This window comes from Nycticebus coucang, chromosome 8 (genome assembly GCF_027406575.1).
Source record: "Nycticebus coucang isolate mNycCou1 chromosome 8, mNycCou1.pri, whole genome shotgun sequence".
Classification (NCBI taxonomy): domain Eukaryota; kingdom Metazoa; phylum Chordata; class Mammalia; order Primates; family Lorisidae; genus Nycticebus; species Nycticebus coucang.
This window is the reverse complement of record NC_069787.1, coordinates 48,869,738-49,013,916: the sequence shown is the minus strand read 5'-3', so window position 1 is coordinate 49,013,916 and position 144,179 is coordinate 48,869,738. Positions and strand designations below refer to the sequence as shown.

The 144,179-nt window shown below is 43.1% G+C and overlaps 3 protein-coding genes across 3 annotated transcripts; 1 reads left to right on the top strand and 2 right to left on the bottom strand.

Moving 5' to 3' along the window:
• Positions 1-37,151: 37,151 nt before the first annotated feature.
• Positions 37,152-38,318, bottom strand: LOC128591329 (protein APCDD1-like). Its single transcript, XM_053598822.1, has 2 exons — positions 38,240-38,318; positions 37,152-38,023 (listed from the first exon to the last, which is right to left on the bottom strand). The coding sequence occupies exons 1-2, from the start codon at positions 38,316-38,318 to the stop codon at positions 37,152-37,154; spliced, it is 951 nt and encodes a 316-aa protein (XP_053454797.1).
• Positions 38,319-50,835: 12,517 nt separating this feature from the next.
• On the top strand, positions 50,836-126,522 carry LOC128591328 (uncharacterized). The gene is made up of 8 exons (XM_053598821.1): positions 50,836-50,987; positions 53,353-53,509; positions 53,865-54,292; positions 58,418-58,476; positions 80,316-80,385; positions 86,236-86,328; positions 122,122-122,186; positions 122,641-126,522. Coding segments are annotated over exons 1-7 (960 nt in total). The 3' UTR covers positions 122,123-122,186; positions 122,641-126,522.
• On the bottom strand, positions 107,313-114,104 carry LOC128591229 (60S acidic ribosomal protein P1-like). The gene is made up of 2 exons (XM_053598676.1): positions 113,287-114,104; positions 107,313-107,325 (listed from the first exon to the last, which is right to left on the bottom strand). The coding sequence occupies exon 1, from the start codon at positions 113,638-113,640 to the stop codon at positions 113,296-113,298; it is 345 nt and encodes a 114-aa protein (XP_053454651.1). The 5' UTR covers positions 113,641-114,104; the 3' UTR covers positions 107,313-107,325; positions 113,287-113,295.
• Positions 126,523-144,179: the final 17,657 nt, after the last annotated feature.

Genomic DNA, 144,179 nt, shown 5'->3' with positions numbered 1-144,179 from the left:
TAACACATCCAGCAATAATGTAAGAGGACCATCTATTTGGATAGGAAAAGAGATGGGGGCCAAGGTAGCTGCTTCATCTCCCTTGTGTGAGGAACATCCACTAAAGAAACAGCCCTATAAGTGAACATAGGATTTGATTCAGAAAGCTTCACTAATTCTAAGGAGCCCATTGAATTCTTAGCAAGTATGAATTTACAGGCAGCCAGAACCTTTTTCTTCTTTCTTTTCTTTTCTTTTTTTTTTTTTGACAGAGTCTCACTTTATCACCTGTGGTAGAGTGCTGTGGTGTCACAGCTCACAGCAACCTCCAGCTTTTGGGCTTAGGAGATTCTCTTGAATCAGCTTCCCAAGTAGCTGGGACTACAGGTGCCCACCAGAATGCCTGGCATTTATTTTTAATTTATTTTTATTGTTAAATCATAGCTGTGTACATTAGTGCAATCAAGGGGTACGATGTGCTAGTTTCATATACCATCTGAAATATTCTCTTCAAACTGTTCAACGTAGCCTGGATACTTTTTGTTGTTGTTGTTGTTGCACTTTGGTCGGGGCCGGGTTCAAATCTGCCACCGTCGGTATATAGGGCCAGCGCCCTACTCACTGAGCCACAGGAAACAGCCTTCCTTCCTTCCTTCCTTCCTTCCTTCCTTCCTTCCTTCCTTCCTTCCTTCCTTCCTTCCTTCCTTCCTTCTTTCCTTCCTTTCTTTATCTCTCTCTCTATATATCCCCCTACCCACTCTCCCTATCTTCCTCTCTTTCTCTCTCTCTTTCCCTCCCTCCTCCATCCCTCCCTTCGTTACTTTCTTCCTTTTTTTTTTTTTTTTTCAGAGTCTCGCCCTAATCACCCTGGGTAGTGTGCCATGGCATCATAGCTCTTAGTAAACTCAAACTCTTGGGCTGAAGCTTCAGCCTCCCAAGTAGCTGGGACTATAGGCACCTGCCACAATGCCCGGCTAGTTTTCCATTTTTAGTAGAGATGGGTCAGGCTGGTCTTCCTCAGGCTGGTCTTGAACTCCCAAGCTAAGGCAATCTATCTGCCTCAGCCTCCCAAAGTACTAGGATTATAGGCATGAGCCACTGTGCCCAGCCAAGAACCCTCTTTCTAATGTAATCTTATGGCAGACAATCATTCATAGCCAAACACAGAGGCATTCTAGCTAGATTATATTGTATTTTTGTTATATTTATATATCCAGTAATCATATTCCACCCAAAGTTCCTGGTTGGTACACTCTGCTCCCTGCCAACTAAGCCACCTGGTGTTTTTCATACCCAGGTAGGAAGCAGCATCTCATTCTTCAAACAGCAAGTAGCCCTTGGTCTCCTACTGAGGCTCACCTCTAGATTCCCCATGGCTCCTCTCTTGTGGAAGGGTCAGTACTAACATTCTATCCTCAGCGAGCCCTAAGTGATGGGCACCCTCCTTGGACAAGTGGAAGGAACTTAAATAACCATAGTAAAGCCTTGTTTGGATGTGCTGGGCAAAGCCTAAATGAAGGCTGTGCTTTACAAGGTCATCTCTGAGTCTGTCCCTTTGGTTCTCCCACATCACCATGATATGTTCATATACCTTTACCTCTAGCCAGCTCCTCTGAATCCCCCAGACACAGACCCCAGGAACAGACTCTCATCCTATTAGGGACAAAGAAGTGTAGAAGTGTCCCATGGCAGAGACAGCCCTAGGAGGGACCCAACAAGACCAAACCCATGGTGTCAGGGTGTTCATGATTTATCAAGTACCCTTGACTGCCCTGGTGACCCTCATAGAGCCCACCAAAAATATGATTGACTCCTCTCTTCAGAAATGTTCAGCTCTGGTTTTGATTCTTCTAGGGGAGGTGGTGAGGAGGACAGGATGTGTAACCGCAGACAGATGGGCCTTGCAGACTATAAACTGGACCAGGGTTGCCCATTTCAAAGGCATTGAGGAGCGGGCTGAGAAAACTAAGAGGCAGTTTCCTCTAGCCACATCACAGAAATGTTGGGCAGGTTGCTTCTAAACAATCGAAAAGAGCTTAGAAACCTCCAGGCCACAGGCAAACCACAACCATGGATAATTACACCCCTCAGTCTCAGCAGATTGAGAGTTTCCCACGGTGTCAGAACAGCTCCCAGCTCGGCGTGTGGTCTATGACCAACGCCAGAAAGTTGCAGGGGGACAGGGAGACTGGAAACTAGATGCAGCCTTGGAACAAGGGGCACAGCCTCGTTAGGGACAGTACAGCTTCACAAGTGTCCGGACACACTGGGGGTCAAGAGAATTGCAGAAATGCTCATAAGACCCAGTCAGGGCCCCTTGCACATGGTGTGCTGGAAAGGTCATCATCTGGGGGCCGGCCAGCCAGCCATGGTTCAGATTCCAGTTCTGCCTCTGTCTTGTTTTGAGGCTCCAGACACCACACCCAGGGAATTCTTTTTATTTTGTATAGAGACAGGGTCTTGAATTCCTGGCCTTAAGTAATCCTCCTACCTCAGCCTCCCAAAGTGCTAGCATTAAGTGCCAGTGATTTTTTTTTTAAAGAAAATAAACAAATTGGTGTGGTGCCTGTGGCTCAAAAGAGTAGGGCACCGGCCCCATATGCCGGAGGTGGCGGGTTCAAGCCCAGCCCCGGCCAAAAACTGCAAAAAAAAAAAAAAAAGAAAGAAAGAAAGAAACATTGGGTTCAAGGAAAAATATTAGAACTGTAAGGGACTATATACATCAGGATTAAATTAGTCTATTAGTAACAAGAGACTCAAAACATCATGGTTTAGACAAGATAAAAGGAAAAGCCTGGAGCTTTCTATCCAGGACTAATGGGGCAAGCATTCCCAAAAGGTCTGCACGACCTTGGCTCCTTCCAGCTCCCTGCAGTGGCGCTTGGTGTTGTCCTCCCCTTGTGGTCCAAGCTGGTGACTCTCCCATCCTATTACAGCTATAAGGTGGGAGAAGGGACCAAGAGAAAAGGAGGAGGGGCAAAGGGCACCCGCCAGCTATTTTAAAGGCAGGGTCCCAGAAATCACAGGTCACAACTCCAGTTAATCCCACTGGCCTGTTCTAAATGCATGGCCATGCCCATCTTCAGGAGAGTTTGGAAAATGTCATCTGTTTCCTGTGTGACCACATGCTCAGCTGGAAATTTTTTTCCTGAGCAAGAAGGAGAAAACAATATTGGGTTCAACCACACAACTCGGCAGTGACCTTGCTAATCACTTCACAGGTGAGGACACGGAGCCGAGAATGGCTAAATTTATATAGAGAACATTGATTATATCCCCACAGGCTATTTTCCAAGCAATAACATACTATTTGCCCAGTCCCATGTCCCCAACGCACACAGTGGCTCACCCTCGCTGCAGACATTATTGGTGCCCCACATGATGTCCCCTCAGCCCGCCTGCACTCACCTGTAGCTACAGTCAGTGACTGCATGACAGCTGCCACCTCCAGTGCCCACAAGCTTCCTTCTCTAGCTGAAACTTCCGCCAGCACCATGGGAGCTTGCTGTGCCACAAGAAGGCACAATTAAAGTCTGGAGGCATCCATGTGCCTACTGCAACCCTCAAAAGATGAGGCCGAGAGCCGGCTCCCGCATCCCCAGCCTGCGGTGTGGTGATCCTGAGGGTGTTCAGTGTGGTTTCTCAGGCTGCAGCAAGACTGAGCCCCAGGTCCCCATAGTTACCACAACCATTCTTGTATTCTCTCCATCCCTGTCTCTCTCTCCTTCCCCCCTCACCCAGATAAACTCTGTGCACCCAGGTCCTTATTTCAGTCTGCTTTTGAGGGAACTCAAACTAAGACACTTTTGGGTAGCTTCCGTATGGCACCCAGATAGTGGCTAAATTAGAATTTGAACTTGGCTTCTTAGGCTTTTAGACCAAATATTCTTTGCACAGTCCTATAACAAGACTACGGGAGCATTTTTAAAAACAAATACCTTGTTAACAAATTGCAATCCTGAAGTCATTGACCTGGTTTCTGAATCAAATCCTAGGCCCACTAAAAGTGAATGGAGTAAATTAACATGCAATAAAGATTCAGTCTATGTATTAAAGATAATAACCGGGACTGGTTTTGTTAATGAATGGAGCCTGTGCCTCCTCCTGCCCCAGTGATTCTGGGAATAGGTGATTTGGATTCTTAGTTTTTCCTTATTAGGCTCCTGTTCACAGTTGCAGGAGGCTGGGTGCAGTTGTGCTCACAGGCAAAAGTTTCATTCTGTAAGCACGGAGACTATGTGCTCCGACAAAAGTCCAGGGTGGAGAGAGACCCTTCGGGGAACTGCCAAGGTCATCGTTGACCCTGAACCACAGGAGGTGGGCATGGCCAGCCTCCCATAGCCAAATGCTGCCTGCCATTTCCTGTCAAATACATGTGCAAGTAAACTGAGGCAAACGACTGAGAACATGCCAGGAGCCTGGGGTGGGATTCCCGTGTGAGAGAGGAGCCTGGTGAGGTACAGTCTGAGTCCGGCCTCACCCGTCCCCAGGCCCTGCATCCCTGGCTCTGGAGTGTTGCTCGGGCATGCAGGCTTCCATGCTGGCCCCATTCTGATTTGGTGTTCCTAGCATTAATAATCATAATTTTATTGTAAGCATAATAGCAACAGAAACAACTGTTTCGGCTTTCTTTGGCTAATTTTTTATGTGACAATTACTTTCTTTTAATATTCTCTTTAAGCCTGATTACAATCTTCATTTTACAGATGAGAAAACTAAGCCTCAGCAAGGTCACATAACTTGGATAAGGAACCCTAGCTAATAATCCCAGCCTGTCTGCTCCAAGGCCATTCTTCCGACGCCATGCCACAGGGCCTCCTGGTTGGCTTTATGGGGCCATCAGCTATTACAGTGCTAATTCCCCAGTGGAATCTTGGTTTTGACTCGCACCAAGGAAGACTTGGTTGCTGTTTCCCTACCTACCCCCTCATCACCCTCCTGACACCTTAGAAACTCTCAGGGATGGTTCAAACCAGAATCACCTGCCATGAGGCCAAGCTGTCCAGGTTAAACCAGGCAAGGTCCTTCTCCCTTGAGCTTAGAGATTCTGATGCCGTGGCAGACCCGGCTGAGGTGGGTGAGATGGGAACCGGCTCCTCTCACCCTTTGGCCCTTCCAAGGACGCCTGCTTGCCACTCCCCAAGTACACCGGGTGATACCATGGGAAGCCCAGTCCAGGATTTCAGAGTGCATTTGAGGGGTCCAAGACCCCTCTGGTTGGCAGTCATCCATGCTTCTCAGGCAGGCAAGGTGGGCTTCCACTTCAGGGCAGTTACAAGTGCCCCCTCTCTTAAGCACATTGAGCGATACCTGTGCCCTGCTTACTTCAGAGCGTGTTCCCCCAAATAAGCCCCCCACATCCCTGGTGAAGCAAGGGTTGATGAAAGAGAAAAAAGAAAGAACAAAAGTTGAGGAGGAAGTATTTAAAAATGATCTGGGGCTCATTTCTGCAAGGCAGCAGACTCCTTAAATCTGTATGCATGCGATGTGGTGATTAAGTGCTGCTGCTGCCAGCAGCTTACGGGAATGAGCAGAGAAAGGGAGCCAGGGGCAGAGGGTGGGCATCTGGCCGGGCATGAGTGACGGAGGCTGTACCTGCTGAGAGGCCTTGCACCAGGCCGGGACCGACCTCCACTGGTCTGAACCCCAAGGACGTCTCAGTGCTCCTTCAGGCTCTCCCCTGCATTCCAAATCATCAGTCATAAATCTTCTGGCTCCTGCCTACTTTCTATTTAAAGTGTGTATAGCAGGGGAAGGGTGCAGAGGGTACTGCAGCTTGGCTGTTTCTTAATAAAATGGGTAAGTTGGTGAGTGTTTGTGACTAAGAGGGACCGGAGGAGATTGGAGCCAGGGTTTTCTTAATGCTATTAAAGGGACAGTGAACAGAGGGCTGTCTGCTAGCCATGTCCACAAATTGAGCCTATGATGGATGGGACTGACTCCCTGGCAGCTGAGTTGCAGTCCCAGAAGGGCCAGTAGCTGGAAGAAGGGACTTTTCTGCAAAAGTAACAGGTTTGAGCTTCCCAGTCACAATGTAGCACATGCAGAACTAAGCTCAGCCCTACATCAGGGGGGACCTCTGGATTTTATGTGCCAGCCCCAAAGTACAAGCACTTTCAAGTCTCTGCTTGCAGAACATGTCTTAATGTCCCATTAGGCAAAGCCCTATGTGGCTGAGCCCAGGGAGAGAAATAAACACCACCTCTTTCTTGATGAGGATCACCAAAGTCACATTGCAGAGGGGCACAGTACATAGATGAGCGGAATTATTTTTAGATGTCTTTGCAAATGATCTTCCACCTACAAGCTCTTTCCTCCAAGACGTCGAAGTACTCACAGATTATTTTTGTCTCACTCCAGTTCATCGTCCACTTCGGTTCAGATTTATGTTTTGAAAGGTCACTCGGAGTGTAATGAATGGCAGCAGTGTGACAAAGGATGGGGTGAGGGTTTGAGAATACTCTGCTGTAAGATGCCTTCACTATCTGGGAATCAGGTCAGTGTTATTTGAAAGTTGGCTTGGATTTGTTGTAAATGTATAAACTTCAGAGCAAAGACTAAAAACTTAAAAAAAAAAAAAAGGTACAATTGATGGGCTAAGACACAGGTAAAATGGAATCCCATAAAATGCTCAGTTAACATCAGAGAAGGCAGAAAAACAGGGGAAGATTTTTTTTTTTTTAATTTTAAAGCACCAAAGAACAATAATGAATAGGAACAGTTATAAATACAATAGTAATTAGTCCGTCTGTGTCAATTGTCAGTTTACATATGAGGCATAAATGTAATAATGAAAAGACAGACTAACAGAATGGATAAAAAAGCAAGATGCAACTATATTGTCTACAAGAAATCCACTAGAAGTGTTTTGAAAGATCACTCTACAACCTCCACTCCTGTGCTCAACACCATCAGCCCGCAGGATGAGGCCTGAGCTCCTCAGCATGACAGTTAGTGGGCCTCACACTTGGAGGCCTCCACCTGCCCACTCAACATCCTCACCTGCACCCCAGAACCCGAACCTGCTGCCACACACATCTGTGCCTCTGCACCTCCCACCTGCTCCCTCCACCTGGAAACACTCACCCTTTGTTTGTTAGTTATCAGTGAACACATAACGTGCAATAATTTAAATGGCAAAAATTATCTTGCTAAAAGAGAGAGAAAAAGAAAATTTTAGACACTGCCAGGGATGCTAAGCTGAGTGGGAGTCTAGTATCAAAATCGTGCCTCCCAGTATAGGTAAGCTTTCACCTTTAATGCCAGCTTTGGACCTCCCCTCTCCCAGTGATGCGTCATTCCATGTCCCATGTATCCTTCACGACCAGCAGAAACATTGCCTCCCATGTAGCTCCCTGCACGCCCAGCCTGAGTTAGTTGTCATCTCCTGTGTCCTTAGAGGAGTTTGTGTCTTTAGCTGTCCTCGCATTTGCACAGTCATATGGTAATTACCTGTTTCATGTATAACATCTGACAATTAACTTGTGAACTCATTCTAGAAAAAGTGCTACATACCTCATTGCTGACTGTCACCACAGTCACCTTCCAAATAGTCCCCTTGGGAATCTATGCACCGACACCAGCACCTAATCCACCCTACAAGGTAATTTTGGGACTCTTTTTCTGGAATGACTATCAGAGCTGTCATCATATGAAAATCTGATGATTAAGCTTACAAATTTGCCTTACATCACCAGCACTGTACAAACAACTCGGTAAGGTTTCATAACCTTTGTATGTCCGTGTCTCACAGCTGTGATCATGTCGACATGTGGTGTTTTGCTGAGTGATGTTCATTATTGTTGTTGCATGTGTTTGTGTGCTATACAATGATAGCTCTGATGGTCATTCCATAAAGCGTTCCAAAATTGCTTTGAAAGGTGGACTCAGCACTGGTGTCAGTGTGGAGCCTCCCGAGGAGAGGACTTCGAAGGTGACCATAGTGATACTCAGCAATGAGGTATGCAGCATTTTTTCTAGGACCAGTTCATGAACTTAATTGTCAGACCTCATAGACTGAGAAGTCCCTAGGAGAGAAAGAATATCCTTTCCAGCTTTGTTCTGTCTTGATCTCCCCCATTCCTCCCCATGCCAAATACAATAGCAGGGACCTAGTAGGCGGTCACTGTGAGACTGGGGCAAGGATGGATATGATCTTATTTGATTGTCCCCTAAGCAGACCGAATGTAAGGACTTAGGTCAGGTAGTTTTTCTAGGACGTGATCTCAGGAAGCAGAAATAAATAAGGAACACAAGAGAGGAAAGAGAAAAAAGCCAATAAAGGTACATAAATGAATGGGTTCCCTGGGGAGAGACCAGAGACTCAACCCCACTGTTTCCCTGAGGCGGGGCCACAGAGCAGGCTAAGGAGCCAGGACATGTGCGCACTTCTTCCCATTCCCCTTTGTCTGGAGTAACTGCCCTCGTCTCCTGCACTTCCAGGTTTCTCCTGCTTGCAGCCGAGCAGAAGCTGGCATGGGAGAAGCCCTCAAGCAGGGCATCACAGCGTCTGCTACAAATATAAATGTACCAGAAGACAGAGCCAGCAGCAGTGCTGAACTTTAGAGTGAAAAGATTTTCCTAAGCCCTTTCCAACCCAGACAATTTACTTTCATTGCATATGGTCAACAATTATTTACTTATTTGCTATCTGAAGTTCTGTACACTGATCCTGACATGGTTAGAGAGGACATCAAGTCAACAAAACGGAGTGTCCAACAGGGAATCACATCCCCACGCAGCAGCATACACATGGCAACGGGGCTTAAACACGGATGCCCAGGCAGGAAGTGTCATTTTGTTACAGCACCTCTGTGTGGTTTGGCTGATTTTCCTCCTGGATTCAATGATCTTTCCAGCTGCGTGGAAGGTAAGGAAGAAGAAGAGAAAGAGCAATGTGGGGGATGGGGGCAGAGCTGTCTAAGAGCTGATAATAGAATTGCTGGGTTGAGGCAATTTTCTATGGTTTTGTTTTTCCTTTGCATTTTAGGATATAAGAGGAGGGGTTGGGAGTGTCATTTGAAAGGAATTCTTTTTAGCTTAGAGATGCACTGTGGCTTTGACTTTGTGCTGTACTTCTTAGGAACTGACAACCTCTACTCAACTGGAGGCCCCTACATGGGGAAGATCAGCCTATTATGGGTTCACAAGTACCCGACCCACTGAACAGGGTCAATTTGTCAAGTAAAAAACAGTGCTCAGATCACTGGAACATAGTATCAGGATGTTAGACAGAAGTTCAACAGAGCACATTTGAACCAGATGGGACTTCTTTGAGAAGACGGTTAACATTTTCACCTCAAAAAGGACTCTTGTGATGGAGACGCTCACTTGGTAGTGCTCTCAGGGGAGAATGGAGGAGCAGGGAGAGGGCTAAGCCAGAGTGTGGTCTCAGCTGGCCTGTCCCCAGGGGAGCTCTGAAGCATGGATTGCACAGAGTTGTAGGCAACAGGAAAAGCCTGAATGTCAAAATACTCTCAAAACTGAAAGTGATTTTTCTTTTTTAGTGCAATTTCATTTGGTTTGAGTCGCTTGTAGACATTTGTCCCCGATAAGCAGCTGACTCGGTTCTGTCACCATGTTCTCATCTCTGTTCTAGTCATTCAATATTCACTCAAAATCTCATCCTGTACCCTTTTGATTTGCCCCTTAAAAGTGAAGGAAGAAGGGAAGGGAGGGGCTGGTTCTAGAATTGGTGGAATATGTCTAAGCTGATGAGAAGAAATGGCTCTGGTCGAGCTGCAAACCTGTGTGGTTGTTTTTCCTGCATGTCAAACAAACAAAATTAACTCCTCAGTTTCATAACTTCCCTTCCTGCCTCTCTTAGCATCATCCTTTTTCCTGTAAGTAAATCACGCTAAAGCACATTTTGGAATTGCGCTAAACACGTTCAATACCAGGCACAACCCTGGAAGGCTGCAGTGACATAGAGCACGGTCATCTTCTGCAGCCCGGGCTGACCGCAGCTGGCCTTACTGATCATTTCCAGGCAGGTGAGCAGGGAACTCAAACTGGCTTCATTTTCCTGAGGATGTCCAGGCTGTGCTGAGGCTGAAACTGGCAATAATTAATGTCCCCCTGGGCTACAAAGAGACATGAGGCTTGTTGTTCATTTTGGGGTCTGGCAGGATTGCATCGATTATTTTATAATGCTGTTTAAAGATGAGCTTCCCCCTCTTTTCTTTGAAATATTTGCTTACATACATTTTCTCACTTTTCTTTCCATCTTCCACCCTTCCCACATACACACACAGAAATAGCTCGCTTCTCTGGAGTGGGAGGCTGGGGCTCTACGATCTCTCATCCCATGTGCGGCTGTGGAAGCCTGTGGTCTCTGGCATGCAGCCGGGTAAGGAGAGGGGGTTCTGGCCTCGAACTAAGGACGTAATTATAAACACGCTTAGCATCCAGCCACTCCTCTCCTGCAAGGGCTCTGCTAATGAGATAATCCGCCACACGGGTCTTTGGCTGAATTCATTTTGCAAAGAGAGAGAGGAACATAGGGCTGGAGAGAGAGATGGGGCCCAAAGAGAGCCCTTGAGGTTGCTGAAAAAAGTAAATCCCCTTGACTCAGCATGAAGTTTGTAAGGAACAAGTTGATTTCTGAATGTAGGCTTAAGTACCTGCACTCACAGTACACATTTATGTGGCAAAATTCTCACCTAGCCCCCCCCAAAAAAAGATGATGTGGCGCCTGTGGCTCAGTGAGTAGGGCGCCGGCCCCATATGTCGAGGGTAGTGGGTTCAAATCCAGCCCCAGCCAAACTGCAACAACAAAAAAATACCCAGGCGTTGTGGTGGGCGCCTGTAGTCCCAGCTGCTCGGGAGGCTGAGGCAAGAGAATCACATAAGCCCAAGATCTGGAGGTTGCTGTGAGCCATGTGATGCCACGGCACTCTACTGAGGGCAGTAAAGTGAGACTCTGTCTCTACAAAAAAAAAAAAAAAAAATGAAATATTTGACTCTAAAATAAAGCAAACTCACTTACTTCTAAAGCCCTGGCCAGAGACCCATGCTCGGCCATGAGGTATGTGCTAAATGACATTCGAGGTCTGGTAACACCATGGGAAATGTCTGGGGACACCAGGTGTGTTTATGGCATTCCCATGAACATCACCTGTGCAATGGTAGGTGTGCACAAAGCCCAGGTGTCTATGACAAGGTGCATAATGTGTCTGGGGGGCCTTGGAAATGGAGAACTTTGCTGGTTGAAGGGGGCACCTTCTGTGCCACTGCAGTAGGTTTAAGCCACATATTGAAATGTGGCTAGAGGCTGTCAAAAGCTGGCACTTTTTTCTAGGAAAATCCCAAATCCGAAGTTTTACATGAACTTTCTGATTTTTCAACATTGTGTCTAAATACCTTCTGAAGCTGTGCAGGTCAAATTACCTATCACTTATGAGCTGGATCTGACCCAAAGCCTTCGAGGCGGTTTCTGTGTGTGAAAAAGAGTGGCACAGAGAAATTTCTGGTGTTCGTGAGCTTTGTAGATCTTCACACTCTCTGTCCATATCACTCCAAAGGGAGGCTAGAGACACATTCACCTTATCTGCCGCTGGAATTCTCCAACACTACTGCTGAACTCCCAAACTAAAGGAAGGCAGACCTGCAACTGAAGGCTGTTTCTCCATTAGCCCAAGATGCTGTAGACACCTGCTTTATCCTGGGGAGCCAAAGCCACTGCAGGCTGGCTCCCTCGGGCAGCTGCTTCACCTTGTGGAAGGGACTCAGGGATCAGGCCCCCACTTCCACCTGCCCACCCCTAAGAGGTGCACTGGGAGAGCCCCCACTGTGAAACCCTCTAGCCAGTGGATTCCAAGTGGAGCCCCCATATGAAGCAGATAGCTGGCTTATTTTGAATCAGAAACTGGCTTATTTTGTTCAAGCAGGAGCAGAGGAGCCAGGGCACCCCTTGCAAGTCTTCCCACTGCCCTGCAGACACCTGCCCTGAGCACCAGAACCTCACCCACCAGGCAGAGAACTCTGCAAACTTGCCTCAGTTGTCCAGTCCTGTCAACAGCCCTAAGCCTTCTCCAGAAGCCTCTGTGAATTTCTGAGGCCCACTTTCTTAGTGCCACGCAGGGGGGCTCTGTCTTCTTCTACCTCCACCAGCTACTGAGTGTTTTAATGGACTCCAGTGCAGACGAGAGTGTAGTCACACAGCGCAGCACACGTTCCTCACACCGCCAGATCCCTCCTGCCATCAGGAGCAGAGCCTGCCATCTCAGAGTGGCGTGCCTAGGGCAGCTGGAGGCGCCTGCTGTTGTTTGTGCCTGCCCTTGAGGCATCACCTGCTCACCACAGCTACTTATCCAGGGTCTATACTCAGGGCCAACTCCATGGGCCTGCACCTGTGTCATTGCTCAGAACCCCTTTCATTGAAGAGCCCTGAATTTGGTTTAATGCTCTGCTATCCGTGTCTGGAGATTCTTACTAACTTGAATAAGGGGCTCCTCATTTTCTTTGCACTGAGCCCCACCAATTATGTGACCGGTCTCAGCTATCCTTCCTTAAGCCACATGGCTCCCCGTGAGGAAGTTTAGTGAATGACAAATGTCTACATCTCTCCAGGCCTCATTTTCTTTACCTATAAAATGATATTGATCTCCAGGGAGTGTGGGAAGGCTTGCTATGGTGAGGAGTAGAAAGGGGTTGCCATGTCACACAGCAGGCTCACCAGCTCTCCGAAGGCAGGCAGAAAGGTGCTATGACAGAGAAGAAAATGCGGGCACACGGCCACTCTCCAGCATGAGGGGCTCTGAGCTGCAGGTCCTTGAGGAGGGTCCCTGTTAATGATAAAAAGCCACCAGCTGCTGTGTGCTGCGCCCTGCTGGCTCCCGGCAGCTCATCTTTACAGCATCCTGAAAGACATGCCATACACTCTGTCCCCATTTTACAGGTGGGAAACTGAGTCACAAAAGTTCCTGTGACTTGGCTGAGTGGCAAGAGAGGAACCCAGACCCCACTCTGACTGCAAAGCCCCTGCTCTCTCTGCCCGGCCGGACATCGGGAAGGGAGTGCAGGACAGAGGCCTCCTCTCCGCGCTGAGCACGTGGACTGCCAGCCCTCTCGTGAAGGAGCTCAGAACCTTGAAGCCAGGACAAATGTTTGACCAAGAAATGACAAGAAGCATCAAAGGGAGAGAAGCAGGGCACCCACATAAGTCAGTCTAAACCAGGACACTTCTGGGGTTGGATAAACCAGGACACTTCTGGGGTTGGATATGATCAGGCAACAGGGACTGTCCCAGGTATACCAGGGTATCTGGTGTCCCTGGGGAGAACTGAGCTAACTGGCATTCGCATTTTTCCCAGTCGATTTATTTCTACACTGCTAGAGGATCCCAAAAAGTCATTCAACACATGTACACCGTTTTCGTTCACATGTTTTGCGGCCTTCTAAGGGCCAGCCTCTTCTGCATTTGATTCCCGCCCTCCGCACCTGCCATCACAGCGGAGGCTTTCCTGTGCCCTAGACAGGCTCCGTGCCCACACTGCCCTTCACCCAGTGCAGGCGCGGATCTCCCCACCACAGACAAGCCGGGCGCGCTGGGCGGGGAGCTGACCGGCGGGATGTTTCAGTGACCAGCAGTGCCCTTTGTTCCCCTAGGCTCGCACAAACTGGCTTGTTGCTCCCGTGTACGGCGCCTACCCAGCCCTCCTCAGAAGCCAAACCACCTGCTTGTCTCATAATCGTTGCTTCCCAGGAGATGCGGCTGAGCGGGGCGCCTGGTCAGGCCTAGGGCCGGCGGGGGGCCACCCAGCTTATCAGCTGCGCCAGGCCAGAGATTGCGATTCTCAGAGAACCCCACTTCCTGTTCTGTTTCTCTTTCCACAAATTTTATTTTAAAAATTTCAAATGTAGAGAAAATGTACAAGGCTAGGACAATGAACATCCATATGTTCTGTATTCAGATGTACCAATTTTTAACATTTGGAACATTTTTCCCTTTTCTTCTCTCTCTTTCTCCCCCTGTACCCCCTGCATGTACATGGTTAGTGGGGTGTGTGAGTGAGCAGGTGGAGACAGACTCAGGCACAGGTGTTGACGGGGAGGTAACACCTGTGATCGGTACCGGGGAAGCAGCAGGGAGAACCCCAGCTTTCTATGCAGGTGCGCCAAACCGGTACTGGCTGATCCAAACCGAGTTCCAGAGTGAGGACTGCGTGTTGGGCAAAAATGGTCAGACTGTAGGGCCCTCACCTTGCTAGTCATCGGCCAGAATATATGTGGCTTTAATTTGGAGCTGAGGCAGGGGCTTAAGGCATTCCTAGCTGGGACCACTAACTCACTGCTCTCCTCCCAGCTGAATGGCAAGTTCTCTTTTGAAGACAGACCCAATCTCCACACCTCTTGGCTGCCACAGAAGGTGACTTTTCCTTTTCTTCCATTGCAATGAAAAACTTCTAGCTTGGCTCAGCACCTGTAGCTCAAGCAGCTAATGTACTAGCTGCATACACCAGAGATGGTGGTTTCGAATCCAGCCCGGGCCTGCCAAACAACAATGACAGCTACAACCAACAAATAGCCGGTCTTTGTGGCAGGCGCCTGTAGTCCCAGCTACTTGGGAGGCTGAGGCAAGAGAATCACTTAAGCCCAGGAGTTAAAGGTTGCTGTGAGCTGTGATGCCACAGCACTCTACCCAAGGCGACAACTTGAGAGTCTGCTCAAAAAAAAAAAAGAAAAAACCTTCTGAGGGGGAGGGCTGTGCTCTTCCCATGGCCACAACTGACATGAGTGGGACAAAGACGCTTTTCTCCTCTTCTGCATTCTGAGCATGGCAGGAAAGGGATGGGGCTCCTTGGACCATCTCGTCCCCCAGTGCAGGCTCCGTGGACACATGGATTGCTTTGTATTCATTCTCATGCAACCAAACACAACTGTAGCACAATCATGGCAAGACCTGCAGCTTCCCCTCTGTGCGTGTAGTCCAAATGTCCCTGATGCGTGTAGCAGACGTGATTGGTGTCCACTCGTGCAAGGTGGGGCTCAGGTGGACATGCCAGGTGAACACTCACAGCTCTGCCTGAGGACATCTTTCCAGTCACGGCAGCATGCTCTGTGCATGCACAGGAAGCTGGAAATGCTGGCAAGTCAGTGGCCCTGAAAGCAATGTGCACTCCACACAGAAGGGGAGTTGGTGGGCATATACCCAGATGCCTTCCTTAAAAGGTCTGGGGTGTGCCTGCACAGTCTCCCAGAGGTCCCCATAGGACTGGGCCCCAGTTGCCCTCAGTGGTGACCTGCTCACAAAAGGCTCCTGCATTGACTTTTCTTCCCTGAGTCACTTTTCTACCCCCTAGAATGGCCTCCTGGGATGTCTCCCAAATTCACCACTTGTACTTGAATTCTTGTCTCGAGGAGCAGAATTGTACAGTTGTCTTGTCTTGGGGTCAGCCTCTGGGAGAACCCAACTTAAAATAACATGTATACATTTGTCCCTAAGGAGCAAATCACTTAGGTAGTGTGTGGGGGCTCGCGGACCACATGGCTCTTCATCTCACCGAGGCCTTCTAATGCCTGTTCAAGGGTCTGAAGGGAGGCGCTTACATTTGTCACTTTTACTGTATTACATCCTGTGGGAGCAATCCTTTGCACAGTGGATATGCAAGCTTGGGGATTCTAGAAGGGTCAGGATCATAGCTCTCTAAAGTATCAACTGGTCCATGCTTGCCACCATTATTTTCCTCTATGTCATTCATTCAGGAATAGCTAGTGAGCACCTACTGATGCAGGCACTGCTCTGGGAACTGTAGACATACGATGAGTAAGATCAGCTCCTGCCCTCCAGGGGTTCCCCCATCTATGTCTATTTGTGCCTTGCTTGCATACATTAACATTTATTTACTTTTGTTTCTTTTGAAGATGGGGGCTTAGTGATTATGATATTAGATGGATGTTGAAAGGTAAGAAGACACTGCTTGACTTAATTGGCACGCTGCTTTATGCGGACAGATAGACAAAACTTGCTTCAATTGCCTGAATCCAGAAAATGTCTACTTGTGCTACAGGGAGACCTGAGATCTTGAGCTTTAGGATAGGATTGGTCAAAAGATAACACAGCTATTCAGTCAGTGCCAAGGCCTGGGGATGACCATAGGGCTGTTATCGGGCATACCTATTCCTGTTTAATGTAGCTCTGAAGAAGTTAGCAGGCAGAGCCGTGCTTGGAGGATAGTGTCTTTGTCTGAGTTGGGAACTTACTCTATGAGGGCTCAGAGTTCTGTCAGAGAGTAAGGGGTCCCAAGGCCCCTGACCACCCACATCCCCAACAACTACATGTTATGAGTCTGCCTAACACAAATGTGGCACAGTTTGCACACCGTCTCTCCAAATCTGCCCCTAAATGACTGCTCTGAGGAGAACACACATGGGAAATGGATCTGTGAGCAGCAGAATTGTACAGTTGTTGGACACATGGGCTCTGGGATTGGGTGGCCCCTGACTCCAATCCTTGTGACTTACCCACCAGTGGGGTGACCTCAGACACGTTTACGAAACATCCCTGGGTCTCACTGTTCTCAACTCTAAAGAGTAGTAATGGTCATCACTGTCATCATCATACTGTTGTTACAGAGGAGGATTAAGTGGGTTAGACACCATGAAGGTAGAACCAACAGAATTGGCTGGCAGATTGGATGCAGAAGGGGACAGGAAAAGCAGACAAGAGGACTATGACAAGGATGAGCCAGCTAAGTCCACTGATGGGCCTGGCATTGTTGCAAACACTTTTGCTTGTATTACCTCTTTCCATCCTCACACCATCACCAGGAGGTAAACACAAACTACCCCTGTGATGGGCTCCATCGGTGCCCTGCCCATGTCCCTGCAGCCCACCTGAAGGCAGTCCCCTAACCTGAAGACCCAAGCCTGAGGACTTGTGGCCCTAGGCCAGGCCCATGCACAAGACAGGCCAGAGTGATGCTGAACCAAGGAAGGAGGGGAGTTTGTAGAATGCAACTCAGATCCGTCCTACTGATGGGCTAGGCACAGCAATAAGTACTGGGTAGTTATTCCCACACTCTCCAAGAGTTTTCTGTGGAATTTGCTCCTGTTACCAACCAGGCTCTATTCTGACCTCTTCCCTGGTTTCCTCCCCTACTCCCTCTTCCTGGGATCATGTCCCAAATGCAATACTTTTGCCCAAATCTGTGTCTCCAGGTCTGTTATGGGGGCACTCAAACTAACACCTCCCATTTTATAGATGAGGGCACGGAGGGGCCTTGGTGAGATCAGTGGGGCACTGAGGAGCCTAAAGTTTGCACAGCTGTGATTGTACCTCAGGTAGTCTGGCTCCAGAGCCTGAGCTGTTAATCCCTTATCCAGGGCTTCTCAAAACTAATCGTGCACTAGAATCACTGAGATTGCTGGGCCCCACCCAGGAGCTTCTGATTCAGCTGGGCTGGATGGAGCCCTGGAGTGTAGATTTCTACCAGTTTCAGGTGATGCTGTTGCTGGTCCAAGTGTCACACTTTGAGAACTACTGTTCCAGTACCTACTCAGTGATCAGCAATTGGAGCCCGATCATGATAGTGTTGAAGATGTGCATAAGGATGGATCCATCCTACCACAAGGTAGGGCTGTTCCTGCCCGGGTCTCAGGCCCCAAAGGAGCTGGGCCCTCTAGTGGCTGCGATACTATGCAGCATATTCACATATGCCATGTGTACGCTCCACTGTACACTGGAGTATACTCGCATGTATTTCCTGGAGTGTCCAACCACTGCACTCCTGAGCTGACTTGCATATACTCTCTAGTGCAGGCGTCCTCAAACTTTTTAAACAGGGGGCCAATTCACTGTGCCTCAGACCATTGGAGGGCCAAACTGTAGTTAAAAAAAAAAAAAAACTATGAACAAATTCCTGTGTACACTGCACATATCTTATTTTGAAGTAAAAAACAAAACAGGAACAAATGCAGTTCACACCGCCTCATGTGGCCCATGGGCTGCAGTTTGAAGACGCCTGCTCTAGAGTGTCCAACCACCGCACTCCTGAGCATACTCGCATGTACTCTCTGTACATTGCTCTGCACTCTGGAGCGTACTCACATACACTCTCTAGAGTGTCCAGTGACTGCACTGCTGAGCAGACTCACATACACTCTCTGCACACCACTCTGCACTCTGGAGCATACTCATATACACTCTCTAGAGTGTCCAGTGACTGCACTGCTGAGCAGACTCACATACACTCTCTGCACACCACTCTGCACTCTGGAGCATACTCACATATACTCTATGTGCACTCCACTGCATTATGAAATGTACTAACATGCTCTCTGGAGTATACAACCACTGCACTCCTGAGCATACTTGCATATACTCTCTGTGCACTCCCCTGCACTCCTGCCTATACCCACATATACTCTCTGTGCTATCCATGGCACTCCTGAGCATACTCCCCTATATTCTCTGTGTATTTGTTGCACTCCTGAGTGTACTTGCATATATACTCTTTGCACTTCTCTCACAGCTCCTGAGAAAACTCATATGTATTCTCTGTGTATTCCCCTGCACTCTGGAGCATAGTTGCAAACACACTCTGTGCACTCCAAGGCACTCTGGAGCATACTCACATATACTCCCTGTGTACTCCACAGCATTCTTGAACATACTCACATACACTCTCTGTGTACTCCAGGGCACTCCTGAGCGTACTCACATACACTCTCTGTGTAATCCCCAGCTCTCTAGAGCATACTCACATACACTCTCTGTGCACTCCAGGGCACTCCTGAGCATACTCATATACACTCTCTGTGCACTCCAGGGCACTCCTGAGCATACTCATATACACTCTCTGTGCACTCCAGGGCACTCCTGAGCATACTCACATACACTCTCTGTGTACTTCATGGCACTCTGGGGCATACTCACATACACACCCTGTGCACTGCAGGGCACTCCTGAGTTTACTCACATACACTCTCCGTGCACTCTAGGGCATTCCTGAGCGTACTCACATAACACTCTCTGTGCACTCCATAGCACTCTGTGACATACTCACATACACTCTCTGTGCACTCCAGGGCACTCCTGAGCATACTCACATAAACTCTCTGTGCACTCCAGGGCATGCCTGAGCGTACTCACATACAGTCTCTGTGCACTCCATGGCACTCTGGGGCATACTCACATACACACCCTGTGCAAACCAAGGCACTCCTGAGCATACTCACATACACTCTCTGTGCAGTCCAGGGCATTCCTGAGTGTACTCAATACACTCTCTGTGCACTCCAGGGCTCTCCTGATCATACTCAAATACACTCTCTGTGTACTTCCTGGCACTCTGGGGCATACTCACATACACACCCTGTGTACTCCAGGGCACTCCTGAGCGTACTCACATACACTCTCTGTGCACTCCAGGGCACTCCTGAGAGTACTCACATACATACCCTATGCACTCCAGGGCACTACTGAGCGTACTCACATACACTCTCTGTGAACTCCAGGGCACTCCTGATCATACTCAAATACACTCTCTGTGTACTTTCTGACACTCTGGGGCATACTCACATACACGCCCTGTGCACTCCAGGATACTCCTGAGCGTACTCAAATACACTCTCTGTGCACTCCAGGGCACTCCTGAGCATACTCAAATACACTCTCTGTGTACTTCATGGCACTCTGGGACACACTCATATACACTCTCTGTGCACTCCAGGGCACTCCTGAGCATACTCACATACACACCGTCTGCACTCCAGGGCACTCCTAAGCATACTCACATATACTCTCTGTGCACTCCATAGCATCTGGGGCATACTCACATACACTCTCTGTATACTCTAGGGCATTCCTGAGCGTACTCACATACACTCTCTGTGTACTCCATGGCACTCTGGGGCATACTCACATACACTCTCTGTGCACTCCAGGGCACTCTGGGGCATACTCACATACACTCTCTGTGTACTCCAGGGCACTCCTGAGCGTACTCACATACACTCTCTGTGCACTGCACAGCACTCTGGGGCATAATCACATATATTCTCTGTGCATTCTAGGGCACTCCTGAGCGTACTCACATACACTCTCTGTGTACTCCATGGCACTCTGGGGCATACTCACAGACACTCTCTGTGCACTCTAGGGCACCTCTGAGCGTACTCACATACACTCTCTGTGTACTCCATGGCACTCTGGGGCATAATCACATACACTCTCTGTGCACTCTAGGGCATTCCTGAGTGTACTCACATACACTGTCTGTGTACTCCAGGGCACTCTGGGGCATACTCACATACACTCTCTGTGCACTCCACGGAACTCTGGGGCATACTCACATACACTCTCTGTGCACTCCACGGAACTCTGGGGCATACTCACATACACTCTCTGTGCACTCCACGGCACTCTGGGGCATACTCACATACACTCTTTGTGCACTCCACGGCACTCTGGAGCATACTTGCATATACTCTGTGCACGCCACTGCACTCCTGAGTATACTCACATATACATTCTTTGCACTCCTCTCCACTATGGACCATACTCACATATACTCTCTGGAGTGTCCAAGCACTGTATTCCTCAGCACACTCTCATATACTCTCTGTGCACTCCTCTGCACTGCTGAATATACTTGCACACACTCCATGTATTCCACTACACTGTGGAGTATACTTACACGTGCTATCTCTGCACTCCACCCTGTATTTTCTGAGTTTGCACCATGTCAGGAATTATGCAGTATTCTGTAAGGATGCCATACCCATGAGACCAAATGTGTAATCTGAAGAATGTGGTTCTAGTCTAGGGTGGAGTCCAGGCTCAAATCATGACACCAGGAAGCCCATTTTGAAAACAGCAGAGAGTGGAGTGCTTGGATAGTTTCTCAGAATGGAGAGACCAAGACCCCGAAACTGGCCCAATCATGGGAAGAAGTGGGAAATTTTGGCATGATGACCACAGGGCAGAAGTGAACTGAGGACATTGCTTTTGATGGTGTGATTCCTATTTTATCTGTAGCTAATTAATACAGCTCGTGGAGCTGCATCGGAATGAGCCTGCCATCAGAGAGCCTGAGCCTACAGAGGCTTTGATTCCTGACACTGGAACTTGCTGCTCTACAGGCTTTACTGTGCTGGCAAAAGGAGATTAATTCATGGGCTGAAAAGAAACCGTATTAGAGGAAGAGACAGTATACATTTGTATTCAGCAAGGCAAATCAGCAGTGCTCTGCAATACAGGAGCAGGAGGCAAAGAATGGCACATTAAATGGCTCCTGTCTCGGGCTGTCAATTCAAAGCACCTTGTGTGCATTCTTTTCTTTGACCAAATACATGTGCATTTCATGCACAGTGTGAAGGCAACACATGCTAACCTGCCACACTAGCCCCTCCTCCAAGAAGAGAGGGTTCAGGAACAAAGGCTTGTACATTTAATTAGAGAAACTGCATTGGTTAGAAGCATTTTCTGTGTATAAACACAGGGTAGTTATTAATGTGTGTGTGTGCATCCGTGTGTGTGTACATGACTTAGTTGCAATAAAAAAGAAAATAAAGACTGCAGTGCTTTGAATCATAATGATTTGCAACTAGAAATCCATTAGCCCTATCTATGGTTGTTGCTAAATATATCAAATCTCAGGATGTGGCGAGATGGAAGGACTGCCTTAAAACAGTCCCTTTGAAAATAGCCCCTCCGGGGGGCTTTTCTCTGCAGATCTATCTCCTTGACACACATTCCCAGGAAAGTCAAGCCAATGAGCAGGGTGCAGGGCAGATTCTGTGGAGGGAGGAACAGACCGGGTTGTTCCCCAGTGTAAACCCATAGGGGTGCCAGGCCAGAGGTCCTCACACTTGTCCCACCTCTGGGCTCAGGACACTTGGATCACAAATACCCTCCCTGGTGAGACAGCTGGTCCCCCTGCCAGGTGCACACTCATCAAACTCCTCAAAGCTTCAGCTGCTGGGCAGACTCCCTCCCTCCCCCTGTGTGAGCTGTTGGCAAAGACTGGAGGCTAGGGCAGGACTTCCGGTTGCCTGTGCCCCATTGTTCTACCTTGGGGCTCTCTCTTGCAGCAAGAGGCCCTGGGTACCAGGGAAAGCACCCACCTAGGAGCAACCCATATTCAAGCGGTTATGTGAATTCCCCCGTCCCCTTGCCCTCCAGGGGACACATCTGAGGTGTGTACTTTACATGAATTCCTAGCGTTGTTTGAAGGAATTAAATTCCAGGGACAGCTGTAACCTGCTTTACTCCGTATTCCTTACTGGCTGTCTTCCTTTCCCTACCCCTCCTCTTGGGATTTCCTAGGTTCAACTCCCAAATAAACTATTTGTACTTGGTACCTTATCTCAGGGTTGGTTTTTGAGGGACCTTGAACGAAGACAAGTATATGACTCCTCTTATAGTTAGTCAGAGTCCTCACTAACTTTGCCGGATGCAGATGAAAACCGTGAGAGACAGTGCCAGATGTCAGCCTTCTGGATGCGCTGTGATGACGGACCATGACCTCAGGACAGAGCTGGGAGCTAGGTCCAAAGAGAGGAAAGAGCCTTAGTGGATGCAGGAGGACAGTCCCTTCCGCTAACCCAGTGCTTCTCAAGCTTCCTAATGCAGCGGCCCTTTAAGACAGTTGCTGTGGGTCACGACCCGCAGGTTGGGAACCGCTGCAAGCAGCATGTCTGTGTTTTCCTTCCATTCCAATCTTCACCTTGGAACCTACTCTGTGTCTCAGGAACTGTAATAAGTCAAACTAGGAAGTTTTTTGTAATAAAGATTTTCCAGCATGCATTCAGATGAAGATGACTTTGAGACTATTGATTAAGATGAAGAAGCAGGCTTGGGAGGAAAAGAGGCTGCCCCAGTCAGCCTCCTTATCCTGCTGGCCCAGCCCTTACAGCAGGACTTGTCTAAATTCTACCTCAGAACCCATGCCCATGAGACTAGAGACCCCTTGACAGCCCCAATATGTCTCTATTCAAAATGTGATCCCCGATCTAGCAGCATCAGCATCACCTGGCACTTGTTAGACGTGCAGCCCCATAGCAAACCTACTCCTCAGGGTTTGCATTTCAGTAGCAGCCCAGGGGCCCAGGTTGCACAGCTGGCGGTTAGAGGTGGCTGCCTCTGAAAGGGAGTTAAGGTGAGAACTACATAGCTGAAGGACTGGGTGATTGCTCTTGGATGTCCACAAGACTGATAAAAATGTAAAACCATGTGCTCTCACCTACCAGGCACAATGTAACAGTACACGGCACACCTCCTGGGTAAGGGGCATAACTACAACTTGGACTCTACCTAACAATGTAATCTAATTGTACCCTCATATTAATCTGAAATTTTTTAAATGTAAAACCAGTGTAAAGAAAGGAAATAGATATTTTAGAATGTTATTTAAAACTGGAACAGCATAAAAACAGAACTAAAAAATTTAAAATGTATGATTTATTGAAGGCAGGGTAGGGGAAAGAGGTAGAATATTTAGCTAAATGTTATATTGTTCATATAGAAGAGCCAAAATACATAAGTCAAGGAATAGAATTATAAGTTACGTTATTTAGAGAAATGTAGATGACCACCAGAAAATAACAGACTGATTTTAAAGCTCCAGGGAGCAGCACTAGTGAAGAGGTGGGTGGGCAGGAAAAAAAAAGTTTTATTTTTTACTCTAGGTCTTCTACGCTGTTTAAATTTTTATTGGCATGCACATGCATTAATGCCTTTGTTATTTATAAAATTAATATTTTTTAAAAAGGACTAGATTAAAAGCTAAACAAGGTTACAAGAGCAAGAGAAGGTTTTTTTTTTTCTGAGAATGCAAAAGACTTGGACATATTTATAGGCAGAGGATAAAGGAAAAATAGAAAGATGGTAAAAGTAGAAGAAAAGAAATAGCAAATAGATTTTTGTCCTCTACTTCTGCTGTGATTCTTCCTGACCTTCCAAAGAACATACCTACTCAATTTTTCCTTGTTAAATGTATTCTTTTCTTTTTAATTACAAAAGCTATCTCAGTTCTTCTCCCTGTCTCAAGAGTAATCAATATTATTGTTGGGGTGTGTTTTGTTTCTGTATCAGCTAGCTGATGCTGCATAACAAAAACTCAGTGCCATGCATTGCTTACATGTCTGGTGTGGTCAGTTTGGTGGCTTTACTCATTCTGACTGGGTTTGCCTGCATGTCTGACAGTCATCTGTGAGCCAATCTAGGGTAGCCTCAGCTGAGACAACTGTGGAGGCTAGACTCTCTTCCCTGTCTCTCTTTCTCCAGCAGCCTATCCCATGCATGTTCTCAGAGTAACAGAAGAAGCACAGAATGGGTAGGTGCCATTGCATCAGTGTCTTTTGAGCCTCTGCTTGCAGCACACTCAGCAAATTGAAGCACACATTCTATTGATTCAAAGAAAATCACATGGCTAACCTCAAATCTACAGGAAAGGGCTAAACAAAGACACATACAAAGTGTCTTTTTCTGCATGGATACATATCAGAAGGGTGAGGAATTGGGTCTACTATTGCAATTAATCATATTGCTGGATCAGAGGTTGACAAGTTATGGACCACAGGCAGAAGCTGGCCCATCATCTGATTCCGTGAATCAAGTTTAATTGTAACTCAGCTGTGAAGTAATACATACTTCATTTATGTATTATCTGTGGCTGCTTTCACACTACAATGTCTAAGTTCAGTAGCTGCAACAGAATTGATAAGGCCTAGAGGGCCTAAAATGTTTGCTATCTGGCCATTCTTATAAAAATGTGCTGATTCTTATTGTAGATCTTTTTCTAAGTATTCATATACATCTATATTTATACATATGTCATACTAATATTAATATTTTTAAATTTTAATAAAGAGGAATATGTACTACTACTTATAATGTTCTTTGCTACTTTAAAATATACCTTGATCTTTCCATGTCAGCACAAATAGACCTAACTCGTTTTTTTTGGTAACTTTTGCAATTTTCTGTTCTATATAACATAGTATATTTAACCATGTGCTTTCACTTGCCACACTCCTTTTTTTTTTATTTCTGCCACTGCAAACAATATCGCAATAACTACCCTTTTATATGCCTCTTGGTACACATTTACAGTGCATTTCTTTAGGATAAATAAGTAGATGTAATAGGATGCATTAAAGAGTATGTCTATTTGGGCGGTGCCTGTGGCTCAAAGGAGTAGGGCTCTGGCCCCATATACTGGAGGTGGTGGGTTCAAACCCGGCCCCAGCCAAAAACTGCAAAAAATAAAATAAAATAAAAGAGTATGTCTATTTTTCCCCCAACACATTAAAACAGCAAAGGTGAAATAAATTGAAGTGAATATCAGTATCTCACTACTTAGATCCTATCATTATCATTTTTGTATACTGGCTTTATCATACATCCATTTCTCTATCAATTCATTAATTCGTCTAATGTATAATGTATTTCCAATTAAATTTTGAGAAATAAGTTCACCTCTCCCTAATTACTTCAACATGCATGTAAATCATTAGAGTCAAATATTTTTTTAGAATTTTAGTATTTTATGTAGGGCTTATGTGCAGTAAAATGCTCAGATCTTAAATGAACATTCATGGAGGTTTGACAAATTGTATGCCTGTGTCACACTAAACTCTACCAAATGCTAAAACATTAACATCACCCCAGAAAGTTTTCCCCATGCCTTTCTCAGTCAAAGCCTGATCCAGAGCAAGGCCCCAATTCTCTTCAATTCTGAAAAGGCTGAGAGAGGTGAGGAAGCTGCAGAAGGAAAGTCTGAAACTAGCAGAGGCTGGTTTCTGAAGTGTAGAGAAGGAAATGGTCTCCATAACAAACAAAAAAAGTGCAAGGTGAAGCAGCAAGTACTAATGTACACACTGACACAAGTTGTCCAAGAAGTCCTAGTAAGATCACTAATGAAGGTAGCTACACCAAACAGCAGATTTTTGATGTAGACAAAACAACCTCATCTTGGAAGAAGATGCCATGGAGGACATTCATAGGTAGAAAAGAGAAGTAAATGGCTCCAAAACTTTGAAGTTTTTTTAACTGTCCTCTTGGAGGCTAATGCTAAAGTTGGTGACTTTAAGTTGAAGCCAGTGCTCCTTTACCATTTAAAAAAATCCTAGGGCCCTTCAGAATTATGCTAAATCTACTCTGTCTGAGCTCTATAAATGGAACAACAATGCCTAGATGACAGCACATCTGTCTGCAGCAGCGGTTCTCAACCTGGGGGTCAAGACCCACAGGAACTATATTAAAGGGTCGCAGCATTAGGAAGGTTGAGAAAGGATGATTTCCTGAATATTTCAAGCCCAATGTTGAGACCTACTGCTCAGAAAAAAAGATTATTTTCAAAGTATTAGTGTTCAGTGACAATGTACCTGGTCACCCAAAAGCTATAAGGGAGATGTACAAAGAGATGGACGTTGTTTTTATGCCTGCTAACAGAACATCCATTCTGCAGCCTGTGAATCAAGGACTTAATTTTGACTTTCAAGTCTTATTATTTCAGAAATTACATTTTGTAAGACTATAGCTGCCGTATATGGTGATTCCTCTGACAGATATGGGCAAAGCAAGGAAGGATTCACCATTCTAGACACCATAAACATTTGTGATTCATGGGAGGAGGTCAAAGTCTCAACATTAACAAGAGTTTAGAAGAAGTTGATTCAAAGTTTCATGGATGATTTTGAGGAGCTCAAGACCTCAGTGGAGAAAGTACCTGCAAATTTGGTGGAAATAGCAAGAGAGAACCAGGATTAGAAGTGGAGCATGAAGATGTGACTGAATTGCTATAATACAATTTCGTGATAAAACTTGAACGGATAAATTGCTTCCTATGGATGAGCAAAGAAAAGTGGTTTCTTGAGATGGTATCTGTTCCTGGCGAAGATGCTGTAAACATTGAAATGACAACAAAAAAATTAGAATATTACATAAACTTAGTTGATAAAGCAGCAGTAAGGTATGAGAGGACTGACTCCAATTTTGAAAGAAGTTCAAGTGTGGGTAAAATGCCATAGCTGCACAAACTATAGAGAAATCTTTCATGAAAAGAAGAGTCATTGGATGCAAGAAATGTCACTGTTGTCTTACTTTTTTAAATTCCTGCAGGTACCCCAACCAATAATACCACCATCCATCTGTGGCCATCAACATTTATGAGGCAAGACTCTGCACCAGCAAACAGATTATGAGTCTCCAAAGGCTCAGATGATTGCTATCATTTTTTAGAATCAAAGTGTTTTTTAATTAAGGTATGCATCTTGTGTTTTAGATCTAATGCTATTAGACACATACTAGACTACAGAACACTGTAAACATATAAATAACAGCACACTGTAAACATATAAACTTTTATAAATATATGTTTATATGTACCGGGGAAAAAATTCTCATGCCTTGCTCTATCTCTAATAGTATCTATCTAGCTTTGAAGTTTTAAAGCCAATCAATCTTAAGAAGATGAATTTAAGCCATTCACAATTATTTTGATTACTAACGTTTGGATTCATTTCATCTTACTTTATTCTCTTTGCCATAATTTTTATTGTTTCTGTTTCTTATTCTTATGTTGACTTGATTGTATTTGTTTTTTCCATCTTTTCTCCTATAATGGTCTGGAAGAAATAGGTTTATATTCCTGGGGAGTATTCTTAAACTGTAGCACATATAATTTAATTTGTATTTGTCTACTTATTTTTGAAAAGATTCACTTATCCTCACTCTAAGAAGACAATAACCTTGGCATTGTTTCATTTTCCAATCCTCATTTTCATCCTTTGGTTTACCTCTTTTATTGATACCAGCCAGAAGTCTAGCTTTGGATAATCGGTTTTTTTTTTTTTTTTACAATCTCTCATTATTTAGACCTAGCAATAAATCTTACTAGGGAATTTTCTCTTGGATTCTCCCCACCCCCATACAAGAGTATACCTGTAAATATTGCTTTTACAGAGCACCTGAAGCTGGTAAGCTGCATCTCTCAAAATGTCATCATTTCAATCACACACTTACTTGAGAGTTTGGCGTTGAAGATTCCACACTACACCACCTCACCACAGCAGCTAAAATTCTGTGAGTTTAATTGATGTTACTTTTCACACTGTGCTTCTTAAAAACTTCTCCCATTCTCACACATTGATCACTGGGAAGGCTCTGGGTCCTATTGTCTTCCTTTGCTTAGAAAAATCCTCCTCATTTCAGTAGGAAGTAGATTTTGAACATATGCTGACAGGCTCCCACCCTTTCTACCTCAACTTCCACCTGCACAGCCTCAGGTCTTGAAAGGAAGAGGAGGAACATTGAGTAGTCTAAACTGGCTCCCATTTGTGCAGTCACAAAACTCTATGTGCTTAAGCCTGAGTGTTCACATAAAGCAAATTAGGGGTACTTTTTTTCTTGATAAAAATTATTCTTTGGTGTACAAAAGCATTCAATGCAGTTTTCCTTTTAATATCCAACTTTTCTAGTACATTTCAAATCTGATTCCATTTCCAACAATTCAGTTGACTTTTTATTTTGCAGAATACAGTGATTGTATTAAACCTATAAAACAAGTATGCCGATAGTTCCTCTTTACAGGTTTTTATGTTTTTTGAAGTTTCAAGGATGAAATTCTGTGAATTCATGCAAGATAGTGGAGGACCTGGTATGGTTTCTGGACATGGACTCTCCCGCTGAGTTGTTCAGATGAAAGAAATTGCAAGGAAAACTAGAAGCTACTGTGAGACCTTGCAATCTATACTCAGTCTCTATTTTTGATAATGTCATTTTTAAACAAATATCCTCATTAAAGTTTTGCAAAACAAGAGCTGTAAGTAGTAATTTAACTTGAACTTCTAGAGCCATCTTCCTTTCTAAAGGTGTTCAGGTGGGCCACACTCTTGTTCCCACTCAATAACCCAATGAAGGTATTAAAGACTGATGAATTGTTTCTGATGAATTGCCCAGGGTGACAGATTTATCTGACCGCAGTAAAATCCTTAGCCTAGGGTCTGGCACTTAACTTGATGCTCACTAAATATTTTCTTTCTTTTTTTTTTTTTTTTTGTAGAGATAGAGTCTCACTTTATGGCCCTCGATAGAGTGCCATGGCATCACACAGCTCACAGCAACCTCCAACTCCTGGGCTTAAGCGATTCTCTTGCCTCAGCCTCCCGAGTAGCTGGGACTACAGGCACCCACCACAACGCCCGGCTATTTTTGGTTGCAATTTGGCTGGGGCCGGGTTTGAACCCGCCACCCTCGGTATATGGGGCTGGTGCTTTACAGACTGAGCCACAGGCGCCGCCCCGATAAATATTTTCTAAATGAAGAATCTGGAGGGTTTTTTTCCCAGCCAGTTTTGTAGACTTTTCACTTCATTGCGCTGCCTCCCTACTAATCAGGAACTGCTCATTAACACAAACTGCTTGCAAGGGACTACTCGTGTAGCAGATCGGAAGGTCGGCCTCCTATTGGTGTTATTTGTGCCTGAAATGCAACCCACACACATAACTTCTCTATGTGGTCTGTGTGTTCAGGAATCTTGAATGTTTTCCAGGAGGGGTGTGGAGGGTGACTTCTCACATGTGGACAGACAGGGCCTGCTTCCTGAGCATGCAACCTGTGCAGTTGTGCTTGAGGAGTTGGGAGTCCATGCTTGTTTTAATGCTCTTCTTTCTCCACTTTGAAACTCTTAATTTTTAAACAAGAGGTTCCAAGTTTTCTTTTTGCACTGGGAAATCTATAATTGATGTAGCCCATCCTGGTGGTTAGAGACCAATCATGAAAAAAAAAAAAAAAGATTAAGGCTTTTGATATGAATGATACTTAAGTGGGTAAGATTTTCAATGTCATATAAAGAATACCTATTTTTACAAAATATGATATCTTCTCTGTGTTAAGGGAGGAGAGTGAATATTTGTCAGGGACAGGGTAACATTCTAGGACCGTTGATCTTCCCATTTTGAATGTAAAAGAACCTTTGGGGTCCGTGAGTCCCACCTGCTCAGGTTACAGACAGGGAACATCCAGAATTAGCTCAACAAGCTCCTGCCCCCATGACCTGGCTGGAGGCAGGTTGCAGGGCTCCTGGGTCCCCCTGCTGCTTAGACTGCATCAGGGTCTCAGAATCAGAAAGTGGCAGGTCAGGGAACATGGTATCTGTCTTCACAGAGTGGTCTAGGGCTGCAGGTGGCCTTCTAAGTCCTGGAGTGTGGTCTTTTGACTGAATCTAAATTTTATAAAACAAATCCTTTTAACAGAGGGATTTGTCCTGTGAAGTTTTGATTCAACTGAGGGACTGCACTTGGGGATCTGGAGGGTTGCATGTGGCCTCGAAACGATTAGTTCTCCGTCTCTGGTGGTATAGAGATTGTAAAACAAACAAAGGCATAGTCCGTAGCTCAGTAGATAGGGTGCCGGCCACATACACCCAGGCAGGCGGGTTCAAATCCAGCCGGGGCCTGCTGAACAACAATGACAACTGCAACCAAAAAATAGCTGGGCGTTGTGGTTGGCGCCTGTAGTCCCAGCTATTTGGGAGGCTGAGGCAAGAAAATCACTTAAGCCCAAGAGTTTGAGGTTGCTGTGAGCTTGTGATATCACAGCACTCTACTGAGGGTGACATAGTGAGACTTTGGTCTCAAAAAAAAAAAAAGATTTCAATAATTGCATGTTTATCTTTGCAGTGGTACAGTCATATTAATGAAGGCTAATCTACAAAGAGCCAAAAAAAAAAGAAAAAACCTTGAAGGAAAAACGGATCAGTTATCCTCAGCTCACATATTTGTCTATGAGGAGGTCGCTCAGTGGGACAGGCAACATGATTATTCACTGAGGTCTCTTTGTCCTCAGCAACCAGATTAAGTGGGGAGATGAGGAGAAGGTCCTCCCGGAGCCGGAGCAGTGATATGCCTTGGCTACTTTCATTCCTATCACTGTACGGTGGAAAAAGTACCTTCAATTGATGCAGCAGGAAACCTGAGTGAAATAGCTTAAAGTTGTTGAAAGTAAAAATAAAATTGGCATGAAGTGGTGATGAGGAGAGAACTGTCGGTGAGCCGTCATGAGCTACGTGGGCACGCTGTGGTAGTGTTGCATAAATATTTCTGACAAATAGAATCATGAGTTTTGTTTTGTTTCTATAACTTTTTATTGTGGTAAAATACACATGGCATAAAATTGATCATTTTAACCATTGTTAAATATACAGTTCACAGTTCACTGGCATTAAGTACATTCACAACCCTATAAACCCATCACCACTATCTGTTTCCAGGACTTTTTCATCTTCCCAAAGTGAACCTCTGTGCCCATTAAAAAATTGCCCCCAACTCCTCCTCTCCCCAGCCCATGGCAAACCCTATTGTACTTTCTGTCTCTATGAATTGCCCATTCTAGTATCTTACATAAGTGGAATCCTACAATATCTGTCCCTTTGTGTCTGATTTAACTCACTTAGCATAATATTTTCAAGGACCATCCATGTAGTCACATGTAATATCGGAATTTAATTGTTTTTTAAGGCTGAAAAATGTTCCACTTATGTATACACCATTTTATTTATTTATTTCTCTCTTAAGGGACATTTGATTGTTATGAATAATGCTTCTATGAATTTATATAAAAATATCTATTTGCTTTTAATTTTTGAGTATATGCACAGTAGGGGAATTGCTGATCATATAGTAATTCTTTTTTTTAAGCTTTTTTATTAAATCATAAACACATAAATCATATATACATTAATACATCTATAGAATACAATGTGCTGATTTCATATAGAATTAGGAATGCTTACATCACACTGGTTAATATATACCTTATCTCGTATATTACTTATTGGGTTAAGACATTTATACTCTATACTAATAGATCCGACATATACCCTTGCCTCATGCACCATTGGTGTGATCCCACCATTTGCCCTCCCTCTATCTGACCTCCCCCCTCATTTCCCATCTCCCTCCTCCCTCCTTCATCTTGGGCCATAATTGTGATCTATTCTTCATATGAAAGTGTGAGTGATTGTAAATTTGTCATATAATAATTCTATGTTTAATTTTTTTGAGGAACCACCATATAGTACTGTTTTCCATAGTAGCTGCACCATTTTACATTCCTACCAACAAAACACAAGAGTTCCAATTTCTCCACATCTTGCCATCACTTGTTGTTTTCTGTTTAGGAGGGGTTGGGTTTTTTTGTTTGTTTGTTTGCTTTTAATAGCCATCCTAACGAGTATGAAGTGGTATCTCACTTTGATTTAGATTTACATTTCTATAATGACTGTTGATGCTGAACATCTTTTCATGTGCTTATTGGCCATTTGTATGTCTTTAATGAAATGTTTATTCAAGTCATTTGGCCATTTTTTAATTATGTAAATGTATAAGGTATGAAGTATTGTTATAATCTATACAATATGGAATAATTAAGCCACGCTAATTAATATTTCCATTACTTTAATTTTTTATGGTATAAACATTTGAAATTTACTCTTAGCAACTTTGAAATATGCATTAAATTATTATTAACTATAGTCACCATGCTGTGCAATGGATCTCAAAAAATTTATGCCGCCTGTCTAATGGAAACTTTGTATCCTTGACTAACATCTCTCAATTCCCCTTATTTCCAGGCTTCTGATAACCACCATCCTATTCTCTGAGTTTGTTTCTTTTTTTTTTTATTAAATCATAACTGTATACATTGATATGATCATGGGGCATCATACACTTGCTTCATAGACCATTTGACACATTTTTATCACAGTGGTTAACATAGCCTTTCCGGCGTTATCTCAGTTAAGTGAGATAACATGATCTCTGCCCTTCTGTGCCTGGCTTATTTCACTCAGCACAATAACTTCTAGGTTTATTCCTGTTGTAGCAAATGACACAATTCCTTTTTAAGGCTGAATAATATTTCATTATACATACATATATTTTATTTATTCATTCAACCATTGATAAATACTTCTGTTTATTCCATAACTTAGCTATCATGAATTGTGCTGAAATGAACATGAGAATGCAGATATATCTTTCACATATGAATTTCAAATACTTTGGATGTGCACCCAGAAGTAGAATTGCTGGATAATACAGTAATTCTATTTTTTTTTCAGGACCCTTCAATATAGTTTTTCATAATAGCTGTACTAATTTACATTCCCAACAACAGCGTACAAGGGATCCCTTTTCTCCACATTCATGCCAATCACGTCTCGGCCTTTTGACTAAGATCAAGTTTAGTGTCTACATTGTTGCCAACACTTCTGTCTCTCAGCTAACAGTCATTCTGACAGGTGGGAGATGATATCTCACTGATGCTTTAATTTGCGTGTCCCTAATAATTGGTGATGTTGAGCATTTTTTCATGTATCGGATGGCCCTTTGTATGCCTTCTATTGAGAAATGTCTATTCAGGTCCTGTGCTCACTTTTTAATTGAGTGTTTGTTTTCTTGTGAATTGAGTTGTTTGAGATCCTTATGTATTCTGGATATTAACCTATTATCAGATTTATGGCCTGAAAATATTTTCTCTCAGTCTGTAGGTTGTCTTTTCATACTGTTGATTGTTTCTTTTGCTGTGCGGAGGCCATTCATTTATCTATTGTTACTTTTGTCACCTATGCTTTGGGGCTCAAATCTAAAAAGTCATTGCCTAGACAAATGTTGAATAGTTTTCCTTCTGTATTTTCTTCTAGTTTACAGTTTTAGGTCTTATGTTTAAGTCTTTAACCAATTTTATGTTGATTTTTGTATATAGTCTGAGATAAGGGTCTAACTTCATTCTTGTGTGTGTGTGGATATCCAGTTTTCTCAACACCATCTGTTAAAGAGAGACTGTCTACTTCCCATTGTGTGTTCTTGGCACCTTCACTGAAAAAAATCACTTGATAATAAACATATGAGTTCATTTCTGGACTCCATTGGTTGATGTGTCTATTTTATTTATTTATTTATTTATTTTACTAGTTACTTTTGTTTTATTGTGGTAAGAAATACAGAACATGGAGTTTGCCATCTCAACCAGTTTTAAGTGGCTTCCCACTGCTGTGGAACCATCACCACCACCACCCGCTGCCCCAGGACCCCTTCATATTCCTCCACTGTAACTCTGTACAGCCCCCAGGCCCAGCCCCTGGCAGGCGCCATCCTACTGTCTTCCTGGATGACCTCTGAGGAGTGGAAGAGCAGGCGTCGTGTACCGTTAGCCCTTATTTCACTCAGCATAAGCTCCTCAAGCGTCACGCATGTCAGCATTTCCATCCTTTCAAAGGCTGAACAATATTGTGTTGTGCGCACACATCACATTCTGTTTACAGGTTTTCTTAATAGACACTTACGTTGCTTCCATCTTTCCACTACTGAGGATAATGCTGCTATCACCAGGGGTATACGCCTATTTGTTCCAGTCCCTGCTTTTAATTCTTTTGGGTATATATACAGAAATGGAACAGCTGTGTCATATAAGAATCTTACATTTAATATTTTGAGGGACCACCAGTGTCTGCAGTGGCTGCAGAATTTTACATTCCTACCAGCAGTGCACAGGGATTCCGATTTTTCCACATCCTCACCAACACCTGGTATTTTCTGGTTTTTATTGTTTTCTTTTCTTTTTTGTAATAGCCATCCTAACAGGTAACTTGGCATCCCACTGTGGTTTTGATTTTCCAATGATTAATGTTGCTGAACAACTTTTCATGTTCCTGCTGATCATTTGAAAATCCAAGCCCTTTGCCTGGGAGCTTTCAAATCATTTTGCTTCTGTTGTTGACTAGTTACTTTTTGAAACAACTCTTCAGCTGTCATTAAAGCTAAAAACAAAAATGTCACATGCGGGGGTAGTATTTTGGCCTTTGTGGATACTGTCAACAAGCTACCAGGTTTAGCCAGGGTTGTATGAGGAGACACCTATTTTGTAGACAGGTTTTTTAAAAAAATCATTTGTGCTCCTAATTCTCAAACTCTTTGGCTTGAATCAAAATTATAAATACAAAGAGGGAAGTAGAAATTAAAGGCTCTATGTTGTATTTTTAAAATGCCTTCTCTTTTCTAAGATGCTCTTCTTAACTAGTATCCTTCCAAGATGAATAAGTGGGAAGAACATAGAATAAGACAGATAGTCTTATTAAAAGACAGAGTGATTTGGACTCCACCGTATCACTTGCTTTATAAAATCGCTCTCTCTTCAGATCTGTGCTCTGATACATGATTCTCTCTTGAGACTCGTCCTCCCCCTGGCTCACCAACTTGGCACCCTTTCCCTGAATCTCAGAAAGGGCTATTTAAAGTTAAAAGTTTCTGTACACAGATAGCTTGAAGGTTAAAGCAGAGGGACCAGAGAATGTTTCCTTGTTGCTATTCTTTATACTCACTATAAAAAGCTTTAATTCAGAAGTAGGGGGCAAATAAAGATCCCTGTACCAATTAGACTCAGAAAAAAAAAACAATCAAACTTATCCTATAAACAAACAAAACCCCTTACATAGTATAAGTGAGCAGTGTTTGGGGCAAGAAGTGGGGTTTTGCCTGCTCTGCCCTCTGATTCCTGCCCATCTCTCTGGTAGCAAGGTCAATAACTGCGGCTGCACTTGCAGGACGCTGGAGTCTGGGGCTGTAGTCCATTGTCTCCTGAAGCTTTACTTTGTCCCCCAAGACACCACGGGGACATTTTACAGATGCAACCAAGATGTGAGGAGAGGAAATCACTCAGCTCAGAGAACTTACAAACAAAGGTAGAATCAGGACCCCGATTTGGCCTCCGGGCTACTGAGTGCTACTTCCTGCCCTGGGCTGCCCCTTGGGGGGTGGAGGGCGGGGGTCCTGTAAAGAACAAACAGTCCCCTATCAAGGACTCCACCCCAGGAAAAGGTCTTCTCCCTCGCGAGACTGATGGGGATTCTCCAGGCTTTCTCCTGTTCCCTGCCAATATTTATTTCTTGAGAGCTGGTTCATCAACAACATTTGCTGACTGTATCCACTTGTTTTCGCCGTCTTCCCAGAATGGAAGAAAGGACTTGACGGGATCCTCGTTCACAGCAGGCTGGATGCAACACACATCTTCAGAAGCAGCATTTCTAGGACTAACAGGTTTTGTTCAAGGAGGAGGAGAACTGGGAATAGATGATGGAAACAAAACACCATGAAGGTTTCTGGAAAGAGACTTACTGTGGCTAATGGCCCTGGTCAAAAGCTTTCTTGGAAAGTACAGTTTTCCACGAGTTTGATCGCGTCTCTGCTGTGGATAATCCTGTAGGCACAGCCTTCTCAGGGCCTACCCACGGCTGGCAGGTTCTCTGACGCCAAGACCACAGAGTCCAGGGAGAGCTGAGCATGCGGCCAATGTGACGAGGTCCTCATGGACATGCAGACTACACAAAGCTGTCACTGCACGCCAGAGGAGCCAGCATCCGTCACACGTGACCAGTGTTCACATACTGGGGAGGGATGGCACAGTGCTTCTCTGCTCTTGGATTCTAGGAGCTTATGGACTCGGCTCATTTTGGTCCCTTCAAGGGAACTTGGGTGACTCCACTTTCAGAAAGCATGAGGGGGAACTGCTGTGGCCACCCACACTATGTCCCTTTAACTGTAGCTTTAGGTACAGGCTGCCCATGCCGGCTGTCTGGCTGGCTGTCTGTCCTGTGGGAATGGAATGAATGTTTGTGAAGTCCTAAACCCTTATGGGAGGGAATTAGGAAGCTGGGCCTTTGGGAGGTGACTAGGCATGAAGGTGGAGCCCTCACAAGTGGGATTAGTGCCCTTAACAAAGAGATCTGAGTGCTCCGTGGCTCCCTCCCCACCACAAGGGGACACAATGGAATCAGAGTCTACGGTCTAGAAGAGGCCCTGAGCAATGCACCACACTGGTGCCCTGAGCTGGGCTTCCAGCCTCTGTGAGCATAAGAAATAAGCACCTGTTGTTTCTGAGTCCCAACGTCTATGGTGCTTCGTGACACCACCCTGCATGGACTGCAACACCAGCTCCCAGCAAGTAGCACGGTGCCGAGCTGCAGAATGTGGGTTCGGTGCAGTCAGCCACCCTGCCAGGAGGTGAGCAGAGCACAGGGCACTCGGGGGGACTCTGAGAGCCTCGGGGAGACACCGCATAGCAACCCACAGCCAGTTACAGACACCCAGGAAGGGGCCTGTGCCTCGAGAAAGGTTCACTGCTGGTTCCCGCATGTGGAGTTGGCTGCCGAAGCTCAGGGAAGCAAATCTCAGCCAGACACTCTTCTGCGTCCTGCCTTGGCATTCTGCAGCGGGGGCTGGTAGCTGGACGGCCGGCAGAACGTCCTCTGGGAGGCATGGGTGTGGATGTCGCCGAGGAAGAGCTCCTCCACCAGGTGGTCTGGGCTTTGCTGTGGGTGCTGCTTCTCCACCCAGATGAGCTGCAGCTCATGCATGGCAAAGCTCACGGCTGTGGTGCACTCACAGCCGTTCTCCTCCAGCCACAGGTCATAGGCCACGTCCTGCACCCAGGGGCCCCTGGTTCCCAGGAAGCCCGGGCAGGTGCGGTTCACCAGATGGCTGAGCTTCTCGGCTGCTGCCTCCTTGTGGCTGATGACCTGGACATTGTGCAGCTGGTAGTCAGCTTCAGTGTCCCCTCGGATGATCCAGGAGGCCTGGCGGAGGCGGATCTTGCCCCGGATGATGAGCGTGTAGGTGGGGTCTGTGCACCGGTTGCTGCCATAGTAAAACTGGTAGGCCTTGAATGTGTTATTGTGGTAGAATCTGTAAGATCTTGTGATGAACTCAGGGCCTGACCTTACTTCACAGACAGTGGAGACCAAGTGGCCCTCGATTGTAGGCGGCATCTGCACAGTGATCCGTGCACCATTGTGGAGATGTTTGAGCATGTGATAGCACTGCGACTCCTTGAAAGCCCTCCAGGCACTTTTCTCTAAGGACCTAGGATGTGATCGGCTGTCTGGATGAAGGAGGGCAGAACCCTCTCCCAGCCCATGAAGCAGGAGGGCCAGGAACAGGTATCTGAGCAGGAAGAGGCGCGGACAGGACATCTCCAGTGCTCCTCGGAGCCCTTCGCTCGCCGGCCTCCGATCGCTCCCGGGAAGCTCGGCGGCGCTGCGACGGCGCCCTCCCCCCCACCCCCCCGGTCCAGGCCCCGGTGAGCGCTCGGCCACAGCCCGCGTGCGGCCGGGCCAGGCCCAGCTTCAGGCGGCCGCAGCGCGCCCCATGCCGGGCGGGCGCGGCGCGGGGCTGCCGGGCGCGCGCTCCCTGGGCGTCGTCGGGCAGCTGTGGGCGCCCGGTCCCCGTCCGCGTCCCCGCCTCGCCGCGTCCCGCCCCGCGTCCCGCTCTGGCCGCCGCGCGCGCCGCTCGGAGCTGCAGTGGCCGCCACCGCCGCCGCAGCTGCAGCGTCTCTTCATATTTCCAGAGCGCCGCCGGCGGGGCGGCCAGGCGGTGACCGCGTAGGAGCCGGGGAGGGGTCGGCCGGGAGGTGACGCCGCGCCACCGCCCCCTGGCTGCCGCCGATGTGTCTATTTTAGTCAATACCATTCTATTTTACTTACTATAGCTCTGTAATATAGTTTGTAAGAAAATACTGTGATGCCTCCAGCTTTGCTCTTTTTGCTCAAGATGGTCTTGGATATTTAGGGTTTGTGGTCCCATATAAGTTTTAGGATTATGTTTTGAATTTCTGTGAAAAATAACATTGGAATTTTGATAGGGGTTGTATTGAATTTATAGATTGCTTTGGCTAATATAGGTATTTAACAATATTAGTTCTTCCAATCCAGGAACATGGAATATACAGGGTGTCCCAAAGGTTTCCATACATAGGAAAAATGAACAAACTCATATTTTATATTATATTTTAATATTGTATATGTACATATTAATCAGAGAAATATTTTATAAATATTTTGTCAAATTTTGTAATGAGCATCTTGTAAAGAAAGGTATGTTTATCTACAATTTCCCATTTTCCCTGTGTATATACACATGGTGACCTTTGGGATACCATGTATTTCCATTTTTGTGTGTCTTCTTCAATTTCATTCATTAAAGTTTAATCATTTTTCAGTGTACAGATCTTTCACCCCTTCGGTTAGATTTATTCCTAAGTGTTTTTTGTAGCTATTTTAAATGGATTGCTTTCTTAATTTCTTTGTCAGATAACTCATTATTAGTGTACAGAAATGCTACTGATTTTCATGTGCTGATTTTGTATCCTGTAAGTTTACTATACTCACTTATTAGATCTTAAAGGTTTTTGGTAGTGCTTTTAGAGTTTTTGATATATAAGATCATGTTATCAGCAAACAGAGACAATTTGAAATCTTCCTTTCCTATTTGTATGCCTTTAATTTCTTTCTCTTGCTTAATTGCTCTGGCAAGGACTTCCAGTATTATGCTGAGTAGAAGTGCCAAGACTAAGTGCTATAGTTTGGATGTGGTTTGCCTCTACCAAAATTCATGTTAATATTTAATCCCCAATGTAGCAGTGTCGGGAGGTCGGGTCTAATGGGAAATGTTTGGATCATAGGGGGTGAATCTCTTGTGAATATATTAATATCCTCTCTTAACGAAGAATAAGTTCTCGCTCTTTCAGGAATAGACTAGTTCCCTGCCAAAGAAAGTTAGTAAAAGGGTTTGGCTTCCTCTGTTTCTCTCTCCTGCTTCCTCCCATGCCTTTGTATGTGCATACTTGCCTTCCACTTTTAGCCTTGACAGGTAGCAGCATGAGGCCCTCATCAGAAGCCAAGAAGATGCTGGCACCATGCTTCCTGTACTTCCCGGCCTGCATAACAATGAGCTAAATAAACCCCTTTTCTTTATGAACTACCCAGCCTCAGGTATTCTGTTATAACAATACAAAATGGACTAACACAATGGGACTCCTGGTCTTGTTCTTGATCTTAGAAGAAAAGCTTTCGACTTTTCATTCATGAGTATAATGTTAGCTATGGGCTTGTCATATATGACTTTTATTATGTTGAGGCACATTCATTCTGTAACTACTTTGTTGTGGGTCTTTATTCCGAAATCATGTTGAATGTTGTCAAGTGTCTTCTCTGCATCTAATAAGATAATCACATGGTTATTGTCCTTCATTCTCTTAATGTGATGTATCACATTTATTGATTTGCATATATCAAGTCATCTTTGCATCCCAGGGATACAGCCAGCATGATCACAGTGAATGATCCTATCAGTGTGCTGTTGAATTTGGCTTGCTAGTATGTGTATTTAGGATGTATCTATGCACATCAGGGATATTAGCCTATATTTTTCTTTTCTTGTAACATCCTTGCTTTGTTAACAGGGTGATAGTGGTCTTGTAAATTGGGTTTGGAAGCATTCCTTCTTCAATTTTTTGTAAGAGTTTGAGAAGGATTGAAATTAATTCTTTAAATGTTTTGTGGACTTCACCTGTGAAGGCCCAGGTCATGGGCATTTTTTTGATGGACAATGTCTTTCAAATGAATCAATCTCCTTATCATTACTGGTCTGTGATATTTTTTAATTTTTTCATAATTAAATCTGTGTAGGTTTTATGTGTCTAGTAATTTATACATTTCTTCTATGTTACTCAATTTATTATAATATAATTGTTCACAGTGATCTTTTACATTCCTTTGTTTTTCTGCAATATCATTTGTTATGTCTCCCCTTTCCTGTCTGATTTTGAGTTTCTTCTCTGTTTTTCTTAGTGGATTTAACTAAGAGTTTGTTGTTGTTGTTGTTATTTTTTAATCTTTTCAGGAAAAAAACTCTTATTTAGTTTTTATGATTTTTTTTCTATTGTTTTCTGGTCTTCATTTTATTTATTTCTTTGTGATCTTTGTTATCTCTTTCTTTCCGTTAGTTTTGGCATAGCTTGTTCTTTTTCTAGTTCCTTGAGGTGTAACATTAGGTTGTTTGAGAACTTTCTTCTTTTCTGATTTATTGCTATCAATTTCCCTCTTAGAACTAATTTGTTGCATCACATAAGTTTTGGTATGTTGTATTTCTATTTTTGTTTGCCTCAAGATATTTTTGGTTCTCTTTTTTATTTCATCTATGACTCATTAGTTGTTCATAAGTTGTTGTTTAACTTCCACATGTTTGTGAATTTTCCAAGATTTCTCTTATTACTGACTTCTAATTTCATGTCATTGTGATCAGAAACTAATTCATATGTTTTCAATCCTCTTAAATTTGCTCAGATTTATTCTGTGTCCTAATAGCTGATCTATTCTGGAGAATATTTGGTATGCAGCTTAGAAGAATGTATATCTGTTGCCATTGGATGAATGTTCTGTATGTGCTTATTAGGTCCATTTGGTTTTAAGTGTATTACAAGTCTAGTGTTTCCTTTTTAATTCTCTGTCTGGATGATATGTCCATGGTTGAACATGTCATATTTAAGTCCCCTACTCTTATCGTATTTCAGTCTATCTCTCCTTTTAGATCCTTTAATATTTGCTTTGTGTATTTAGGTGCTCTGATGTTTGGTACATATATATTTACAACTGTTGTACCCCTTCATGAATTACCTCTTTATCATTATATAATGTCCTCCTTGTCTCTTTTTACAGTTTTGCCTAATATAAATACAGCTACCTCAGCTGCCTTTTGTTTCCATTTGCATGGACTATCTTTTTCATCCCTTCATTTTCAGTCTATGTATATCCTTAAAAGTGTGGCAAGTCTTTCTAGGCTGTATATAGTTGGGTCTTATTTGTTTATCAATTCAGCAACATTATGTCTTTTTATGGAGAATTTAATCTGTTTACATTGAAAGTCATTAGTGGGAAAAATAAAGTAATTATATATAGGTAAGGACTTTACTGCCATTTTGCAAATTTCTTTCTTTTTTCTTTCTTTCTCTTTCTTTCATAGATTTTTTTTTCTTTCTCCCTTTCTGGATATCTTCCTTTGTGGTCTGTTGGTTTTCTGTGGTGCTATGCTTTGAATCCTTTCTATTTTTTGATTTGTTCATCTACTACAGATTTTTCCTTTGTGGTTACCATGAGGCTCTCAAAAAACATCTTAAGGCTTGGCATCTGTAGCTCAGTGGTTAGGGTGCTGGCCACATACACTGTGGCTGGCCAGTTCAAACATGCTCAGGGTCTGCTAAACAACAATGACAATTACAACAAAAATAACAACAACATATAGCTGGGCATTGTGGCGGGCATCTGTAGTCCCAGCTATTTGGGAGGCTAAGGAAAGAGAATCACTTAAGCCCAAGAGTTGTAGGTTGCTGCGAGCTGTGATGCTATGGCACTCTACCAAGGGTGACACAGTGAGACTCTGTCTCAAAAAAACACCCAAAAAACAAACAAACAAAAAAATCTTTCAATAGGCTACTTTTCAACAGTTAACTTTGATAACAATTTAACTTTGATTCCATACAACAATTCTACATTTTTACTCCCCCATCTTATTTTTTTAGTTGATGTTTTATGAGCATTTTATGCTTTTGATGTCAATATTTACATCATTTTGCAGTTTGTGTCCCTTAATGATTTATTTTTGCTATAGTTGTTTCAAATAGTTTTGTCTTTTAATGCTCATACTAAAGATAAAATTGTTTTATACCATTGCAGTAATATAGTATTCTAAACATGACTATATATTACTTATAACTTTGAGTTTTGTGATTTGATAAGTTTTATGTTACTAATTAGCAACTTTTCCTATTAGCTTAAAAAAAAAAAAAAAAAAAAACTTTCCCTTTAGTAAATTCTGTAATGCAGGTCTAGTGATGATAAATTCCTTTAGCTTTTGTTTGTCTAGGAAAGCTTTTCCTTTTTCCTCATTTCTAAAGGATAGATTTCCTGAGTATAGTATTCTTTGATGGCAGTTTTTCCCTTCAGCATTTTGAATATATCACCCTATTCTTTTCTGTCTTACAGGATTTCTGCTAAATAGAAAGATAAATAATTTCGGGCGGCGCCTGTGGCTCAGTGAGTAGGGCGCCGGCCCCATATGCCGAGGGTGGCGGGTTCAAACCCAGCCCCGGCCAAACTGCAACCAAAAAATAGCCGGGCGTTGTGGCGGGCGCCTGTAGTCCCAGCTGCTCAGGAGGCTGAGGCAAGAGAATCGCGGAAGCCCAAGAGTTAGCGGTTGCTGTGAGCCGTGTGACGCCACGGCACTCTGCCCGAGGGCGGTACAGTGAGACTCGGTCTCTACAAAAAAAAAAAAAAAAAAGAAAGATAAATAATTTCATGATAAATAATTTGTTAAATTATTTATATAATAATTTCTGCTAAATAATATAAATTTATATATTTATATTTATATAATATAAATTTATATAATAATTTCTGCTAAATAATATAAATTTATAATTAATAATAAAATAAAATAATTAAATTAATAATATAAAATTATATATTATATATTTATATAATATAAATTTAGATAATTTCTGCTAAATAATATAAATAATTTCTGCTAAATAGAAAGATAAATAGTTCATGATAAATAATTTGTTAAATTTTGCTGCTCTCAGAATTTTTTCTTTGTCTTTGATTTTTGGTAATTTATTATGTTTCATAAGCTCCTCTTTGAGTTTAGTTTTATTGGAGACCTTTGTGCTTCCTGTACCTGGATGTTGGCATTTTTCCCCAGATTTGTGAAGTTTGTAGTCATTGTTTCTTTAAATTTGTTTTCTGACCATTTTTCTCTTTCTTCTCATTTTTAACTTCTATTATTCAAATATTAGTTCTCTTGATGATGTTCCATAATTTTTATAAGCTTTCTTCATCCCTTTCCATGTTCTTTTTTTCATTTAGCTCCTCTTACTATATAATTTCATATGATCTATCAAGCTCACTGATTCTTCTATTTGACTGAGTTTGCTGTTGAAGCTTTCTATTAAAATTTCCAAATCAGTCATTATATTCTTCATCACTAGGATTTCCATTTGTTTATTTGGGGTTTTATTGTTGTTGTTGCTATTGTTGTTGTTCTTTGGTCCAACTTTTCATTTTATTTGTGCATTGCTTTCCAGATTTTATTTAATTTTTGAACTATGTAATTTTGTAGTTTGCTGAACTTCCTTAAGATAATTATTGTGAACTCTTTGTCTATCATTTTACGGATTGTTATTTCATCAGGGTCTATTATTGGAAATTAAAATTATTGGAAATGTTTCTTTTGATGGCGATGTAACTCCTTGATTCTTTGTAATCTCTGTGTCCATACATTGGTGTATGTATATTTGACAAGACAGCCTATTTGGCCTTTACATGTATTCTTTGAGTAAACCTTCACTATTTTGTCTATCCTGTGATTTTGGATGGGCTGGCTGCTAACAATCCCAGGCAGGCAGACCTTGTTCCCAAGTTCTCTAGTGGTTGGGCCATTATCTTTGATCCGAGGTTGAGTGGGGCTGCTGGCTAGGCTTCACTGTCCAGCAAACCCACTAACTGCACTCTGTCTGAAATCAGACAGAATTGCTGGCTGGGCACTGAAATTCTATCTGATGAGAAGGGTCACAGGGTGCATTTCTAAGCTATATAATACTATTGGAGTTCTGCAATTGGGTTAGGATGCAGACTGGGCTTTAAGGGTAGGCAGAGATATAGCTCCAAACAGATAGGTCCACATGCTATGCTCCATAAAAGTGCACAGTGGTGGTCGTGGTGGGTATATCCCTGCCTGGACAGTAACTTGATATGAACTCTGAGACTGCTGTTTATACTTCTAGTGCAAGCAGGTCTAGCTCCTTTGCTCGGCAGAAATTCACTGCAGTGACAACTTCCTGCCTGGGCCAAGCCTGTGTGGCCATTTTTTGAATTTGCCACTATTCTTATTAATTTGTAGGAGTTGTTTATATATAGTCTAGCTATTCATTCCTTATCACATATATGATTTACAATGTGTTCTCCCATTCTTTTCACTCCTTGGATAGTATCCTATAAGGCACAAAATTTTTTTAATTTTGATGAAGTTTAATTTATTTTTTCTTTTATTACCTATGCTTTTGGTATTATAAGCAAAGAATCATTGCCAAATCCAGTGTCGCAGAACCAAAAGCTTTTTATTGAACAAAGTGAGTTTTAGAATGTCATCAATTTCCAACAAATAAAACTTTAACATATTCATTAATACTCAAATTCTACAATATAGTTAGATTGAAATTAAAGGGATAAAAAAAGATATACCATTCAAGTATTAATTTTTAAAAAGCAGAAGTGGCCATACTGAGATAAGTAGACTTTAGAGCAAAGGAAATTACTAGAGACAAGGATGAATGTTACATAGTGATACAAGGATCGACCTTCCCAGAAGACACAGCAATCTAAATTGTGTATGCTCTAAACCACAAAGTTTCCAAATACATGAGGAAAAAAAAAGTGCTAAAAGGGTAAATAGACAAATTCAAAATTATATTAATATTTGGGAATTACCACACTCCCCTTTTATCAACTAATAGAACTACTAGACAGAAAATTGGTAAAGCCATTGAAGAACTCAGCACAATCATCAACCAATAGGATCTAATCAACATATGTGGAACACTCCACCCAACAACAGCAGAATATATGTTTTGTTTTGTTTCAAAAGCTAGTAAGACATTCACAAGACAGACCACATCTTGGCTCATAAAACAAACTTCTACAAACTCAAACTATTTGAATCATACAGAGTATATTCTCTGATTATAACAGAATCAAGAAAGTTAAATAACAAAATCTCCAAATAGTTGGAACTTAAATAACACACTTCTAAATAAATCATGGTTCAAAGAAGAAGTCTCAGGAGAAATTTTAAATATAATAGAACTGAATAAATATAAAAAATACATGTCAAAATTTGTGAGACATAGTTTAAACCACGGGTTCTCAAACTGTGGCCCGCGGACCACATGATGCAGTGTAATTGTATTTGTTCCCATTTTGTTTTTTTACTTCAAAATAAGATATGTGCAGTGTGCATAGGAATTTGTTCATAGTTGCTTTTTTTTTTTTTATACTATAGTCCGGCCTTCCAATAGTCTGAGGGACAGTAAACTGGCCCCCTGTTTAAAAATTTTGAGGACTCCTGGTTTAAACAGTGCCAAGAGGGAAATGCATAGCACTAAGTTCTTCCATTTAGAAAAGAAGAAAAGTCTCAAACTAGCAATGTATGTTCTTAGCTCAAGCAGCTAGAAAAGTACAGCAAACTATACCCAAAGCAAGAAGAGGAAGGAAAAAATAAAGATAAAAATGAGAAAATTGAAAGTAGGAACACAATAGAGGAAAATCAATTAAACCAAAAGCTTTCTTGTAAACAAAATCAATGAAATCGATAACCCTTAACAAGACTGATGAAAATAAAACAGAGAATACATGAATTACCAATATCAGGAATGAAACTGGGGATGTTATTATAGATCTTGCAGTCATTCAAAGGAAAACAATAAAGAACTACTACAAATAATTTCATGTTTTACTTCTTAGAAGGGATTCAAAAATTTAGAAAAATGAATAATTTTTTTAAAACTATAAACCATGAGAACTCAATCAGAATGGGAGATGATCTGACTAGTCCTATTACCAACCATTGAAGAAATTAAATTTATAATTTAAAAGCCCATTAAAAATATGTTCAGGGTCAAATGATTTCACTAAATAATTCTATCAAACATTTAAAGAAGAATTAACAACTATTTTATATAATCTGTTTTCCCATAAACAGAAGATGAAGAAACATCCTTAATTCATTTTATGAGGGCCTGATACCAAATGAAACACAGTAAAAAGGAAAAGGTAAAGCTCATGCCAATATCTCTTATAAACTTCAATGCAAAAACCACAACAAAATTGAATGTAAGTAGGTATAAGAAAAATTATACATCACGACCAAGTGTGATTTATTCTAAGGAGGCAAGGCTGGTTCAACATTTGAAAATCAATCAATGATATCACTTCACTGTATTATAGATAGGATCATGTCATTGGCATTTTATAAAATATAACACCCATTCATTACAAAAACTCAAAGCAAGTTAAGAATAAAAGAGAATTACTGCAATGGGATAAAAGGCATCTATGTCCATTATGGTGGCTCTCACCTGTAATTTAAGGAGCTCAGGAGGCTGAGACAGGATGATTGGTTGAGGCCAGGAAGTCTAGGTTTCAGTGAGCTATGATCTCACCTCTGTACTCCAACCTGGGTAATATAGTGATATTTTATCTCAATTTTTTTTTAATTAACTAGGCATGGTGGAAAGGCCTATACTCCTAGCAACTTGGGAGGCTGAGGCAGGAGGATCAGTTGAGCCCATGAGTTCAAGCCTGCAGTGAGGTTGATGACACTACTGCACGTCAGCCTGTGCAACAGAGCCAGAGAAACTTTGTCTCTAAAAATAGCATCTACAAAAACTCTGTAGCCAATACACTTAAGATAAAAGACTGAATATTTTCCCCTAAGATCAGAAATATGGCAAGGAAATCTGTTCTCACTACTCTTACCAACATGGTACTGAAAGTTCTAGCCATTGAAATATGATATGAAAAAAAAATAGATGGTATGTAGATGAGGATGGAAGAAATAAAATTTGTGCTATTTGCAGAAAATGTGATTATTTACATAGAAAACTCCTAGACATGATAGGTAAATTCAGCCTGGCCACAGGATACAAGATCAACTAGAACATAAACTCACACAAACATGCCAGATGATTTTTTTATAGGTGCACAAAAGCAATTCAGTGGAGGAATTATAACCTTTTCAACAAATGATGCTATAAAAACTGGGTGTCCACAGTAAAAAAAAAATTGACATCAAGTTAAACTTACATTTTATAGAAAAATTAAATCGCAGACTTAAATGTAAAACGTAGAACCATAAGAAATACTTTTAAAATTGGAGAAAATCTTCAACATTTAGGGCTAAATAAACATTGTGAGACTTGACACCAAAAGCAAGATCCATAAGATGAAAGAATGATAAAGTGAGCCTCGTCAAAATTAGGAAGGTTTGTTCTGCAACAGTTCATGCAAAGAAGATGAAAAGACAATCCAGAGATTGGGACAAAATATTTGCAAATCATATATCTTACAAAGGATATTTTCTATGCTCAGGAGGCTGAGGCAAGAGAATCGCTTAAGCCCAGGAGTTGGAGGTTGCTGTGAGTTGTGTGAGGCCACGGTACTCTACCAAGGGCCATAAAGTGAGACTCTGTCTCTACAAAAAAAAAAAAAAAAAAAAAAAGGATATTTTCTAGAATATATGAAGAACTCTTAAAACACAATAGTTAAAACAAAACACACCTCGAAAGAGTACATGGGCAAAGGAACAAACATTTCACCAAAAAGAAAAAAGAAAAAGGGTATAGAGATGGCAAATCAGCATATAAAAAAGATGTTCAATATCATTAGCCATCAGGGAAATACAAATTAAAGCCACAATTAAATATGACTACACCAGTAGAATAGCTAATATAAAAAATTGTGACAACACCAAATGCTGCCAAATATGAGGAAAAAATTACATTGCTGTTGGAAATGCAAAATGGTATAGGCATTCTGGAAAACAGTATGGCTGTTGTCACGATACTAACTGTATTTACCATATGCCCTAGCAATTGCCCTCTTGAGCATTTATTCCAGAGAAAAATTATGTTCCCACAAGAACCTGTACAGGAATGTGGATAGCAGCTTTATTTATAATAACAAAAATCTGGAAACAATCCTTCAACAAGCAGTTCAACAAGTGAACGGTAAACAGTTTACTGTTGTGTTACCTCCATACCATGAATACTACCCAGTAATAAAAAAGAACAAACTATTCATTACACACAGTAACTTGAATGAATCTCAAGGAAATTTTGCTGAATCAATAAGAACAATCCCCAAAGACTGCATTATTGTATAATTTCAATAGAATATTCTTAAAATGACAAAATTGGAAAAAACAGCTTAGTGAGTATCAGGGATGGCGGCTCTTCCCCAGGTAGGTGTGGTTATAAAAGGCCATAAGAAGGACGCTCTGCTAAGTTCAGTTCTGTATTTTGACCGTCCTGGTGATACATGAAGTTACACATGTGAAAAACGGTATAGAACTAATTACACAGAGACAGGAAGGGGAAGAGAGGGAGGGCCAGAGTGGATTGAGTACTGGGGAAATCTAGGTCAGGTATGTGGATGCAGCCTGGTTGCCATATTCTACTGTAGCTTTGGGAATTGTTACCAGTGGGTGAAACTGGGTAAAGGGCTCACAGAATCTCTGCATGTGAATCTACGATTGTCTCAAAACACTTTAATTTTTAAAAAATGTATGAATGCTTCTGGGCTATATATGTTTTAAAATAAAGTACAATACTCTTAAGAATGCAAATGCCAAGGGGCAGAAGGCTATTTCTTAAAAATTTAAGAAGGCACCTAGCCTGTAAGTGCCAGCCCTTCATCTAAGGCCAAGAAGCAGAAGGCTATTTCTTAAATTTAAATAAACCTCCCACCCCATAAATGCCACCCCCTCACCTGGCTGTGGGCGACGTGATGTGTGCTACATAGCGTTGGAATTAGGTGTTCGGGAGGGAGTGGCCCTGGCTTCTCCGTGTTCAGGTATGAGTCTAGGTGGTGTAGAGATGGGCGTTGGTGTGACAGCCAGCCAGGGCAAGGGGCAGGAAGAGCGAGAGCTATGCCTCCCCCACTGTCAGGGAGGGGGCCGAGGAAGGTGCGGGCAGAAAGCCAGGCGACGGCTTGAGGAAGGTGCTGGCGCCTTGGCGCCTCGGGAACCCTCCCGCTTCCCCTCCAGGAGAACACGGGCGATGGCTTAACAGCCCCGGTGCAGCGACTGAACCCCACGGTCCAGAAGGAAAGGTGAGTGCGGGACTGTGGCTGCAGGCGCGGCCTCTGGGCAGCGGCCCAGGGGCGTGCGGAGCTGAGCGGCTTGCAGAAGCGGCGCCCGGTCTTAAATGCAGCGGAGACGCCAAGAAGACTTCCAATGCCAGCATCTCTGCGGCCCGGGGGCGTGGGGCCGCCCGGAAATCCTGGCGGCGCCAGCCGAGTAGCGTCTGCAGGCCGGGGGCGCGCACACGGGGCACGTGGGTTTGTACGCGCACACGAGGGGCACGTGGGTTTGTAGGAACCCGCGCCGCGGGGACTCCTCCCTACTGCGCTGTGGCTGCCGGGTGCCAGCTCTGGAAGAACAGTGGGTTGGGTCCCTACCTTGGTGCAGGCGGTCTCTGCAGCTCCAGCCCTGCACCCAGTAGGCAAAGCCAGGGAGAGAGACATGGACGCTTACAGTGTCCCGGCGGCGAGAGGCCCTTTCCACGCTCCTGTCTTCCGCGACCCCGCGGACTCCTTCCCACTCCGGAAAGGACCGGGAAGCCAGGCGGCTTTGTCCAGTGATGGCTAGGGGTGCAGGCGGGGGACAAATGGGCTTCCCAGCTGCCCAAACCCCCGCCTGCGAGAAAGACTGAGATTGACCAGGGGCGCCTCGGGGCTTGGAGGAACTGCACCCCGCAGCTGAGCTCGGGAGACTGGTGCTGGGACCCCGCCGGCCGGCAGGTTCCACGTGGGTGGATCCCGAGAGGAGGGCAGCAGTAGGGTCGCAGATCGCAGCTCACACCTACACGCGGACCTGAGCTTTCAATGCTCCGGGCAGGATTGGCTCCCTGAGCTCGCGCGGGAGGGAAGGCGGCCGAGTTTGGGGCTGCGGGGAGGAGGTGAATGACTGAGGTGGGGCCGCAGGGAGGGGGCAGAAGGCACTAGAAGGCTGTGGCCCAGCTGTCGCAGCAGCCCCGCAGTTGGCACCGGGCGCGAGGGGGCGGTGAGGTGCCTGCTAGTCGCACTGCGGACCCTGTCGGCATAAATCTGCCCTAATGATGAAAGGAAAAGGGTCCACGTTAAAGGGCCATGGCAGGCAGAGACTCTTGCTGGTTCCAGTCCAGGCATAGGGATTTGGCTGCCAGGATCTACAGTTTGGAGGGCAACGCCAGTGTCATAATGTGGGGAGATGACCGTGAGCGCGGCCGTGTTTGCGCTTGGGAGCTTCCACCTAGAGCTCCAGAAAGCCCTGGAGAGGGAGCTTCCTGAAATTGGGCATATCCCACGTTGTCCTAAGCCTACCACCCACGCCTTCCTACCCCATTCCAGCCCCACTCCCAGGTCTTAGCAGAAAGTCATTTAAGCACAAGTGGCATCACCAGTTTCATTTTAGGTAAAAACCCAGACAAATCCCGCACTTTGTTAACCTGTCCGCCCCCAAAGCACCCGGAGGCATTTTTTTCACAGCTCTAAGGCATGGTCATTCCAAAGCCACAGGGAGTGAGTTGTTCAAGTCCTGGGCTTCTGCTAGGCAAACCCCGGAGGATGCCACCGGAGGACGCTGAAGGCAAAGGCTAGCAGGGCCCGGCGCGGGCGAAACTACCGTGCTACTTGCATCCTCTGCGGGAACCGAATGTGGACAAGCCACGTGATCCCTCTCCCCTGGCGAGCGGGGTCAGTCCTGCGTGGACACTTGGTTAATGTCACTCTCTTCACCTCTCGAGTGTCAACAGAGAATGACTCAGTAGACAGATGTCTTCGGAATCCGAAAATCCACCTGCCCTTGTCCAGTCTCACTGCCCTTGACACCTCTGCCCTTTACTGAGACTGGCGCTGTGCGTGCACCTGGACCTCCCCCAGCTCCCTTGTCCACAGCTATCCACAACCAAGGCAACTGGAGCAGGACCTTTCCAAGTCACCTGTCTCACGTCAGCAGCCACACCGAGGCGTCTCCCTCGCCCTCCTTCCCAAGGGCAGGGACCATGACAGTCCAAAGCTCCGGTGCCCCACACCCTCCCCCTGCAGGACTACCCCGGTGTCACACACCCTCCTCCTTGGGACTACCCCCTGCCTGTGTGTGTGCGCTTGGGCCACGCGTTGAACCGCACAGAGTAAATCCCCAGACCTACAAGACAAAGCATTTCAAGCTAAGATGATCCAGAGTTCAAATATAAGGCACTTCTCCAGGCACTGAGCGCTCGCCACCGGACTTGGCCTCTGGGACATTGCATCCAAGAGAAAAGGATTTTGTCTCTGAATCCCCACCAGATCAGTTCGGAAATCACCTCTTCTGGACGTGTAGCAACAAGTGGCATCACCGCCTCCCAGGCAAACCCAGAGGGACTGCTCTTCCCCTCTCCCTGTTCTTAGTCCTTGCGGGAGTAGCTAATGGGGGATGGGAGACAGGGAGAAGGACATTCTTTTTTATTTTTTTTTAATTTTTAATTGCGAAAATTCCGACCTGTACTATGGGATTCTCTGGTCAAAATCAACCTTCAATTTTAACGTGGCAGTAACATCAAGATTCACACCTAGAAATGGAACATTTAACCCACTTTTCTTATTGAAGAGGTTGTTTTTAAACCTAGTATCCTCCCTCCCTCACCTTGACAGACTTACACTTTATGTGATTTCCCCAACTTTTGTGGTTTGGAGAAAGGAGTGGGTGATGGGAGGACACCAGGGGTAGCCAGGCGTCCATATAGAAAATGTGCTTGGTATTAGTTTAATAGGGCAATTTCTTTTTGCATCAGATGCCCCCCACCCTTTTAGGTAGATTATGGGTATATTCAAGCTACCTCACATGTTTCCTATCTGTCCTTTGTGCCCAATGCTTAATGAATAAACTTTCTTTCAGGTAAATCTTCTGATTACTTGTCCTATACCCAGCTAAGCCCAGGTAGGAATGAGTTAGTTAAAGTCCCCAAGTTTAGACGCTGAGAGTCACAGTTGGGTTTAAAAAGGCGCTGGAAAGCGTGTTGCCCGACTGCTGGGAGTGGGGGATAAAGGTGGCGCGCCTGAGGACCAAGGGCCACTATTCCTCCCCATCCCATTACCACACCACCCAGGCCCTGGCCTCAGTTGACCGCTGCTGCGGTGGCCTTGGCTGCAAACTGCGGAGTCCCTGCTCAAATCCAGTACGAAACTCCCTAAAGAATCCAGTGTAGAAACAGGAAACAGACTTCTCGGTCCAACTTGACTATAACAAATAATCTCCTAAGTATACCCACATAACTACCCAAGCGGAGAACAGACGCCCAGATTCATGGTCACCACGTGTTGCTGGAGTTGGCGCAGACGCATCTGGGCGTGTAGCCCCGGACATGACACCGCAGTTTCTCCAAATTCCTGCCATCTAGGTTGGTGCAGTCCGGAGAGAGGGCCACGGGGAGGTGGGATGAGAGGCTGCGGGATCCACTAGCTCTGGGGGAACACTAGGGTTTAGAACAGCATGCAGTGGGGCAGGGGGTAGGGTGGGGGGCTCTCGTACAGCTCTATTCTCCCGCATAAGAAAAGCAATGCTTGTTATGGACGATTAATATTAATAGCTGGGCATCTCATGACCATGCAGCGTATCCCTGCCGGCACCACTAGCTTTAGTTGTTTTAATTTGACCTTTATTAGCAATGTGCTCCCACAGGCTGTGAACTGGATGAGCACCCCATGACCGCCCTGTCCCCTTGCACCCCGCCTGCTTCCTGGGGAGGGTAGGAGCTTGTAGCTCCTCCGACGCCGCCTCTGCAGCAGAGAGCAGGCCCAAGTCCCTCCGCTTCAGACCTGGGAGCGGTCAGGCATCCTGGGGCGTGGTCCGGGGCTGGTGGTCTCCCAGCCTTGGAGCTGGGCGGTGTCTGCCATGCATCGCCGTGAGTTCCTCTCAGTACAATGTGCTGGCGTGCAGAGAGGAGTAAAGGAAACACCATTCTAAAGTGGTACTGGCATCTATGGAGCGGCAGTGGTCCACACTGAGTGTGCCTGTGCCTAGCGGTGTGTGTGTGTGTCCGAGGGGGGGGAGCGGTTATTGCAGCCCAGGGGAGGGTACTGCGGCCAAGGGCAAGGCGGGAGGACAGTGAAGGCCGGCTGGCCGCTTGCAAGCCCTTCCCCGAGTTCAGCTGCCGGGATCACCAGCACTGCAGCTAAAGGGGCTGGTAGGCTCTCCTGCACCCCCCCAACCCCCCACCCCGTGCTCTCCCGCCTTCCGTGTGTCCCCGGCTTTTCCAGGAGGAAGATGGGGTGCCCATTGCAAAGGGGCGCGCTGGGGCGCGGGGCCGGGTGGTCACGTGTTCCCCCTCCCCGCCACTGCTGCGGGAGTTCCAATCAGCGCGCCCCAGGGAGCTCCTCCCGGGCAGGAACCACCCGGCTCGGCTGCGGAGGGTTGGCCGGCGTCCCCGCCGAGTAAGGGGCGGTGGTAGCGGCTGCTTGGTTACAAATGGCCCCTCCGGTCCGGCTGGCCTGCTCGCTCGAGCTCGGGGCGGACCCGCCCAGGCCTGCTCTTCCAGGCGGCTCCCTGAGCCTCATCGCCTTGCCCGGGGCAGCCCGCTGTCCCGGCCACTCCTGAAGGCTCGCCAGGCACCTAGCACTGAGTTTTGCCTGCGGAGGTTGCGACCGAAGTCTGGACCGCCTCGGCGTGGGGTTCGCCTTCCCGGCAGGTAAGTGCGCCCGGCGGGCGTGGGATGCTGCAGGGAAAGTGCGTGGTCCTCGGATGCGGACGCGCATCTGTGCGGTGCCCAGGTCAAGTTTGCAGAGCACTGGGAGGTCTCTCGCCTCTTTGACCTCCTCTTACTGCTCTGGCAGGTTGGAAGCTTGGACGACAGCTTTGATTTGGGGAAAGGGCTTCAGAAAATTCTTGTCTTGAGATGCTTGGCAAAGGTTGAAAAGACACATCAGGTGGGATCGTGGAGCTGCAGTTGATGGGGTTAGACAAATGCCTTAGCGTGTGCGTGCGTGTCTGTGGCTCCTGGGTGAGAGTTATCCCGAGATGGAGCTAAGCTGCTGCAGAGGGTCATTTTGCTCCCCAAAGCCACTTTGACGCTGGAGAGTGATTGAGCCTCTCTATGATGGTCATTAAATGTTATGGCAGCAAACCAGTGACCCCCAGGATTTCTGATATACCCCTGTAATAGCAGGAGTGCAGGTGCTTCAGTAAAGAGTGTGTGAGATATTAAGGCACCCAGAAATTTCATACTCCTTTTATCTTTTAGCTTCTTGGCAGAAATTAAACATTAAAAGTGCTGAATCATGCAAAAAGACACGGAAAATAATTTACTTCATATTTTTGAAAGTTTTCAAAGCTAATAATATCTGCATTTTTGGATGAGTGCTTTAAGGTGTAGGCACGAGGTATTTAAAATCATATTTTGAGACTGTGCCCTTGGTTTGATGGCTCTCGGTTGCTTTCTTTCTGTATGGTGAGTTGTATCCATTAATTACTTCTTACCATCCTCACTACCCTCTCCTCACCCCCACCAACAGATCAACAACCCCTCCCAAAACAAGAGTATGTATGTGTGAGAGTGTGTGTTGGTGTGTACATGATTGTAAAGGGACTGGAGGAAGCAGTCCTGAGAAATAGAAAACATCAAATGATGAATGCAATGAAGGCCAGTTTGATTTGTCATATGCCACTGAAGGGAATGTCAAACTGATAACATGCATACTGGAGAGAAAATGAAACAAGAGTTGCCCATTGAGGAAGAAATCAGCCCTAATTCGATTGTACTCAGTAAAGGAGCTGAGGGTAATGCTTCCACAGTCCTCTTTGGTGGAGGTGGAGGGGTGTAGTTTTGATGCAAGTTCTGAGGTCAGACACCAAGTAACATAAAGATGATTTTTAAAAATCAGAGTCAGGATTAATTAAATGGGTGTGTCCAAAGGTAGCCCTTGCTCCTTTACTCTGGGCTGCATGGTCTGAACTGCTCAGTGGCCTGCTGACTCATTAGGGAACCAGCATGGCTTAGCAGGGTTGGATGTTACTTGTAGATGCTCAAGCACTGTACTTGTGGAAAAAAAAAAAAAATTAAAGCATCAACAGAGACATTCATCAACAGACAAGCCAGTCTCCTTTTCACATGTCTTCTTTAGGGAGGGTTTTCCCCCTGATTCCTTGACTTGTCACCTTCATTTCAATACCTGTCATCCATGCTTGTGCACAGCACATTTGATGTGACACAAAGGTTTTAATCTAAATCTTAAGATTAGAAACAGCGACATTCTAAACATTATGATTATTTCAAAGGTATTTGTGAAGTCTACTGCAAAACTGGAATCTGAATGATTGAGTTTTCTTTACAGCATTAAAGCTCCCTTCACATTGCATGTAAGACCAGGGAGCCCCACCCTGTTTCTGAGCATCTGCATGAAAGACCAAGAAAGGAACTCAACAGTTGCAGTGGTGCAGGGAGAGGCTTTTTCTAGGCTTTGATGTTACCTTGATTTGAGTAGTTATTAACATTTTGGAAGGTAGGCTTTAATCCATAGGTAGGTCTTAAAGAGCATAGTGTTATTTTGTTTCACCTGTCAGCTTGTTAAAATGCCCATTTAACTTTCAGAGGTTTATTTTGATAAAAAAGGGATATGAATGAAGAGCTGCTTCCAAATTTTAAGATCCTGAGGCGAAGAGACATGATTGGAAGGACAAACATTAAAGCAAATAGTGAAGCTAAAAGTGTTATTTTTGCTTTGGTATTCTTAATAAAATTGCTTTGCAAAACTAAGTTATTTTAGAATGAGAAGGCTCATTTTCAGGCAATGTATGGAATCAACCAGCTTGTGGGAATGACTAGCACCTGGCATCTCCGTTAGAACAGAGAGGCATAATTAGAGCAAGAAACAGATGAATGAGTTTACCTTTTACTGCTTGGTTCTTCAAACAGAAACCAGTCATGTCGCATCAGATTAGAGGAAGGCTATTTCTGCAATAAAGCAAGATTTCAAATCTTTTTTTTTTTTAATTTTTATTTATGTATTTATTTTTTTTTTTAGTTTTTGGCCGGGGCTGGGTTTAAACCCACCACCTCTGGCATATGGGACCGGCGCCCTACCCCTTTGAGCCACAGATGCCGCCCAAGATTTCAAATCTTATTTCAAACCTGTGGGAAAGTAAACATTTTGAGCTGCTATGAAGAAAGAAGCCTTATACATTCACAATTCATTATTATCATATCTACGCTTACCCACATAATCTACTGCAGATAGTGAGTCTGACCAAGGGAACGAAAAACACCTTTTAAATTTAAAAAAAAAAAAATTCAGAAGGATGCCTACTAGTTAATACCATCTATTTTAAAGTTAAATAAGTCATTTAAAGAAAACAAAATGATAATTTCCCTCGATGGCTAGATTGAATTAACGCATTTCCAAATCTGAATGTAGTGACCGGTTAGCAGTAACTCGGCAGTTCTTCCAGCCTTAAGTGATACTCTAAGTGAAAATCACTTGTTCTATTCTGAACTTAACATGTAAGCTCAAAGCTGCTGAAAATATCTTCTGCTTTTTTCCCCTCCCCCCCACTTATATCATCTTTCTTCTCTTTTAAATCTTCCAACCACACCTGCAAATCCTAGCACCTAGAAGGCCTTGAGAGTCACCAGGAATACACAATCAGGTAAATTGCCTGTGATTGCGGGTCATTTTGAAATCAAAATAGATTTCAGCGGCAGCTTCAAGAGTCAAATTGGCAAGACATTTCTGGTGCTTTGCTCAGACACTGGCCCCCTGGCAGCCTGGTTTCAAAGACGGTCTTTCCTTAAAATATGCAGTGATGATTTTGTGGAAGTTAGCTCAGCCCACTTCCACAATTAATTGCAGTGTCAGAAGGTTCCAGAATAGTACCTCCTTGAGTTAGACAGTAAATATGCACACAGCATTGTATGAGGAACATTTCAAAACATCCACCTCCCAGTAAAGTAAATGTGACGGCTGAATAAATACCTGGGCTGTGTTAGCCTACAAATGGCAACAAATCTCATTTTTACCATAAGAGATGGTGTTAATGTACACTAAGCTTTTTAGGATACTGGAGAACCTTGCAGGATGGAGGCAGACATCTGATGTCTGACTTCTTTTGGTGATGGCTTCCAAGACTCTACCTTTTTCCATTTGAGGGTGTCAGGTTATGTATGTTTTACAAGGAATTTGAAGAAAATAAATTGTCCATCTACTTATTACACAGAGTTGTAGGATTAGTAGTATCATTGGTTTTAAGTAATTGAAAATTAACATATTCATATGTTTTGGGGTATGTGAGTGTTGGGTTGATGCAGTAGAGAATAGCCTCATTTGGAAATTGCTGCCTCTTTAAAATTATGTGATGTTAAATATTTGTACATACATCTTTGCAAAATTGAAGAATGTGCTTTGGTGTGCACATTTTGCCACATACACATGTGTCCTATACAAACTAGAATTGCTATTTAGGATTATTTAGTACTTAATTTTGTACTAGTACTTGGCCAGTAGAGAGGATTTTTGTTTCATTTATAGCAATGATTGGGCTCTGAATCTGCTGTTTAGGTATCTTAGTATGGAGAATCATCAGATGAGGCAGCAAACTAATACATTTGTTCTTATCAGTACATTTGTTGTAATGTGTCATCTGTTAGGTTGCTAATTTAAAAGTAATCCACTTCTAGGTGTTAGAACTGAAAATATGAGAGATAGTTATTGTTCAGATGTAGCTCAAGATGCATCTCCTTTGGTCAAATTACTGTACATCTTTGTTACAGACTTTGGAAACTGTTAAGACTGCTAATGATCTAAACTTTTTGGTCTTACAGGTGTTCTTTTGATACAGTGGATAGTGACTCTGCTCTTCTGCCTGAGAGTGGTTCAAAATGTAAATTCAGCAAACCAAATTAATAATGATCATTCTGAAGATCTCTCCCGAGCAGTTCTCACCATTTTTGGTTCCTTCTACCCATGATTCTAGCTTACAAATAAGAGTCTAGCAGGAGGTGATGTCATCCCCTTGGGTGGTGGGGGGTAGCGAGGGGAATGCCTAGCCTGGATGACCATGACCGTCATCATAGCCACTGACTGGTGTTCTTCTCCTCCCTGCCATGTTATTTTTCACGGTAATAGAATATGAACCTTTGGTGTCTGAGTAATGCTGAATTGATGTCGTATCTTTCCGGGTGGCTCTGCCTGTTCTAATCTTCTCCTGGCTCAAGAGGATGATTTCCAATCTATAGATACATCCAGGCTCAGGGGCTGAGCTCTTTGGGGCCATATGAAATCCTACATCTGCTGCCAAGTTACCTTTCCTATCACATACATTAACTAAAATGCTTTAGCCCAACTGATGGAGGTCACGCTGTTAGGATCTGGTACACATAAGTTATAAAGTGAAAAGTGTTAAAGTATATAAAAGGCCACTGCTGTTTCACATGCAGAGATTGCATGGTGAGGGATTTTTACAGATTTCCTGGGGCTCCATTTATGAATATCAAGTACTTACAAGTATGTTTGGTTAAGGAGGGAACTGCCTGTGCTCCGAAAGGGACCCAGTGCTGGTTTAGACCCCTTCCTGCCTCTTTAGCAATCTCAACATGTAATTTAAGATATTTTTGCAATTTCATATTTTACATATTGCATCAGTGGTCAGGTTCTAGAAGGCTGATTTTTACTAGGGAAAACATCTTCTCTACCTTCTCTTGTCCCTTGCTTTTTTGCTTTCCTGTCTCTGCTTCCTTGCCCCAAACATGGTTTTTCACGTAATCCTCTTCACTAAATATCACTTCCATTTTTGCTTCTCTGCAGTTTATTGCTTGAGCTGCTAATAGTCTTTCAGTACAAACAGTATATTGATCACTTAAAATCTCATTTGAGCTTGACTGAATATACATAATGGGGTGTCAATAGGGAAAAATCGCATAATAAATGGCAGGCAACTTATATTCATGAGAAAAAATGTCTTGGGCAGCACACAAAATATCATGTTTACTGTAGCATGACAGAGTGATTTCTCTGGTCTCCATCAGATTCATCGGGTGGATGTTTAATAGCGAAGGCAAGGTTAGAATATCAAGATCTGGGCGGCGCCTGTGGCTCAGTCTGTAAGGCGCCGGCCCCATATACCGAGGGTGACGGGTTCATACCCGGCCCCGGCCAAACTGCAACCAAAAAATAGCCGGGTGTTGTGGCGGGCGCCTGTAGTCCCAGCTACTCGGGAGGCTGAGGCAAGAGAATCGCTTAAGCCCAGGAGTTGGAGGTTGCTGTGAGCTGTGTGAGGCCACGGCACTCTACCGAGGGCGATAAAGTGAGACTCTGTCTCTACAAAATAAAAAAAGAGTATCAAGATCTTGGAACCTTTCTTTGTTTGTATGGGAAGCCTTTTTGTACACTCCATGGAGTACAAACATCTTCTAGAACCATGGCCAGCAAGAAGGATCTTTTCTACCTGAGAAATTCAGAAATTGCAAACAAATCTGTTTAAGTTGGTGTGTATTTAAAATCAGCTACTGATTTATGCAGTCCATATTTTTTAAATTTTTACCATGTGGGTATCAGTGCATACGCTCACTGTATGCGAATATCATTTTCAGTGTGTATATGGGAGAGCACAGTATATTTAGAGGAAAGTCTGCTTTACATAAATTATTTTTAAGAACAACTGAGCAGAGGAGTAGCCATGTGTTAAGAAAACTGAATCTTCTTTTTTTTTCTTTTTAAGTTTCCCATTGAATGATAAGTGAAGGAATCTCACATTTAGAGATTTATATTTAATTCTTTAAAATCAATTTTCCTGATAGAGCAGTGCTTATGATGGTAGCTATTTCTGGTAATGTGATAGTTCGGTTACTTTATGTAGCTGACTTGGTAGCTGACTTTGTTGCTGGCCAAGTCTGGGAACTGGGGTATCTAGCCTATGAGGCAAAAGTCTACCTCCCTCCCAACCCACACCCCCGCCCCAGGACAGTGTAGGGAACATTATGTTTTTCCCAGTCTGCTGGGTGGGAAGCAGCCTAGCTACCATCAGGAATTCTTTGTCTCCTGTAAGTGAATAAAGTCAATGGGCTCTTTGCTAATCAGGTTCTAACTTGCTTTTTTTCCTTCGTAGACACACACAAAAATCTTACTCTGGACAAATGTCTCTACCATTTCCTGTGCAATATTTAAGATTTTTTAAAGTACATTATGCCAGAGTTTTCACTTTCATAGCCTTAGGTTATGTCTGTTACCTAGAAGAATCTACTTACCACAAAGAGTGTGCAAAATAGGATAAGTGAGGCTGTGAAGATATGAAAGACACGTTGTCAAACCCTGATCACGCCTACTGTTTTTCCATAGCAAGAACTTTTGCCTGTTTTCATTTACTTTACTGACATGCTTCTGATTTGTTTTCTTCAGATTTCTGATTACCAGTAAGAAGGACTATAAAGTTTGCTGAGACGATGGGATTATTTGAAAACTAGCCAGTTGCCAAAGTTTAATAATATATGGGGTAGACATAAAGTCGATGTGCAATTTAAAATAGTTTAACATAGTAAATTGCTCACGAACTTTATGGACACCTTATATAATTATAGGACAGCTACGTATTTTAGAAATATCATTTATAAGTAATATCTTATATTCCCTTATATATGTACCAACAGTTTTCTACCAGTTAGAAACTGTATGTAGCATATAGCTTTTTGCACAAAGAGAAGCAATCAAATTTGATGGCTTAAGCTTGGGAAATTATGCTGTTGAGATTATTTCAAGAACTTTAAACTCAGGAATTAGCTATTTGAATAAGCATCATTCATTTTAACCTACGAAGAAATGTATATTTGAAAATGTTAAAGCTGAGACTTACTGGTTGTCATCAGTAAGTGGGAAAAATTAAATCCCAGTGAAAAGAAAATTGGAAATATAATACTCAGAGAAATTTGAGTATTGAAACCTGCATTTATAGGCCTTGCCATTGCCTTAAATCTTGGATAGTTTTACTAATTTATTTTAATAAACTGAAGGAAGAAAGAATAGTATGAACTAAGAAATTACATGAACTATTTTCAGAGTAAACAGTAGTAAAGATTATTTTTTAATATTACAATACTCAGTGTAGTAATACAAATACACATTTTTAATAAATTACTTCCTCACCAGTCCTTAACATCTTAGTGAAAGTATTTAAAGAAAAATAGAACAAGTTTAAGTACATATTTTTTGTAAATCTTATCAGTAGAATTAAAAACAACATAAATATACTCACTCGGTTCTTCATGAATCTTTTACATCATTTAAAAAAATATTTAGCATAAACTTTGAAATAGAGTTGAACTTACCTTACAGTTGTTTCACAGAAGTGTACATTGTAATTCCTAGGGTGTAATTTTTATGTATGTCAAACCCAAATTAGGAAATAACTAGAACTCAATGTGTGTGTGTGTATATTTATACACACACATTTTCAGAAACCAAAGAGTCAGGCCTCTTTTCCCTTAGATGTAGCATATTTAAAATAAGCAAAGCAGTGGGACTGTTTTATCTTCCAACAATGATTTAAATAAGAACTAGGTTGATGTCATAGATTAAGCATAAAAAAAAATTGTGGGTTTTTTCACTTTAATAAAAAGCATATCCAGGTAAAGAAAAACAGATACACTAATTCAATTACCAGTGAAATAGTTTGGTATATATTACTTTTAATCATTTTAACTTTACATTTAATAAGTTGATTTTCAGGTTTAATGGCTTGTTAAGAAAAAATCAACAAGTCAATTTGCTTATACCCTGTAACTGTTGAGCTTAATGTAAGTTAATTTCATTGAAGGAAATATTGTAACAGAAAAAAACCTTTAGTGCACCTCCCAGTGCCTGTTAAAAGAGTGTGTATCCTCTGAAGGGAATAACTTGGGGTAACAATCAGCCAGGGGACCTATTATTATATTATTTTTTATTTTGCATATTTATAAATAAATATATGAATATTATATAAGTATATAACGTGCTTGTTACTAGTGTATTATAATGTTGTTCTTATTATACTTAAATGTATGTGCCATTTCAAGTGAGCCTAAATCATTCCTGTTTAGTTGGAAACCTAATACTTAGACATGTCCAAATGCCTTGCGAAATTAAAGAAAGTAGGCTTGACTATTTACCCTCCTTAGTTTTTGTTTGAGATGTAAGTTGTGGCAAAGTTATTTTCTTATTGATGGGCAGATGCTCCATGATAATGTAGGAATTTGTTGGAAAGGTTTTTGGTTTGTTTTGGTTTTGGGGTACATGTGGGGGTGGTTCAGGAGTGAGAGTCCCATTTTAAAAATCAAACAATTTGGGGCCGGGCACGGTGGCTCACTCCTATAATCCTAGCACTCTGGGAGGACAAGGTGGGTGGATTGCCTGAGCTCATAGGTTTGAGACCAGCCTGAGCCAGAGTGAGACCTCGTCTCTAAAAATAGCTAGGTGTTGTTGCAGGTGCCTGTAGTCCCAGCTGCTTGCGAGACTGGGGAAAGAGAATCACTTGAGCCCAAGAGTTTGAGGTTGCTGTGAGCTGTGACGCCACAGCACTCTATCAAGGGTGACAACGTGAGACTCTGTCTCAAAAAATAAATAAAAATAAATCTGATGAAAACATTTGATCCCATCTTCAGGTTCAGTTTCTTCCTCCTTGCTGTGGCCTTGGGCCCATTCAGTCTGTGCCTTGATCACACTGGCTTTTAGCAATTGGACATGCAAACCCAGTATCCAATGGGCTTGATTTTGTTTCCCCCAAGCAGAGGAGGTATGCAGTCTATGAATTCTGTCCCCAGGGATTTGAATGTCCAGTGTCATAGCCAGTGTTATTCTTCATCATGGTGGCTACACCCTCTTCATTTTGTGGATATGCTCTTTTTATATTCCTGTAAACACCTACATTTTTCCAGCGCCCTGCCCTCCCACTGCACAGGGCCTCAAGCAGGCCCTTTGTGCCCTGCAGGCCGGGCCTCACTGTGTGGTCCAGCTGCTCATCTGTCTGTCTTCTCTGATTTGCTGATCTGTACCTCCCTCATGTCTGGTTTGTATGATACCTTGTGGGCTTCCTCTGATGGCTTTGGCCAAAGCTGGATTCCCAAGGCCCCTGCTTCCTCCTGTACCTCAGGGCCTTGGCTCTCTTTCCTCAGGGGCCACTCCCCGCACAGTGCCCCTGCAGGCAGGACTCACAGTTGATCCTCCCCCTCCCTGGGGAAGAGCCTTTGCACAGGCTCTGCTGGCACCATATGCCGCCACAGGAGGCTGCCTGCAGTGTTGTTGTGTCTGGGGCATTCTTAACCAGATGCTCTGGCTGGTGATGGAGGCCTTTGGATTTCCCTGAGTGTGTGTGCTGGGCTTTCGTCTAGGGCCCCCACCCTGCTGCCTCAGCTCTTCTTACTGCCCCCACCCAGCATGGCGCACCCATAAACACCCCTCCCTGGTGAGCACTGTCCTTCCTGCTGCCCCAGCCTCCCGCTAGTATCCACATGTGCGTTCTCAACAGCCTCCTAGCACTTTGATGGTACTTTTGGAAAACACTTTCCTCCACCCACTTCTACTGTGAAAGAACAAGAACTTTGAGATACAGCTGGTGAATACCAGTAGTGGGAGAGAAAGGATACCAGTGACCTTCCCCGTGCTGTCCTCTCCCCATCGCCCTAGTCTCCAGCATAGCTTATGAAGCACAGGCCAGCCAGTCCAGCATCTCCATTTTGAGCCATCCTGGCTGTAACCTGGAAGCCACCTTCTGGGGCTGCTGCTTTGAGGATAGCCTTGAACAGCTGGGCCACACCCTCTGAGCCACACTTCCTCCCCAGAAGGTGTTTTGGGGAACCTGGAGGACCAAGACCTTGCTCTGGACAAGTGCATGGTGATGAAAGCCACTAGCTCTGCCCTGCTGTCCCCTGGGGAGAAAGAGTAGCAGCTGGTCAAGAGAGGGGATTGTCTAGCAAGAGTGGATCCAGAATGCTGAGGGCTTTATCTGGTGGGCCTTGACAGAGCTACTTCCAGAGATCAGTCTGGATGGAGGGAAGGAGGAGGCAGGGAGAAGGCTGCATCAGAGGAGATTCCTGTGTGGTGGCTGCAAAAGCCTGAGGGAGGGCGAGAGGAGCTGCAAGTGTGTCAAGTATCTCTTGTGGGATGGAAGTGCAGGTGGGGCAGGCAGACACCAGAGCGCCAGTTCTCGGGCCTGCCTTGCCCTGCACAGACTCTCGGTCTCTCCTCAGCACGCTGCGATCCCCCGTGGGCTGCCTTTAGCCTCTGTCCTCATTCTTCCTCCGTCTGGGAACTTCCTCTTCTGGGTGCCACCATCCTGACGCATGGGCTGGCTAGGCCAAGGCATGGCACCTCTGTGGCTGTCAGAGTTGGATGAGGGGACTGCTGAGACTCATCCTCGGGACTGGGGCCAGCAGTTGACACACTGCTAGGCCTCCATCCCCCTGCAGCCTCAGCAGGAAAGGGAACTAACCCCAGAGGGGAAGCGGCAGGTCAGCCCCTACGTGCTGTGGCCGTGAAGAGGGGCAGCAGTTTGTCTAGCCTTGTCTGTCTGGCAGCCAAGAGACCTTTTGGCAACTTTGGGTAGGAAGAACATGGCCAGTGCCCCACCCCATCAGCCCCCAGGCTTCCTCCTTGCTGCAGCCCCTCCCTGCACCAGCAGCACCCCCTTGCCCCTGGACTGGGGCATACCGCCTTCCCCAGCCCATCCCTCAGCAGCCCAAGGGCCCAGAAGTCTGAAGGAGGCGGGTGCCTCGGGCTGGCCCCTCTGTGACCCGTCACCGTGAATGTGGCCAGCACCGGCCGGTAGAGGAGCTGCTCTTCTCTGCTGTGCTGTCAGTCTCTGAGCTGACAACTGAACCACTGAGAAAGGCCAGTTCACACAGGCCCACACAGAGCGGTCCTTCTGTGCACAAGAATGGCCCAGTCGTCCGCATCAGCACCGTTTGTATCTTTATTTCTACGAGGTGTATACTTGAGAGCGGTGGAGCAGCATTGCCTTGAGAAGAGCTTTTGGTCACTGGATGTAAAGTGCACTGAGAGGGTGCATTGTCCCCAGGCAGCATGGGGGCCCAGGCCAACAGCCAGTCTTCGATCTGTGTTTGAGGAGGGGGTGGCAGCACGCTGATATGGGCTGCAGGGTCACTGTGGCTGGCAGAGCCTTTGTGTTGAGTATGGGTTGGGGGAGGCGGGGAAGCTGCCGCATGGCCTCAGGCCTGTGACAGGCCCAGGTAGGCCTGAGAACACTTTGCAGAAGGGCACGGTGGCCTGTTTGGGCAATGGGGAGCTGTTCTCACCAATTCATGCAATCTGAGAGAGGCTTGAGTTCATTAATGATTTAAGATTACAATATTGAATACCAGAGCCCCACGTGAAATGGACCATAGTGATCTGTAACTGTGATGTTGACGTGAACACCGCATCAACTCAGGAGGTTGATGAACCCCCTGGGGAAAGAGCTGTCTGCACAGAGGCCTGGTGTGATTTAAAGACAGTCCCACCTACAGGAGGCACCTTCATTCACCCGCTCTCATCTACCCCTCAAGCCCCTTCCCACAGGTCGGATCACTTCTTAGCCTCCCCTGTCCGCAATCCTTGTTCTGCCAGAAGGGCCAGGTGGGCCGGCAGGGGCTGGGCAGGGCCTAGGATCCTCGCAGTTCAGTTCACGTCCTGCCGCTGGCTCAGGCTCTAGGGATATCATTTGAATTGGGCTGTACAGGTGTGGGTACTCTCCATCCCTCATACTGGACCCGAACAAGACACAAAGAGAATCGTTGGCCTCTTCCAAGCCTACTACTTATTATTTCTGCTGGTGCTAAATATCACTTTGTAGCATTTCCTGCCTCTCCATGTGGATGTTTTCATTTTATTTTTATAAACACCTATGCAGTGCATACTAGTATTACCATTTTGTAAATGAAGAAACTGGATTCAGAGAGAGCAGGCCAGTGGCACAAGGTCACACAGCTAGAAAGAGGCCACGCCAGGCCATGTTGTTTCAGAGGTCTGGACTCCCAGCTGCCTTAATCCAGGCTTCTGGGCCCTTCTCCCTGGTTCCTGGTGTTTCTGAGTCACAAGCCATGGAAGAAGAAAAGGAAGGAAGAAGTCAGAGGCTCGGGTGCTCCAGGGGCCCCATTTCCTAGCTGCCCCCTCCCAGCTGGGCCTCCACGCATCCATATCCGTAATGTGCCTCCCCAGAGCCCACTTTCACTTGCCTCTGCACATGTCACTAAGTCATTTCCTTAACTCTTTTTTTTCTTGGGGTTTTATTCCTGTTAGGAGAAAAAATTTCTTTCACAATGATTTGTGTTTGCCTCTGCAGATCATTTTTTAAAGACTTACAGAATTATTTTTGTTTGACTATTAGACTTCTGTCTCTGAAAAATATATAACCATATGCTGTCAACCCTGGATACTGGCTTTGGTGGAATAGCTACCCTGCATTTTTTTACCCTACATAATGATCAGTGTTCTGTCTCAGGAAAACCCAAACTGTAGCTGGAGAAATGCCGAGAGAATAGGGAACAGGTTCATGCTCACAGGTACACAATACCTGTCATCTCAGGTACCTCTGTGTACCCACGTCAGAAAGAAGAGGAACCATGGCAGACAGGCACAGGCTTCACGTGGAGGGAGCCAAGGGAGCAGGATGAGTGGCTGACACCCTCAACACTAAGTTGAGCTCCTGAGCCTGTTTATGGGAGCAGTGGAGCAAATGCTTGGATTGGGATGTCCTGGCTTCAGACGCTGGTATGTCACTTCCTTGCTGCTGTGTACCTTCGGGCAAGTTACTTGGCCTCTCTGTGCATCAGTTTGGGAGTCTGTAAAGTAGGATACTACCTCATAGGGTAGTGTTGAGGGCTGAATGATACATGCATACAGCAGCCTGAGACACGTGCCTGGCGCATAGTAGGTGCTCAGTGTTGTTATGGACAAGAGAAAACCACTTTCTGGAAAGGACCATTCAGAACAAATGGCTGGGGATATTTTTCACCCAGCCAATAATAGCTGCAATCCCTCTTTTCTGCAGGCAGAGATGGCTGACAGCTCTAGTGAGGTGCACGTCTAAAATCCGAAAAGGGCCCTGCCAGCCACGTCATAGGATTCAGGGAGACTATGTGATTTATTGTTTATTTACTTTATTTATGCCACGCTGCACTCCACCCAGGGTCTGAGCTGTCTTCCTTCTGCTTTCTCTTGTGTGCTGTTGCTTCTTGGTGAATGAGATTAGGACAGGAGTTGGCCCCTGTTCTGTGAGCTGACAGGCCCTATCGCCTGTCGGAGCACTTTCCTCCTTCGTGTTTGCCTTTGATTCCCTCCGAGTGGCAGGGGTGCGGTGGGGCTTTGTTTGTCTACTTGCCCTGGTGTACATCCCTGTCTTTTTGAAAGGTACTTGCTAACACAACTCTTGTCCCTTTTAAGAAAGTTCCTATTGTACTCGCAAACTAAGGCCTTCTGCAGGGGCTGGAGGCTGGCTGGGTAGTTGGGGCTGAGTCAGGTTTATCACAGGCGCCTCTGCCACATCTGAATTCCATGCGGCAGGCTTCAGGTGGTAGCCCAAGGGTTCAGGCCATTAGATACAATGAGGGGTATGGTTTAAGGACGCTGCCTCAGCAGCTCTCTTGTGGGACATTCTTAGCCTCATGGTAACCAGGATGTGACAGTCCCCTTTGTAGTTGCCAGCCACTGGGAACCCCAGCCATTTGCATAAGCTTCAACCCCGCTGTCATCCCTGGCTCCTTCCTCATGTCCACATCCATCCACCCCACCTGCAGAGTCACCACCTAAGCATAGGGCAGCCCCATCCCAGTATTAGCTGGACGGATGTTCAGAGCTTCAGACTTCTGAGGGAGAACACACTGAAATCAGTAGACACGATCCCGGACTGAGAAATTAGCATGCTGGGTAGTTCCTGTCACCTTGCCTCTTCAGCAAAATAAGACTGCCATCTACCGTAGCTCGCAATAGTGGTACAAATGTCAAGTTTGTATAAATGCAAATCACATTCAAGTCTATTGTGTTTTCCTTTCAAATACTGGTACTTTAATCACTTAAACCACTCTGACCCTGTAACTCTACAGCATAGTGTTGATTTTTATAATGTCTGTCTTGTGACTCCTCGTAGGAGACAAAGCATTCATGGTCCACCTGGACTGCCTCCCTAACGTGAGGATCACACAGCCAGTAATGATCAGCACCGAGGCCGCACAGTGAGCATGCAGGGAAATCTAGAGCAGGGGGAAAAAGCACAGGACCTTGGGCTAGGAGCTGGGTGGTCCCATGTGGCCCACTCTACCCCAGGAGACCCCCCAGGCAGTGGATTGCCCTGGCTCTCCATCCTGAAGTCTCTGGCCAAGTTAGCATAGAGCTAATCAACCAACTCTTCTCCAGGGTAGAGTGTTTCAGTCCTAGGCTATTTACTTTAGGATTATGGACCAGTGCTCCAATAACTTTATATAGTACACTGTTGGGTAAAAAAATAAAGAGGGGAACTTCAGCTTGAGGACCCTTAACAAGCCCCTAGAACAGTGGTTCTCAACCTTCCTAATGCTGCAGTGTATTTTCATTGTTACAAAGGGGTCGCAACCCACAGGTTCAGAACTGCTGCCCTAGAAGAACAGTGGATCTTGTCGGGCAATCAAGTGAAGAAAACAAGTGATTTTGGGCTGAGTAGAACTAGATGCATTTGAGACAAAGAAGCTCAAAATGTTTAAATAACTGCAAGTGCTGTGTGCAGTAGAAATGTCCCTCACATCCTAAGAGGGTTTTATTTTAAACTCTAATCACTACAATAAACATTTTCTTAAAGAGGATAAAAAAGTTTCTAAATCTGAACAGTGTTGTCTATAATCTGTATAATGGCTATAAGAATGGTGAGATTTTTGTTTTCCCTTGGAAATGGGAAATTCCTCTACGTTCTATTTATTTTTTTAAAAACATTCATATTTTATAATTAATATATTGTCTACCGATGAATACTAATTTAATATTTTCTATTTTTTTAAAAACAACCTATTAACATGAGATGTAGTGTGTGTTTTCTTTTTTTCTTTTTTTCTCCCACCAAGTTGAAATTTTTCTGTATTTGAAATGGCATCACAAAATGGATGGGCAGTGGGTTTTTTTGTTTAATTGTTGGGGATTCATTGAGGGTCCAAGAAACCAGGTTACACTGATTGCATTTGTTAGGTAAAGTCCCTCTTACAATTGTGTCTTGCCCCTAAGAGGTGTGGCACACACCCAGACCCCACCAGGCAGTGGTTTTTATACTGGGTATAAGAATGACCTCATAGTCCCACCTGGTTAAATTTATACCCACCTCCAAATTCTATTAATTCTTCTATTACTACTTTGTTCTATAGAATACTTGATGTGCTTCTGTGGCATTTACTATGTAATAAGAAGCTAGCTATAGAGTAAACTCATATTAATTACTCTCTAAATAATTTGAGCCCCTTCCCTTAAATGTAGACACTGTAATATGGATGAACATTTTATTAGAGAAATTTGATAAATATGTTACAAATCCCAGTTGCACTTGAGGAAATGGTTTGGTCAGATGTGAACACTGAAATAAAATCCCACAGCTTCTCAAACTCTAAATTAAAATGTCAGTTGCCACAAGAGAGGGATTTTTAAAAAGGGAAATTTGTTTTTTAAAACTGAGCAAGCTAATCCACCTTGGCAGATTTTGAATTCCCGTCCTTATCAGGAAATAGGAAAAAGAATCCTCAAATGTACTGTTAAGAGGTGGCTGTATATGTGGAGAATACAAATGGATTTTAACATTAGACTAAACACAGCATAATTTGAAATTCTAACTAAAAGTACACACACTGTCTCCCCAAACCTATCCTGTATTCTTTGTTGGATGAACCTTGTCATTATGGTGTGCCTTGCCCACACATTCACGACATGTCCTCGCTCACTGCCATGTTCTTTTGTGAGTAGAGAAAAATAAAGGAATCTGAAGGTGATTTGTCTTATCACAGGCCTGATCAATTTAAAATCTGCAGGTTTGTGATAGTAGTTTTGCAGTCCTAGGAAAGCAGTAAGGAAGGGGAAAGCATTCAAATGACGCATTGCCGCAAACAAAGCTTTTAAAAATAGGCAAATATAAACAGGATTGATCGATTTAAATTGATTTTTTAAAATGTTTTATTCTGTGGAGTTTGGGGAGTGACTTAGAGCTTTAGGGGAGCTAAGGAGCTGCCTGAGTGCTGGTGGCTTTCTGTTTTTATTTGAACTGGAGCAAATGAGAACGTAAATGCTTCCTGAATATTTTCTGTTTTCAGGAGACTCGCATGAGAAAACAGCACCCATAAGTAGGAACAATGAAGCAACCTGCTTTGACTGCTTATAGGGACTTTAAACGGATGCTCCAGCTATAAAATACCAACAATCTCAGCAGGCCTCCTTTCCTCATTTCACAAAATTAATTGTAAGATCAATGTCTTCCAGGGGTTCAATCTTTGTATGTTCTGTGCACGGCAGATATGTTCTACTTGCCTAATTTTTAAAAACTGACCAATACCTTCCTGGGGAGAATTGAGGAAAATGGTATGGTCCTGGGTATTTATTTCATGACACTGCCCACAAGGCCTCACTGGTCTGTAGGCTCTATGCCAGCCACCAGTCCATCATTTCTCAGTGAAAAGAACCTTTCAGCTTGGTTACCACCTGGAGAGAGCTGAATTTCCAGCAGTCAGGCTTGATCTGGATAAATAATTAGAGCTGGAGAGGGAAGACATCACCCTGGTGCTGTCTGTGATTCTGCTAATGTAGCCAGACCCTGTGATTCCATCCCTGCTACAATCTTTTTTTTTTATTTTTTATTTTTTATTTTTTTTTATTAAATCATAACTGTATACATTGATATGATCATGGGGTATCATACACTCGCTTCATAAACCATTTGACACATTTTTATCACAGTGGTTAACATAGCCTTTCTGGTGTTATCCCTGCTACAATCTTAAGGCAGCGTTTCTCTAAAGCCGTGGAGGAAGGGAGGAAGGAGGGAGGGAGATATAGCAACAAAGCCAGTTGCTTGCATTTGTCTTGAAAAAAACTAATGACATTTTTCATTCTTTTGGTAAAACCAAGAAAACAGCTGCAGCTCTTCATCTACACCGAAGCTGAATCTCAATATGTCTCCTTCCCCAACCACCCTCACCTATCAGGACATACATGTCCCAATGCGATTACTTTGGCATACTGATTCATTTTTAAAACCATATTGCCCCTACTTTACTGGAATTTGCAGAGCTCTGAGTTATGAGGGCAGATCACATTTCTCATAAAGCAGACCCTGAAGTGGTTAATAGGTTGTTGTTGAACTTTAACAGCTGCTCATTAAAAGCCAATTTAAAAAAAGAGAAAAAGCATATTGGCTGTTGTACAGTGTCTGTGTCTCTCTACAGGTATCCATTATTCTGCCACTTTATCACATTTTATCCTGCCCTTCTGTATGCTGCTCATGGATGAGAACGAGAAAGCCTTGGCCACCCTATTCTGAGCTTCTGGTGAAATCTCCAATTTTTCTCTCATTTGTGTTTTCAGTTCTAATCTGTATTTATTGTACCATTAATTCTTACTGATTGAGACTCATAGCAAGAAAGGCCAATTTAATGTATTGAAAAATGGTAACTGTACTCATGGTGTAAGAAAAAGGTAATTAGTTAAAATAATTTAAATTCACAACAGGCATGTTTCATATGCTTATATGTTAACCACAAAAGTCCCTTAATGATCAGTTGTTGGACCAAGAACTGGAAGACTTACTGAAGAAACAAAGCCCTTTAAGCTTAGGTGGCCTGCCCTGATTCAAAATATGGCAGACTTGGAGTGTCCAGCAAGTTGGAAATTAACTATCCCCCAACCCAGGGCCAGCCTCCACAGATTTATTTATCACAGATTCCAAAATTAGCAACTTATTAATTAATAGAGTTGAATATATACTTTTCCAGCAAATCGTAGCTGGATCTCATTTGCTTTAGTCACTGACACGCAGGCCTTACTGGGTGTTTGGTGTGTGACAAACCTAGATGGTCTGGGCAGGCCTATCTCTGGAGTAAAATGACCCATCAGCCCAGGAGCACTGCACAGTCACACGTGTTTTTCCAAACCTCCTGGCTTAAGACTTCTCTTTTTTAAAAAATTCCACCCATTTAGTGAGACAGTTAACCAGGGCACCTCTGAATGGACTAAACCCAGTTCCTTCCCTCCTCCTTCCTCCCCTCTTAAAACCTAAGGGGCATTTAAAGTCTCTCTGCCCTAGGGCGGAGGAAGGTCTTTGGGGACTACTGGTTGTGTTGAGTGGGGCCGGGGTGCAGAACGCTGCCAGGCACACTCTGTTAGACATAGGAAGATTGGGGATTTTTTTTTTTTTTTTGAGAATCATGGGACATGACTGTCCCATTGTCATGGGATAGTACCTGGGACAGTGTCAGGACTTAGGTACTGTAAGTGTCATATATGAAACCTCTGGAGAGAAACACTGTGTAGGAACTCTTTCTCCTGATGCCACTCGCAGGTTACTGCTTTCAAAGCAAAGGCAGACTCTGTCCCTGCCCCGGTGGGAAGTCTTTGCCTGCGCACTCCCAGCTTGGGATTGATTTTTGGCCCCTGCTGCAGCAAGTTGAGGGCTGGCTGGGGGCGGAGTGCAGACTCTGTGGGTTGTACCGGGAGCCCAATGCTGCCTCCGATTTTTTTTTTAATTGGGATTTCCATATGACAAAAAAGAAAGAGGTTTCTCCTCGATCTAACCATTGGAGCCCTTAACATCTTTTAATAACACCGACGGGGTAAGTGGCAGAGTCGTGTTCCCAGGGTGGCTGGCGGCAGCGGGCTGCGCAGTCCTCCCGCCTGGCCTCAGGCCCGGCTGTCCCTGCGCGCGCCCCTGTGTGGCCCGGGGACCTGCAGGCCGCCTGCTCCTCCCCGCCCTTCCCCAAGGTACTGGGGGCCATCGCACCCCACCCGAGCTCCGCAGGCTGAGCTCGCCCCCGCCCCCGACTTCTCCGCGGGGATTTTCTCTGGAGGTTAAATTGCGTGTCGATTCTCACGGGGCTTTGCCGGCTGCCCTGAGCCTGTCCTGTAGGATTCTGTGATCCGGTCCGGCAACAGAGGAGTGGCCACAAGGGTTCATTTTCTCTAGGAACCGGCTGGCCGTCTTGCCATGGCAGGCTGATTTATTGATGTATGTAAAAAGTGTGTTTTATTTTAGTAATTCGGCAACCTTGAATTCCTGGAAGTCGCCTGCCCTTCCCAGGCATCCTGTTCACTGGGAGGAATGAAAGACAAAGGTGGTCGTGCCCGCCCCCCTCCCCTGCATTTTCTAGCTGGTGACCGTTGACTTTGCTGTTGTATAGAAGGCCAATTAGGGATGGAAGGTATTTTTCCAGAGGAATCACTAAAATAAATATTAGTGTTTATAAAGTGCACTGGTCTTTTAAGAGCAGTTTGACAGGCAACCTCTTCTGGGGTGTGTTGTGCTGTCCAGCTTTGGGATGGCTCTAGGGTTGGTGTTGTGTCTGTGTTACAGTCACTGGCGTGTTCTCATCAAGGTACACGAGAATCGCTGTTGCCTTTTCATTACAAAGGCTACTACAATGAGCAAGGAAACATCATTTCAACTGTATTTTCTGTATCTTTATCTTATTCAACTTTGGTTTTCGGCTTCCCATACTTCCCCCCCTTCTCCCCATCCATCCACGCCACCATCATAAAAACAAAAAAAATCATCTCCACAGACTCTTACATTCTGGGGAGAACTCTATTATGCCTGTAAACTGAACCTGGATTGTGTTACTAATTTTGTAAGAGATTCTGTCATACAGGAAATCACAGCCTCTGGGTCAATATGTGCATATGAACCTCTCAGCCAAATAATCTGAATTGTTTTGAAAGGATATTTTTAAGCCAATGAACACTTAGCAAAAATATCTTTACAGATCCTGATAAACCTATTTTTAGTTTCAGTACTTTAAACACTTGCCCAGCCCAAGTGGCTCGAATCAATGTAAAATGTGCTTCTAACAAAAGATGTTGATATTGTGAGTGATTAAATCAATATACATTGCCATTATGGAAATAGCTGATCTAATAACAATAGAAATTTCCCTATAGAAAGTGCCACTCTGATTTTAAACTCTAGAAGATATATGTATTTATTATATTTTACAGAGAAGGAGTTGTGTAAGAATAACTAAAGTACAGTGACATTTGTTCTGGGTTTCTGTTTTCCATAAACTTACTGTATATTCTATTTGATATGTTGCCATTCACTTCTTAAAAGTGATCCACTAAATTTATAATAGACTGTCATTTATTTATGTGTAAAACAGGAGAATATAATGTGCGTATAGCTACATGCATGACTTAATCTATGGATAGAAATGACAGCCAGTAGGGTGAGAATAATGAACCGTCTGCCTCTGTGAGAAAGAGCAAGAGGGAAAGCACCCCAGATGGCTAACTTGTGAGTAACCAGCAGGAAACGGGGCCAGAAAGCTTTTCTTTTGCTTCTGTTCCTAAACAAGCTTCTCCTGGCGGCATCGCATTCATGTTGGAGTGATTAAGTAAAAACAAGAAGACAGAACATTTATTAGGCAATATGTTGTTTTTATTTTGTATATTTACTACAAAAATTTTTGAAATGCCTTTATCGTCTGCTGAAAAGTAATCATAGAATTTTTATTTTGCAGATGGTGGAAGGAGAGACATTTAAGAGTAATGGTATGAGTTGGAATGTGATTTTTAAGCTTATGGGGAAAACAATGAGGCATGCACGTCTGGAGTGTATTTGGGTGTCTCTGTGCCTGTTTTATAGAAGGCACATTACCTTTGTCTTCAAACCACAGCACTGATGTACTGCACACGGAAGGAATGTGTAACGACTTAACACAGCGATATAGTAATAATGCATTCAGTGTAGGAAACAGTACGTAGATCTCTCTGAGGTCTTGAGGATAGAAGAAACTTGCCACAGAGAATGTAAGGAAGGAAGGAATAAAGCGATGCTGGGCTGACTACCTCCTCAGCTGAGAGATGGTTGGTATGCCCTGAAATGTGGATTTTTGAGTGAGCAGACACTATCTCCCTGTCTCTCCATGGCCTTTGGTTTATTGTGGGTGGAGTTGGCACTGAGGCCCTGGGGAGGATGGTGGTGTCTATAATCTTTTACTGATGGTCTGAATTCTATGGTGCTCCTACAAAATGCATGCACACAAACACACATTCATTAAATGGTAACCGTGAGAGCATGCGGTTCATGCAGCTCTCTTTAAATTCATTTAAAAGACATAATGGAATTTTAAAAAATACTGCTGCAAACCATTACCCTTCAGATCACTCGTTGTGATTTATTTTAACCTAGAAGTGACCTTTTCTCTACAGAAACTCTTGATCATTACAGAAGGGTTTTTGTTTGTTTGATTGTGCAGGCTTGGATTCTAAGGAAGAAGAGCAAGGCAGAATATCTCCGAGTGTCAGAAATGTTTGAGACAAACGTCCTGTTTGATGTTGAACTGTTGGTTCATGTAGTCATGAAAAAAATACTTTCTTCATTTTGATGAATAATTAAAAGGGAAATGTGTTTAATATAAAAGCTTATACCTGGGCAAAAATGATATTGTTTTATAGTCTGTTGTGGTTGAATCAGGAAGCAGGAGGAAAGTCATGTCTACCCTATAGATACTATTGATCATCTCTTACTTATCAAGGGTGATATGGGGAGTGAAATTACTGGGGAATAGTAGAAATTATTTGTATAGATATTTATTGATACACAAATCCATTCATTGTATTTTTAAATGTGTCAAAATAAATCTTGAGTGGCTTGCTGGGTTGGCCTTCTGCGCACTAGAAAATGCCGTATTCTTGTTTACCCTCCTACCCCCAGCAGGTCATGAATTCCCCAGAGAAATGAGATGGAATGAAAAGCCCAGCCCACACAGGTAGAGCTGGACTCCGTTAGTAACTGGTATTTGATCTCTTAGTCAATGCTGTCTCTAGGCTCCCCTTTAACGTTGTTATTTGGGGGCCAGGATGATCCCCTACCTCCCACCGCACAAAAAAGATATCTTCTATGCATTGAAAAGGACCTGATTTTGGTGGTGGTTTGTAGAACTCAGTTCCAGGGAGACAGTAAAATACCTTAGTGATGTCTTCTTTATGTAATTTACATATTTTAGGCACTTTATTTCAGGTCAATGGCCTATTTTGCTACTCTAGACAATTTGACCAATGTTAACAAACCTGTCATATCTTAGAAAGAATAAATTAAGAATGGCTCTGGGAAGCCCCAGAGGCCCTCATTAACTAGTTTCTAATAGGTTTAAAGAAAAAAAAACCCTTACCCTTTCTTCAAATTCTGTCCCAAATGCAGTGCTCTACTGGTTGATAATCAATAATGACTCATGTGGGATGTGACTTGCAGTGAAGTTTCATTGTCTCTCCCTAGATAGGATTTCTCTCTAACCAGGTAGCTGAAGAGTGAAAACAGATGCTTTTCATCTGTGCTTCAAGGATAGCAACATGAAAATCGAAATGTACAAAAAAAAGAAAGAAAATCGAAGTGTACAATAGAATCAAGGTATTGTTTAATTATTAGAAGCTTATACTGTTTTTTTGTTTGTTTGTTTGTTTTGCAGTTTTCAGCCAGGGCTGGGTTTGAACCCACCACCTCTGGTATATGGGGCCGGCGCCCTACTCCTTGAGCCACAGGTGCCACCCAGCTTACACTGTTTTTGAAATTAAAGAGTGGTAATTGTAACCTCATGAAATATCTAAAAATGCATAGCAAATACTGAATACTAGATGTGGATATATAGTCTAAAGCTAAACTTTTGTGACATATTTTTACATATGTACGATCGTGTAACCTTCACACCATTGCAGAACTGTCAAATACAACTAAGTAAAATGTGTATGGGTGGGAAAAAAAGAATGTATGCTAATCTGGTATGAGTGCTAACGTGGGCTTGGAAATGGAGCAGTCTACATTTTACTGAATCCCCCAAATTCTTAAGACAGGGACCAGACATGTTATAGATGGAAGCTTATTGGTATGTGGAATGCATGTGCTGTCACACAACACAGTCTCCTCTTCTGTAGACCCCTCTCTCCAGCAGGCAGTGGGAGAATCAAAAACACAAACGCATGGGAGGCTGGCTGTGTCGCTACAGTTTCCTCCACTGTGTCATATCTGTGATCAGGCAGATGATCTCTGCATGGATGGAGAGTTGGCTGTGTGTAGTCAGAACATGAATAACCCAACATCCAGGAAGATGGTGGAAAGGAAACATTAATTCGTTTATCTTTTAAACCACTATCTATTGAACACCTGCATCATACCCTGTACAACAATCCTGATTAACATATAATCAGTATTATATGATTATGAGCCCATTCATCAGAAAAATCTTCTCTATAGTGAGGATGTACAGGTGGGAAAGAGAAAACAAAATTTAGAACATGGGGATAAGTGTGTATAGCTTAATAAAACATTTTGGTTGTAACCGAACACAATTTGAACTATCTCAAGAAGTCATCATTTCAAAGAGCTTTTGGTTTTGTTGATTTTCTCTAGTTTTATTTTCAGTTTTATTGGTTTCTCCTTTAATTTTCATTGCAACTTTTCTTCTGCCAACTTTAGGCTTAAATTGTTCTCCCTTCTCTAGTTCCTTAAGCTAGAAGCTCAGGTTATTGATTGTAGATTTTTTTCGATCATTTCTAATATATGCATATAATGCTGTGAATTTTCCTTCAAGCACTGCTAGCCTGCATTCCATATATCTGGCAAGTTTCATTTAGTTCAAAGTACTTTGACATCTCTCTTGACATTTCTTTGTTCCACATGTGATTTAGAAATTTACTGCTTAACTTTAAGATATTCTGCAATTTCTAGTTATGTTTCTGTTATTAGTTACTAGTTTAATTCCATTGTGGTCTGAGAATATACTCTGTAGGATTTGTATGCTTTTTTAGGTACATTTTATAGTCCAGGATATGGTCTATCTTAAAGTTCCATGTGAGCTTGGGAAGAATGTGTATTCTGCTGTTGCTGGAGTAGTCTGTAAATGTCAATTTGATCAAGCTGATTGACAGTACTGTTCAGGTCATATATATCCACACTGATTTTCGCCTGCTTGATCTATGAATTATTGACAGAGGGGTGTTGAACTCTCTATAAAAATGGATTTGTCTGTTTCTCCTTTCAGTTCTGTCAGTTTTGCCTCATGTGTTTTTACAGTCCACTTTTAGGTGCATACACTGTTTTGTCTTGGACAATTGACCCCCTTATCATTATGTAATGCCCTTCTTTATCCTGATGACCTTCTTCGTTTTGAAGTCTGCTATGTTTAAAATTAATGCAGCTATTTCAACTTTCCTTTAATTACTGTTAGCATGATATGTCTTTCTCTATAACCTTTTACTTCCAAACTATTGAAGTCTTTATAGTTAAAGGTAGATATCTTGTAGATAACATATAGTTGGATCTTGTTTGTATTTTTGCTTTCTTAATCCATTCTCACAATCTATTTTATCTGGCATATTTAGACTGTCACATTCAAAGTGATTACTGACATAATTTCTACCATATTTGTAACTTTCTGTGCATATTTGGTTTTTGTTACTCACCTCCCCCTTTCTGCCTTCTCTGGTCTTGATTGAGCATTTTACATAATTCCATTTTATTTCTCTTTTAATAAATAAATTATACTTCATTTTAAGCATTTGTTAGTGGTTGTCCTAGAGTTTACAATATACTTCTTAGGTTTTAGAACATTGTTGGTAAAATATGCTTACCATATTTTATAATTTTAACCATTTTTGGTGTACAGTTCAGTGGTATTAAACACATTTGCATTGTTTTATAATCATCCAGGACTTCTTCATCTTTTCAAAATGAAGCACTATATCCAGTATGTAATATACATTTTAAATCGATTATCACCTTCATATAACACTATGCTCTTCTCATACAGTACAGATAGCTTAAAGTATTCTCTGTTCATACCTCCTGTCTTTTGTGACATTGTTATTATTCATTTCCCTGATCCATATGCTATAATCACTAAAACATTATATTACTGTTATTAATTTTCTTAAATTTTATGGTATATAAGGTATACAACATAATACTACAAATACATATACAGTAAAATGGTTACTAATGTGGACAAAATTAACGTAACTGTTATTTTACATAATTACCTACATTCTCTCCCTGTGTCAAAAGCAGTTGTAATCTACTTATTTAGCAAAAACACTAAATATGATACCCTATTATTATTGCATTTTGCAGTATAATCTAATATTATTTTATTGGGGTCCTGTAAATGTGGTGCTAAGGGTAGGAGAAGGGAAGCATTCTATAATCTTCTAATTCAATCTCAGTGTTTTAGCGGGCCTGAGTCTTGAGGTTGTGACCTTAGCGGTGTTTTCTCCAGTGGTATAGCTTATTGTCCCTGCCTCATCCTCCCGTCTCTGGCTGAAGCATACCTAACCTGTTTCCTTAAAGTGGTAACTAGCAGTGAGGGTTTCTTGTCTCCTCTCTTAGGTGTACAGGAAACCTGGCGGAAGGAGGTGGAAGAATGTCCATTCTCCTACTGTATAAGGCTCTAGCGAAGTCCTTTCTGCTGGATGTAAGATTGGGGTTTTTTGTTTGTTTGTTTTTCATGGAGAAGGCACTGGGTAAATTTTATAATGATGATTCTTTCCTTGTCCTTGCCAGAGCCATGACAGCATCTTTCTGGTACCTCAATTATGAAAACCTGGTGGGATTTCTGGAGCTAATACTCAGAAGGTGAGTCCCCCTGCACCCCAGACTGTGATCCTCATGAATTTCAAAGAAAGTCCAAAAAAAGGAATTGATTTTGCGTTCCAGATTTTTTGTGTAAGGATGGGAATGTTTCCCAAGCTCTTTACTTGTGAGAGCTGATACTGGAAGTCTCTTTCTCAAGAAACTAAGATATATTTATTGACCTATATAAGAAATTCATGGGAAAGGGAGGCAAATCTGGCTTCAGTAATCACTGAGACTATGGCCTTGAAAACTGCTTTTCTACATTTTGACTTCTCCCTGTCACAGTGCCGTTTACTCATGCCAGTCATCAATCTGTTTTCTCCATGGCTGAAGACAATTCTGGACTCAGATCTTCCTCATCAGCTTTAAAAACCACCACCACCACCAACACCACCACCACCACCACCAAAAATAATAACAATAAATTCTGCAAGAGGATCGTGATTGGATCAACTTGTTTCACATGCCCATAGCCTGGACCAATCACTGTGGCTGTGAAGGGGCAAGACTATGACTGGCCGAGCATGAGCTACGTGCAGACACCTGGTGCCAGGGAGATGGAACTGTTTCCCGAGACATTAATAGATATTCTTAGGAAGCATAGATAGGAGGGGAGTGTAGGAAAGGAAAGAAAGACTACTAATCCATGCCCTATAAGGGGAATGGGGAATAGCTCACTCAAGGCAAATTTGCCTCATTTACAATTGCCTCAGCTTACAAACTCCTTTAAATCCTTTGGAATGTTTATGAGAAGGGAGGATTTCCAATCTTGCTTCTCACAGTCCTTACCGAAGTGGATAACTGAGTCTATTCATCTGATAATGCATTTAAACTGAATTATTGTGACAAAGGATTTCCATTATCTATTTCATTGTGTTGCAGACTGTCAGGATAAATCTCATGTGGGGAGAAGATCAAAGTTGCTTTCTTTTATTTCCAGTTTTTATATTCCATGACTGCTTGGACTCAGCTTGATTTAATGCATAACTTAGGACAGAAGAGCAAGGTGGTTTCTACTCTAAGCTCCTAAAGCCCCTAACTCGTGTAAAAATCTCTTGAGATGACAGTTTCTGGCAGCTCAACCTGGATGAAATTGCCTTTTTTAAAAAAGTAATTAATGTTTGCTCATTCAAGTTTGACCTGTAATAGCCTGAATGTCCTGAAAAATTTCAAAAATAGGAACAAAAGTTTCAAAAAAACTTTCTGTAAAAATAATTAGAAGGTGTGCAAATTCTATTATTAAATACAACTTGAACTGGTTTAGGCAAAAAAGGACAATTTATAACCTCACCCTCCAATATATACTCTGTTTGTGCACGTGTGTGTGTGTGTGTGTGTGTGTGTGTGAGAGAGAGATTGATTTCAATTCTAGGATTTTAAATGTTGTCATCAGGACCTATTCTTCCATCTCTTGATTTTGTTCTTTGTAACTGGCTTCATCCTCAGCTTACTTCCTTATGAGCTGATGTCTAGCAGAAGAGAACATATGTGTCTCTCTTACAAAGCCATCAAATCTAAAGACGGAACCTCATTGTTTAGACTGGGTCACATGGACAAACCTCAGTCGATAGAGGACGATGTCTATATTTTGACCGGGTAGGAGAGTGTAGTCAGTTTGTTCAATCCTATCTTAAGTAACAACCCCTTGGCTAGGTTTGATCACCAAAATAGAAGTAGTACATATAACAAAAGGGATGATAATAACAACACACATTTACGAAGTGCTTGGTATGTGCCCAGCACTCTTCTGAACATTTAAAATGGTTTAACGAATTTATAACCTTCTCATCCCAAACTCATGAGAAGACAGAGAGGTTGTATAACTTGACAAAGGTTGTATAGCTAATAAGTAGTAGTACCAGGATTTGTACATAGCAGTCTGGATCCAGCGTGAGTGCAGTTACCACAGATCATTACTCTCTTTAAGGAGGTGAGCAATGAAATCCAGGGGCTACTCTAGAACACAGCGTACAAGAACAAACAATTGTCAATATCCCTTCTAGGAAGTTATTTCTTTCTATGCCCTTCAGTTGACTGTTATCCCTGATCCTAGTTTTCCCCATAGCCCATTTGGAAAATCAATACATCTGGATCAAAGACTAAATCTCTACTTTTAATGTATGTGCACTATTTTGGTTCTTTTTCTATAGTCTCAGCCTCAATAGATGGATTTCTACAAAGAAAAAGGTTTGAAGTGAACCCATGTCTCGTCCTTTCTGTTTTTCTCTTAAAAAAAAAAAAAAAGTCTTCAGTTTATAATTTAGAAGCCAGCCTGTTCCTCCATTCTCATGAGTTCCATTCTTTTTCTCCTCAAACCCCACTGACCTAGAAGTCTGCAGATTGATTGCACCCTCTGCAGCTACGCAAACCAACTGCAGTACCCCCGACAGCAGATGAGTTTCAAGGGAATCCGAAAGAGAATTGGACGGGCAAATCAAAACATCTTGTTTCAGCCTTTTACAGATATTTATGGAGTTTGTGGGAAAAAAAGACTGAAAAAATTTGAAAATGAGGAGAATCAATGGGAGGAGGGAAAACATCAGAGTTTCTAAAGTTAGAAACTCTGAGTAACCTAGTTTGAAAGAAAAAGAATAGTTTGATGAATTCAGTAAAAAATATTTTATGAAAGTATGTGAGTGTGATTTTTAACGGAACAAATTGATACGTTACAAGGTTCAACTAGACATGTATCTTTTTCCTAAAATAGCTTGTGCTATGTAACAAGCCACCCAAAGCCCAGTGGTAAAAAACAACAATAATGTCTTATTTCTCATCAGTCTGCAGGCTGATCTGGTTGGCTGTCTACATGGGCTTAGCCAGGGACAGCTCTGCCCCACATGCTTTTCTTCATCCTCTGGAATTAACAGGTCAATTTGGGCCTGGCCTTCCCATGATGATGGCAGAAGATCAAGAGGGTAATCTCAGCTGTATAAGCCCTTTTAAAGTTTCTGCATTACTTATGCAACTTTCCATTAGCCAAACCAAGTCACATACAAAACCTAGCATTCAGGTATGAGAAGCACATCCTACCCAAATAGGAAGATACTGAAAATTTGCACAAAAAAAGCAAGTGGAAATAGGGAGGGAAAAAGAATTCAGGCCTTTAATGTAATCTACCATGTCCTATCATCCAGCCTGTGCTGATTAGGCTTATGGGTGGTAGTTGATGAGCGATGAGCCCTAAAATACTTTGAGATCGACAAGGGGCCTACCCATGGCTTGAGTGAGCCAATCAGATAGTAAAAGGAGCTAACACCTCATCATGCTTACTACATGCCAGCCAGTGCTCTATCATCCATATCTACTTAATACTCACAATGATCTGAGGAGACATTTACCATTGTTGGCTCTATTATACTCAGTGAGGAAACTGAAACATGGAGAAGTAACCTGCCCAGTTGGTAAGCAGAAGAACTGCTAAGTCGAAGGACCAAGATTCAAATCTGGACTGTCTGACTACAATACTCATGCAATTAACCTACTCATTTTTCTCTCTTGGAGAGAAAGAGACAGAATTTGCAAAACAGTAGTGAAGCAGAAGTTATAAGGATGTCATGGTCAGCCTGAGTCACATGTAAGCTTTGTTTAAAAAGAGAGTGAGAAAATATGTAGAGGTTGAGAAAGTTGGTATAGAAAGAGGAGGAAAAGAGATATAGGCAGAGGTGATGATGGGAAGAGCTGTGCCAGGATGTGGGGAGAAAAGGTGAATGAATCTCTGACAAGTCCCCAGGGCTACTTCTCTGGAAGAAGAGAAGTGGTGAAATAATGATAACAGATTCCTGGAAAGTGTATTGCCTGTTAGTAAGCATTTAGTTTGGAAAGTACTAAGAATCAAAGACTGGAGAATTGTTATGATTTGAAAACTCAGGTTGCCACAGTTGTAAACTTCTTATAAACTTTTATAAAATCAATTTTTGATTTCCAAAGTATAAAAGAGATCAAAGCAGAATGATTATGGTTGAATGAATGTGATACATCTTCCAGATGGCCCTTTCTTCAGGCTATCCTTCCCCCTCACTGCTCTGAGCTGAGCTCTGTTGAACCATCAGGATCCTTAGGACACTCTTTTAAAAACATTGACCCACACTTAGGCAAATGGTTTCTTCAATGGCTCACTATTAAACATTTTAGGTATTTTAGGTTCCATGGGCTTTTGCAATTACTCAACCCTGTAGTTGTAGTATACTACATAAATGACTGCACTTTATTTATGGACACTAAAATTTGAATTTCATATCATTTTTCATGTCACGAAATATTTTCTTGATTTTTTTTCCACCTGTTTTAAAATATAAAAACCATCCTTAGCTCACAGGCCATATAAAAAACAGTTGGTGAACAGATTTGGCCTGTGGACCACAGATTGCTGAGCCCTGAACTAACTAGACTTTGCCAAGGGACCCTGGGTAAGAACTCTGCCCTTGCTTAGATGTAGGACAGGGGTAAGGTTAGATACAGGCTAAGATAAAGTATGACTTTGGCACTTGAGGTGAATATTCCCATCCCTGAAGATTTGTTTTCTACCAACTCACAACTATTTTCTGTCCTTCCAACACCTTCTTATTTATTGTGGAACAAAATAAGATTAGAAAACTCATCTGAGATTCTGCAGGTGTCAGATCCTTTTCTGAGAGCAAGTTTTGATCTGAGGGGCTAGGGAAGGAACAGCTAGGCTTTTCCATTCTCTAGCTTTAATTAAGATCCTACGAAAGAGACTAAGAGATCCTTTCACTGTCTTGCCTGGGGCCAATGCTGGTTGCAAATCTAAAGAAGCTTCCTAACTTAATGGTTCCAGAACTGTATTGCCAACTTTCAATTTGCTATGCCACCTTCCACCAGAGCAAGCTTGGATGACCGAAATCTAACAATTCCTGGCAACTCTGCTATGTCAGAGTCATGTAACAAGTGCTTCTGGAGTGTCTGTGGTTTCTTCCTCCCCATTTGGAGCCAAGAAACATAAAGAGGAGAAATGCAAGAAGGAAGAAACTTAAGGTCCTAAGGCCTCACATGTAATCAGCTTAGAGCAACTGAGAATTTGACTATATTTTTATTTTCATCTAAATCCCCTTTGTGGCCCCTGTTAAAAGCTTGGGCTGTATCTTTAATGTATCAGACTTATTTTTTTAAAGTCATTTTCAGAATAAAAATAAAAGATGACAAAACTCCTCTATTTTGATTGATCACATTTGTTAATCGCTTGACCAGTCAACTTAGATCAACTTGAGTGTCAAGTTAACCAAAAAAGTCAAGCGATTTTCTACAGGTGAAGCTACAGGATATGAAATGGATGGAATAATTCATCCTCCCTCAAATTTCTACTTCCCTCTTACTTTCTACAGAAGCGCTTACTTCACAAATCAGTCTTCCTGTACTCCATCCTGCCACACCAGTTGACTTAACCTGAACCTTTGCTTTTCTTCTTATGTGTAATACAGATTGAATAAAATGCTCTCTAAAATACCTGTTGAAGGGCCAGGTGTGATGGCTCATACCTGTCATCTTAGCACTTTGGCTGGGTGAGGCAAGAGAATCCCTTGAGCTCAGGCATTTGACACCAGCCTGATCAAGAGCGAGACGCCGTCTCTGCTAAAATTAGAAAAGCTAGCTGGCCCTGGAGGCCAGAGCCTGTAATCCCAGTTACTCAGGAGGCTAAGGCAGGAGGATCTCTTGAGCCCAAGAGTTTGAGGTTGCTGTGAGCTATGATGCCATAGCACTCTAGCCTGGTGACAGAGTGAGCCTCTGTCTCTAAAAAAAAGAAAAAAAAGTAATAAAATACCCTTTGGAAACATATCATCAAACTTGGGAAAATATGATAAAATGTGAAATCTTTTTTGTTGTTGGTTTTTTTAGGCAACAGTCACATTACACTGCCTTATGTGATTATGTGATCTGTGTTAGGAGGAGACCTAATTCAATGAAAACGACTCATGACACAGGAAAGTGGTAAGAGAAAATAAAAAGCACATATCTAAAAATCTCTCTCTGCTGGAAAATCAGCAGTTACACTGACTAATTGTATTTCTGCAAACTAACTATTTCATAAAGAGATTAAAAAAAAAAAAACCCTTAATTCATGATTTCCCCTGAAGCTGTCATTTGGTCTCAGTGGGTGGGTGCGTGGTCAGGAAGTGAAGTGCAAAACATCAGGGTCTGCATCTCAGCCAGTCTTCCCTTTGATCAAACATGGAGCCCAGACAGGAAACAATATGCTCCTTGCTTTAGTGCCATTGTGGATTGTTCATTAGTTTTAATTATTTTCTAAGGTCTAGAAGGAGCCATCAAAAAAACTTAATCATGAATGGAAGGCAAGGCAGTCTTCTGTGATCATAAAAACACATAAAGTGTTTTCGATTATGGACTTTTTATAATTTACACTCAAATTTGAACTGAAGGGGGCATATGGCATTTCAACATTTATTTAAAAAGCCTGGGAATATATGATAAATTATAAGTTTTTGTTATAAAATCAAATAATTTGACTTTCTATTACGTTTTCATGGCTAAATTTGTGAGGGTGTGTGTGGAGGAATCCTTTCTAATTTTAACTTTGCTAGAAAAATAAATAAAAATATAGCATCTTCTTGCTAGGAGAGATTTTAAAGATTACGCCAATTATACAAGGCTTGTGCTTCTGTCAGCATTTTTATCCAGTGCAGGGAGGGTCTCTGGAGCAGCCTATTCTATTCTGGAAAGTTCGGGAATTCAGAACTCGGTCTCTGCACGACTTCACATGTGACCTCCATGGTTTCATAAATTTGGCTCAATCTTTCTTCTAGAACAGCCCTTCAAGTATTGGAGCAGCTGTTGACTCTCTGAAATCTCCAAGGTCTGGGATTGTGGGCTCTGGAATCCAACTGATCAGGTTCAGTTTGAGGTGTTATCATTAACTAGATGAGTCATTGGGCAATTATTTAGCCATCATAAACCTTGGTTCCTCCTCATGAAAAACTGAGGAAAGAGTTATGCCTACTTACAGGGTGACTATGAAGATTAAATGAGGATATTCATCTAGTCCTTCACAGTCTGCCAAATGGCAAGTGCTCGTAAAGGCTATTTATTACTAATAATGTTAGGACTGTTTCTCATGAAACAATCCCCATATGTCCTCATGTGACATGGCTTTGCATCTCCTCATTAAGGGGTGACCAAGTGGTCCTGGTTTTATGAGTGAAAGTCCCACATCCTGGGACTATACCTCAGTCCCTGGCAAACTGAGACAATTGACCACCCTATTCACTGTATTGGTTACTTACTTCAGGATTTTCCTGCTTTAATTAAAGTACATTTACGATATCCCTGATGAAACCTGCTGCATGAGACAGTCCTATTAAAAAGTGCCGGGAGTGCCGAGAATTATGTTGGGGGTATTGTCTGACTTATGTTTTGATTAAATCTTGTTCTCTGATAACTGACTGGAACCTTTAACCGTGCCTTTGGCTTCAGATTTGGACTTACTCTGGATTGGGTTTGAATCTTATAAATCTTTTTATCACTTTTATTTATTTATTTTTTATTGTTGGGGATTCATTGAGGGTACAATAAGCCAGGTTACACTGATTGCAATTGTTAGGTAAAGTCCCTCTTACAATCATGTCTTGCCCCCATAAAGTGTGACACACACCAAGGCCCCACCCCCTCCCTCCTTCCCTCTTTCTGTCCCCCCCCATAACCATAATTGTCGTTAATTGTCCTCATATCAAAATTGAGTACATAGGATTCATGCTTCTCCATTCTTGTGATGCTTTACTAAGAATAATGTCTTCCACGTCCATCCAGGTTAATACGAAGGATGTAAAGTCTCCATTTTTTTTAATGGCTGAATAGTATTCCATGGTATACATATACCACAGCTTGTTAATCCATTCCTGGATTGGTGGGCATTTAGGCTGTTTCCACATTTTGGTGATTGTAAATTGAGCTGCAATAAACAGTCTAGTACAAGTGTCCTTATGATAAAAGGATTTCTTTCCTTCTGGGTAGATGCCCAGTAATGGCATTGCAGGATCAAATGGGAGGTCTAGCTTGAGTGCTTTGAGGTTTCTCCATACTTCCTTCCAGAAAGGTTGTACTAGTTTGCAGTCCCACCAGCAGTGTAAAAGTGTTCCCTTCTCTCCACATCCAAGCCAGCATCTGCAGTTTTGAGATTTTGTGATGTGGGCCATTCTCATTGGGGTTAGATGATATCTCAGGGTTGTTTTGATTTGCATTTCTCTAATATATAGAGATGATGAACATTTTTTCATGTGTTTGTTAGCCATTCGTCTGAAGAGTATAGGCATAGGTGGCACATTTCTTTTTTTTTTTTTTTTGTAGAGACAGAGTCTCATTGTACCACCCTCGGTAGAGTGCCGTGGCATCACACGGCTCACAGCAACCTCCAGCTCTTGGGCTTACATGATTCTCTTGCCTCAGCCTCCCGAGCAGCTGGGACTACAGGCGCCTGCCACAACGCCAGCTATTTTTTGTTGCAGTTTGGCCGGGGCTGGGTTTGAACCCGCCACCCTCAGCATATGGGGCCGGCACCCTACTCACTGAGCCACAGGTGCCGCCCAGGTGGCACATTTCTTAAACTGATTGAAGCTATCTATGACAAACCCACAGCCAATATTTTACTGAATAGAGTAAAACTGAAAGCTTTTCCTCTTAGAACTGGAACCAGACAACGTTGTCCTCTGTCACCTTTACTATTCAACGTAGTGCTGGAAGTTCTAGCCAATACAATTAGGCAAGACAAGGAAATAAAGGGAATCCAAATGGGAGCAGAGGAGGTCAAACTCTCCCTCTTTGCTGACGACATGATCTTATACTTACAGAACCCCAAAGACTCAACCACAAGACTCCTAGAAGTCATCAAAAAATACAGTAATGTTTCAGGATATAAAATCAATGTCCACAAGTCAGTAGCCTTTGTGTACACCAATAACAGTCAAGATGAGAAGCTAATTAAGGACACAACTCCCTTCACCATAGTTTCAAAGAAAATGAAATACCTAGGAATATACCTAACGAAGGAGGTGAAGGACCTCTATAAAGAAAACTATGAAATCCTCAGAAAGGAAATAGCAGAGGATACTAACAAATGGAAGAACATACCATGCTCATGGATGGGAAGAATCAACATTGTTAAAATGTCTATACTTCCCAAAGCAATCTACCTATTCAATGCCATTCCTATCAAAATACCAACATCGTACTTTCAAGATTTGGAAAAAATGATTCTGCATTTTGTATGGAACCGGAAAAAACCCCGTATAGCTAAGGCAGTTCTCTGTAACAAAAATAAAGCTGGGGGCATCAGCATACCAGATTTTATCACTTTTCTATCTTGTGTAACACAGATGGAACTAAACTGTTGGTCACTCGTGCCTACCTGGTGCTGACTTGGCATGTCCTTGAAGCCTGCTCCATCGTGCCCTGTGAAACTACATAGATAAATTAGATAAATTACCCTGCACCAAATCACAAAACATGAGATTAGAAATATGAGAATTTTGGCCAATCTGGACCCTTAGAGTTGGGTTCTCAACCACATATAAACCCTCTCAGTTGTTACTGTCCTCTAATATATACGTCTGTATCTATAATTAGAAGAACTATTCCTTACTGGAATCTTAACATACTATTTCTTCCAAAATTTATTGATGCTTTGTTCTGAAAACCCTTTTAAGAAGGAAAATGAGGTTGATTTGGTATGGTATTTGGTGCCTGTGGTAACTCTTTCCTTTTCTAACAGCTCCAAAACCACCTACCTACTTGTTACAATGTATGTAATTCATGAAAAGACACTGACATATACAGGAAAAAGTTGTAATGGCTTCAAATTGCAACAGATAAGGAAACTTATCTGTGTAGAAATTTATCTGTGATCTGTAAGACCAGATGTCCCTTTGTCAACTAAGACCAGCCCTAATGCTAAGGAAATAAAAGTTACCTACAGGTTGAGAATTCAGGGCCCAGCTGGCATGGTAAATTTCTAAATTACTATGGCTACAAGCAAAACCCTTGGGGAACTCCATAACAATAGGTGTTATCAGGCTGATTTATAACCCAGGCCACTACAAGTCTGATTGAACAGAGGACCAGCCTTACAAACCTTCTCTTCTTTTTTTTTTTTTTTTTATTAAATCACAGCTGTGTACATTGATATGATCATGGGGCATCATTCACTAGCTTCACAGACCGTTTACCAAGTTTCACATATACCCTTGTAAGATGCACCGCTGGTGTAATCCCACCAATTTCCTTCCCTCTACCCACCATACCCCCTCCCTCCCCTCCCTTTCTCCCTTCCCCCTATTCTTAGGTTGTAACTGGGTTATAGCTTTCATGTGAAAACCCTAAATTATTCTCATGGTAGGACTGAGTACATTGGGTACTTTCTCTTCCATTCTTGAGATACTTTACTAAGAAGAATATGTTCCAGATCCATCCATGTAAACATGAAAGAGGTAAAGTCTCCATCTTTCTTTAAGGCTGCATAATATTCCATGGTGTACATATACCACAATTTATTAATCCATTCGTGGATCGATGGGCACCTGGGCTTCCTCCATGACATAGCAATTATGAATTGGGCTGCAATAAACATTCTGGTACAAATATCTTTGTTATGACGTGATTTTTGGTCTTCTGGGTATACGCCCAGTAGAGGAATTACAGGTTTGAATGGCAGATTTATTTTTAGATCTCTAAGTGTTCTCCATATCTCTTTCCAAAAGGAATGTATTAATTTGCATTCCCACCAGCAGTGCAAAAGTGTTCCCTTTTGTCCACATCCACGCCAACATCTCTGGTCTAGGTATTTTGTGATATAGGCTAGTCTCACTGGAGTTAGATGGTATCTCAAAGTAGTTTTGATTTGCATTTCTCTGATGATTAAAGATGATGAGCATTTTTTCATATGTCTGAAGGCCGCATGCCTGTCTTCTTCAGAGAAGTTTCTCTTCAAATCCCTTGCCCAGACTGTGATGGGATCCCTTGTTCTATTCTTGCTAATGCATTTGAGTTCTCTGTGGATTCTGGTTATTAAACCTTTGTCGGAGACATAACCTGCAAATATCTTCTCTCATTCTGAGGGCTGTTTGCTTGCTTTACTTACTGTGTTCTTGGCTGTGCAGAAGCTTTTTAGTTTGATCAAATCCCAGTAGTGTATTTTTGAAGCTGCTTCAATTGCCCGGGGCGTCCTCCTCATAAAATATTTTAATATTTTATTTATTTTTTAATATTTTATTTATTTAATATTTAATATTTTAATATTTTAATATTCGCCCATCCCGATTTCTTCAAAAGTTTTCCCTGCACTCTCCTCTAGTACTTTTATAGTTTCATGTCTTAAGTTTAAATCTTTGATCCAGTGAGAGTCTATCTTAGTTAATGGTGAAAGGTGTGGGTCCACTTTCAGTCTCTTACAGGTTGCCAGCCAGTTCACCCAGCACAATTTGTTAAATAGGGAATCTTTTCCCCACTGAATGTTTTTAATTGGCTTGTCAAAGATGAAATAACAGTAAGTAGCTGGATTCATCTCTTGATTCTCTATTCTATTCCAGACATCTACCTCTCTGTTTTTGTGCCAATACCATGCTGTTTTGATCACTATTGATTTGTAGTATAGTCTGAGGTCTGGTAGCGTAATTCCTCCTGCTTTGTTTTTATTTCTGAGTAATGTCTTGGCTATTCGAGGTTTTATCTGATTCCATATAAAATGAAGTATTGTTTTTTCCAGATCTTTAAAGTATGACAGTGTTGCTTTAATAGGGATTGCATTGAAGTTATATATTGCTTTGGGTAGTATAGACATTTTAACTATGTTGATTCTTCTCAGCCATGAGCATGGTATGTTTTTCCATTTGTTAATATTTTCAACTATTTCTTTTCTTAGAGTTTCATATTTCTCTTTATAGAGATCTTGCACATCCTTCGTTAGATAAATTCCCAAATATTTCATCTTCTTTGGCACTACTGTGAATGGGATAGAGTCCTTAATTGTTTTTTCAACTTGACTGTTGTTAGTATATATAAAGGCTACCGATTTATGAGTGTTGATTTTGTAACCTGAGACGCTGCTGTATGCCTTGATCACTTCTAAGAGTTTTGTAGTAGAGTCCCTAGTGTTTTCCAGATATACTATCATATCATCCGCGAAGAGCGAAAGTTTGATCTCTTCTGACCCTATATGGATACCCTTGATTGCCTTTTCTTCCCTAATTGCAGTGGCTAAAACTTCCATTACAATGTTCAAAAGCAATGGAGACAATAGGCAGCCTTGTCTGGTTCCTGATCTGAGTGGAAATGATTCCAATTTAACTCCATTCAATATGATATTGGGTGTGTGTTTGCTGTAGATGGTCTCTATCAGTTTAAGAAATGTCCCTTCTATACCAATTTTCTTAAGTGTTCTGATCATGAAGGGATGCTGGATATTATCAAAAGCTTTTTCTGCATCGTTTGAGAGAGTCATATGTTCTTTGTTTTTTAATTTGTTTATATGCTGGATTACATTTATAGATTTACGTATATTGAACCAGCCTTGAGAACCTGGGATAAAACCGACTTGGTCATGATGTATAATTTGTTTGATGTGTTGCTGGATTCTGTTTGTTAGGATCTTGTTGAATATTTTTGCATCTATATTCATTAGTGATATCGGTCTATAATTTTCTTTTCTTGTTGGGTCTTTCCCTGGTTTGGGGATCAGGGTGATGTTTGCTTCATAGAACGTGTTGGGTAGTCTTCCTTCTTTTTCTACCTTTTGGAACAGGTTAAGTAATATAGGTACTAATTCCTCTTTAAAGGTTTGGTAGAATTCAGACGTGAAACCATCTGGTCCTGGGCTTTTCTTTTTAGGGAGGTTTTGTATGGTTGATGCTATTTCCGAACTTGATATGGGCCTGTTCAACATTTTCACTTGATTCTGGCTAAGTCTTGGAAGGTGACGTGCTTCCAACTGTTGGTCAATTTCCTTCAGATTTTCATATTTCTGAGAATAAAGTTTCTTGTAATATTCATTAAGGATTTTTTGGATTTCTGAGGAGTCTGTTGTTATTTCGTCTTTGTTGTTTCTGATTGATGAGATTAGAGATTTTACTCTTTTTTTCCTGATTAGGTTGGCCAAAGGTTTATCTATTTTATTGACCTTTTCGAAAAACCAGCTTTTTGATTTATTGATCTGTTGTATTATTCTTTTGTTTTCAATTTCATTTAATTCTGCTCTAATTTTGGTTATTTCTTTTCTTCTACTGGGTTTGGGGTTGGAATGTTCTTCCTTTTCCAGTTGCTTGAGATGTCCCATTAAGTTGTGAACTTCCTCTCTTTCCATTCTCTTGAGGAAGGCTTACAGTGCTATAAATTTCCCTCTTAGAACTGCCTTTGCGGTGTCCCAGAGGTTCTGATAGTTCGTGTCTTCATTGTTGTTTTGTTCCAAAAAATTGGTGATTTCTTTCTTAATCTCATCTCTGACCCAGCTATCATTCAGCATAAGGTTATTTAACTTCCATGTTTTTGTATGAGTATGCAGATTCCTGTTGTTACTCAGCTCAAGTTCTATTCCATGGTGTTCCGAGAAGATGCATGGAATAATTTCTATTCCTTTAAATTTACTGAGGTTAGACTTGTGACCTAAGATGTGATCGATTTTAGAGTAAGTTCCATGGGCTGATGAGAAGTATGTGTATTCAGTTTTGTTGGGATGAAATGTTCAGTAGATGTCTGCTAGATCCAAATGTTGGATGGTTAGGTTTAAATCTAAGATTTCTTTGCTCAGCTTCTTGTTGGAGGATCGATCCAACACTGCCAAAGGAGTGTTGAAATCTCCGACGATTATGGAGCTGGAGGAAATCAAGTTGCTCATGTCTGTTAGAGTTTCTCTTATAAATTGAGGTGCATTCTGGTTGGGTGCATAGATATTAATAATTGAGATCTCATCATAGTGAGTAATACCCTTAACAAATATGAAGTGACCGTTCTTGTCCTTCCTTACTTTTGTTGGTTTAAAGCGTATTGTATCTGCAAATAAAATTGCAACACCTGCTTTTTTCTGATTACCATTTGCCTGAAATATGGACGACCATCCTTTCACCCTGAGTCTGTATTTGTCTTCTAGGTTAAGATGTGACTCTTGTATGCAACGGATATCTGGCCTGAGTTTTTGTATCTAGTCAGCTAACCTATGCCTCTTTAGAGGACAGTTTAAGCCATTCATATTAATGGAGAATATTGATAAGTCTGGTGAAGTTTTGGGTGTCGAGTTTTTCAAAAGTCCAGTGGCCATTTTTAATCCTTTCGCCAGTGTGGAATTTGGAGTTTGATCCGAAGTTTTTGAGTGAGTTTACTTTTGTGGTATAGGATTGGGTTGGTCATTATGGAGGATAGGTCTGAGAATATCCTGAAGAGCTGGTTTGGTTATGGCAAATTTCTTCAACATATGAATGTCATTAAAGTATTTAATTTCTCCATCATAAATGAAACTCAGTTTAGCTGGATACAAAATCCGGGGTTGAAAGTTATTTTGCTTTAGGAGATTAAAAATCGGTGACGACCCTCTTCTGGCTTGAAAAGTTTCAGCAGAGAGATTTGCAGTCATTCTGATATTCTTGCCTTTGAAGGTAATTTCTTTCTCCTGGCAGCTTTGAGGATTTTGTCCTTCATATTAACTTTAGTGAAGTTAATTATGATATGCCTTGGGGATGTCTTATTGGGGTTGAGTCGTGCTGGGGTTCTGAAGCTGTCTGCTATCTGAATTTCAGAATCTCTAGGCATGTCTGGAAAATTCTCTTTCATAATTTCATGCAGAAGGGCCTCTGTGCCCAGCGAGGCCACTTCATCTGTTTCTGGAACTCCTATGATTCGCATATTTGCCTTTTCTCAGGTGAGAAAACCCCTCTAGAGGAGAGGAGGCTTACGAAGTAGCCCCTATACACATCTAGCCACTCACCTTTTGAATGTCATAGTGGAGGCCACGGATAGCAAAGTTGGGGTTGTAGTCATATTTCCTAATCCCCTCTGGGTACTGTTGGGGTAAAGAAGCCCAGGCCTAAGCCAGTAGCACTACCAAACCTGGCTGGAGGGCCACCTTAGGGGGTCAATCCAGCTACTTTCCCAGAGCAGTTGCCAGGCCAGGGTAGCCCTGGGCTTAGACCAAGCTGCACTTCTGGAGCAGTGACAATAAAACAGGCAGGTATAACTGGGGTACCCAAAGGGATGAGCTGTACCTTCTAGCCTCCGGGACCTGGTGGTGGCAGAGGCCCCTGCCTGGCTGGTCTCACCTTGTAGTGCTCAGTTAGGATGTCATGGGCAGCACTGAAGATCTCAGGATGCAGCACATCTGCATACTGGGCCAGTGTGTAGTCGTAATCGAAGCCATAGACTTCGACATCACGCAGGCTGATCTCGTTGTTGGTGTAGATAGCTGCTGGGTTCAGGAGACTGCAGACCTCAGGGGGCAGGAGGTCTAAAAGCAGGAGATGCAAAGAGGTGGCACAATGAGGATGGTGACACCACAGCAACTAGTGGATCCTGTGTACTTGACTGGTGCCCAGCTCTGTAAGCCACATAAAATACCTCACAATTGCAATTCTCAGCCTAATGCTGTAGATGATGAAACTGAGGTTTGGAGAGAAGTCGTTTGCCCAGAGTCACGTGGTTTGGGTAAGGTAGATCTGGCAGTGGGCTGAGCCCATAACTGGAGCTCCTCCCTTTGGGCACCCTAGTTATACCTGCCTGTGTCTCCTCCAGGCTCTTGCCATAAAGCCCCATCAGATACACAGCTGTGCTGGAGCCCTGGCAGCACCCTGGAGGCAGGCAGGCTGGCACTCAGCTCTTCACTGTCTAGCCCAGAACAGCTGCTCTTGGGCCTGTCTAAAGTGCAAATATTTCCTGTTGCTCAAAAACCACTCAGGAGCACCACTGTCTGGTCCCTGTTGGACAGCAACTGCTCTCTCAGCTGCCCAGCTGCCCATGGGCCATCTCCATGGGATAGCACAGGGGGACTCCAACCCAGAGGGTGCTGGCTCTGTCTGAACCAGACTATGTGGCTGAGGCCATTGTGCTGTCTTTCCATCTTGCCTGAGCTGGAATTGGGGCTCAGAAACATTAGTGGGGTGGGGAGCCCCTCTGCTGCTGGGTCTAAGCACCTGCTATAGCCCAGAGAGCCAGGTTCCCTCTAATCAGATTTCAGCTGCCTGCCAGCCCATCTAATGACATTTGCTGGCTCTAGCCAGGGAACATTGCTAATTACAACAGGGGGGAAGATGTGAAGTTGGGTTCTGGAACACAGGCTGTTCCCTTCTGGGGATGCAGTCATGCCCCCTCCCCAAGTCTCTGGCCGCTCCCAAAGGGCCACAGTTGACTTAACAGCAGAGTGGGCTCCTTGGTACCAGGTCTCCTGCCTTGATTTCCCCATCTGTTTAATGGCAGAGGTTGATGGGAAAAGGGATGTGGTGAAAAGGGCACAGACACTGAGGATGAGATCATACCCTCCCTTTCATGGCTGTGACTTCAGGAATATCACCTCATATCCCAGACCTAAGTTTCCTTATCTCTAAAGGGGTAATAAAAATTGTACTGACCTACATATTTACTAAGGGGCATTCCCACCCTGCACATATGCAGGATTAAATAGATCATGTACCTCTCAAGACCCTCATGAGCTCCCTATCCCCAATTTCTCCATGTCACTCCAGGAATACGGGATACAGGGAGGGGACAGCAGGCTGGACTAGGTGCACAGGGCACTGCCTTGCACAGACCCCAGGTCCAAGTCTCCAGGATGCCTGTCTCAGGCACAATTAGCCCCAAACACAGAGAAGCCCCTGGCCTTACAGCATGTCTGGCAGTTGCTGCAGTCAAGAGGCAGACACCTCACTGATGTGCTCCCGTGCCCAGAGCATTTGCCTTAGAGGCTCCTTGGGAACACAGGGCTCTGCCCCTACCCCTTTCTTTTGTAGCCAAGTGCAGTGTGTGGGTGGGGGAGTAGGTGTGGCTGGTTCCCAGGCCAGCACAGAGCAGCGGCTCTGCAGATCCATGGGTACAGACAGGACACTCTTCATTCGGATGCACGTGAGACACAGCTGACTGCAGCCCTCTAGGAAGCTGCTTCTCAGATGCCCCTCACCTGGTGTTGCCAGGACCCTGAGCCTCACCCTCTCCATGACCCTGACTAAATCCAGGCCTTGCCCTGTGTCCTTAAGAATTTTCCTAGGGGCCCAGGGACAGACAATCCTCTGAGGAATAAAGCAGAATGAGGAAGGAGTTAGCTTCCTGACGCAATTTTTGGACCAAGGAAACCATAGCTCAAGTGTCACAGGGTCCCACTCTCTTCCATAGGGTGGTGGTGGTGTGTAGAGCCAGGCGAGGATGTGCCCTCCCCACTATCCTGAACTGGCCTGCAACCTTTATAGCCTCACTGTCCAGCCCTCACTCTCCTCTCTCCTCAGCCCCAAGCTCCCACATCTGCCCATGGGTCCAGGTCCTGGGGCCAACCCTGTCCCGGCAGCCACGACACTCACTTGTGGATGCCTTGGAGACCTGTCTTGTTTAATCCTTATTCCAGTTCTGGAATGTAATCACACTTATTACTCCATTGTCCAGAGAAAGAAACTGGGGCTCAGGGAGGTGAAGGGACTTGCTCCAAACTACTGAACAGTTGGCAATGGAGTTGAGATCTGCATGCCCCTAAGCCTAGCCCTCCAATGTCACCACACAGGCCAGGTAGGGCCGATCTTGGGCCTCAAAACAACCATTCAACAACACTTGCTTATAGGACTCCACTATTCTGCCTTTAGCTTGTCAAGAATGAGTTTCAGTCACCCATGACTCCCTAGGTCTTCATACAGATGCAGTGGAAGCCCCTGTCCAGTCCATTGGACTCTTTCACACAGGGCTACTTTGTCTATCAGACAATGAAAGCCACATCAACCCTGGGGTTCTTCTGAACCTCCCCTGCCCATTCTTGGCCTGGCTCTTTTCTAGTTATCACCACAATCTGTGACAGAGGTCCCAAGACTGTGTTTTGAGCTTGAGGGCAGAGGTCTGAGAGCATGAGGCTCCCCGAGGTTCATCCAGCTGGTCAGTGGTGATAAGGCCCACAAATCCAAACCACATACATGTGCCTGCTGCAGGGGCAGGGTCCCACTAGACATATCTAGACAAGTGGGCAGATGTCCAGGGCTCTCAGCTCTCTGGCTACCCCAGTGCACCCCAGGCTGCCCTTGCTTTGGAAGGGGTGTCTCAGAGCTCATCATCCCATTTGGCAGAGTTAGAGGAGCACCCTAGGGTAAGCGCCTCGCGCAGCCCTGGTCAAGGTTTGTAGTAGCCCTTCTGGATTACAGGGGACTGGGGGACTTGGTCTGGTTTCACCAATGCCTTTGCCTTGTGGGCTGCGAGTGCGCTGAACCTCCAGGGTGAAATCAAGAGCGTCTGAAAAGTCCAGCCGGCGTCAGCTTAGGTAGGGCCGTCCCCAAGAGCCTGTCCGGACGAACGCCACTGTCTGGCTTTGTCCATATCACCCCCACCCCCCACCCCCAACACTAAGGACCCGAGCAGAACAAGGGCTTGGGGGCGTTTCCGCAACGGCCTCCCCGCACGCGGGAACCCAAGGAAAGAGTGCGGCCACTTCAGGAGCCTCAAGCTCCTGTAGACCTAGCCAGGAAAGAAGCCTTCCGCCCGAGCCTTTCCCGAAAAGCTGACCGACCCTCGGACTCCGGGGCTCCAGCAAGACGCCCGCGACCGCTCGGGGGTGGTGCCCTGGCGCTCTGTCCGCCACGCGGGAGACACCCCCAGGCGCACGTACAGCTCCTGCTCACCCATCGTGCACCAGTCTCCGCACGTCCTGGTAGCGAGCCCACAAGTGTGAGTTGACTTCCGTGCTGCCGGCTGGCGCGGAGCGCGGAGAGCCAGGGCAGTGGGCGCCGGGATCCGGGGGGCCACAGCTAGGACAGGAGGGCGAGCACCAGGCAGCCCGCGGCCCGCCCTGGCCTCGGCACAGAAGCCAGCGCAGAGGGGCCGCCCGCAGCCCCGCACCCGCCATGCCCACTGCGCGCCGCCAGCGCAGCCCTCCACCCCTGGCCCAGCCCGCCGCCGTCCGCCCTCTGACTGCGCGCCCGCCACGGTGCCCCAGTGCTCCTCACAGCAGCCGGCCAATGGGCGCGGTGCGCGTACCTGTCAGGCCAATGGGTGCGGTCCGGGGGGCGGGAGGTCCGGAGCCCGGCGGGCGGGCGGGGCGGACGCCCTGGCCCCTACCCCCCAGCTCCCGCGCGGCGGAGGACTTTGCGCCCCCCTTCGGTAGTCACGGTGGTGATGGTGGCCCCTTCTGTCGGAAGTCGCAGGGCCTAAGAGCCACCGTCCTCGTGAGGCTCCGTACCACCGAGGCACAGGAGAGGGCCGGAGCGCGGCGGGTCCACCCAACCCCGGGGTCCTCCGCCTCTCCCTGAGCTCCTGGTTCCTCCAGCCCTTTCCTTAAGCCTTTGGGTCCTTCTGGCCCCTGATCGTGTGCTTCTTTTCCCTAGGACCTGTCCCCCTTTCCCAGAGTCCTGTTCCCCGCCTCCGGCTTCTATCTGCCCACTGACCAGAGCCTGGGCTGTTTCAACTCATCTAGCGAATAAAGACCCCTTTCCATGCTCTCCCCAGTGCCGGTCCCACACTGGGTGAGACCGCAGGACCTGAAGTGCAGTCAACGTCCACTGAGCAGCCCTTTTCCGGGTACCTCCGGGTGACCCTTACAACTCAGAGCAGGATGACTAGGCCGTGCGCTGCAGAGCAGTGGGGCAGGGGTCACTGCACCCACTTGGTTCTGACCACAGCAAATGGCTGCATGATCCACTCAGCTCTTGGCTTCAGGCTCAGGCCCTCTCTTGAGATGCCTGGTCTTTTCTAGCAATATCGCTAGACTTTCCTAGGAAATTCCTCTTAACGTCTTGGAACTGCTGTCCACCCACATTTCTTCTATTCCTATCTATTTTCTGAGCCTGCACAAGCTGAGCCTGGGCCCAGAGGAGGCCAATCCTGCACTGGTGAGCCCTGTGGGTGGGGAGCCAGCTAGTTGGGAAAGCGTTGTTTCCCGGGGGTCAGGGTACATGTGTATTTGAAGCTCTACTGAAACTAGGATGAAGACATGCAGTGTGTCAGACACTGCCCGGCACTGGTGAGGGCTCGTGTGGCGGCCTCCCCAAGGGTTCCACTTAGGAGGGCGCTGGGGACCTGGCCCAACATGAATCGTCTCCAGGCACGTGGACAGCCTATGTCATGCAGCCCTCAGAACCACCAGGAAAAAAGAGAACCAACAACAAGCTGCGGTGGGAGTGTGTGGCTCAGGCGCAGTTAACTCAGAGCATAATGAGGCGTCTTGGCCAGGTTATAGGCAGCAGTTCAGGCCATTCACTCCAGTCCTCTGACTCTTTTCGGGGCCCTGCACTGGCGTTCTATCTCCTATAGTCTGTTTTTGTATATTTTGGGTCCCTATCATCAAACTCCTCATTTGCCGTAAGGTTTCATCTAATTTTCTTAAGAGTGTCTAATAGTTGTTTTCACTCTCAAAGCTGTTCCTCTAGTTGTTATTTTAGCTCTAGGTAATGGTGTGACAGCCCCTCACAGAAACCTTCATCAAGTACAGTGAGTAGCATGAGAAGATGTAATGATGAGTGGAGGCTCTTCTAGACTCAGAGCTCTGCTTCTACCCTGTTTCCCCGAAAATAAGACCTACTTATAGGAAAGATAAGACGTCCCCCTGAAAATAAGACCTAGCGCAACTTTGGGAGCACACCTTAAAATAAGACACTGTCTTATTTTCGGGAAAACGGTATGTGGCTTAATCTCTTGACTTAAATTGAGAGAGTAAATGTTAAGATCCAGGGTTCAGCGGATCGTTATAATTATCGTAACTCATACTGTAGCTAATGTTAATTGATCAGTTATCATGCTCCAGGCGTGTGTCAGTGGATTCAGAGAAAGTCCCCCATTCCCTCAATACCCACTGGGAATTGAGCTTGGAGAGCAGGGCTGTGGTTTGTCAAAAGCTCTGACCATCACGCTTTTCTGTGATTAATTGTGAATAGAGCACCTACAAGTGCCTGTAGAACAGTAAGTGCCCAGTACATGGCAGCTTCTATTAATTTTAGTACTTGTGATCATCCATCCATCTGTATCTGTATTGAATGAGCACCTCTGAGAGGATATCATGAATAAGATAGAGTTCCTCATTCCAGAAGTTCTGTAATGGGAAAGACAGATAATGCAGTTACCATTAAGCATGATCAGTGTTGTGAGAGGCAAATGAGAGGAACTTAAGAATCTTGGGTGGGCTAGAAAGTGCAAGGAAGGCTTCTGGAAGTGGTTACCAAGTAAAGGAGGACCTGAAGATTGATTAGGTGTCAGCCAGATGAGGGGGTTTGTGGAGTTGAAAGTATCTTCATGGCAGTGGTAAGGGCAGACATGGGGACTTGTCTGAGAGTATGCTCTGTGTTTGAGGATTGAAGCAGACGAACAGTGAGGGAGGGGGAAGTGGCTAGAAGGGTCCTTGGGCATGAGTCAAAGGGACTGGAGAACCAAGAATGGATCACAAAGATTGAGGTTTTTTTTTTTTTTTTTTTTTTTTGTAGAGACAGAGTCTCACTGTACTGCCCTCCGGTAGAGTGCCGTGGCGTCACACGGCTCACAGCAACCTCTAACTCTTGGGCTTACACGATTCTCTAGCCTCAGCCTCCCAAGCAGCTGAGGCGCCTGCCACAACGCCCAGCTATTTTTTTGTTGCAGTTTGGCCGGGACTGGGTTTGAACCCGCCACCCTCTGCATAAGGGGCCGGGGCCCTACTCACTGAGCCACAGGTGCCGCCCGAGGGTTTTTTTTGTTTGTTTGTTTTTTGAGACAGAGTCTCTGTTGCCCTTGGTAGAGTGCCATAGCAACCTCAAACTCTTGGGCTTAAGCGATTCCCTTGCCTCAGCCTTCCAAGTAGTTGGGACTACAGCACCCAGGTATTTGTTGTTGTTGTTGCATTTGTCATACACCAGCCTAGGTGTATGTGGCCAGTGCCCTACCCACTGAGCTACGGGCCCTGCCCAGATTGAAGGTTTTTTTTTTTTTTCCCTGCAGTTTTTGTCTGGGGCAGGGTTTGAACCCACCACCTCTGGCATATGGGGCCGGCACCCTACTCCTTAGAGCCACAGGTGCCACCCCATATTATGTTATTTTCTTTTTTTTCCTTTTATTTGCAATTTGGTGGGGGCCAGGTTCGAACCCACCACCCTCAGTATATGGGACTGGTGCCCTACCCACTGAGCCACCTAAGATTGAAGGGTTTTAAGCAGGGGATTATCACTTGGGAGAATGGCTCCTTGTCCCTGTGGAGAGGAGATTGGCACAACATTTAGGCTGTATGGCTGTACAGATTTGAGATAGTGGGCTGGTGTAGGTTGGGGGCAGAAGGGATGCTAAGGGGTAGGTGGAGTTAGAGACATCCCGTGATTGAGTAGACTTGGTAGATGAGGAGTGGAGGCTTCAGGTACGACAGCAGGGGTGATATAATACCTGAACACAGGCAGGGTGAACCTGGGCTTCATTTGGGATGTGCTAAGGTGGAGGTATCTATACAAATGTGAAACTCAGGAGGCATATCTAGGGCAGAAATCTGGATAAGTGGACCCACTCACAAGCAAATTGTGATGAAAGTCAGAATCAAACCCCAATATTTTAAGAATGGCTGAGAATGGGCAGGGCCAATGTGGAAATCAGGTAAGTTTGTAATCACAGATGACAGGCAGTTAAAGAAGTCTGACTCCGTAAAGGGGCTGTAACCTCTCTACCCCCTGAAAGACTGGAGGATGTGCAAAAGGTGATCCGGGAGGGGTGTGTGGAGGGAGGTTGGAGATACTTGACCCTTGAGAGAGTGGAAGAGAAAGAGATCAAAGCCGGATGGCAGGAGTAGGTCTTCTTAGTTAGCTGGATGAGTTCTTTACTGATGACTTCTTCCCTGTGAAGGGGGAGTTCAAGGCCATTTGAGAGTGGGTGAAGAAGGGTATTCTGAGGAAACAGGGTTGTCAGGCATCCCAGTGGACCCAATTAGAGGCATCAGTTGGTCCTGCAGTGCATAGCAAGTAGGGTGAGGCCTGGAGAAGGGAGGTGGTCAGATTAATCTGTGGTTGGGGATTTTTACATTAACAAGAGTGTGAAGGAATGCCAGTTGATTTGGCAGGAAGAAGGGGAAGGCAGGCTCGACTGTAGCATAGTGTTTATGGTGCCAGCCACATATATCGAGGCTGGCAGGTTCGAACCTGGCCTGGGCCAGCTAAACAACGATGACAACTGCAACGAAAAATAGCCAGGCGCTAGCCAGGCATTGTGGAGGGCCCCTGTAGTCCCAGCTACTTGGGAGGCTGAGGCAAGAGAATCACCTGAGCCAAAGAGTTTGAGGTTGCTGTGAGCTATGATGCCAAAGAACTCTACTGAGGGTAACATAGTGAGACTGTCTCAAAAAAAAAAAAAAGAAAAGAAAAGAAAAAGAAGGGGAAGACAGAACCTGGGGAAAATGTTGGTGAGATCCAAGGACAGGAGGTGTGGTCTGAGCAGACTTGCTTCATACGAGCATTCCAAGTGACAGAGAAGCTGGAGGTGAAGGGAGCTGGAGCTTCAGCCCCTGGGTAGCAGTGGTGTCTGGAGACAGGGGCAAGAAACCTAAACTAGAGGCCTTCACTTTCAATGACTGAAGATGCAGAGAGCAGGTGCCAGTGCATAGGAGGTAAAAGTCAAATGGCCTAAGCCCTAAAGGAAGAGATGTCTTTAAATGAGGGTAGAGAATCAATAGTTTGGAAAAGAAGCAGTTGAGAGTGAAGAAATGGACTGCCCCTCCCCACCTGAAGGCTTTTGGGTATAGGAGAGGGAGAAGCATGGAACTAGGGCAAGAAGTGCCCCTGAGGGGGCACTCCGAGGTTTTAGTTAAGTAGGATGATTTCAGAACACAGACTTCGTGGGGGAGAAGCAAGTGAGGGAAGCTTTAAAACATTGCTAAAAGGTGTGCTAGGATGTGGCCTAATGCTTACTTTGCTATTTAAGTCTAGAATTCCATTAACATAGTCCTCATTTAACTCAGATTCTGTTTTAATTAAGCTTATTTTGAGCTGGATGCAGGGGCTCATGCCTGTAATCCCAGCACTTTGGGAGGCTAAGGTGGCTGAATCCTTTAGGCTCAGGAGTTCAAGACCAGCCTGAGCAAGAGAGAGACCTGCATCTGTATTAAAAATTGAGACTAGAGGATCATTTGATTACAAGAGTTTAAGGTTGCTGTGAGCTGTGATGACACCATGATGGCACTCTACCCAGGGTGACAGAGTGAGACTGTCTCAAAATGAGAAAAAAAATTGAGCTTATTTTGGCATTGAGTTAAAACACTAAGAATCAGAAATAGGAGACATTTCTAGACTATTGGTTGAATTATTCAGATCTCAGTATTTTAAAGTCTTCAGTTTTTAAAAAGTCTAAGCAAATTTTTTATTTGATACAGATGATGTCTACCGTAGAAAAGCCTCAGAAAGACAGTTATCAAAGAAGGCTGGAAGATGAATGAGGCTAAACTTCAGCAGTCAATAAAATGGATATGGATTTTCACTGTTGGTTTCAACACCTGTAAAAATGTACGTTTCAGATCACTTGTTCTTACACAGCTTGTCCTTTAGCAGCTTTACAGTAATCTAAGAACTGTCTTTACAAAGAAATTTTATTTTATTTTTTTTTTACCATTTCTGCTTGAGTATTTCCTGACTCACTACTGGGCAGGACTTGTGAGAAAATTATTTCCTTCTAAAACACTTACCCAGTGAATCTAGTTCATAAAATATTTTAAAACATTGCTAAAAGGTGTGCTAAGATATTATCTAATGCTTACTTTGCTAATTCAAGGGTCAATTAGGATGCTTTCCAGGGTAGTCTGAATTGTTTGTGAAGCCCCTTTGTAACCTTATTTACTTTTTTTGTGGAATTCAAATTAAATTATGGACATTTTTCCATTGCCAGATCATTTAAACCTAGATAATTATGCAGATTACAATCTCTTCCAGCTACTGGATTATAATCTTTTTTCTTAGGATAGTGGGAATTCCTGACTGACTACATATTACTGATGATAGTGTTGTGAACAGAAATAAACCCATCCCTTGTCTGGGTCCACTAACATACAAGGGCTAGACCTCCATGAGCACTTCACACCTTTCTGTGATGAAGATGCTTGCTGTTCCTTCATCCAGCATCTAATGATGGACAATTAATTGCTCCTTCCATAAGAAAGTGAAACTACGCAGTGTAAAACCACCACAGACTTGAGCTAAATCAGTTTAGTCTGTATAGAGATTTGGGATTTGACTCCGTTTAAGTTTTGGTCAGACTGGTAGAAAGAGCAAAGATATCTTGCCATGCTTTGGATAATCATATTCAAATCATTTTTCAAACAATAAAATACTATTTAAGACTAAATTTCAAAACAGTTTCTGGCTGGGTGTGGTGGCTCAAGCCTATTAATTCTAGCACTCTAGGAGGCCAAGCTCAGGAGTTTGAGACCAGCCTGACCAAGTACAAGACCCCATCTCTACTAAAAATAGAACAATTAACCAGGTGGTCCACACCTGACAAGCTACTGGGGTAGCTGAGACAGGAGGATCACTTGAGCCCAGGAGTCTGAGGTTGCACTAAGCTATGATAATACCACTGTGCTCTACCTGGGGTGTCCCTCCTCCCAACCTCTGCAAAAAAAAATAGTTTCTGTTGCACAAGAATAAGCAAGCTTATGTTTAAGGCCATAAGATATCCTCAAGTTAATGATCTCTGCCACAAACATGTCTCCTGTTTTTTTCTAGAGACTTTTTTCTAATTTAAGTTAGTCCATTTATGTTAGAACCAATTCAGTAAACAACCACTAACTGCTCAAATCTCATTAAAGCACTATCTACAGCAAGCCCATAGTCACTGTTGGGAAACAGCTTGAATGTGAAGGCAGGTAATAACCAGTACCACCCGACCTTCATTGTATTTTCACATTCAGCCAAAGAATAACAGTAAACACTAATAAATCCAGCCAACTTCTGTATCTGTTGTGGGTTCATTCCCTGGCCTATCCTTCCTGCTTCTACCCTAGAGAGAACCATTAGCCTGAATTTTGAATTAGTTTCCTCTAGGGTTTTCTTCCTCATTTCATTTTTTTCCTTTCTTTTTCTTTCCATTAGAGTGTTGATTTATTGAAGGACACCAAACTTTTAAAAATTAAAGACAACTTCTCACTTTAAGGCAAGTAGCACAGCAATTCAGAGCACATTAGTTTGGATGCTAGGAGTAAGAACTCACCTTTGTCTACCAAGCTATAAGTTTTAACGTGAAAATTGCAATGCTTTAATATGCTGATTACAGAATGACAGTGCCCCTAGTGTAAAATACAAGGCAAAAAATTTTATTTATTTGTTTTTGAGACAGAGCCTCAAGCTGTCACCCTGGGTAGAGTGCCGCGGCATCACAGCTCAGAGCAACCTCCAACTCCTGGGCTTAAGCGATTCTCTTGCCTCAGCCTCCCAAGTAGCTGGGACTACAGGCGCCTGCCACAACGCCCGGCTATTTTTAGGTTGTAGTTGTCATTGTTTGGCAGGCCTGGGCTGGATTCTAACCTGCCAGCTCTGGTGTATGTGGCTGGCGCCTTAGCTGCTTGAGCTGTAGATGTCAAGCTGGTAAAAATTTTAATAACTTAAATTTCAAAAACTAGAGCACGTATTCTAGATTGATGAAAAACTAATGAGCATTTACTGTTAGAACTCTACCTCTACTGTGGTGCTGGGGAAAGAACATGAGCCTTGGAACATCACTTTATCATATGAATTTATAGGGAAAGTACCTAAGTCAGGCACATAATCCATAATAAATGATGGTTATTTTTGTCCATCTAGCAGTTCTATTTTGGAAGTCTTACCTAATGTCATGCTTAGTCTCTTTTTTATGTGTAAGAATTTTTCACACTGAGTTCCTTCATTTAAAAAAAAAATATACTCTTGGCCAAGCATGGCGGCTCATGCGGGTAATCCTAGCACTCTGGGAAGCCGAGGCAGGTGGGTCGCCTGAGCTCATAGGTTCGAGACCAACCTGAGCCAGAGCAAGACCTTGTCTCTAGAAAATAGCCAGGCATTGTGGCAGGTGCCTGTAGTCCCAGCTATTCGGGAGGCTGAGGCAAGAGAATAGTTTTGAGTCCAAGAATTTGAGGTTGGTGCAAGCTATGATGCCATGGCACTCTACCGAGGGTGACAACATGAGACACTGTGTCCCCCCCCCAAAACAAAAAACACTCTTTAGCTGGGTGTGTTAGCTCATGCCTGTAATCCCAGCATTTTGGGAGGGCAAGATAGGAGGGTTGCTTGAGGCTAGGAGTTTGAGACCAGCCTGGGCAATAGAACATGACCCTACTTCCAAAAATAAATAAATATAAACAAACACGCATACACACAACACTCTTGGACCGTGGTGTTTTCCAAAGCAATTTCTTTCCCAGTAAAGCACTATCAGTGCTTAATCTTCACACTTCACAATATTAAACTTGGGGATTCTTGTCACATTTATGTGCAATCCACAAGACATTAATAATGCAAAATACCCCAAAAGGGAAAAGGAATGGTCTATTCATTTGTTTGGTTCATTTTTTTTTTTTTTTTTTGCAGTTTTTTGTCTGGGGCTGGGTTTGAACCCACCACCTCCGACATACGGGGCCGGCGCCCTCCTCCTTTGAGCCACAGGGGCCGCCCCATTTGTTTGGTTCTGAACTTTCATTCAGTTGACCTAACATACTTCCAAACTAAAAAAGAAATAAGAGTAATACTTGGCAATATTTGTTTGCTCATAGTGCTCAGCTGGGATGTTTACAGATCAATGATCGTTCAAAGTAATCCTCCTGAGCGTAGATGGCAGTACAATTTTAAATTTTCAAGAGAACAGAGGCACAGGGATTTGCAAAGTGATGTTAGAGGAAAACAGTTGGTTGATTTTGCCAACACTTTCTATTTAAAGTGTGGTTATGTTTTAAGAGTTTATAAACATGTTAAAGACACAATCTGGGCCACCTGTTTCTCCTGACCACAGATAAGCTATGTGAAGTGGGTTATACTGCTTTATGATGGAGGCCATGCTTTCCTCACCTTCTGCCCTCGCTATGCAGTGCTTGCTCCAATTTTAACTTCAACCTGCATTTCTGCCCATCCTGAGGACATGTTAGGAATTCCTTGACTGCCAGTCTGAGCCATGTGGTGAGGGGCACTTTAGGCTGCAGTCTGACCACATATGGCATCTGTGTTAATGCAGCCTGAGTTCTGAACCAGGGGTCTGGATACTGACTTTCATCTCTACCTGAGGAGCTTCCTTTTCTTAAATTGGCAGCCATATTCTTGTCAGCATGAAATCAGGGCTTGCAGGAGTTAAATTTGCTTGCAACTAACATCTGACAGAACTTTAACAGAACAACCAAACCTGGTTAATCCAAATCACTTTGCAAACTCCATTTTTATTTGGATTAAAAAGCTTTAGGTGAACAAACATGATACATACATGTTATAAGACTAGTTGCCATTTAAACCTTAGATGATGATATGATACAGAAATTAGAATAAAGCAATTTTTAATCAGTTCTGAAGACGTCCAAGCTGAAAAGTCATTAACACCAATTTGGGGATTTTACACAAATAATTGTCCCCCCTTAATTCTTCCTCATAGGAAGGAAAAGGTAGGTTAAAAAACCAACAGAAGCCTTTTTTTTTTTTTTTTAATCAGTTGGCTGACAAACAAATACTATTTTAAATCTGTAGGTTTTTCCCCTATATAAACAATTCTCCACAGGGACTTAACATTTTGAAAACATTCAGGCCGTTATACTTTCTAAACCACATTACTATAGTTCCTGTAACTTATGAAGAAAAGATACATAGTTTACTTAAACTTTTCTTTTGTCTGGATTTTTCTTTTTTTGAAGATGGCTGACCTCTGATCTTTTATCCTAAATATTAACTGATACTTTCCAAGTTAATATATAACAGACATGATTCTAAAATAAATACATAGGTCTTTTTTTTTTAAAAAAAAAAAACTTAATTAGGGCCTTTCTAGTGGCACCCTGGGCCAGCTCTGTCACTGCTTTAGGGAAGCCCTTGGTTGGATCTATGATTTCTGTAGCACCTCTAGGTGCTGGGAAGGAGCCTGGAGAAATGCTCTGGCTTCTGATACCCTGATTGGCCCACAGTGAAGAGTTTTTAGAGGCACCCCAAAGAAGTCTCATCCAAACCTAAAAAGGGGGATAAAACGAATGCATGAAATAAATAAATAATTTAACCAAAACTAAATTTCGGGTTTTTTGGTGTAATTCAAGGATGTCTAAGGAACAAAATAATCTGATTTTATTATACAGTCCATGATGATTCAATGGCCCAAATAACTAGGAACTGAAGATTTATCAGATTCAGTTTAACAATAAGGTTACTGACATACTATTGCAATACACTTTTTTAAAATTCAAAATTATTTAAAATACTTGATGAAAATTGAGATCCAGTGGTTGACTAAAGGCAATTAAGTTACAAGGGCCTCCCGTATTTAAAGTATCTAGCTATAATAAGAGACCTTTTCCCATTCTATACTTTTGTCCTCATGATTTAATAAGTACAGTAATTAAACATCTGGGTATTGATTCATAGCAGATTAAAAGGAAAGAAGTGTCCTCTGAGAGTCACTCTCAACTTACAGACAGCAGTGGAAGCTCCCAATGGCAACCACCCCTCTTACAATAAGCAGATTTCAAAAACATACCCTCAGTGAAATAATGTTCCATGTTTGTTGCTTCTTACTGTGTATCATACACTACCTCCAAATGTTGATTCTAGGGTCATATAAGAAAGAGAGGACCACCAAACTCAACTGTTTGGGATCTGTAATGGTCTTTCCAGTGAGAATTTTCTTAAATTATAATTTCCCTTCTCCTGTAATTCATAAACACAAGCTAAATTCAGAAAATATTTTAGAAAGTATTAGATTTTTGATTGAGAATCATAACCCTCTAATAAAAAAAGAAAAAAGAAGAAAATCCAAGTTCATTGGAGAAACTAATTTTAAAAAGAGAGAATTACAATTCTTAAACTTTGAAGACAAAAATGCCACATCTGATAATAAGGAAATAAAGAATACTAAAACATATTTGGATATACAAGTAATCTACCCTTTCACAATTATATTTCTGATGCAGCTCTTAATCTAGTTAACACACTCCCTTCCTCTGCTAGGTCAGGTATTATGTTTAAAAAAAATCACCTCCATGCAAATTTTAATGCTTTCTTCAAGATGAACTTCAATGTTTTTCAATGAAACATTTAAAATTTTATATCATCTAACACGTATAGACATAAATTCTGAATTCATTATGAATAAATCAAAAGTACCCTTAAACTTACCTTTAGGACTAAATATAATTCAAGGTTGTGCACAAGTCTGGAAAAATCACTGACACCAAAGATGTGTAACTTAGCACAAGAAAAAAAAAAGCTTTTCCCTCTCAGTGGCCAAGAAGTACACTAGCTGCAGACAGATGCACAACACTGATTACAGATTTCTGTATGAGCCTCTGAGTTGACAGAGCAAATGTGCCATGTCTGCCACATATCTGAACCTACATAACCACCTTTCAAAAGAAGCACGTCACTTCACTTATAAGAAACAGCTTTTGTGGAAAGTGGCTGAAGATATTCAGGCACATGAAACAAACACAAGTACACTCCCCTGTCTGATGTAAACTAGGAACAAATTCACATTTCATTATCAACGAATCTGTAAACTCTGGTGTGTATTTTTTCTCCATTTCGTTTGTTCTTTTATGAAAACAAACCCCCCAAAACAAAAAGAGCCCCCAAACCCCAAGCCAAGACAAAACCTTTGATGGTTTCAGTTCCATGGCAACAAGTAAAAAGATAAAACTCCAAGTCTACATACACAACCAATTATGAAACTGGTTTTAAACAAAGGAAACATATGCAAAAAAATCATTGTGTATTTGATAAAGTCAACTTAATATAACAAAAACGAAATAGCTTATTAAAAGTGTCCTTATATAAAAATGGCCTTGTGATGTACAGTAAAATGCAATAAAAATTATTATCCTTTGTTCCTTTCCCCCACCCCCAGTAACTAAAATGGCTACTGTTCCACAATTCGTTATGCTTCTATAAAAGAAACAATGATGTGATTAAATGTTTTCTAGGTTGTATGCTTGGCGAATGTTGAGGGTGTCTCTGAGCATCAAATCCCGAAGGCGCCAGAGGGCATCTGCCATGGTGGTGTGGGCCCCTTTACTTTTCAGCCAATGAGAGGGTAGGCGGCTTTCTTGTTCTTTTGACAAATGGATGTCACGTCTTCGAGCTGAAAATTAAAGTGCAGACAGAAACAGAAATTGGAATTTTTTTGTTTTGAGACAGGGCTTCCCTCTGTCACCCAGGCATGATCTTAGTTCACTGGAACCTTAAACTCCTGAGCTCAAGTGATCCTCTCACCTCAGCTTCCTGAGTAGCTGGGAATCCTGGTGTGTGCAGCCACATCCAGTTGATTTTTTTTTTTTTTTTTTGAGACAGTCTCACTGCATCGGCCTGGGTAGAGTGCCGGGGCATCACAGCTTATAGCAACCTCAGACTCTTAGGCTTAAGTGATTCTCTTACCTCAGACTCCCAAGCAACTGGGACTACAGGCACCTGCCACAACACCCAGCTATTTTTTTTTTTTTTTTTTTGAGACAGAGCCTCAAGCTGTCCCCCTGGGTAGAGTGCTGTAGCATCACAGCTCACAGCTCAAAGCAACCTCCAACTCCTGGTCTCAAGCGATTCTCTTGCCTCTACCTCCCAAGTAGCTGGGACTACAGGCGCCTGCCACAATGCCCGGCTATTTTTTGGTTGTAGTTGTCATTATTGTTTGGCGGGCCCGGGCTGGATTCAAACCCGCCAGCTCAGGTGTATGTGGCTGGTACCTTAGCCGCTTGAGCCACAGGCACCGAGCCCACCCAGCTATTTTTTTGCTGTGGTTGTCATTGTTGCTTTAGCTGGCCCAGGCAGGGTTTGAACCTGCCAGCCGTGGTCTATGTGGATGGTGCCCTACCCACTGAGCAACAGGCTCTGCCCCATCCAGTTGATTTTTTTTTGTTTGAGACAGTCTCATTTTGTTGCCCTCGGTAGAGTGCCGTAGCGTCACAGCTCACAGCAACCTCAAACTCCTGGGCTTAAGCACTTCTCTTGCCTCAGCCTCACAAGAAGCTCGGACTACAGGTGCCTGCCAAACACCTGGCTATTTTTTTTTTTTTTTTTTGAGACAGAGCCTCAAGCTGTCACCCTGGGTAGAGTGCCTTGGCATCATAGCTCACAGCAACCTCCAACTCCTGGGCTCAAATGATTCTCCTGCCTCCACCTCCCAAGAAGCTGAGACTACAGGCGCCTGCCACAATGCCCGGCTATTTTTTCGTTGTAGCCATCATTGTTGTTTGGCGGGCCCGGGCTGGATTCAGACCCACCAGCTCAGGTGTATGTGGCTGGCGCCTTAACCACTTGAGCCATAGGCGCCGACCCCCAACTATTTTTTGGTTGTAGTTGTCATTGTTTGGCAGGCTGGGGCTGGATTTGAACCCACAGCTCTGGTGTACATGGCTGGCGCCCTAGCTGCTGAGCTATAGGTGCTGAGCCTATACAGTTGATTTTTAAAATTATTTTTGTAGAGACGGGATCTTGCTATGTTGCTCAGGCTGGTCTCAAAACACTCAAGCGATCCTCCCACCTTGGCCTCCCAAACTGCTAGCTAGGATTACAGGCATCAGTCACTATGCCTGGCCTAGAAACTGGAAAAAAAAATTTTTGACAGCAGAATTCAACTTTTTATTGAACACATTACAAAAAAGATTTAGTCAAAAAGACCAAAGCCCATGTCATCATCAGATTCCTCAGATTCTTCTTTCTTTGCTTCTACTTTCTTCTCCTCAGCTGGGGCAGCAGCAGTGGAGGGGGCAGGACCTCCTGCCGGTGCAGCACCAGCTGCTGGAGCAGGTCCACCAGCCCCTACATTGCAAATGAGGCTCCCAGTGTTGACATCAGCCAGGGCCTTTGCAAATAAGACAGGCCAAAAAGGTTCAACATTTCCACCAGCTGCTTTAATGAGGGCATTTATCTTATCCTCCGTGGCGGTCACCTCATCGTCATGCAAAATGAGGGCTGAGTAAATGCAGGCGAGCTCTGAGATGGAGGCCATGGCGTGAGCGAGTACTGAGATAGCTCTGCCAGGCGCGGTGCTAGTCGCCGGATGAAGTGAGGGCCTCACCCCAACGCGGCCTTAGCTTTCTCAGAAGAACCAAGCACCCTGGCGGCAGCTGAGGAACTGGAAATTTTTATTTTTTTGTGACAGAATCCTACTCTGTTGCTCAGGTTAGACTGCTGTGGCATCCAGAAATTGAAATTTTAAGATGTCAAAATTTCCCTCAGTGCTAAGGTTTGATAGACTTAATTAAAACATTTAATATTCATTAAAAATTATGGTTTTAACTATAGAATATTTGCAAGCAAATTTTTATACTGTTTTATTAAGTTCTAAAAATATATATATATATAGTTTTGAGACAGAGTCTCACTCTGTAGCCTTGGGCTAGAGTATAGTGGCATGATCACACTCACCGCTACCTCAAACTCGTGGGCTCAAGTGATCTGCCTGCCTCAAGCCTCCGGCCACATACACCAGGGCTGGCAGGTTTGAACCCAGCCTGGGCCTGCCTAGTATTACAAGTGCCTGCCAATATGCCTGGCTAATTTTTTTCTATTTTTAGTAGACACAAGGTCTTGCTCTTTCTCAAGCTTGTCTCAAACTCCTGACCTCAAGTAATCCTTCCATTTCAACCTCTGAGAGTGTTAGGATTACAGGTGTGAGTCAACTTCCTGGGCCAATTTTTTTTTTTTTAAAAAAAAAAAAAAAGAAAAGGAAAGAAACGCTAGGGGTGGCACCTGTGGCTCAAAGGAGTAAGGTGCCGACCCCATATGCTAGAGGTGGTGGGTTCAAACCCAGCCCTGGCCAAAAACTGCAAAAAGAAAAGAAGAAAAAAAAATGCCAGTACAGTGTAGTGGTATTATCATAGCTCACTATAACCTCAAACTCTTAGGCTCAAGCAATTCTGCCTCAGCCTCCTGAGTAGCAGGGACTACAGTCACGCACCACCATGCCTGACTAATTTTCCTTTTTTGTTTTGAGACAGAGTCTCACTTTGTTGCCCCCTGGGAGAATACCATGGCATCACAGCTCACAGCAACCTCAGACTCTTGGGCTCAAGCGATTCTCTTGCCTCAGCCAAGTAGCTGGGACTATAGGCGCCTGTCATAACATCCTGCTATTGTTAAAGACAGGGTCTAGTTCTAGCTAATGCTGGTCTCAAACCTGTGAGCTCAGGCCATCTGCCCACCTTGGCCTCCCAGGGGGCTAGGATTACAGGCACGAGCCATCGTGCTTGGCTTAATTTTTCTCTTTTCTGAAGAGACCGGCGTCTTGCTGTATTGCCCAGGCTGGTCTCACAAACTCCTGGCTTCAAGTGAGCCTATCTCTCAAAATGCTAGAATTATAGGTCACCATGGATGGCTTAATCATAATAGTTTTTATAGGCAGGAATATTTAATAATTCAATGTTAACAGTATCTAAAAAAGTAAACATTTGAAGAAGAGGAAAATAAACTACACACAAAAAAATCAAATGATCAAATTTTGTTTAGAAATGAAGAACAAGTAGAAAATTAGTAATTTCTCTGCAGAAATTAGACAAGTTATTTCAGTATGTACTGAAAATACATTAAGTCTTGCTGGGCGCCGTGGCTCATGCTTGTAATCCTAGCACTCTGTGAGGCCAAGGCAGGTGGATTGCCTGAGCTCAAACCAGCTTGAAGAATGAGACCTCCTCTCTACTAAAAATAGAAAAAAAAGCTAGCTGCAAGTTATGGTGGGCTCCTGTAGTCCTAGCTACTTGGGAGGCTGAGGCAAGAGGGTTGGTTGAGCCCAAGAGTTTGAGGTCACTGTTGAGCTATGACACCATGGCACTCTAGCATGGATAAACAGAGACTGTCTCAACAACAACAAACCCTCCCCCAACTCCCAAAACATTAAGTCTACTGAACGAAATAACTTGATAGGTGAATAAAAACATGCTTTTGGATATTTTTTTTTGTTAAATTAAAACGAAATAATTTTTAATTTATTTAACTGCATCTATACTTAATCCCCAAATGCCTAAAAAATAGTTCAGAATATACTTCAAAAGATGACTCACAAATTTTCAGTGTGTGATGTCAATATGTGAAGAAACTCCAAAGTATTCTATGAAATATATGATTTAACTGTATTGGAAAAAGGGATGAGGAAGCATGTATTTCCCAAAACCTCATTTAGAAAGGCTCATTTAGAAAGACTCTCCTGGCCAGGCAAGGTGGCACATGCCTAGCACTTTGGGATTATAGACCAAGACAGGCAGATTGCTTGAGCTCAGGAGTTGGAGAGCAGCCTGAACAAGAGTGAGACCTCATCTGCTAAAATTAGGCAAAACCATGCATTGTGATGGGCTCATGTACTCTGAGCTATCAAATAATCCTGGTATGTGATGCATACAATTAGATCTAATAAAGAAAACACTACCCTAAACACTTGGTATACTTGACAGAACAGAAATCGAAACAGGAGTCTGGAATGCAGGACAATAACGTTACGAGGGTTAAGAGTCCAACAGAGATTATAAATCTTTTGACTGGTTTGTTTCTTACCTTATTCTTACAACATATTCTCCATACAGCAGCCATAGTGATTCCTCTAATGTATGTTTCAGCTCATACCACTGTTCTGCTCAACCCCTTCCAGGACTTCCCATCTACTCTGTCTACAGAACCTACCATGATCAGATGTCCACCTCAGAGGGCTCATCCCCTATCACATTCCCCTGTCCTGCCTTAACCACTCTTCTTCTTCTTCTTTTTTTTTTTGAGACAGAATCTCACTTTGATGCCCTTGGTAGAGTGCTGTGGCATCACAGCTCACAGCAACCTCAAACTCTTGAGCTCAAGTAATCCTTTTGTTTCAGCCGCCAGAGTAGCTGGGACTACAGGCTCCCACTACAATGCCCAGCTATTTTTAGAGTTGGGCATTTTTAGAGTTTTTCACTCTTGCTTAGGCTAGTCTCCAACACCTGAGCTCAGGCAATCTACCCGCCTTAGCCTTCCAGAGTGCTACGATTACAGGCATGAGCCATTGTGCCTGGCCTTACCCAGCTTTCTTATTGTTTCTCAAATATGCCTTTGCATCTGGCATCTGTTGTGTCTAAAGGGAGTAAAATTTCAGATATGCAAGTGGTTTTCTTCCTTGCTTCCTTCAGGGTTCTTTTCACAAGTCTCCTACCAGTGAAGTTTTGTCTGACTGCAGGACCTTACCTTAATACTACTCTCTATCCTATTATACTGCTTTAATTTTATTCATAGCCCTAATTACTACCTGATTTTCTATGTACTTATTTTTTAATTTATTTACTGACTCCCCAACCTCTGCCCCAATGTAAGTCTTTAAGAGAGCAGAGATTTACATTTTTTTACTGCTATATACATAACAGCCAGAACAGTGTCTAGCACAGCAGTACTCAATCAGTTTTTATGGAATAAATGTGATTAAATGAAAAAGCACAGATACTTACCTAGAATACATGTCATGGGGCAAGTTTCTTCCAGATTACTCAGAAATACTTCTTTTTTGTAGAACATTTTTGTGGGTTCATGCTCTGTCTCTTCTGGGTGAATGAAGATGGGGCCATAAAAATATGCAGCTCCATCTCGAACCCATACTTTTTAAATTCTTTGGAGAAAAATGGAGAAATTAAAGTAGTTTCATTCTTAAAGAATTAATCTAACAAAAATTCTGTTAACTAAAAACTTAATAATACAGACCATTCAGAGGCATTTCAAGTTTTTTTTTTTTTTTTTTTTTGAGACAGAGTCTCATTATATTGCCCTTGGTACAGTGCCGTGCTGTGACAGCTCACAGCAACCTCAAACTCTTGGGCTTAAGCAATTCTCTTACCTCAGCCTCCCAAGTAGCTGGGACAATAGGCACTCACCAAAATGCCCGGCTATTTTTTTTTTTTATTTATTTATTGTTGGGGATTCATTGAGGGTACAATAAGCCAGGTTACACTGATTGAAATTGTTAGGTAAAGCCCCTCTTGCAATCATGTCTTGCCCCCATAAAGTGTGACACACACCAAGGCCCCACCCCCTTCCCTCCGTCCCTCTTTCTGCTTTTCCTCCCACCCCAATAACCTTAATTGTCCTCATAACAAAATTGAGTACATAGGATTCATGCTTCTCCAATCTTGTGATGCTTTCCTAAGAATAATGTCTTCCACTTCCATCCAGGTTAATACGAAGGATGTAAAGTCTCCATTTTTTTTAATGGCTGAATAGTATTCCATGGTATACATAGACCACAGCTTGTTAATCCATTCCTGGGTTGGTGGGCATTTAGGCTGTTTCCACGTTTTGGCAATTGTAAATTGAGCTGCAATAAACAGTCTAGTACAAGTGTCCTTATGATAAAAGGATTTCTTTCCTTCTGGGTAGATGCCCAGTAATGGCATTGCAGGATCAAATGGGAGGTCTAGCTTGAGTGCTTTGAGGTTTCTCCATACTTCCTTCCAGAAAGGTTGTACTAGTTTGCAGTCCCACCAGCAGTGTAAAAGTGTTCCCTTCTCTCCACATCCACACCAGCATCTGCAGTTTTGAGATTTTGTGATGTAGGCCATTCTTATTGGGGTTAGATGATATCTCAGGGTTGTTTTGGGTTGCATTTCTCTAATATATAGAGATGATGAACATTTTTTTTCATGTGTTTGTTAGCCATTCGTCTGTCTTCTTTAGAGAAGGTTCCATTCATGTCTCTTGCCCATTGATATATGGGATTGCTGGTTTTTTTCATGTGGATTAATTTCAGTTCTCTATAGATCCTAGTTATCAAGCTTTTGTCTGATTCAAAATATGCAACTATCCTTTCCCATTGTGTAGGTTGTCTCTTTGCTTTGGTTATTGTCTCCTTAGCTGTACAGAAGCTTTTCAGTTTCATGAAGTCCCATTTGTTTATTTTTGTTGTTGTTGCAATTGCCATGGCAGTCTTCTTCATGAAGTCTTTCCCCAGGCCAATATCTTCCATTGTTTTTCCTATGCTTTCTTTGAGGATTTTTATTGTTTCATGCCTTAAATTTAAGTCCTTTATCCATTTTGAATCAATTTTTGTGAGTGGGGAAAGGTGTGGGTCCAGTTTCAGTCTTTTACATGTAGACATCCAGTTCTCCCAACACCATTTATTGAATAGGGAGTCTTTCCCCCAAGGTATGTTCTTGTTTGGTTTATCGAAGATTAGGTGGTTGTAAGATGTTAGTTTCATTTCTTGGTTTTCAATTCGATTCCAAGTGTCTATGTCTCTGTTTTTCTGCCAGTACCATGCTGTCTTGACCACGATGGCTTTGTAGTACAGGCTAAAATTTTGTATGCTGATGCCCCCTTATTTTTATTACTAAGAACTGCCTTAGCTATATGGGTTTTTTTCTGGTTCCATACAAAACGCAGAATCATTTTCTCCAAATCTTGAAAGTACGATGTTGGTATTTTGATGGCATTGGATAGGTAGATTGCTTTGGGAAGTATAGACATTTTAATAATGTTGATTCTTCCCATCCATGAGCATGGTATGTTCTTCCATTTGTTAATATCCTCTGCTATTTCCTTTCTGAGGATTTAAAAGCAGCAGTTGACCACCCAAGGGACTATAACAGTCAACATACAGAGGTGGTCAACATAAGTAACTACCATACTGATACATACATGTGGTGCATGCCTGGTCTATGAAAATTAGGTCAGTTTAAGGATATAGTCAATGTAGGGAGATGGTCAGCTATGGAGGTTCTGCTCTAATAGGTTCTTAACATCCCAGGTCTCTCAAAATGCCCCATGGAGACTGGTACCCATTTCATGCAGTATTGAATCCTCAGTATACAAAAATCCTGCACTACCCTATTCTCAAAGGTCCTTATAAGCCTCCTTGCCTTCTAACTGCCCTTAAGATTTTGACTATGAGCCACCTATTCAACAGATATAGTCAATTAGTAGAAACAACCTCAGCACATCTGAGTGCTAACTGCCAAGTTTAGATGAATCTAAGATGAAATTTTTAGGCCTGCCGCCGTTCCTTCATGGTCAAAATTTCCTGAGATTATTACTAATACACTGGTCAATGGTATACTGAGTCTACTTTTTATTCTTCTTTCTAAAATTCAGAACTAGATTTGCTAATATTTAAGCTTCTGAAAAGGTTTCATGCTATTTATTTTCTGAAGAAGACAGGCGCGCGGCCTACAGACATATGAAAAAATGCTCATCATCTTTAATTATCAGAGAATCAAAACGACTTTGAGTATCATTTAACTCCAGTAAGATTAGCCTATATCACAAAATCTCAAGACCAGAGATGGTGGCGTGTTTGTGGAGAAAAGGGAACACTTCTATACTGCTGGTGGGAATGCAAATTAATACATTCCTTTTGGAAAGATGTTTGGAGAACACTTAGAGATCTAAAAATAGATCTGCCATTCAATCCTATGATTCCTCTACTAGGAATATACCCAGAAGACCAAAAATCACATCATAACAAATATATTTGTACCAGAATGTTTATTGCAGCCCAATTCATAATTGCTAAATCATGGAAAAAGCCCAAGTGCCCATCGATCTACGAATGAATTAATAAATTGTGGTATATGTACACCATGGAATATTATGCAGCCTTATATAAAGATAAAGACTTTACCTCTGTCATGTTTACTATTTTATATATCTGTCAAAGTTTGTCCCCAAGATAGATGGGAAGCTCCTGATGTCTTTTCAGATAGGTGTAAATACCACACAGAGCCAACAGATGTATACTAAGAATTCCAATGAGAAGAACTATATGTGTTAAAGTGTTTTTCATTGAATCAATGCCCTAATTTGTACAATATAAGTGCAAGCAAATCATAAATATGCATCTTAAACATATTTAAAAATCATCAGGTGCTTGTATTGATTTATGTTGGCTTTTTGTACCACACTATCAATCTGTGGAGGGCTTGAGCATTTTTCTTCTAGTAAGACATTTATTTCAATAAAGTGATATAAAACCTTTCGTCTGTACCTACTTGCAGCTGAGAAATAAGCCTATTTGTAATGACTCTTACATGAGAATTGTATTGAATGCTTCTCTGTGTAATCAGACATTACATGGAATTAGAAACAATAGGGGGGCAAAATCAATCAGCCGTGGCAGAGGGATTGAGATAATAATGACTCATTTGACTTGGTTGCTTTGGAAAATTAATAACAACAGAGGTAATTACTAACCTGGGAGAGCCAGACTCTTGATCATTCTTTTATACTTTTCAACATGAAGTATGCCAAAGCTCATCACTTTAAGCCACATGCTGTCTGCCGTAGCCAACAAGTGACTGGCTCAGGTGGCTCAAAAATCACATCCTCTGGATCAGTGGTTCTCAACTGGAGGTGCTTTTATCCCCATTTAGCAACAGCAGGAGACATTCTTGGTTGTCTAAACTTAGAGGAGGACGGTTGCTGCTGGTGCTAGTGGGTAGGAAGTAGGGAGTAACTACGTGTTCTGTGATGCACAGGACAGCTTCCCACACACAGAATTATCAGTCCCAAATGTTAATAGTGCCAAGGTTAAACAACTCTGGTCCTAGGTCTTACATTATAAACTGCCTTGACACAGAGCTCAAAAGGCAGGTCACAAGAGCACCAGAAAAGGAGCTACGATGGTAGGCCCAAGATGAATGGCTCCGCTCCACTTCCTTTGGTTGAGGTCTCTATTCCGCACAAAGGGCTTGGCAAATCCCTTCATTTTTCTTCTCGCTCTATCTGCTTTTCAGCGCAAGGGGCATATATCATCGCCACCTGTCTGCTGGCTGGAAGGCACTCCTGCAGGGAGAGACAGCTGAGAAATGGCCACTCTGGACACTGCTGGCCAAAGGATGCTCAACTGGGAAATTTACCCCAGCTCCTTCCTTTCAGTTCCCAGCTCCTGGATGTTTAAGTGACTTAGCCTTTACAATTGAAAATATTTATTCATCCAGGTGGCAAAGGTGTGGGTATGTAAGAAAGCATGAGATTGTTGAACAGATGTGCTAAAAACATCTGCATTCACAAATATTGCTGCTTTATGCCTCAAATTAGCCTTACAAACAATTTACCATATTTTGTGCAAGGCAGACAGTGACTGCTTTGTAGTACAATAAAAAATAACACAGCAAGCTTCCTACCATCAGGTCCACAAGACCTTGAAGTAATGTGGGTTTTCTCTGCTACCTCAGCTCTATCTCTGTTAAACATATTAACATTTCACTGTGCTAGATTTTTATTATAACAGGAAAAAGTCAAGTTGGGGTGGAAAAAATTGTCCAAATCATCTGCTGTAGAAATCCTCACAAAGTAAAGAGAGTTTCATTTGTAATGTGGATGACTGCTGTCCTTTGCTCTCAGTCAGAGCTGGCCCTTAGGTCTAATCTACAGCACCTGGATGCTTGCAGTGTACCCCTCTGTGTACCTACTGTGGGTCTCTCTCAAAATGTCTGACAGCTGTCTAGTCCTTTCTCACCTTCAATAATATGGATATATTCTTTTGCAGAGGTAACAGTGTCACTATGTGGTTCTGTATCTTTCATCCTGAGAGCACCCTGAAAAGGCAGAAAGGTATGTCTTGACTTATGAGAATCTCTGGTTCTGTGGCTGGTTCGGCAGGAGAGGATTTTAGTACAGCTCAAATAATGCTATTTGGATGGCTTAGTTAGACACTCTGAAACTAGTGAACTCAAGCAAACTGTTGCTCTGACTTCACTTCATGTGATGCAAGCCTTACATTGTATTTTCTAGAAGAGATGCCTACTTCATACATTTTTTTTCAGAGTCAGTATTTAAACACTGCCTGAATTCCCCAATCTGCACCCTTTCCCAGCTTTGCAAACATTACACAGTCATTCTGTTAGAAGCATAGGATTTCTGAGATGCTCAGTCCTATCCTCCCATTTTACAGAGTAGCTAAATTTTAGCCTCTCGCTAAAGATTACTGCAGTAGATTTTTGGTTTTCAAGATACTTGCTGCCTCTGTTTGTGGGATGACTTAATTTCTTTACTCCTCTGTTATCAGGTTTGTCCGTGTTGTTTTGATTTGGCCAATGAAATATGAGAAGACATAATGTGTGTCATTTCAAGCAGAGACTTTAAGATCCATAAGAGGTTCTGTCATGTTCCCTACCTCTTTCTATGTGAGAAGCAGTTTCTGAGACAGGACCATTTCTTCAACTGACGTACCAAATCAAACAAGAGGGGAGGCAGAGCTGTGGACAACTCCTACCAATGCAAATGAACAATAAACCTTTGCTGTTGTAAGCTGCCTGTGTCGCTGCTGACTTGGGGTCCTTTGTTACTGCAGCATCATATAGAGTATACTGACTATAGGGTTACCCAACAAATACATAACAGAGCTGCTTTATGTCTTAGTGCTGATTCTCTGACCTGATTTTTTCCTACAACATACCACACTGAACAAACCATATTTCAGCTATCATGAGGTACAGAGAGAATGACATCTACCACTTGAGCAGAGAGGACAGGGCTTTTCATATTTTCAGTTAGTTTGTATTCCAAAACCAATTAGAAAGGATTTAGTGATTACTTACTCCATGGATCATTTGTACTGTAGAAATAATTAAGAGTACAATTCCTCAAGCAAAGCCTAGCCCAGTGGTTTAGACTTTCCATAAACTTGTCTTTCATATTCTGCAGAAGGCATGTCTCATCTTATGCAGCACCAAACATACTGTTGTGTTTAAAATCAAAGATAAAAAATAAATAAAACAAAAACTCCTGAAATTTAGAAGGCATCAAACAAAAAAATAAGACAGAATGACAGAAAGGCAGAAAGGCAAATGAAAAAATCCCATTCCAGACGTTGCACATGATTGTAAATATCAATTAGGCATACAAATTTACTTCATTATTTCTAGTTAACAGGTTTTCAAATAAGCTAAGAACATTCTGGTGATGTCTTTACTTAACATTGTAATTTCACAAACTGCCAAGAATAACGAACTCCACCAGGGTAAATGAAGATATGCTTGGATTTTCTTAATTGCCACCTTGCTAAAGCTGCAAGCTCATTGTTTAGTTGTGGGACAAATGGTTCTCAGCACTGTCAGGCAGGCGCAGGGGACACTGGGTTGCTACACAACCTACCCATCTCATTACTGTGTTACTGGCAGCCATGGCTGAGAAAGGAAACAAAACTTGTTTCAGAAGAGGAGTTGCAAGGGCCTGCGTGGCAGCTACTAACAGAATGAGGAGCTCTCCTCACTGTTAGAATGTTTGCTTTCCCGGCACCTGCTCATCCTCTCTGGGAGAAAGGGCTTGAGGGTAAAGATCTACTCTACACTGGACCACTAACTCAGCACCCAGTGCAGTGCTTGGAACAAGATGTGTTCTCAGGAAATATGTGGGTGGATAAAGGGATGCATGAATAAAGGAACACCTCTGTCCTACCCATACCTCTCAGCCCCTTCCTATTACTCCCCACTTGTTAGAAGACAGACATCATGTTCTCCTTTGACCCTTTGAGGCTAGGTCCCTCCCCTCTACACCTTCATTCCCTCTCTTGCACTCAATGCCCTGTCCCACCAGTTCTGAACTCTTCTAAGGCACAAGCCTGCAGCTGAGTCAACTTTTCATATTTCTTAGTGTTTCACAAAGCACATTATTCTTAGCAGGTGTTCTATATATTTTAATTCAAAAAATAATGTTTTATATTCTTAATGTATTGTGTCTCAGAATATTTCCTCCTTAGAAGGGAAATGGGATGAGAATTAAAAATGATGAATACTTAGCAAATTGCTGAAGGAGACTTCAGATACAAACATAGGGGAAATAATTCTTAGAATCTGACCTCAGAAATAAATGGTTTCAACTCCTGGATGGCAGACTGGCTTTATGTATGGTAAGCATTCTCAGTGGGAGTGATGTTGTTACCAGGAGGGTGGAAATTGGTTCATGGGGGAGGAGTGAACAAATTCTTAGGTATTCAAAGGGCCATGGTACATAAAGAGAAACACAGTATATCTGTGGTACTAACATTTCATGGGGAGGGGTGGTGATTAGAAAAAAATATCTAAATAGACTCCTCGGGGACAGAGAGATGATAATGTAGAAAAGGCTGGGAAACACTTGGTTATGAGGCTATTTTCCCAGCCCAAGAAAAGAAGGGTATCTATGATATTGCATCTTTATTTATATATTTCTGCATAGAGTAGAGGGATAAAATAGACAAGATGGATGATTTTGCTAACAGGGTTTTTTTGAGAATCTTATACTTTACTTTGATTTTCAGATTTTACTTTCTCAGCAAATTAAACATGAGATAATTCTATTGGTACCCATGTTTAAAAAAATGCTCTGGTTATTAAAATCCCAAAGTCTGAGAATCACTATGTTGAATAATGAGCAACTGAATCCATATGTAAAATTAGCCCTGTCAAATGTTAAACGAAGTGACTAGTCTTAAGAGCACAGGAGACAGATGCTTCAGTCCCAGCAGGAACTTGGGAAAGAGGTGACTTTTCTGTAAGATCCAGTGCAGTGGTTGAGTGAATCAGGTTCGTAGTAACTGATCAGTGTCCGGGCAGTTTTCTTGATGCCTTATGTCCACCTACACTCCACGCCATGCTCTCTCCTCCAGCATTTCAGTGTGTTATATTGTATTCTGTTTATTTTATATATTACTGCAAATTTTGCACTATTTAGTGTGCTTGTATTTGTAATTTATGTACATGGTGGTGTTATCTGTTTTATTATATTCTCTGTTTTTAAGCTCTGGGTTGTTCTGAGGATTTCTCTGCTGCGTTGTCTTCCCAGGTGTGCACCTATCATGGTTTACTCACCACTCTTCTCGAAATGGACACCCAGGTTGTCTCCAGCTCCGCAGTACCCCAAATATCTTGGCAGTATATCTTGCCACCCAGGCATGTCACCTTAAGGACCTGGGTCAGAGTTCCCTGGGTTGTGTCCCAGAGAAGGACTTTCTTGCTTGATCCTGGAGATTCAAGAACCATTTTGAAAAATCTTTGCACCTCAGTTGTCATAATATGAGATTTCTGCTGCTTAATAATGTTTTATATTTCTGAGATATTCTACTTGATATTGATATATTTTTATACACTATTGAATTCAGTTAATGTGTCTTTATACCTGTGTTCATAAATGAAATGTGTTACAATTTTTATAAATTTTTCCTGACTTTCATCTTTTATCTATTTATGGAGTTAAGAATACACTAGATCCACAAAGTGAGCTAGTTAGATTTTGCTCCCCACTTTTTATTGTTTTTTTTTCTTAAACAACTTACATAAGTTAGAAATCAACGTTTCCTGAAAGTATAGTGAAGGAGGGATTTCAGATGCAAGGGGAGGGGAAGTACTTCTTAGAACCTTTACTGCATAAATAAGTGATTTCAAGTTCTGGTTCACAGACTGGTTCACATCTAGTTCTGGGATCATTTTAGAAGATAATCTTTGTCTACCACTTAAAAATAATTATTGGACTATTCAAGACATCTCGCACCAATTTTCTCAGAATTTATCCATTGCGATTATTTTTACAAAAGCAATAGCATATAGTTATTGATAATCTTTTGTATTTTTATGACAGCTATATCTATGATTTTTTGCACTGTATATTTCTTAATGGTTTTTAGGAAAAATTCACTTGCTTTGAAGGATATTTGGAGAATACTTAGAGACCTAAAAATAGACCTGCCATTCGATCCTATAATTCCTTTACTAGGTTTATACCCAGAAGACCAAAAGTCACAATATAACAAAGACATCTGTACCAGCATGTTTATTGCAGCCCAATTCATAATTGCTAAGTCATGGAAGAAGCCCAAGTGCCCATCGACCCACGAATGGACTAGCAAATTGTGGTACATGAATACCATGGAATACTATGCAGCCTTAAAGAAAGATGGAGACTTTACCTCTTTCATGTTTACATGGATGGAGCTGGAACATATTCTTCTTAGCAAAGTATCTCAGGAATGGAAGAAAAAGTATCCAATGTACTCAGCCCTACTATGAAGCTAAATTATAGCTTTCACATGAAGATAATAACCCAACTATAGCACAAGACTATGGGGAAAGGGCCAAGGAAGGGGAAGGGAGGGGGGAGGTTAGGGTGGAGGGGGGAGGTTAAGGTGGAGGGAGGGTAATGGGTGGGGCCACATCTATGGTGCATCTTAGAATGGGTACAGGCGATTGCACTATTGTACACAGCTATGATTTAACAATAAAAAAATTGTAAATTAAAAAAAATTCACTTGTTTTAAGTGTAAGTTCAATAATTTTTCTTAAATTTACAGAGTTGTGCAACCATCATCCCAATCCACTGTTAGAAGGTCCCAACTCGGGGTAGGGGTGCTGTCTGTCTGTCCACTCCCGGTCTCATGGCCAGCCATGAGCAGCCGCTACTCCACTTTATACATTTACATATACATTTTCATTCTATATTTTGTTTTCTTATTTGAATTAATATTTTTAAAAATCAGCTTTAAATTTTGTGAATCTGCTCTATTTTTTTCATTTCACAGATTTTGAAAGAGTTGTCAGTCTAACAGTGATGGCAGTGTTCCACAACAGGAACGGGACTGATGACACAGGCCTGGACTTGCTTTGATTGTCATTTAGGCTTTGCCTCAGCAGTGCAGCGTCTGCTTTTTGTAGCCTACACTCTTTTAACATTCCTTTGGCAGGTTGCCCCAAGTCTTGTTTTCCCCCAGATATTGGAGTTTCAGCTTCTACAAAGGCCAACCCTAAACTATTTGGCAGGACAATGGATCCTAGTTTCTGGTCTAGCTATCTAAGCCCCCAAACTAAACTGGTATTTCTAAATATAAATTTATGCCATTGTGAGTCACTGTGTGGAAAGAAAAGGAAAGAAAAGAGAAAACTAAGTAATGGTCTTACTAATTTCTGCTTTCTCAGGAAGAAGAAACATCATCTCTGAAGCAAAAAACCAGAGGATATTTAAAGGATTAGAAGATTTTGAAGTCTTGTTCTCTGATTTATTTGGCAAACATGAGCCCATGACTGCCCACATTCCCCTGCACAGGCTAATTACGAATTGAGACTTATAGAAATTTTTCTAATCTTCTTTGTGATCTGTACCCACGTCAATCACTGGGAAAGGAGAGAAGCTAATATCAAGCACTTAAAGTTTGCCAGGCACCCTACGGAATTTTGTTTTTGTGTACCCAACAGTGGGAGTGTAGAATCTCTTCAATGTCCTGGTTTTATTTTCTTTGGACATAATATAGCCAGAAGTGGAATTGTTGGATCATGTTGTAGTCCTATTTTTAATATTTTGAGAAACCTCCATACTGTTTTCTACAATGCCTGACCCTTTGAGGTTGGCACTGTTATTCAACTTCAGAAATGTGGCAACTGAGAAAATGAGGTGACTTGCCCAAGCTCATTATATACCAGTCACTTACTAATCCCCTAGGGTCACTCAGATGGAGTTAAGGTTAAGATCCACATCACTGTAAGTCTCACACTCTCTCTCCTGCACTGTGCCTAAAATGTTAGGCTAGACGTGAACTTGGAGTTCATTAAATGAAGCATTCCCCAAGTGTCAGTCGGTCATTCAAAAACCATAAATTTTAACATATCCATGCAACACCTAAACTGGTATGACTTATTTTTATTTAAATTGATTCATAATTTTTTAATAAAACATATTTATATTTTTAAAAAAGCTTGTATCACTACCATAAATGAAAAGTTAGTATCATTTACCATTAACAAGAAGTAGGTTGGTTATTCAACTATTTTCACAATAATCCTGTTACTGAACCTGGGCTCAGTGGCTTCTAGCAAGATGTGTGTATTGTCGCCTGCACAGACTGACTTAGTCCAGGTAACAGAGCTGGGCTTAGCTGGCCAGGCTCCAGGTTGCAGGTCTGCTGACATGTCTCATTCTGGGGCCTAGAACTAAGGAGCAGAGGCTGCCTTTGGCTTGAAACTGGCATTTCTACCCACATTCCATTGGTCAAAACAAGTCACCCAGCCAACCCCCATATCAATGGGTCAGGAAAGTTGCTTTGCTCATAGAAGTGGGAGAGGGAGTACGGAGTGATCTTTGCTAAGCAATAATCTAATACCCCATGTGAAAGGGATGATCAACACAATGAAAATAAGACAAAAGTTGAAAATTTTAGTTAGCCACCCCTGCCTGCAGAAATAGGGTTTCCAGAAAAAGTTAGGATACTTAGTTAAAATTGAATTTCAGATAAACAACAAATGATTTTTGACCAGAAGTATGTCCAAATATTGCAGGACATATACCCTAAAAATGACTTGTTGTTTATCTGCAATTAAAGTTTAACTGTAATTTAATTTGGTCAGTCTAGCAACCCTATATGAAAAGATTGTAAGTATAAGCCTGCTTTTAAAAAATGTTTCTATCAGTTTAATTTATTTTATTTTTATATTTTTAATTTCAGATTAAGATGAAGGTACAAATATGGTCAGGTTATATTGTTTACGTTTCTAAGGGAAAGTTCAAGTTGTAGTTGAGCCCTTCACCTAGAGGTTCTATTACATAGCCTTACATTGTGTCCATTAGGTGAGAGCTTACCAACCTTCTCCCTTCTCCCCTTTCTTCTTTCTCTCCTCCCCCTTCCTTCAACTTGAATATAATTGTGTTTTTCTCTTGTGTGGGTGTGTAGTTATTTATCTGTTGATTTCATATTAGTATTGAGTACAATTGGATACTTGCTGTTCCATTCCTATGATACTTTACTAAGAAAAATGTGCTTTAATTTCATCCAGGTAAAATACAAATGTGTAAAGTTCCCATCTCTTTACGACTATTATTCCATGGTGTACAAATACCATAGTTTATTAACCCATAATCCTGCTTTTCCTTATTTTTAAATTTTTAATAGAAAGATTAGAAAGTATTACAGATATTCTAGCATTTAATTGAGACTTTTTCCTCAATGTAGAAACTATAGAAAGATAATTGAATATAAGGAAGAAATTCATGATCCAAGGATCTTTTATGATACATATCAATACCATTTATTAATATTTTTTATTTTTGAACTCCGTGTCCATCAGTGCCTCAATATCATTTAGAGTTCTTTCCTTGTCTCTTGTAAATCACCACACATTCATCTAAGATTGTCTTGCATACAAACAAAGGAACCTTTTTTCAGCAGATGAACTTTTCTCCTGCTTGTCCCACCTTCCGGTAAGTTTTATCTTATAAAAGAAGAAGCCTAAGCTCAGGGACCATGTGAGACACTCATCCAACCCCACACGGACACCAGCTGAGATGTGTCTAAGCAGGGGTGGCCCCGTGAAACTTTGAATTCTGTCCCTTGAAAAAAATAGGAACAGTTGGATGCATTTTCTTTTTCCACATCAGGATATTTGTTTATAATTCCAGAAGGTTCTGAAAGTCAAGCTTATCATTGTGATTTTTAAGTTTAATGTGTGGGAAATAAGATCTAGTTCTCTGGTAACAGTCATCATTATCTTTTTATGTGAGCTTTGCTCATCCTTAACCCTGATATACACTACATCTGTGTGAAGATAAATACTTTTCAACTTCCCCCAGATGCTTGAGATAAATGGCTAGATGCAGAATAGTTATTAATTAAAAGTCATGTACTGTAGGCATCTTTTTGATTGTTCTAAAACTGCTAATCACCTGCTCTGTCTACCGTGGTCCTTCTACAGACCTGTGGGATTGAGCTGCTCAGGTATTTAATGAGAAAATGCCAAGACTGGGTTTAATTTACTTGACGGCTACCTCTCCCGTGAACTCACACACAGAGTAGTGCCATTTTCGTGCATTGGAGAACATTAAGAGTGGCTTGAATCCTTTGAAATCCTCTTCAATTGAATCTTATGCTTGAGGGAAGGGCCTTCAGACAATTAAATGAAAACAATCTGCCTACTTGGAAGCTGAGTCTTTGTGTACTGCTGATGATCTGGGAGGCCCTCTGGGCTGCTCAGATTTTTCAAAGTCTGCACAGATTCTCTCTCTTCTTCCCCCTCTGCCTTGTCCTCCATGGAACCCTCCTGCATCTCACCAGCCTCCAGTGCTGAGTTCTGAGCTGACAGCCGTTGCTCTTTGTCCTATTTCTCTGGTGATGAACTGAACTTGGCCATCTGATGTCACCAACATAGTGTATATGTGTCATGGGTGAAGGAGGGCAGGTGTACAGTGGCAGGGCTGGGACACTGCTATCCACTAAAAGTCCTGATCTTTATCCCTGCTTATCTTCGTGTCTCTGGAGATGACAAACTGTTTTGTCTTCAAGAGCCACTATCATCTTAGTATCACAACTAAAGGAACTAATTTCTTCTCTTGTCCTTGTAACACTCTTCCCCATCTCTTCTGTATCTGGCTGGCTTCTCATACTGAAGAGCCAGATCCAATTCCAGCTGCAAGAAGACTCCCTGATCCTGGCATCTGAGTTCCGTGATGGTCTGTGATGAGCACCTGCCCCTCCAACTACCTGCACCAGGACTCAGAGAACCTTTTCTATGAAGGGCCAGAAAGAAAATATTTCCAGCTGTACAGGCCACATGAGGTCTCTGTCACAGCTACTCAGCTGTGCCACTGTAGCTTATCAGCCATGGGCGTGACCGTGTTCTAATAAAACTGTATTGATGGATACTGAAATTTGAATTTTATATAATTTTCATGTGCCATGAAGTATTATTCTTCTTTTGATATGTTTTCTGACCATTTAATTATTGAAAGGCCATTGTTGGCTGCAAATTATACAGAAAAGAGTTACAGGATGGATTTGATCTTTAGGCTTTGCCATAGTTTCCTGTTCTTTCAAACTTTTGTTGGTTTAATTGACTATTTTTAGTCTCACTGTGGTGAAAGCCTCCCTTGAAAACCTCCCATCTTGCCACAGCTAGGACCCAGCAGGGAGCCCAGCCTGTGCAGGAGAGCTTAACCTTGCTAATTGCTGCTTTGTGGCCATGGAGCCAGCCGGATGGATGACGGTTTCATGAGAAAATGCTTTAGTGGTATGTAAATCACATGAAGGTCTCTTTGGCCCTCACCACACCCAGACAGGAAAAAGCATGATATCATTGCAACCTGAGAACATTAAAAATGGTTTTGAATCCTTTCACATCTTCTGCAATTGAATTGTGCACTCAAGAGAAGGGCTCCAGAGGTGGCTCCGTAAGTGGAAATCTGCAGCATTCTGCTTTGCTCACCTAAATAATCCCCTCTGCTTGGTAAAACTCTTTCCAGGATTGGACAATTCCTTTCCCCTTCTTCTCCATAAAGCTCATGAGTGTTTATTCATCAGTGTTTCCTCTGTTTGGCATTTTCTTTTCTGTGGCTCCTTCCTTCTCATTTTTTGGTGTCAGCTTCAATGTCACCTCCTCACAGAGGCTTCCTCTGACCCCTCTGACAGTACAGACACCTGCTCCCACCCCGTACTTCAGTACTGTCTTTTCCTCTGTCAGCACAATCATAATTTGAAATTCCTATCGACTTACTTGTTTCATTTTTACCTCCAATCTAGCAGAGTTCCTTGTTCTTCGTAGGTGCTCAATAAATATTTGTTGAATGAATGAATGAAAGTTGGCTGCCCGCATCACATTGCCTATATTTATTTATTTTTAAAATTTTATTTATGGGCGGTGCCTGTGGCTCAGTGAGTAGGGCGTCGGCCCCATATGCCAAGGGTGGTGGGTTCAAACCCAGCCCCGGCCAAACTGCAACAAAAAAATAGCCGGGCGTTGTGGCGGGCGCCTGTAGTCCCAGCTGCTCGGGAGGCTGAGGCAAGAGAATCGCGTAAGCCCAAGAGTTAGAGGTTGCTGTGAGCCGTGTGACGCCACGGCACTCTACCGAGGGTGGTATAGTGAGACTCTGTCTCTACAAAGAAAAAAAAATAAAATTTTATTTATTTATTTATTTATTTTTATTGTTTGGGATTCATTGAAGGTACAAATAATTAGGTTACACTGATTGCATTTGTTAGATAAACTCCCTCTTATAATTATGTCCCATGCCCCAAGAGATCTGCCATACACCATGCACCCCTCCCTTCCACTCCCATCTCCCCATTTGCTCATTCACCTACCATTCCCCATTGTATTAGCTCATCTACTGCTTTAATATTAGAATTGAATACATTGAATATGTGCTTCTCCATTCTTGTGATGCTTGACTAAGAAGAATGTGTTCAGGCCAGGCACAGTGCCTCATGCCTGTAATCCTAGCACTCTGGGAGACCAGGGTAGATGGATTTTGAGCTCATGAGTTCAAGACCAAGCTAAACAAAAGCAATACTCCCATCTTTACTAAAAATAGAAAAACAAACAAAGGCAAGAGCCTTGCTTGAGCTAGATTTGGAGGTTGCTGTGAGCTATAACATGGCACTCTACCCATCCAGGGTGAAGGCTTGAGACTCTGTCCGAAAAAAAGAAAAAAGAAAAGAAAAGAAAGAAAGGAAAAGGTGTTCCACCTCCATCCAGTTAATACAAAAGATGTAAAGTCTTCATCTTTTTTTTAATGGCTGAATAGTATTTATGGTATACATATACCACAGTTTGTTAAACCATTCCAGGGTTGGTGGGCATTTAGGCTGTTTCCACATTTTGGCAATTATAAATTGAGCTATGATAAACAATCTAGTGCAAATGTCCTTATGAGCAAATGAATTTTTTCTTCTGGATAGATGCCTAGTAATGAAATTGCAGGATCAAATGGGAGGTCTAATTTGAGATCTTTGTGAATTCTCCATACTTCCTTTCAAAGAGTTTGCAGTCCCATCAGCAGAATGAAAGTGTTCCCTTCTCTCCACATCCACACCAGCATCTGCAGCTTTGAGACACTGTGATGTGGGCCACTCTCACTGGAATTAGGTGATATCTCAGGGTGGTTTTATTTTTTTATTTTTATTTTTTTGTAGAGACAGAGTCTCACTGTTCAGCCCTCGGGTAGAGTGCCGTGGTGTCACACGGCTCACAGCAACCTCTAACACTAGGGCTTACGCGATTCTCTTGCCTCAGCCTCCTGAGCAGCTGGGACTACAGGCGCCCGCCACAACGCTGGGCTATTTTTTTGTTGCAGTTTGGCCGGGGCTGAGTTTGAACCCATCACCCTCGGCATATGGGCCTCGCGCCCTACTCACGAAGCCACAGGCGCCGCCCACATGGTGGTTTTCATTTGCATTTCCCTGATGATTAGGGACAATGAGTATTTTTTCATATATTTGTTAGCCATTTGTCTGTCTTCTTTAGAGAAGATTCTATTCAAGTCTCTTGCCCAGTGATATATGGGATTGTTGGGTCTGTTTTGATTGTTGTTAATTAATTTGAGTTATCTATAGATCCTATTTATCAAGCTTTTGCCTGATACATAATATGCAAATATCTTTGCCCATTCTGAAGGTTGTCTGTTTGCTTTGGTTGTTTCATTAGCTATACAGAAGCTTTTCAGATTAATTAAGTCCTATTTTTTAATTTTTGTTATTGTTGCAATTGCCACAGAAATCTTCTTCATAAAACCTCCCCCGAGGCTGATACCTTCAAGTGTTTTCCACATATGTTCTTTGAGGATTTTTATTGTTTCATGCCTTATATTTAAATCTTTTATCCATCTTGAGTCAATTATTATAAGTGGTGAGAAGTGTGGGTCCAGTTTCAGTCTTTTACATATGGTTATCCAGTTCTCCCAACACCATTTACTAAATAGGAATTCTTTTCCCCAGTGTATGTTCTTGTTTGGTTTATCAAAGATCAGGTGGCTGTAAGATGTTAGTTTCATCTCATGGTTTTCTATTAGGTTCCAAACGTCAATGTGTCTATTTTTGTGCCCATACCATGCTGTTTTGATCACTATGGTCTTGTATATAGCTGAAAGTCTGGCAAGGTGTACCCTGGCTTTGTTTTTATTACTAAGAATTGCCTTGGCTATATGCGGTTTCTTCTGGTTCCATACAAAATGAAGAATTATTTCATCCAAATCTTGAAAGTATGATGATGGCATTTTAATGGGGATTGCATTGAATCTGTAGATTTCTTTGGGAATTATAGACATTTTCACAATGTTGATTCTTCCCAGCATTGAACATGGTGTGTTCTTCCATTTCTTAATATCTTCTGCTATTTCTTTTCTTAGGGTTTTGTAATTTTCTCTGTCGAAGTCCTTTACCTCTTTTGTTATGAATATTCCTAGTTAGTTAATTATTTTTGAAGCTACTGTTAAGGGAATTGTGTCCTTGATTAGCTTCTTATCTTGGCTGTTACGGGCATCTACTGATTTGTGGACATTGATTTCATATACTGAGACATTGTTGTATTTTTTGATCATTTACAGGAGTCTAGGGGTTAAGTCTCTGGGTTTCTCTAAATATAAGATCATATTGTTTGCAAAGAGGGAGAGTTTGACCTCCTCTGCCCCCATTTGGATACCCTCTATTTCCTTCCCTTGCCAGATTGTATTGGCTAGAAATTCTAGTACTAGGTTCAATAGTAGTGGTGATAGAGGACAATCTTGTCTGGTTCCAGTGCTAAGTGGAAAAACTTTCAGTTTTACTCCATTTATTATAATGTTAGCTGTGGTTTTGTCATAGATAGCTTTGATCAAATTAAGAAATGTTCACCTATTCCTATATTCTTAAGTGTTCTAATTAGAAAAGGATGCTGAATTTTATCAAATGCTTTTTATGCATCTATTGAGAGGATCACATGGTCTTTGTTTTTGCTTCTGTTGATATGGTGAATTATGTTTATGGACTTATGTATGTTAAACCAGCCTTGCATCCCTGGGATGAAACTTACTTGATCATGATGAAATTTTTTTTTAATGTGTAGCTGTAGTCTATTGGCTAGGATGTTATTGAGAATTTTTGTATCATTAGTGAAATTGTTCTGAAGTTCTCCTTTTTAGTTGGGTCTTTTTCTGGTTTTGGTATCAGGGTGATGTTTACTTTGTGGAATGTGTTGGGGGAAGATTCCTTCCTTATCAGTTTTTGGGAAAGATTTCTGTAGTGTGGCTATAAGCTCTTCTTTTGAAGGTTTGATAGAATTCTGATGTGAAGCCATCCAGACAAGGGCATTTTTTTGTTGGGAGAGTTTTTCTTTTTTCTTCAATCTCACTTCTTGAAATTAGTCTGCTGAAGAAATCTATTTCTTTTTGGTTAAGTCTAGAAAGAGGGTGCAATTCCAAGTATTGATCCATTTCCTCCACATTGTCAAATTTCTGGGTCTCTTTACATTCCCTGATAGTCTCCTTCATTTCCTTAATCTTTGCTACAGTCTTTCTATTATCTACATATCTTGCAACTGATTTTTGTTTCTGTCTTTCCATTTTCTTGTTCATTCTTTTGAATTGTCTTTATCATCTTTTCTTTTTTTTTTTTTTTTTTCAGCTTTTGGCCAGGGCTGGGTTTAAACTCACCACCTCTGGCGTATGGGGCCAGTGCCCTACCCCTTTGAACCCAGGCGCCACCCCTATTATCCGCATTTTAAATCCTCTTTCTATCAATTCCATTAATTCTTTATAGGTGGTGTGTTGTGCATTAGTTGCCTCATGGTCCCTTGAGGCAGTTGCTCTGTTTTGGAATTTTATGTTGCCTGAATTTTTCTGTTGGTTCCTTCTCATGTGTTCTTTCTTTTTGTTCACCTCCTTGTCCTCCTTCATACTTCTCACTTCTTCCTTTGCTTCAAATTACCTTGTCTCAGATATTAGGTCTTGAATTGGCCTCAGCCTGAGCAAAGCCAAACTCTTCCTCATGGCCAAAAAAATAGGATTCCTTGCTCTTGATGACAATATGTTGTAGTAGGTCACGAAGACACCAAGTGGCTCTGTGGTTTTTTAGGAGACAGCATAGCCAGCAATCTCTATGGTCCTTATTCCTATCTTAGTTGCCTTTGGTGATTGCCTGATTGTTTCCTCAGCATTCAGACCATGCTGGCTTGGGATCATAAATGTCACAAGAATCCTTCAGGAGCAAGTCTCTTAGTGCCCCCTGACTCCAGTTCCCCTTGGGTATGGGAGTCCCTCAGCTTGTCCCAAGAGTGAAGTTTTAATCCCAGCAAACAGAATTAAGACAGCCATACTATAGGCCCCTTCTAAGTCCTTCACACAACCTTCCCGCTATGGCGGCCCCCTGGCTGTCAATACCTTCTCAGTATAGCTGCCCCACCAGCCACTAAGCCTATGGCAAATCCACGCCAAGTGATATTCAAATGTGGTTGCTGTGTACTGTTCCAGTCTGCCCACTCTTCTAAGCATTCCACTCAATGGAAGCTTCCCCAACCAACTGAAAACTCCAGATAGGTTTCTTCCTGTCCCTGACCTCCATGGGGGACCAGCCAATCCCAGCATGTCACAGTCACTTACCTAATTCATCAGATTTCCATCATTCCATATAATATCCAGCTCACCACCACCTTGCTGCCCTTATGAATAAGGAACGGCCAAACAACCCCCGTATGAAATGTCACAGGTGACAGAGAAATAAAATTCTCTATTGGTTAAGGAGGGGCCATTTTGGGTTTTGTTCCAGTAAGTTGACTTAATTCATCTCTATGTTCATCCAGTCAGGAAGCTGCTAACCTCAAAACTACAACTACCTTTCTTTCACCCTTACATCCCAGATAGCAACAGTGAGATCAAGCTTGGTCTCTGCTGCTTCAGCCAAGCAGCCAGGAAGGGCCCCAACTCCCACCCTCCCTCCCCTGGATCCTGGTGAAAAGCTCCATCTCTGTAAAGGTATGGCAAGGTGTTGCCTAAAAATGACTGCTGGACTAACTGGGATTTCTATATCCAGGTGGTGGTGCCTCTTTCTCTCTCTCTCTCTCTCCCCCCCCCCCGAGTTGCAGATCACAGGACAAAGATTTCTGTGTGTTTTCTGCTCTGTGGCATCCCCTGATCTGGAGTAGGGACAGGGAGGTCTCACAGACACGCGCTTCATAAGTTGATGGCTGGTCAGGAGGAGCAGGGTGGGCATCTGCTCAAAGCTGACATCTGCAAAGGGCTGCTGAGTTTGCTCTGGGGGTCAGGGCACATTGCTTTCAGCCCTGCTAGGTGACGCTAGGCCCATTTCCTCACTTATTCACCCTAAAATCCCTGATATGGGAAGAGAGATTCACAGACATCAGGCAAGGGACACCCTTGGCTGGACTCTGTTCTGTATCTGGCACTATGCCCAGGGCTACAAGTGCAGAGATGAAAGGTCCTAAGGTCACTGAGCTGGCCTCCAAAGGGAACAGAGGGAGAAATAAACACCACACACCGTGGGGACCAGCACTGTGTCACCCTGGATGGCAGGAAATGTGAGGGCTGCCCGGCCCATCCCGGAGCTTGGGGGCTCCCCCAGGAGAAGGAACTCCCACCAGCTCGGCCCCTCTGGGCCTCTTGTGGATTAGGCAGGGTTCAGACATAGGCAGGGCAGGTCTATTGAAACGCCTGCTGTGCGGGAACCCTTGTGTGAAGCCTTCACAACCTCCCGCGGTGGGAGGGCCAAATCCTCGTCCTCATGTTTTACTCACTGACCCTCCCTGAGCACTCACTACCTCCCAAAATGCTTTCTACACCCACTCTACTCATTAACTCAGTAATTCTCACCACTGAGATGATAGCCTATAAGATAGCTATCATCTCAGTCCCATTTTACAGGTGAGGAACTTGAGGCCCAGAGCTGCTGTGTGTCAGACCCGGACGCGGTCTTGGGGCTGGCGTGGAGCTGAGCCCATGTGCTCCACACTGCACATGCCATGGCCACCTCCCTCCTCACTTGCGAAGAGGGATTCACAAACACCAGGCAAGGGGCAGATTCCACCCCAGAACCATGTGTGAGGAGGCCTCAGAATCTAACACACCAAAGACCACTGTCCTGGATATGGGTCTCTGTGGGGAGTCCAAGGGGACTGGAGTGGACAAGAAGGGCCCCTCTGTACTGACCCCTGTTGGAAACATTTCGAAGCCTTTGGAGCCCACATTATTGCCTTGGTCAGGACAGCCAGGCAGGTCAGCACACTTTAAAGCCTGCCAATCACTGTCCATGTGAATATGTGGCTGTCAGCACCCACTGTCCTCTGCGGAGGAGGCTCTGCTCCTCTACATCAGTTCCTGCTGTCAGCCAGAAAGTCACAGGCAGAGGGAGGCATGCCAAAAGCTATTCTGAACAATTGGAGTTTTCTTAGGAATTCATCAGAGCAAATGAATAATTCACTTCGAGGAAGGAGATAGAAGGAGGTATGGGAGGGGCAGGGCCCCGGCTCACCTTGAAGAGCAGGTAGGCAGCGATGGTGATCCTGGCACTCAGGTGGACATGGCCATGCCGTAGCTCACCAGGAGTGTGCTGGAGCCCTGGCCTCGGCTCTCACCTTGATGCCACTGCAGTGCTTAGAGCCCGGTGGCAGCCTCCCTGCACCAAAAAGGAGAACTACATGGTCACCGTGAACTTGCCCTTGGTGAACAAGGCACGGCAGGCTGAGGGTCCCTCTTTCATTCTAGGCTTGATAGGAAATCTGGTGATTTTAACAATTATTTTTAATTTAAATATACTTCACTAGAATATACAACTTGAACTTTTTCTTTATTTTATACAACTTCCTTTTTTTTTTTTTGCCACATATTGAACACACCCTGTATCCAGCACTCAGATCAGGAAACAGATTATCAGCACCCCAAGGTCTCCTGGAGACCCATCTGATGTCTAACCTGTCCCCTAGGGAAACCCCTACCTTGACTTCTACCATCAAAAGCCTAATGTTGCCTGATGCTATAGTTAAACTCTTCCATATCTGGCTTCCTCGGCTCCACATTGTTCACGAGCTTCCTCATCTGTCACACATTGCAGGTCCCTATGCACATTTCCATATATCACGCCATTGTATGGACACAGGGCAGTAGACTGACCTACGCTGCTGTGCACATTTCCGTTCCTTCCAGTCTGGGGCTCAGATCCACGGGACTGATAAGAACATCCAGGCACCTTCCTTTCCGAGGGCACGCTTAGGAGTTTCTGTTGGGTGTCTCCCCAAAAGTGAGTCTTCTAGGCCATTGAGCATGCGTTATTATTGCAAAATAACTCTCTCAAAGTGGTTCCACCAATGGATACTGCTTCTAACAGTTGCCCTATATACTTGCCTTTTTTTTCCATCAATGCCTTAATGACATTTTTAAAACATTCTTTTGATTCTGAAAAAACACACATGACATAGTATCTCCACCTTGCTCCTTTTCCATGTACAGTTCAGAGGTGTGAAGGACACTCATACCATGTGCTACTGTCACCACCATTTCTCTGTACAACTCTTTTTGTAAAACTGAAGTTCTGTACCCAATAAACAGTAACTCCTGAATTCCCACCACTCTCCCTGCAGCAGCCCTGCCCTACAATGCAAGGAGTCCTTCTGGTTGGATAGAAAAGACACTAGATAGGAACTCAGAGCTTGATAAAAAATAAACATGTCTGGTAAGGCAAATACACCATTTTACATTCCCTCCTCCAACAATGCACAAGAGTTCCACTTTCTCCACATCTTCACCAACACTTACTGACTTCTGTTGCTGTTTGGATAGGAGCCATCCTAAGGAGTGTAAAGCGGTTTCTCCTTGTGGTTCTGCTTTGCAGTACTCTGATGATTAGTGCTGTTAAGCATCTATTCATGAGCATCTTGTCCATTTGTGTACCACCTTTGAAGGAATATCTATTCAAGTCCTTCGGCCACTGTTCAATTAGGTTATTTTGTTTTATTGTTGTAAACATAGGAGTTCTCTAAATATTTTCCATGTGAACCTATTATCCGGTATGATTTGAAGGTATTTCTTTTGAAGCACACTCTGTTGGATATTGGACTCTTGGTAGACAGACCTTCCCCCTCACCCCATGATTTTGAATATTTCAACCCATCGATATCCAGCCTCCGAGGTTGTTGGTGACAAATCTGATGTTGATCATGTGGAAAAATGATGATGAGAGTCATCATCCTCACAGCTCCTTGATGTTAACAATGGAATTTATTGTGTCTCGCACACTCCAAAACACTTCTGCATCGTATCGTGATGACAGCTATTTATGGCATCTTTCTGACCACAACCCAAATTTAAGGAAAAAACATTGAACACTTCCCATATAGACATGATGAGGTCTTTAAAAACCTAAAGTTAGTATATATTTTCAAATGATAAGTGATAAGGCCACTGAAATGTTGCACAGGTTTTAATTTCTAATAAACCAAATATCAATCTCTATAATCCATGTAAACAAGAAGCCCTTGTTTCACTTTAAAGGGGAAAATGTTTTTGTGCTCATAAAGGGAAAACAGAAAAAGAAAGAAAGAAAGAAAGAAAGAAAGAAAGAAAGAAAGAAAGAAAGAAAGAAAGAAAGAAAGAAAGAAAGAAAGAAAGAAAAGGAAGATAGAAAGAAAGAAAGAAAGAAAGAAAGAAAAAGAAAGAAAGAAAGAAAGAAAAAGAAAGAAAGAAAGAAAAAAAGAAAGAAAGAAAAAGAAAGAAAGAAAGAAAGAAAAAGAAAGAAAGAAAGAAAGAAAGAAACCCACTCTGTGTTATCCCCATCCCTGATTGGTCCATTTCCCCTTGCCTCTGACCTCATAGAGAGCCACTGAGGCTGAAACCTATATAAACCCCTGTCTGGGACTGTGTCTTTGGTCATTACAGCCCAGGAAGCTCTTTTGGTGACCTGCGGACTAGACCTCAGATAGTGTGTTTCCTTGATCGTAGTTCTTGCAGTTATCCCAGTGAGTAGTTTAGTATAGCGGAGACACTATTTTTAGCGTAGTGTTATTTGTTTTCTTAGCATAAGTTGACATATTATTTTTATCCTAGTTAGCTTTCATTAGTAGTGTTAGCCTATTTAGTGCCCCAGTTAGTATAGTTTGTTAGTGTTTTTAGCATAGTGTTAGTTGTTGTTTTTGTTGATTCCTTATTTAGTGTAGCTTATCTAGCATAGTGCTAGAGTAGTCAGGCTCCCCATGGCAACTGGGGTGGCCTCTGTGTCTCTGGACAAAGGAGGTCCTCCAGGACTACGAGTTCTTGAAGACCCTTGGCCGGGGCAGTTTCGGCGAGGTGAAGCTGGCTCGGCACCTTCCAACCGGGACCAAGGTGGCGGTGAAGATCATCAGCAAACACCGTGCTTGTGCGTCTTCGGAGCCTGAGATCATGAAGTGCTTGGACCATCCCAACATCATTAAGCTGCTGGAGGTCATAGAGGGTAAGGATCGGGTGTACCTCATTATGGAACATGCAGGTGGTGGTGACCTGGCTAACAGAATAGACACATCTGGCCAGATGGAGGAGGGGGAGGCCCGAGCCATATTCTTGCAGATACTGAAAGCCGTGGAGTACCTTCACGAAGAGGGCGTCTTGCACAGGGATCTGAAGCTTGACAACGTATTATTGGACTCCCAAAAGAATGTGAAATTAGCTGACTTTGGCTTGGCCACATCGTTCACCGAAGTGGAGATGTTCACGAGCTGTTGTGGCACCCCTGCGTATTGGACCCCAGAGATTTTCCTGCTGCAGCCCTACAAAGGACCAGAGGCAGAAATCTGGAGCCTTGGCATCATCCTCTATACAATGGCCACCGGGACCATCCCATTTTTTGGACAGGATTCGGAGGAACTGGGAAGGTCAGTCTTAAATAGTACCTATACGACACCTGCTTTCACTACCCCCGAATTAAAATCCTATCTCCAAAAGATCCTAAACCCTGACCCCAGCAAGAGGCCCACCCTCCGTCAGATGATGGAAGACCCCTGGATCCAGGCTGGACATGACAGCCAGAGGCCACGCACGGCAGTGACAGACATGCCACCAGAGACCGCCACTCCACCAACTCCTAGTCCCACTTGTGCACCTCAGCCTGGTCCGGTGTCCTCTCCCTCCCCCAGCACCAGCCACCTTAGGGGAGGCCCAGCGGGAGATGCAGGAGCTCAGGCCAGTCCTGGACAAGAGCACTCCCTCCTGGCGGCTGGGCAGGTAGTGGTAGTGGAAGAGGACAGCACTGAAGCGGTCCAGGGCCGGCGGGGGTGCGCAAGGAGGATTGCCAGTTTCTTTTGTAAGATGTTCTGCCTCCCGCTGGCCCAGAAGTTCCGCCGCCGCAACAAGGTGGTGCCTGTGACCAGCCTGGAGTCCTGAGGCCCAGACCAGCCAGGGTGAGGCGGCCAAGCTTTCTCCTTTCATGTCTTACAGTTTTAGAGGATTTTCAATAAACTGACATTGACATTATATCTTTCTCTGTGTGCACACGGGTGGGGCACAAGGTGAAGTTCAGGTGCGTGCGGAATGGAGACATAAAGCTAACACCCCCAGCCCGGCAGGCAGATGCAGCTTGCTGTCAGAGATGTGTCGCCTCCGAAGAGCTGACCTCATTGATTGTGACACGGATGGTGGGCGACATAGGCAGGGATGAGGGGTTGGGGATGGTCACAGGGAACCAAGTTTCAGAAGTCCGGACACCCCAGTGGAAAGGGGCCTTGAGGGAACTGCCAAGCTCACAGCAACACCGGAGTCTCTGGGCCGTGTGCAGGCCACTTGGTTAACCTTTTCAGAAGGAACAGTGGACACTTAGGTTCTATTGGCCTGTGTCCACAGCCTGTGTTGCACAGCAGAGTGACCAGGTTTAGGAAAATGTAGGGCACATTTCAAATTACCCGAGAGCCCACTTCAAATGTCTCCTTGGAGGGCAAGAAGGCCCTGAGCTCCCAGGATCCGGAAACACGGTGTGGGAGGTCGGCCAGGAAGGACTCCCAACTGGGTGGGGGGCCAGACAAGCAGCCTGAGAGGAATGAGCGGGAGCATGGCCTGGCTTCCTACCCCTGACCATGGGACAACCATTGTGGCTGGACTGTGACTCCTGGGCATTGTTCTCCTCACTGCCCTTCTCTCCCTTTTCTTCCATGGTTGTGGGGCGGGCAAGAGGGTTCTTAGTCATCCCACTCCCGTTTCTTCCAAATCAGTACAAATAAATGTCAATCCAGAAAGCTGAGTCCTGGGTATTTTCCTGTTTTCGGTCCTCCCTGCGCAGCGGGGGCTGTACACACCCTGGTGTAGGCTGCAGGAGGAGCTTAGTACTTGGAGTTCATGAGAAACACTCAGTGGAAAGGGGCCTGGAGGGAACTACCAAGGTCACCCCAACAGCCACACAGGAGTCTCTGGGCGGTGTGCAGGGCCGGGATACACACACGCATGGGTGGCCTCCCAACCCTGATGTCACCTGGTTAACATCTTCATCAGGAACAATGGGGACTTGAGGTCTCCCTGGCCTGTGTTGATTATCCTAAGTAGGATAACAAAGTCATGTGAACCAGACTGTTTAGGGAGTCAGATAATGACATGGCTGTGGTCCCCAAAGTGCCCTAGGGGACCACTTGTCCTGCTGTGTTTTGATAAAATAGTGTAACACTTGAACTTTTCTCTGTGATCTTTCCTCCTTTTTATTACTGTGTAGCACAAGTGGGTCCCTCTAAGAGGCCTGAGCCAGGCATGGGCCTTTGCTCCCACACAACACCATTCCTCTGTGTTCAGTCCTTTCTTTGCAAAAACACATTTCCACATTCACAACCTGTTTTGCCTCTCTTTTTATCTTTTTTTTTTTTTTCAAATCCATACACTGAATCAACT

Excerpts from the sequence above, each read along its gene's own strand:
- LOC128591329 (XM_053598822.1), bottom strand. The coding sequence starts at position 38,318 with ATGAAGAGACGCTGCAGCTGCGGCGGCGGTGGCGGCCACTGCAGCTCC. Across the intron at positions 38,024-38,239 it reads GCGGCGGCCAGAGCGGGACG|GTCGCAGCGCCGCCGAGCTT; the intron begins CGGGGCGGGACG and ends GGGGAGGGCGCC.
- LOC128591229 (XM_053598676.1), bottom strand. The coding sequence starts at position 113,640 with ATGGCCTCCATCTCAGAGCTCGCCTGCATTTACTCAGCCCTCATTTTG.
- LOC128591328 (XM_053598821.1), top strand. The coding sequence starts at position 50,836 with ATGACCGTGAGCGCGGCCGTGTTTGCGCTTGGGAGCTTCCACCTAGAG. Across the intron at positions 53,510-53,864 it reads GGTGTCTGCCATGCATCGCC|GAGGAAGATGGGGTGCCCAT; the intron begins GTGAGTTCCTCT and ends CGGCTTTTCCAG. Across the intron at positions 58,477-80,315 it reads GCCTGAGAGTGGTTCAAAAT|CCATGACAGCATCTTTCTGG; the intron begins GTAAATTCAGCA and ends TCCTTGCCAGAG.